Source organism: Hippoglossus hippoglossus, chromosome 9, assembly GCF_009819705.1.
Source record: "Hippoglossus hippoglossus isolate fHipHip1 chromosome 9, fHipHip1.pri, whole genome shotgun sequence".
Classification (NCBI taxonomy): Eukaryota; Metazoa; Chordata; class Actinopteri; order Pleuronectiformes; family Pleuronectidae; genus Hippoglossus; species Hippoglossus hippoglossus.
Genome location: NC_047159.1, coordinates 28,530,671 through 28,650,428, shown reverse-complemented (window position 1 = coordinate 28,650,428; position 119,758 = coordinate 28,530,671). Strand labels below are relative to the sequence as shown.

The following is a 119,758-nucleotide window of genomic DNA, read 5'->3' as shown; positions in this document are numbered from 1 at the left end:
AGCACAAAGTAAGGGGATTATGTCAGGGCAGAGAATAGATAGCTTTGCTTAAATACAGTGTTTTGCATTGACAGTCCTTTGTTCATATTACTGTGTTACTCACCACCAATCACCATCAATAGCAGGGATTTAGCGTGATGATAGATCGGTACCCAGCTGGACGATTCTCAGTTCGTCCGTCTTCCTACTGGGTGGTAAAATAACCGCATATTTTCTTTGGTGGCGATTTAGATCTCCCCTTTTTGCATGCTTCTTTCTTCTCTCTATCTCCTTCTCTCCGAACCAGCTTGCACACATACAGATGCACCTACACACACACAGTCACATCCATAGACATTCTGAGGACCAGACAGTGTGACAAAGCCATCTTGTCCACCCATCGCCATTCTGTGACTAGTACCACGTGTTAGGTGACCTTGTGCGCCATGTTTTTTCCCTACTCCTCACAAACACACACATAGGCACTATAGTGTTGCCTCATAGCAGCGGTTCCCAAACTTTTTAGGCCACGCACCCCCTTCTACATCCCGACCGGTTTCACGCACCCCCCAAAAAAAACGCAACAGAGCCTATTTATAGCCGCATTAAATGCATCATCTTTAATCATGAACACATGATCAGAACACACGTAACAAATAACCAAGAGATCGCAACAATGCGCTCTCACATTCGAAAGAAACTGTAACACTGCAACAAAGTTTCAATAAATTCAATAAATAAAAGACACAAGCCGTCACTTTTAAAGAGCAAAGAGGACGGCGAGGACACACGCACAGGCTCAGAGGCAGATTTGCTCATCATGAGAGAACATGGGGAAAAATGCTGTCATATTTTCAGCCGCATTAAAGAAAAATTGCATCAAATTTTATTTACAATTAACCATACATAACAGCGGTTACGGAAATTAGAACACCATTAATCTGAAACAAATTACAATAAAGTTACACACGATCCACCACGTAATGAACAAAGAGTGGCACATGCATAGACTCAGAACCAGATATGGATAAAAAAGATGATCCATTTGAGGATTTTGAAGTGCAGCGCAGGTGGCTCAGCCTGCAGCAAGAGAGAGAGAGAGAAGGAGAGGGAGAGGGAGAGGGAGGGGGAGAGAGTGAGAGATGTGAGTATTCCCAGTAACCTAGTAGCAATAATAACAATAACATTTGGCCACATACTTACATATATTAATGCGACGGATGGGCCGGCATCTTTGGACAAAGCTCTCCGATGTTTGGCGCAATTGAAGACAGTTTAAGCCTCAAATCTTTCTCAACAGCATCCAGTCTTTGCCGATATTTAGTCTTAACTCCTGTCAGAGCAGAGAAACCAGCCTCACACAGATAAGTTGTGGCGAAGGGCATCAAAACCCTCAAGGCTTGCTTTGCCAGGACTGGGTATGCTGGCATTGCCTTGGTCCAAAAATCCACAAGTGGCTTTTGTTTGAACTGCAACTGCAGTGCTCCATCAGATGACAGCTCAGTCAGCTGCTCCTGCTCCTGAAATGACAGCTGTGGGAAAGGGAGGGAAGCTTTAAATGGGTTGCGAATCCACGTCTGAGATGTGTCCATAGGTGGGAAATATTTCCGTAGCTGCTCGGCAAGTTGTTTCAGGTGTTCAATTATGACACTTTTCACATGTTCACCCATGATCACGTCGTTTGCCTCCAAGAACGCGTGAAGCGTAGGGAAACACTGGAGCGTAATTCCCACTCACACAGCTTGTCCAGAACCGTAGTTTCTTTATCATAGCTTCTATCTTGTCTTGTGTGTTGAACAAAGTAACACTGACTCCCTGCAGACTTAAATTCAGTTCATTCAGAACCGAAAAGATGTCGGCCAGATAGGCGAGCTTCTGCAGAAAGTACTCGTCATGCAGATTGGAGGACAAATGAAACGGGTTGTCCTCAAAAAACTGCTGAAGTTAGTGCCGCAGTTCAAAAAGCCTTGTCAACACCTTGCCGCGGGTCAACCAACGCACTTCAGTGTGCAGCAGCAATGCTTTGTGTTCGCTGCCCATCTCATTGCATAACAGTGTGAACAGTCTTGAATTTAGCGGGCGCGCTTTAATGAAGTTCACCAGTTTCACAGCATCATTGAGGACTGAAAGTAGATCCGCTGGCATGTTTTTGGCTGCGAGGGCCTCCCTGTGAACACTGCAATCTAACCAGAGAATGGATGGACAGACTTTCCTGATGTCAGCTATAAGACCTGTGTGCTGCCCCGTCATCGATTTTGCCCCGTCAGTGCAGATTCCCACGCAGCGTGTCCAGTCGATCCCATTGGTAGATGTCAATTAAATTGAAAATTTTAAGAAATTGAAGAAGGGTAGCAAGGGGCCGACAGAGCAAAAAATCTTCCTGCACCGTGCCTTGGAAAAGGTAACGGACGCACACCAGAAGATTGGCCAGATTGGCCACATCTGTAGACTTGTCTACTTGCAGAGAGTAAAACTCACTCTTCTTCACGCGACCGACTAATGTAGCCAGGATTTCTTCGGACAAAGCATCGATGCGGCGCGACACAGTGTTGTTGGACACCGGGATCATGTCCAACTTTTTTGCTTCTCTCTCTCCAATCATACATTCGACCATCTCTTTGGCAGCTGGCAAGCACACGTCTTCGGCGATTGTGTGAGATAGCCCCTTTCTTGCTATTCGGTAACTGACAAGATATGAAGCCCGTAGTGTGTTTTTTGTAGACCCAACGCATGAATGAGACTGCAGTTGTTTTTGGCTGTTTTGCAACTCCTCCAATTTCGATATAAAAAATGTAAGGGGCTTTTGACTTACACTGGCATGCTTGGTGTTCAGGTGGCGACGTAAATAAGAGGGCTTCAGACAGCTGTTAGCCAGAACCTCACTGCACACCACGCACTGTGGCTTTGGGCAATCTGCATTGCCAATCCAAGTGAAACCCAGAACCAGTTAATTTTCATCATATTTCCTTGTTTTTCTTCCAGTCTGATGCTCACTCTCATTGCCTCTTTTTTCTCCTTGCCTCGGCGATGGGCCTATGTGCTCCTGATTTTTCTGTGCTATCCGTTCCTCCTTTTCGGTCTCCTCCGTCTCACCTTTCTCTGACTCCCGCTCGACTTCTTCTCCCAGTCTCTCCCCAACACACCTCTCCGTTTCTCTCGCCTCTGATTCCTCACTCACGTCCCTCTCCTCTTTCATGACTGATAACTTTAGATGTCCCACCTGACAGTTTCCCCGATTTAAGCCAGTTGTGCATATTTGCATGAATGAACTGAATGAATGAAGTTAGCTGCCACAAGCTAGGCTAGCTAGTGTGTATGTAAAAAACAGTCTGACGTCAGGACCTGAAGTGCATTTTGGGTACATTTATTTATTAAATTAAATTTTGAATTAAAATTTTACAAAGGGAAGTTTTATAATTCATGTTTTAATTTTGTGAAAAATCCCACTTAAAAAAATTACATTGTAATTGTGTAATTATTACACCATTAGACCACCATTAAATGTTTCCTCTCCCTAGAGGCAGCTCCCTGCCTTATAGTATAGTTGCTTGTGTTGGTAGTGCCCTTAGTACAGTAGATATTTATTGACTCCAGTATTGTTGATGTGAATTGATGTTACTGTTTTAAATAAATTCTATTTGTAGTTAAATAGCCAGTGTTTGGGATTATTTGTGCTTATGTGTGTAAATACGGTTGGATTGACAGTCAGTGCTCAGATTCAAACCTTCACTGTTCATTTTATAAAGATTAATTAATATAATCATATAATTAATATTAACAATCATATTCAATGATTATCAACAATTAACCAATAATCAAATCCGCTCCTTCCTGTGCACAACACTGCATTAAAGGTCAACTCCAACATGTACAATGGTAGCAACTATTAAGTGACAATAAAAGTAAAATAAAGTAACAATAAAAGACACGAGTTGAATAATAAACTTCATGCTATTGGAATTTACCTTTAATGCTGTGTATTGTTCTGCATCTGGGTCCTACCTTTACACCTGGCACTGGACTGACATGAACTTCAACACTGTCTTTTCAGTTTGACAGAGCTACATACTGAGCTAGGTCAAACACGTGGCACGCTGACATTAAACTGATGCTCTGATTTGACTACATTTGAATGCCAAACAAGCATATTTTACAAAATGTTGGAAAATCGAGTCAGAGAAACTGGTCAAAATAACTCTTTCATTTCAGTCATTTCAAGTTCTTAATTTCCTTGACTGTCTTTATGCTATTTTTCTATGAAAGACTTAAATGGTCTCAAACTGCTTGGTGTCAATTCTTCTGGATTCTCACAGTGAGAATCAATTGATTCATGCAATGGCCACTACACTACCTCACAAATTGTAAGTACAGATCACAAGTCCGCACATACCTGAGCAAATATACATTTTAAAAAACATGAATAAAAGTGTACAACTACCCAATGCCACACAGCTTAAGTGATGAGCAAAATAATTGCTTATTGTTTGATTTATAACTGCTCATTTACCAGAGCTGTATGGAGGACAGAGGCTGACATGGGTAACAAGGCTCCCACACAGATGTGAGAGCGAAACTCCCAGAGGAACGAGTTCCTCCAGCAGCTAAAAACCTAATAAGCCTCTCATCCACTTCAAGCAACAGCTGCTGTTTCATTCCCCCAATAATTGGGATCTTTCCATCCGCTGCCAGTCAGAGCTATTCTGTACTTAATAAAGGTTCACTGTTATGGCGTGTGTAGGTGTGTAACTACTTATATTTCCGTCTTTGTAGGAACCAATTAGAGCCTTGCAGAGACTTTCTGTGGGGTGGTGTTGTTGTTGTTCAAATTAAGGGCATTTTTGCTGATCCTTACTTCTTAAAGGAATTCTAGCGAAAGTTTGTGTGTGTCTCTGTGCATATGTGAGTGTTGCGTAGCATGTTAGACTTCAGATGGGGATCAAATTTCAGATAGATTTTTATGTGCATTGCAAATTTTAAATGAGTGTAAATGTAAAATGGTAAATGGTCTGTATTTATATAGCACTTTTCTAGTCTTGAAATCTACCTACAAATTCCACAAATGTCTTTCTTTCTGACTGTAGATGGAACACCTCCTTTGAGAACTGTTAATCTTATCGGCTTCACACTTGAAAAGTGTATTGTTAATGGCCAAGGGAAGTGCAGTGTCAAATTTGTTCAATATTAATAAAAATGGACTAAAACAAACAGCACCTTGAAGTCAGAGGGGGTGGGGCTTGTCATTCAAGAGTTTTTTCTAGTCTTGATGACAACTTAAAGCTATTTACAGTACAGTTTTGCCGTTCACCCATTCAGACACACATTCATACAGTGCAGTACATTTCTCCATGTGATACATAACTCACACTGTCGGCACAGCCACCAGGGGCAATTTGGGGTTCAGTATCTTAGCCATCGACACTTCGGCATACGGAATAGATCAAACTGCTGACCTTTTGATTAGTGGATGACCCACTGTACCTCACAGTCACAGCTACCCAACAAATCTTCTTATATAGGCTTCTCTGATAAATTAGACCAGTGTCCAAAAAGTGGTGGCCACTGAATTACAGAGCTATTATTTTGAAAGGTCATTGTGTGTTAAGATTGTGTCTATGGCTTAACAGACCTATGAAATAGCCGATATACAATGCATTGCAACCACGGCTGAACCGCGGCTGGATTATAGGCAGTGTGGCCTTGCTAATCTGTTAACAAAAACACTGAAATGAAAAGAAAGCCATTTTGCAGCTAGTGTGGCCCAGGCATAAAAAGCTGAAACAGAGGGAGAAATTGTGAAGGTGCCTCATTGCTGCTGTGGAACTGCGAGAACCTCCCAAAGTTAAATTGTTCCAAAGTGTTAGATGGTCTGAAGAGAACAGATTAATCAATCAGTCAATCATCTGAAGACATGGTTACACACAACAATGACTTAAAAAAGGTAGATAGATTTCGCTCTTATACTTCAGTGACCGATCTGTGTTGTGTGTGACAGGAAAGACATTGTGACACTGGGATCTTATTATAGACAACCTCTGCTTATTCTGATAAACAGACAGAGAAACAGAGCCTTCATGTAAATACTACTATTCTCTCCAGCTCCTGCACAATTAAATACAGCGGAAGTTATCATCCCACCATATAACATATTTTGTGTAATCATAACAACAAAAGAACATATATGACTCCGTTATGGCCGGGGCACACTGGATGCCGAACTGACCGCTAACTTGTTTGTTTATGCTGTTTGTTTATGTGTTGATTTATAAATTGTGCTGGGTTTATTTTGTTATTCATATTCTCCTTTCTGAGTATGTGACTGTAGCTTCCGCTTGGAGCAGACATGACCCATTGCTTGAGAAATCACTCGATCTGGGATAACTACAGTTCCTGTTTGAGCTTGTTAAAATACCTGCTGCACATTGGCGTCTTGATGATTGCAGCAGTGGAAACGGTAGCATGCTAAGAGGCTCGACCGCAGCAGTACAGCGATTCCCAAAACAAAGAGATGAATTTGAGAAGAAGACAGCATTTATCCTCGTTGTAACACCCCTTGTTAATCTACAGTGCTCAGCTGTTCTCCTTTGTTTACATTGACGGCGCACAACGTGTGGATTGTGTTCACTTGAAAGAGCTTCAGCATGATTATTGTTGATTAACTGGCAAACTACTCTCATGTTGTAGTTGCTTTGTTTAATGTTTATTCATGTATTTAATATCTATACTATAGGGAGTGGGGTTATTTGCCTTGATGTTTAAATATTCTTAATAGTTGTATTTAATTTTTTTATTATTTTGTACTTTCTGTTAATATTGAATATGAATTTACATTTCGTATATTTTCTCTTAGTTTCACAGTGTTTCTACGGGGCCATGGTTGAATTCTGTGAAGCATCAGACAGACTCTCTGCGTCTTGCTTTGTCAGCCAGGGGCTGATACAGTGAAACGTCTTGCTGGCCCGCGTCGTCATTCTCATCAAACAGTCAGCCTACAACAAGACTGGATAACACATTAAAGGCACACACATTACAGATACAGTGAGAATAAAAGACGTGTTTCACCTGTGTCCAATTACCCCTGCATCGCCACTCCAGCCTCTTTGCTTCGCTTTGTCTTTGTCAGTCCATCTTCTTACATCGTCACCTTATATCGTCATAGGGTGACAGAACGGACTGACAGTTTCGCCTTTTTGATCTAAAGGTCTGTGAATTTGCCCCTTCCTGTTCCTGCTCCACGCTCGGGGGACCCGCCGACACCCCTTCCTGTTACTGCTTCAGGCTCGGGGGTCCTGCAGACGCCCCTTCCTGTTCCTTCTCCACACTCTGGGGTTGCGGCAACGCCCCTTAATGATCCTGTTCAACGCTCGGGGGCCCAGCCAATGCCCCTTTCTGTTCCTGCTTTCCCTGTGTCTGAGCTGCAGAAGCAAACGCCTCCAGTGTCCCCTGTGTCTGAGCTGCTGCAGCTGCTAACGCCTCTAGTGTCCCCTGTATGTGTTAGCATGGTGTTGAGGATGGCTGCTGTGTCTCAAGCTCCCCCACAGCTCTGCTCTTTTTTCAGTTTTTTTGTTATTTATTCTGCATTTTGCACAATGACCAAGCGAGCCCTATCATACAATATGATAGGCAACAACTTCTGCACATCAGGTCGACTGTGGAAAGCACTTTTTCACCGCCACCAGCAAACAAAGGGGAATACCCATGGCGGTGTTTAACTGTTGTACCTGGAGCACGGAGGCGACGAAGGAAACAAGGGTCCCGGGCCGGCATCCTAGTCCGGCTGAGGAAACGGGCCTCCACTACCGAGTATTCTTCTGGCTATGTTCAGTCTGTGGATAATAAGCTGGACGAACTTCGGAGCAGGATGGTTTTTCAACCGGATATTACGTTTTGTAACATTATGGTTTTTACTGAGACTTGCCTTGACCCCTCGATCCCGGACTCTACCATTGTTCCTGAGGGGGTCTCCATTCACCGCCAGGACCGGACAATAAACTCGGGGAAGAACAAGGTATGAGGTGTCTACTGCAAGGTGAACAATCTGTGGTGCTCAGATGTGGAGATTATTTCTTTGGGCTGTTCTCCGGACCTGGAGCACCTCATGATCAGATACCATCAACACATCAGCTGTCCTACGCGTCCAATCAGGCTCGGCTCTACAGGACAGCTTCAGCACTACGGAGTGGTGTGTGTTCCAGGACAACAACATCAACACATACACAGACGCGGTCATCTGCTACATCAGCAAATGCGTCGATGATGTCGTACCGAGGATTACTGTACGAACATTACCAAACCAGGAGCCCTGGATTAATGGTGACGTCCATGCCTAACTTAAAGCACAGACCAACGCCTACTACTCAGGTGATCTGGAGGAGTACAGGAAGTCCAGGTACGCACTCCGGAGTGCTATTAGCAGTGCTATTAGCAGTGCTAAAAGACAGTACAGGGACAAAGTGGAGTCTCACTAGCAGGGCTCAAACACGAGGAACCTGTGGGCTGGACTAAAAACCATCACAGACTGCAATAGAAAGACCAGCAATGCTGAGGTGGTGTCTGCATCTCTCCCAGATGAACTGAATGACTTTTCCGCTCGCTTTGAGAGCAACTCCCCAGCAAGGCCCAGGAGGACTACTGCCCCCCTGTAATATCTAGCGGATCAACACACGCAAGGCACCTGGACCTGATGGCATCCCTGGCCGAGCTCTCAAGGTGTGTGCAGATCAGCTGGCAGATGTGTTCACAGACATTTCCAACCTGTTACTTCTCCAGTTTGTAGTCCCCACATGCTTCAAGAAGACCATCATTGTCCCTGTTCCGAAGAAAATGAAAACCCTCTGCCTAAACGACTACCGCCCAGTAGCACTCACCTCCACCATCATGAAGTGTTTTGAGCGGCTAGTCAAACCCTTCATCACCTCCTCCCTCCCTGACTCACTGGACCCACTTCAGTTTGCCAACAGGCCAAATAGATCGACTGCAGATGCCATCTCCCTCACCCTTCACACCGCCCTCTCCCACCTGGACCAGAGGGACACATATCAGAGAATGCTGTTCATTGACTACAGTTCAGCATACAATACCACCGTGCCCCTGAAGCTCGTCACCAAGCTCAGAGACCTTGGGCTCAACATCACCCTCTGTGATTGGATCCTGAACTTCCTGATAGGCAGGCCCCAGGCTGTGCGGATAGGCAGCACCACATCCTCCACCCTGACTCTCAACACCGGTGCCCCCAGGGCTGCGTGCTCAGTCCTCTCCTGTACTCCCTGTTCACGCATGACTGCGTGGCCACCAACAGCTCCAACACCATCATCAAATCTGCTGATGACAGGACTGTCGTAGGCCTGATCACCGGCGACAATGAGAAGGCCTACAGAGATGAGGTCAGAGCCCTGACATCTTGGTGCAGGACAACAACCTCCATCTCAACGTCAGCAAAACGTAGGAGCTGATCGTGGACTACAGGAAAAGATAGGGAGTAGAACACGCCCCCCTCTCCATCAACAGGTCTACGGTGGAGAGAGTCAGCAGCTTCAGGTTCCTCAGGGTTCACATCAGTGAGGACCTGACCTGGACTCACCACACAGACACCATCAGGAAGACAGCCAGACAGCGGCTCTTCTTCCTCAACATGGATTCCAGGATTCTCTGCAATTTCTACAGGTGCACAATAGAGAGTATCCTGACTGGCTGCATCACCGCCTGGTATGGCAGCTGCACCGCCCTGAACAGTAAGGCTCTACAGAGGGTGGTGAAGTCTGCTCAGCACATCACCAAGACGGAGCTACCATCCATGGAGGACCTCTACACCCAGCGGTGTAGGAAGAAGGCCAACAGGATCATTAAAGACCCCTATCACCCCAGCCATAAACTGTTCTGCCTTCTGCCATCTGGCCAACTGTTTGCAGCATCCAGGCCCGCACCACCAGGCCCAGAGACAGTTTCATCCCCCAGGCCATAAGACTTTTAAAAACCTCTTATCTGCCATAATTCCTCTAAACTCTGCACCTTAGAATATTTGCACTACTTATTTTAGGTGTATATTTTTTATATATATATACAGTATATATATTTTTTGATATTCTATATTCTATTTTAAGTTTTCGCTTGGGTAATATTTTGAGCATTGCTAGAAGAGAGCCTGTAAACCCAAGCATTTCATTGCCAGCGACTGCTAAATGTAATTGTTGTGCACATGACAATAAAGTCGTGAATCTTGAAAATCTTGAAATCTGTATCTGAGCTGCCGCAGCTGCTGACGCCTTCAGAGTCCCCTGTGTCTGAGCTGCTGAAGCAGGTGACTCCTCCAGTGTCCCCTGTGTCTGAACAGCAGCAGCTAACTCCTAAAGATTCCCTGCTAACTCTGAGAGGGTCCTCTCCAGCCTTGTTTTGGTGCATTTAAACTCCTCTACGAGACTTGAGATAGGCGGCTCCAGGATGCCTTGTCCATACAGGCCGATGTTGCTCAGACACCTTGGGAATTATAATCACTTTCTCACATAGGAGTTGATCATTCTCTCCATGTTCTCAACTCTTGTGAGGGGAACGTTGACTACTGTAAGTGGTTTTGATGGATTGATTCTCATTCTGGCCCATGTGATGTTTTCTTCAAGTTACCATAGCAACCGTCTGGTGCATGGTGCTGTTGTGGTCAATGTTGTCATGTAGTCCATGTAGGCCCTGATTGGTGTTAATCAGATCTCCGACTTTTGTAGCGCACCAGCTACTACGCATTTTGAAGCTCTAATAATCACCTCCATCACCATGGTGAAAGCTAGTGGGGAGATAGTGCAGCCAGCCATGATGCCTACTTTGAAACGCTGCTATATGGTGGTCAAATTTGGTGTCGTGAAGCAGAATTGCAGATCTTCAAAGTAGGGTTTAATAAAATTTGTGATGGGCTTTGGTACTTTGAAGTAGTCGAAAGCAGCCCATAAGACACTATTTGGTACTGACCCAAATACATTAGCGAGATCAAGGAAGATGATATGTAGATCTCTCGTCTCACTCTTGGCTGATTGGATTTGGTGCCAGATCATGCTAGTTTGTTTTAAACATCCAGAGAACCCTAGAATTCCAGCTTTTGGGACTTTTTTTATCTACCAGCTTGTTTTTAACCAGATAGCTTGTCAGCCTTTGGGCTATGATGCTAAAGAAGATCTTGCCTTCTACATTGATGAGATTGATGGGCTGTAATTGGCTGATGTTTGAGGATTCCTCCTGTTTTGGTATCACTACTCCTCTAGCTCTGCGGCAAGCTTTGGGTATTGTTTGCTTCACCCATGCCACTCATTAATTTCCACAAGAAGCATTCTTGTATACCCTGTATTCGGGCCTGGGGCTGATAACGCTCTTGCCCGCCTTACTGTGTTGTCCACTTCTTTCCATTTTTGGGGGCTCACATCCATTTGGTATTGTGGCTGCTCAATGGTCTGGGATATCAGATGGAATAGCTATCGGATCATGTCTGTTTGGATCAGAGTGTTCTTTCCAGGTGTGCCAAGTCCTGCTTGAAGTCGTCAGGTTGTCAGTCGGCTCTTAATGTTCTCCTGCAGTATGTTAATTCCCCCCTTCTGCTTTACTGAGACTTTCTTCCACTGCTTTTTAAGCTGCCTCCTCTCTTGCACCAAGCATTCTATTTCCAGTTGCCTTGGTGACTTGGTTTCAATTGTTGGTGTAATCCTTTCTTTCTGTGTAACTCCAAAATGTTCCACTCCATAGTCATCTTTGGGTTGAGTCCAGTCACAGGACTTCACTCAACTGATTTGATTGACTTCTAGAAAGTACTGATCAATGCAAGATCCCTGCTGTCTTTCGATCAAGCACTTCTTTCCTTGGTGTATTTTTAGGCCTTTTGCTGATGTTATTTTCCTCCAGCCACAGGGACACACCTGGAGCTTCTTGTCAGATTCTGTTGTGTTAGTTTCTTGAAATGTGCTTGCCTTCCTCTTTGACGTTTCCATTCCAGGGTCATTAGCCGTATAGTCCGTTAGTGAGTCATCTTCCGCCCCCACTCCTGCCGACTCTGGAGGTATTTTTCGTTTAGTTGCTTTCGTAGCCATTTGTGGATGTATCCAAATACCAATTCATATTGGATCCTGCTCCTGATCCTGTAGCTTACCCTTTCCAGCCCCAATGGGGTCTATTCCCTCCAGTCAGCTGCCTTTCCTTGCCGTCACGAGCTTTTTCCCTTGTTGTCAGCTATCCTGTTCATAGCGGTCATATCCTGTCTAAATGTCTGGCTAGAGTAGTATCAGTTACTGAATTAAAGTCAATACTCGCAGAGGTTTTACTCAGGCATATTGCATATCACACTCAAAGATTAAAGTTTGATCGTGAAATCAGCAACGCAAATAAAACATGTCACTCGATGCAGCAGCGACAAGTAAATTCGTAGACACACATCAAGCTCTCTGCAAAGTAGTACCATAGTACCAGAGAAGGTTCAAGAGCTGCACAATGCGACTGCCCAAAGGCAAATAAATACTTTCTATGACCCTTCTATGACTCACCGGTTTGAAAATGTTCTGCTCTCCAGATGACCTTGATAAAATACAACAATGCAGTGCACCAGCAATATGAGCCATTTGTACACAACCAAACCTCCATTCCAGATATTGTTTGTTAAAATGGACCTGCTCTACTCTGACTCAAGAGATCCTTGCTCTTGTAACTAAACATAGATAAATTGTTGGTGGGAACTACAATAAACGAGTCGAAAGGAGAGAGTGAGAATAGTGCTGAATAAGGAAGAGCATGGCTGTCTTAAGACACACAAAAGCTGAAACCACAGTCTCAGAAGTATCACAGAAATCAGACCACTCAATTGCAACTTCAACTAGCTCTAGTTAACAACTAGATCCAGAAGCAGAACTTGCAGGCAAGCAAGAGGAGGTAAAGGCAATGAAAGACATACAACAAATTCCTGCCCCGAGAGTCACTGATGTTTTGAAAGTGGCTTGAATTCAAATTTGAATATCACAGTGAGTTTGTGACCATTGAAGAATGAGAAAGAGCTTGTTCAACAGCAAGTCTTGTCATGTCCAAGAGTTTGAAATGCTGCAAAAGGGTAAGAATCTTTCAAGTTATCTCTTCCCCCTTGACCTGATCCTACATGATCCTTGTGTTTTGGCGTAAGATTGAAGCAGTTGTCTCTTATTCATCAAAAAGAGCGATTTGTTCGAGGACTGTGCTAGAGCATAGATCTCTCTTCCCCAGTGGAAGAGACACAGGTGCGAGTAATTAGATACACACGCAGAGGAGGGGGGCCAGAGGGGGACGGTTGAACTCTTTAAACGAACTGTTTCTCAGCAGTGTGTTTAGCGTTGCCGGGGGAGCGAAAGACTGTCTACTCGTGTCCAATCAAGTTTCCTCATTTCCATCTTTTTTTCCATCCATTCTTTTTTTTTCATCGCTAAAGTTATTTTACTTTGTCAGGCTGCTAGTTAGTCCATTGATTACACTGACAATCGACTGCAACTCTGGGGATAACAGTTTTTGTAAGATAAATTAAAATTACTGTTTATTCATTCATTACAGTCGCCATTTCTTACGTTGTGGGGGTATTTTATTCTCCATATGCCCATCGTCTTTAAATAAATCAAGCCACATTACATAGTAAGATCGAGGCTGTACAACATTAAGAATAATTCATAATCATTATCTTTTTTGGCAGCGAATTTTTTCAGCGAGTTCAATTGGTTTTGCCCATTGAATTTTGAACAATCAGAATGTTACTGTAGCAGCCAACTTACAGTAGAGTATAACATCATTATAATGCATATTCTTATACACTATATATATTTATATATATATATATATATATGTATATATACCGAGTCCCCTCTCTCTCTCTCTCTCTCTCTAACAGAGGCCAAGAAGCCAGCATAGAGAACAGTTGAAGTCTTTAACAGAACAACTTTCATAACTGTTCAGCAACATTGTTTGTTTAGCTCAGGTGGTTGGAATGCGTGTATGCTTGTGTATGTGTGTGTGTGTCTCTGTCTCTCAAAATGAAAGAGTTTCTCTCGAGCCGGCAGCAAGCACACATTCAAAATATCTTACGATGAAATTTCTAGTTTACAAAATCTATATTAATTGTCTTTGTACAAAGTTGCCTAGTGATTGATGTGTTCATCCAATCAGAGGGTTGATGTCAAAGTATAGAAGAAAGCTACTGATCATGTTGTAGTTTCTGACTTCAGCTCATCTGAATCAGCCACGTCTGTCAGACCATAATGACAAACGTTAGATGTTAGTTCTTAGTTTGGACCGACATGAATAGAAGAAAATAAAAAAAACATCACTGCATGACATTCCATATAACGTGTGGTTTGGGCTTATTTCACCAATGTACAAATTGTATCTGTTTCAGTGTTAAGAGTAGTGGTGTGTGTCACTGACTGAGGTTGTACTGCCCCCCTGTGGAATAAGAGAGGAGCCCTTTTCTTTGTCTGGTCAAATCTCTTTTGGTTTGACTGGAATGCAAGTCCCTAAGTAAAAAAAAAAAACACATTTGGATAGTTAAGTGAGCTGTCCCTTTACTTTTTCAACTTTCTCTAAACCAGACTGAACTGATATTTAAACCCTCTAATCTGACAAGACAGCATTTGGGTCAAACAGACATGTCATCATTTCCTGAAAATAACACTTGTTGCAAGACTTCCAAGGGCAACAGATTTATAACTGAATAGAAAAAAGAAAATGTTTAATCATAAAAAATACCGATACATTACCAAGGCTCAAAATGCCTCAGGTTCACAGACACAAGAAAACAAAAACAAATTCGTAATGAATCATTCTGTAATAACTATTCGAACAAAATAAAAAAAGTACTTTTTCGGAGTTTGTCAAGATGGCATCAGAAATGAAACATGGTACTGTTCTGGATTGTGTTTCAAAGTCTACAAAGTATTAAGAGTCCAAAATAACACGGTAACACATAGATCTACAGTACCAACATCTGCCTGCAGGTAATGGTCTCATCAGTAAAACGGTAGCCTCTGTGCAAACTCTCCACTAATAAAGGTGCTGCACATGTGGGGAAAGACTTTGATTGTGTTGCTGAACTTTGTTTAACTTACTACACAATTATACTTGCTTCATGTTGGTTGACCAAAACTAAAAATAATTTTCTCACCTTCCAAAATGTCTTCATGCAGACAGATTTGGTATTAGATATCCAGATTTTAAGTAGTCGTTCAGATTTGTGCCTTAATACCATTATAATGAAGGTGAATGTAATCTAGTAACATCTTTACTGACAGTTTTCATACTAGTTCAATTCAAGACTCTTTCCTTTGTGTGCATTATACAAAGTAAAATGGACTCTGAAAAATGTAAATAGCATTTTTCAAAGCATAAGCTAAATTTTGTGGAGACTGAATCATCAGACAGATACGTTTACATAAATCAAACCTATTCCTTAAACAAGTGACTTATTTTCTTTTTCTCTAAAGTGTTATTTATGTGTCTGTACTTTACTTCAATGAATTTGTCAAGCCCAGAATAGCAGTGTAGTTCCCTGAGATTGAGCTACTCATGGCTGGAGTCCATAAAAACAGTAAGCGATCCAGATTATGTAGTTTTGTAGCTGCCCTGTATGTTGCTTCTTACTGTTGTGTAGATGTTAATGCTAAGCAAATGTCCATATCATGTCTATTGAGAACATAAAGCATCATTAACATTCAACCCCGGGCAAAAAGAAGAGGTCAACGTCCAGAAGATTTACAAAGTGGACTTTTAACTGAAGGCAAGTAAGTCAGAATTTTGGCAGCATTATCTTCATACTTCACGTGATCTAAAAATTCTCTGACAGTTTCATACTTGTCAAAGCTGATACACACATTTGTCAGAAAATGTTCAAACACAGTTCAGTATTTTGGGAAATACACTTTTAGACAATTTCCTAGAAATAGATGATATGATGGATATGGATCTCATGTCTTTGAGTTAAGTACATAGTTTGAGTCTGGATGTGTTTGGTCTAGCATGAGCACTGGTAACAGGGGGAAATGGCTAGCAAGGGGCAGCACCTAAATCCCAGTAGAAAAACAAAGTATGGTTCTTACATTTATAATTGAGTAAGGAGCAAACTAATGAGAAACATGAGCTTATCTGGTGTTGTTAATCATAATTTTGTGTTGTGGACAATCATGCTTGCTGACTCCCCTTGCTTTCAGTCTTCATGCTAAGCTGGGCTAATCACAGACTCCAGCTCAGTACATATGCTGCCTTCACATGGAACTTGTGAGCTTGTGGATACAATGTGGGAAGTCATGTACATAGTGTGCTTGGCATTCAAGTGTTCTTGAGAACAATGCTGCCAGGCGATAAAAACATGGAGGCTCATGTTAACATAACTGTCAATGTCTAGAGGCCACAGAGGCTAACAATTAAGCAAGCTGGCACACGTGTAACATTGTAGGAAATGTACTGACATAATGACAGATGAAAACTGTTGGAATATTAACATTTTCCTTCAACATATTATAAAATTCAGACAAAGGACTAAACAACAAATTTCAAGACAAACTTTCCATTCAACAAAAAAATAACTTCTTTGGCCTCCCGATGTTGTAAATACATCAAAAGGGGGGCGTTCACATGTACTTTAAGCCACAACCACATTTGAAGGCAGCATTAAAACATGAGACTTATGTCCATCTGAAAATCCGAAAGAAAACAATTATGTCATATTTTCTTACATTTTGAACAACTCCTATAGGAGCAGTTGGCTAACAAATTGATACAAAGGTAGGACACTCAATTTGGGAGGCAGAGTAGTAGTGATATGGACCAAGTGGAATCATTATATGAACTATATTTACAACTTTGATTAACACTAGTTAAATTATTATTGCTCTGTCTAAATTTCAATGGAACAAAAAAATAAATGTAACATTGGTATAACATGAAAGCTGTAATGTCATGAGCCTAAAAACTCAGTCTTCCATGCTTCCATCAGGTTGAATGGAAGGCAAAACAGGGCTTTAGAAAGCCAGCAGACAATAAAAACAAAGAAACAAACCCGTCAACAGTGTTCAGTCCACAAGTCTATTTCACAAAGTGCCTTTCTACTTCCAACCATTCTGAAGATGCAAAGATGTATGAAACAAGATCATGGTGTGAGTCCAAGTTCTTCTTCCCTTCATCCTGACTCTCTCCCATGCTAATGAGGCACACAATTGAATAGACTGAAGTCAGACATACATGTTCATGTAAGTAAACAAATTGGTATAAATTTTATCTAATGATCAAGTGCATGACACCAAACAAGAATAATTGGTAATGTCTAGAGAAATTGACTGCTGACTATTTATCATCAAAAAATGTATAGGCAGCAGATGAAAACTGGGCAAAAAAATATATGCCTGGTGAAAATGCTGAGGCCATCAAAGTGCTCATGTATACCAGTTCGGGTGTAAAATTGAGCATGTGATGTACCTGTTCATCATATGTTATGTCCAGGATAAAAAGGCCACAAAAACAGGCCTAAAAAGGTCCAGTGAGACATGGCTCAGTCTAGTGAAATGATATCTGATATTCCACTATCAGTTCCTCCTCCAGCACCTCCACCTGTGATGATCCGGGTTTCGTGGATGGAGCTGGCGGCGTGGGTGGTGGTGTCATAGTGGCTACTGGAAGAGACCAAGGCTGAGCTTGTGCTGGCTGCAGCTGCACTTTGCATACTGCTGGTCAGGTTATCCAGGAACATCTGAGGTCTGTAATGCTGAGCAGGAAAAACAAGCTGTTCAAAGCTGAACTAAAACAAACCTTATTGTATACAATATCACTAATCAAACAGCACACACACACAAACACTGCATCCAATACACAACAGGGTAAAAATGATATCTGGCAAACTATTTTGAATTTTGCATCAATCCAAATAAATGGCAAATTGGCAAACTTGTGTGACTTGTTTTAACATTGCCAGACACAAATGTGACACAGGTGCCTGCTTGCTAACATAGAATTAGTGACCACAATCACGAATGGGACAAATCATACTGACGTACTAACTCTCTGAAACATAGCAATTGTAATGTTAACTGCCAGTTGAGCAGAAAAAGAGCAACCAATTTGTCCTTGTGCCTTTCAACTCTCAAGATCTCTCAACCACAGTCGGATTGACCTTTGGGAATAACAGGACAAATCTCAGTGGGCCAGTGAACTGTTTTCAAAGTTTTTGCTGGAACTGCCAGTCTTTACTGACACTCACTTATCATATGCAAATGTGGAGACTAGACCTATACAAATCCTACAATGTGTGTGAAAGAATTTGGCTTTGATAAAATCTCTCTGAGGTAGTATAGGACTGTCCCACTATAAACAGCAATTTGAGGCTGTTCTCTGCTGTTGCCTCCTAATTAGATTAATATAAACTAGCAGTCAGGCATAATGCCGCTTTTAATAGTAAAAAAAGAAGAAAAAACATACCTGAGGATCTGCTTGAATTAAGGAAAACAAATCCAGACCTAAAATATAAGACACATACAAGTGTTTAATAACAGCACCACTTGTTCCTGACAATACTGACAGTCATACTACCCAGCTGACTCACTTTGCATGTCTGTGGGGATGGTAGCCAGAGTAGAAGGATGGAAGGGGACTGCATAGTCAGCAAGCGTAGAGGTCAGATACGTCGGGTCCAGGGACTGGACATTCGGCATGCGCACAGTGGGCTGGTAGGTCAACACTCTGAGACAAAACAGCAATCTCTGATGACATGCTTTATGTCGAAACAGTAGGTGCTGCATAACAAAGGTCTGTCTGCAGCAATGTGCTCCAGATCTTATCCAGAACAGCAAATCGTTTTCGGTTTACAATGTTGTCAAATATGTCACTGGGTGGCAACAGTGATAGAAAATAAGGGTGCTCAGGTATCAGTTGATATTCCCTCTAATTAGTTTGATCGGCGATCTCTATAAACTCCAGTGTAGCTCTTTAGATGAGGAAAAACAAAGATCTGTCACTTTTTTTCAGTAAATACTTTTGTATTCTAACTTACCCTTAATAGAAAATACTGACAACCATAATATTGTATTAATATTGTAGACTTGAGGCTTTAATATTTTAGACTAAAACATGGATATGGAAAAAAAAATCTTTGTTTCTTTTAGGGAACAAGGTTGCTACATGCTGCTCTGCCTCTTGTTCTAGAAAATAACATTGCTTACCCCTTCGCATGCATCTCCTCATTATTGGAAATGTAAACACAATGTTTCTTCAGTGGAGGGTCTGTGTCTTCCTCATCATCATCATCAGATGAGGAGCTCTCCAGAGTAAGATCAATCACATCAGCCTTCTTGGTGGAGCTGGGCTCAGTAGAATGGGGCACCACTGACGACTGGCGCAAAGGAGCTGAGGTAAAAGACAAAGGATAAAAGACATAATGTCAACAACTTCCACAAACGACTCAATCAAAATTTTATTAGCCTCTTTCTATCCGACTATCTTTTACTGTCCATAGCATTCAAGTTCACTGTTTTCTACAATCTTTACAAAAGTTCATGTATTCTCCTTGTATAACAACTGGCCAGTATTTATGGCAGCAGGACTTTGTATGAGACTAACTCATAATAAACGTGTGTGTGTTCATGTTGATGAAGGAACATTTAAATAGTTTTAGGACAACAACGAAGCTCTATGTGGATTGTTCCCAAAATAATTTTGTTCATCATTTGGATCGGCTTAAAACTTCTACAGAACTTACATACTTACTGTCAATTTTTGGAACTGACTGAGATGGGACCTTGACCGCTTCTTTCTTTGGTCTCATGGGACACCACGTTCCATCCTCCTGAAACTTGATTTCATCCACATCTGAGCAGTCGTTCAGGATTTCCAAGAATAAACTGAAGAATAAAAAACTCCACCATAGATAATTGTGCAATAACTGGTGATACAAGCTAAGCTAATCTAGCTGCGTGAGCTCAACGTGGAACAACAGGCTTTTCATTCAGGTGCCCATGTTACCAGGTCAGAGCTGCCACACTGCCTGCGTGAGCAGCGTGTCTCAGTAGTGAGTCTCACTGCTTGTGTTGCGGGTCGAAGTGCCACAGTTTGAATGTCTGTTGAATATGTCACAAAAATAAATATTTGCAACACTTTGTTGTCGTTTCTGTTGGCAGGATCTAGTCATTTGTTTTAACAAGGTTTTGATTGTTATCACAGGACCGGAAGATGCACAGCTTCATTGCATAGTGTTCTGAAATTTACTTTTATTCAAGGAAAATACAGAAATCATGTCAGAAACCTCACATTGCAGCTTTGCTGCAGTCACGCAGCCTGTGTAAACAACAGACGCCCGCAAAACCAACACCAGATCTGCGGTGCAGCCATCAAGCGCTGCACACGCAGCCATCCATCAAGCGCTGCATATGATCACGTTTTTGTTGACATTATATCGACACAGGCACTGCCTCATCACCACAAACTCTCTTGATATCTTTGTCGTTGTCTTCTACGTGTATGGTCCTGCTTTTTCATTCGCAGGTATTTGTTATATTATGGTTCCAGTTTTGTAGTGGGTGCGTAAGAAAAAGCGAGGTGGGGGGGTGGGGGCTCTGGGCTAAAGAACATGTTGGACTTGACTTCACATAAAACTACATAAACAAAAATAACCAAAGAATAGGAAAGAGATGAGGGTGTGTCTCCCACAGTCTCAGTGCAGAGTTCAATCCGAATATTTGCAAAGTCCACTTCAGTCTCCCCAACACAGTTCAGCTAATCCAGTAACGAAAAAATGATACAACAAAAATAATCTAGTTTTACCATGGATATTCATAAACCGGAAAACAGAAAAGTAAACAGAAAGAGAAGCGTCGGTGTCGCAGTCATTAACAACAGCGTTCTAAACAATATGTACAGGGCACTCACGGTACCGTCGATGGTCAAGTCGGTCAATCTGTCGGACATACGACGGCCACCAGCTCCAAGGAAACTCCGTAGGGAATAAACAATCCACCAGATGATTTCCTCCTGACTTTGAGACGTCGTGTCTGCTCCCGAGCGGCGAAAACATGTTTTTTGTAGGGGTAAAACAGAAGATCTGACCTCCACTCTGAAGCTATAGTCACTTCTGTGTGTTGGTTCAGATTACACAGGGTGGGTTGTGATTGGAATGGAGTGTGACTGGACACACAATCGCACACACGCAACAGGCTGCACCTGCAGCTGTGGCAGACTGTGGAATTGGGCAGGGAGACGTGTCGCAGTTCCATCTTTGCAGTGAAAGCAGTCAGTTGGACCTTGGTGTGGACCAAACCACCTAACTAGGACTGCTTGAAAAGGTGGGGTTACAGTGACTTCAAATGACACCCCCCCAGCATTTTAGAGTGAAGAATACTGCATCCTTTTTCAAATGATTTTAAACCCTACATTCATGAATTTTTTTTACAATTACACTTTGTCCAGGTGGTTAATGACAATTTGTTTTGTGGTGTGACAAACTCAGAATACCTGATTCTCACTACTTTACACAGACTTTAAATATTTATCTGACAGTGAAATCACAGCCTTCTTAAGTTTTATTTTGGTCTTAAATCACTTCACATAATTAGTTTCTCAGCATTAACTGAAGTATGTAACCTGCCACTGATGGCATCATTAAAATAACTGCAATGATGAGCTGCCATCTACATTTTGCCCTCTGAAAGAGGAGAAATAAAGAATGATTTTCACATTTGTGCAAATTTTTCCCTCATACTGTTGATGGGGTAGAAGCCTTGTATATCCACAGCTGTTACTCTTCAGCAAATTAGAAAAAAAACCCTAATTTGTAAAATAAGCTAAAACAGAAAGGTTTAGCTGCAAGCCCAGGTTAAAGTATATGCACATGCAAATTATGAAAACATTTGTAGATTGGTTTCTTGACATGTCAAAATTACATTGTTGATATCTGAAATTGGAACAAACATTTGTAATAGTCACAATCCTTTTTAAATATGTGAAAATTCCACTGACGAGATCTGCAATTGCTACTCTTACTCGTGAAAAAGGAATTAAGGATATCAATAATTAAAGATATCTGTAAAATAAAATTTTGACCAGTAAAAATGTAAATTACATGCTACTGCTACTCAGCACTACTTAAATGTACAATAAATATTAAATGTTAAAATTGTTTGAAATATTTAATGAGACTATTGCACCTGACTAACTGTTAAATCTGCCAAAACCTGTACAACTGCCACAGCAACAACTATTATGTCATGGTATGTGTGTGGCTTAATTTTTGTAACTAACCCATCAATGATAAGACTCTCATATGCAGCCTTCTTGTCACACACAGGACAGATCCAGGTGGGTTTCTTCTCATTCATCTGTAGGTAGAGGGCAGCATCAAAACACTGCAGGTGAGAGCAGGTCACTGCCCGGCATGGCACTGTGAGTCGCATCTTACCCAGCTGGAGGACAAGACACATTTAAGTCAGTCAAAAAAATTAATGAAGGATCTTTCCATAACTAGTAGGACTAAGAGAGTGTCTGTTTGGTGGCTTTATTTCTGAAGTCGATTTCAAACATGAACTCCAGAGAATGTCCGTACAATTGCCTCCCGACTTTCTCCGGTATTTGCCTTTCACAAATCAACAACGCAGCAGGAGATTCTCACGTCAGGATGAGGGGTGACGCAGCAGGCAGTGGGAGGACGTAACATATTTACGATGCTGCGGATATCACGTTTTGTTTACAGCACATCAACACAGATGTCGGCCCTTATCACTAAAAGCTCTCCTCTCATTACATTTTTGTCAGTGTATTCTATGTGTAAGGTACTACTTTTTCAGCCTAAGATATTTGTATTCTTTTTTTTTTCCCGCATCTGTCGCATGCTGGAAACATCAAGACAAACACTCGAACATGTTGAATCCTGCAGAGGATCTCCAGCTGTATTCTCACATGGGCTCATTCGGACATTCTCTGGAGTTCTTACTAGGGGGCTGGCTGTAGAATCTCTAGAGAAAGTCCAGAGGCTCTCACTCGGACATTTAAACTCACATATAGCCCTCCTGTGACTGTCCGGACATTATATAGAGTTCAGTGTAGGTCTGAAAGCAGCTTGAAACTGCAAAAGAGTTGATGTTGAATTGTTTGACCACGGGCCTGTCCCAATTTATCCCTTAGCTTGACCACTTGGCCCTACCACTTCATTTTGCATGTGGCGGTGAAGGGGTAGTGTTGTGCCATTTCTCTATGTGATCTAGGGGTAGTGGCCTTCTAGCCCTTCAATCACCCCTTTAAAAGTGGTGTATTCCACCCTAAAAACGAAGGGGTAGATGAAAATTCCCAAATGCTTAACGAACAGAGTAAGCGAATCAACAGGTAAAATGCACATAGATGCAGGTATGAAATGATGCAAAATAACCATGACATTTATTTTCATCTTATAATAATCCAGAGGCAAATGAAAATTTAATTGAATCGCTGTAACAAGCATTTCAGTACAATCACTATTCATGCTGTCAAAACAAGCATGTAAACAGTCTCAATGAGAGTAACGCTCGTTACTCCAGTGTCCCATATATGAAGTTTGAAAAGTTGACAAGCCACAAATTTTGCAAACTCCCCCACTCATGTTGTAACTTTTTCGCTGCTGGGATACTGCTTTCTATGGACATGACTAACGATACATTGAAATAGCCGATGAAAATGTGCTGACTGCATATTGATCAATAGATCAGTCTGTCCCGCAAAGTGGTCAGATGTGTCACTATAGCTGCTATCAGACATGCACCGGGCTCCACAGACCCTCTGTATTTTCTCCGGAGGTGGTCAAAATACAGGTGCTCGGACATTTGCTTGAGAACGCAAATGTCCGAGCAAGACGCTCTGCACTTTCTACAGACTTTATCAGCCCGACCTCCTAGTATAACGTCCGTAGAAATCCAGAAGATGTCAATGTGTGAACACAACAGCTGGATTACCATGGAAACAAGGGCACCAGGAGGGGTTAAAAGCAGATGTTTTGATGACACCAGGCACACTGAGAGGTCCAGCAAACGAGAAACCGACTATTTCATCCCATCGACTCCTACTATTGTGTGATCTACGTCACTTCCTGCATCTGTCTGCTGCACCTGGCTACTCCCCCTCTCGCCTGAATAATGCGGAGGATTTGATGCTGTTGTGAATGCATCTGCGCAGAGAACCATATCGCTGTGTTGCGCATGTGTGAAAGGCAGACTACGGGTAAACTCCGAAGCAAATTCTCAGAATTTTACCCAGAGGTCATGTCTGAAAACATTATAATGTTGGTTGATAACAGTTGTTAATATAATAACGTTAGTTGATATTGTTTGTCACTGCAATAATGTTTGTTGGCTGCTGATGACGTAGCGAGTGGTGTCCCAACTCCTAGGGGAAGATTTCTAGACCTATCCCTTGTGACTCTGTTTGGAGGGGACACTATCCAGCAAGCACTTGTTTTCTAGGGATAGGACTAAGAGAGAGGAATTGGGACAGGCCCCAAATCACACCTAATTCGACACTGCCCTTGGGACCTTAACAATACACATGCCAAATGTAAAACTTTGAAACTGAGATGTAGATACAGTATGTTAGCCACAGACAGACAGAGAGACAGATTACTGGAGTTATTAGAGAGTAACATGCACCTACATAAACGGCACAGCTCCATTAAACATACATGATGACTAAAACGAGAAGTGATCTCTCTTACTACCTAGAAAATCTGCCATTGTAAGAGAAATATAATTTAAAGGGAATGGGAGATAGCACCCGAATCCAAACTTGCTACACACAAAAAATGCCCATGATTAATTAAAAATTGCAACCTTTTTGAGCCTGCAGCACACTTTATAAAACTAACTTAAGTGGATTTTGACAAATCCCAAATTCACGTGTGATAGAGCCCCAAAAACCAGCAGTGACGACCCACTCACATACACTGTGCATTACAACAAGAGCAGAATATTATCAGCCACTTTTAGATCTCAGCATCACTTAAAATTATAAGTGTTGTACTCACTTAATTTACAACATTTCCCAAGACCATCATGAGGTGCAATCGCACCTGAGTAATTTCTAAGGACCAAATCGCCATAAATAGAGAGAATAAAAGCTGTCACTTTCAGGTTTTTTGGTTCTGACACAATTCCATTTCCAAACTACGAAACTATTGTATGTCAATACTGGTAGTGACATATTTAACAGACTATTATCACCAATAACACTTACACATAATGGTTATGTAATACAACCAATAAATGTGACTTCAGTTTTAAAAGTACAGTCAAAAACAAATTGGCAGTAGGCTCCACTTTTAGTGCATTTCACTATGTTATGCATTTGAGATTTTAGACTTCCAACAGCTGCTGATGCTTTCGCAGCCTTACCCTGATCTGATCCATGGACACAATACATACAGAGTTCCAAATTCGTTTCCATACGGTCTACAATTTACACTGTCAGAACAATTTGAGGGTTGCCATGATCACATAAGATTCCACACAGATGCTTAATTTACCGGACACATAAGTGAGACTCGAAGACTTGTTGTAGCAATTTCACTGTCTGGATCTGCGGTCAGCTTCTCTTTAACTGGAACACAGAGAGCAGAAGAGAGAACATAGAATAGGCATAACATTCACCAAGAAACAATTAACTACACCAAATGCAAAAGGTAAAGAACTGACAACAATAACTGATAACCATAGCTTCTTAAACTATAGCGTCTCATGAAACAAATGGTTGCAGGGCCCGGCCTTAGGGGAGTTTGCCAGAAAGCCATGCAGTCAGCTTTCTGCAGTTACCTGCATTCACTAATGTCATGAACATCTATGCAAGAAACTTGGTTTCCATATTTGAGTTAAGGAATTAATGGAATCTGATGATGCTACATTTCTCCAGATTTCTCTAGATTTTGGACAAGGAAAGTGTCAGAAAGATCATATCTTATGTTGATGTGCCCTCAAATACAAATGCATGACCACAAAAACTTAAAAACACACTGCCAGCCTCTGGATGTTGAACTTCAGACTATTTGAAAAATGTACATTCAGTGTCACTATAATGCCTGGCCTATCAATGCAACCTCAGTGCCTGAGTGTGTGTGTGTGTGTGTGAGAGAGATTGTCAGTTTGTGTCTGAAGTGCAACAGGGACCCACATTTGTTGCAGACAGGAGAGAAGTTCCTGCCACAGATTATCACACAATGGGAGTTTCTATTAACTTATAGGGATAGTTAACTGAAAATTGAAAATTCACTCATTATCTACTCACCCTTATGCAGATGGAGGAGTGGGTAAAGTGTGTTGTCGAAACAGCATCATTTACACTGTGTTTTAAGCCTAAAATTCCACCGGAAGTGGCTAAACTAGCACGTCCGACGGTCCGTGAATGCACCTCTTAGTTAGATTTCAGGGGACATTTAGGCTTAAAACACTGTGTAAATTACCTTGTTTTGAATCGGATATGAATGTCCGGGCTTGCGGACACTTGGATGACACCATACGAGCAGTATGAATGCATGTTATGTTTTTACTGTTGTTTTATAATGTCTGAAGAAGGACTCGCCATTGACTTCAATTGTATCGGATTATTCTGCAACAAAGTTTACCTCTGAGACTACTAGAGAGTAGTGATCGGAATAGTGATGAGTAGATGAGTGAAATTTCATTTTTCAGTGAACTATCCCTTTAAAGCGCAGAGGAGCAGAATCGCTTGTTGACCGGTGTGGAGAAAATGCACCTCAAAGCAGTGGTGCTGCCCCCACTGCAAAAAAATTCCGCGAGGAGAAGTGTGTGTGCGTGTGGCACTGATGCTGCAATGAGAGAACAGGCAATGTATTGACACAATGTGCATTTTACTATAGTTTGTATGATTAGTCTCTTAATTAAATCTATTATTTGTTTTAGAAAGAAAAAGCTTACAAAAAGCTGTCTTGTTTTGTCTTACAAACAGTCCAAAACCCTAAGATATTCCATTTAGAATTAAAAGTGACAAAGCATCAAAATGATAATTCTTACAGCATATATTTGGCATTATTACTTAATTTGAAATAACTAAAATGCTTATTAAATTAAAATCTTTACATTCAGTTAATCAACAAATGTATTAATCATTGTTGCAGCTCTCGTGAAAACCTCTACTAAAGTGTGACAAGCTCAAGCTTGATTGGCAGACGCATTTATCCAAAGCAACTTACATTTAGTGCATTCAACATCTATTTAACTTTCATCTTGTAGGAAACACTGACGTGTCATAGTGGTCGATTCAATAGTTACTTAATGCTCTGGAGTGGTCTGGGTTTCTGATGCCCTTCATCCTCAGCCTCTGCAGCAGCAGTGGTGATGTTAGCTGTCTCACCAGGTACACAGACATAGAATAGGTCTGAAAAACCATAGGATCAAAAAACCTTAGTTGAGAAATCACTGTTATTGAGCCCAAATATGATGCAATCATTCAAAGAGAAGAGGAAAAGCAAAAAAAAGGATTCCAATTAAGTTTTCTTCTCACTTTTCCAATTTCAGGGGCCCATGTCACTGAAATCTGATTGGGTACTGCAGATGAGAGTCGGACAAGGGAGGTAATGTTCAAAGGTCTTCCTGGTCTCTTCTGTTCCACACCATTTTTGGGTGGTGGTGCATACCCCTACAGGAGTAAAACATATCGAGTTTTCAAACATAGGCATCTGGATTGTTCTTAAATTGGAACTGCGCCGTAACACAAGCACTTACTGGCAAAGGAAACAGCTTCCCATTGACTTTTATACAAAGACTGTTGGGATAATTATCCTCTTGAGGGCAACTTGTCTCTGACAAGCAAAACCTGAAAACACAGAAACGTTTAAGAGCCTGAATATATATTTCCAAAATGATAAACCAGACTCTTCACTAAAATGAAACGCAAATAACTGGATATTAATCTTAAGTGACATTAAATTGGATTAAAAAGAACAGTTAGATGGATATTGTAGTGCTAGTTTCCTCTACTTCGGTGTCCCATATGGTTCAGGAGGTAGAGCGAGTTGTTTAAAAACGAGAGTTTGGTCATTTGATCAACAGCTTCTCCATTCCATATGCCAAAGGGTCTTTGGGCAAGACACTGAACTAAAATGCCCCTGATGGCTGATCCATCAAATTGTGAATAGTGGGAATAGAAAAGCACAGCATATAGAAGCAATGTATGTCTGTGTGTGTAAACCTAACTTTTAGTATAAAGTCCTTTGAGTGGTATTTAAGAATAGAAAAGCACTACATAAAACACTTATTCCAAGGAAATTCTAAAGCCTAGGCAACACTTGCACTCGTGTGACGATTGTGTTGCATCTTCTGGCCGTCTGTTTTCACACAGGGAGCATGTCTGCTGCGATGCTCCTACTTGAGGTTTCTGGTATGACTACTGTATTTCTTTGAATAAAAGTAAGTCTATGTACTAAACTAAATGCCAGAACTCTACGGTATTTATTCTCCTGGATAGGCTGGTGTCACTTCTTCTATAACAATGAAGTTCAAACGAACACCCGGGTGTGTCACAGTTTGCAGGGAGAACTTCTCATATTTATTTATTTTGTTATTAATCAATGGCATTGGATCATTATTCCAGATCCTTCTTAGCACTTTAAACCCGATGTCCTGTCTGTGCGCGTCATGTCACATCTTGTTTTTTCGTTTTTTGGCAGGTGAACTGCATGTGCACAAAATGTTGGATTCTTTAAAAATGTTTAAGGGAAATATGTGCCTCATAAAGTCTCGAGCAACTCAAACAAACAGAACTGGACAGGTCCAAATAACTTCTCATTACTGTTGATGTTTATTGTTAGAATGTGAGTGCGTGACGGCTGGGTAGTGAGGAGGGCGGACACTCCAACAGGATACTAGACCTTTAAAGGGTTAGTTCATGATGAAAATGAAAATGAAATGAAATTATCATTATCTTCTCACCACTCTGCCGATGGAGGTGTGGGTGAAGTGTTTGATTCCACAATACACTTCAGGAGTCTCAGGGGTAAACAGCCAATCCAATACAATTGAAGACAATCGTGACCTCTTCTTCAGACGTAATAAAACATCAGAAAAAACATAACATGCCTCCCTACTGCTTGTGTGGTGTCATCCAAGTGTCTGCAAGCCCCGACATTCAAATTCGACTCGAAACGGCATCATTTATACCATACTTTAAGCCTAAATGTCCTCTGCAAGCCTCAACGGAGGCACATTCACATACGCACGGGCACACTCAAACGCCGCACACATGAACGCGAGGGGAGTCGGATATCAATGTCAGTTCTTGTGGACACTTGGATGAACGCTCATGAGCAGTATGGAGGCATGTTGTGTTTTTTTCCCCCGTTTTATTACATCTGAAGAAGTGGACGCCTTGGCCGAAACACTGTTGAACCCTGAGACTCCAAAAGTGTCTTGTGGACTCAAACACATCACCCACACCTCCATCGGCAAAGTGGTGAGAAGATAATGAGTACATTTTCATTTTTTGGTGAACTATCCCTTTTAATATGCATCTGCTGTAATCCTGAAGCAGCAGCAGTAATAATCATGCAGTGGTGGACCACTGCTATGAAATGAACGCTGTGGAAAATTTGAATTGATCATGTTCGGTCACTGCATCAATGCAGAAATGTCCATGTTTGCATCGCAATGCATCTTTAAATTGAGAATGTTCTACACTATAATATTGATGTAAACATATTTTTAGCGTTGGCATCCTCAATTATAGCACCTAATTGCAGTAGCACTAGTGAATGCCTTTATGAAAGAGGAATTGGTTTGGTCTTCAAGAAAACACTAATCAAGCTATTCTACATGATTTTAAAAGAGTTTTGATTTGTGTGCGTTTCTTAGTTCAGATTCTAAGTTATAAAAATTTCAAGAACTTTGACCATTCTCACCTCAGTTGAATTTGAACCATATAGTCCCGCCTGCCACCTGGCAGAAAGTCCCTGAAAAAAAAAAAAAATATTATTTTAATTATTTACATCACACACAGACATGTGTTTCTGAGTATTTGTTTAATTACTGAGCTATTTATCAGTCCTACCTGGATATGCAAACTTCTCGAACTTGCTGTGGTGTCAAGGCAAAGATAAAATATTTTTCTTGGTGGTACCTCTGTGCAGTACTTGCTCCTGGAAACACAAGTGATGACATTACGTATTGGAAAAGAATCTGAATTATTATTATTCTTCAGACAACTTAGTTAACAGGGGACGCCCCCCCCACACATTTTCTCTCGCATCTGGTATTCTTCTGGTATCCCTGTACAACACTGTACAGGGAGCCACTGCAGAAGGGCTGAAGGGCCGCATGCGTCTCCGGAGCCACGGGTTGCTGACCCCTGCTCCATAGTGTCAAAGGCGGCAATCAAGCGTAACAAAAAGAGAATGGAAGTCTCTTCACTCCTCCCCAGCAAGGAGTAGGTCATTTGTTATTTTCACCAAGGCTTTCTCTGTACTATGCAAGACTCTGAAGCCAGACTGTTAAGTCATCAAAAATGTTGTTCATATTCAAATATGCAATAACTTTCTCCATCTAACATATGATTACAGAGTTGAATTAACTGCATTTAAAGTCTTTGTCATTTGTCGGTTTTCGTCTGTGATAGTGAACCCTTTGAAAAGGAAGTTGACATGGAACAAGTTACAACTTAGTAATTAAATAATTATAAAATAAAATAAATTTCTTGTTGGTTGAATAAAATTATTTAACTCATTAATTCAATGTTTAATGTTGCTACTGGGGAAAATAACACCTCTAAAACGTGATTTTTTTTGTTATAGTACACATCATATTTGCAAGTCATGATGGCAAAATCGAGTTATCGTTTAAAATAAAAAAAGAAAGAAAACAGATCAGACCTAGACTTGAAGGCTTGATTAGGACATCCAGTACATCATAGAAGGGCAGGGGCTTCATCTGCACATCAGGGTGGACAGGGGGGATGAGAGGTGATGGCTGCTGGAGATTCATGTTGGTTTTTATGTCTTGCATCAAGGCAGGCTGTTTCACCAGACAGGATGAAGTGTGTTTCACAGGACTGATTCCTGCTAACAGAGATGGCAATGTTCACTACAGTTAGTCCTCTCTCAGCATTACCTATGTATGGGTAAAAATTAGGGTCAGGTGTCACTACAATCCTGGAGTAATGCTTTTTGAGAGTTCAGCCTGTCACTGACTATGATCTATGTTCAGTATGTATAGTTCATTCCATAAACATCTCTGAGCTCTATAGTCAGTGTTTTCTATAATGATCAGAGATTCTGTACAAATATAAATCAGAATAAGCACCTCTCAGGGTTAGACACTTAAAGACATGAGCAGTTCATCAACAGAACAGAAACAATTTCTAAGCAAACAACAGAGAAATCAATGAGAAACAAGAGATACATATCTCCATTTACACGCAAACACTGAAAACATTCACCTAAGTGGCCGACTAACTAGCCAACACATGGGTAAAATCTAGCAAATAGACACCCCAAACTGAGTTACTGTAATTTTTCCTTTCCTACCAATTTCACAGTTGTAAGTTTTTGTGCATGTTAGCTGTAATTTACAAAATAAAAATCTGACTACAACAGTCAGTCTATAACATTGTTCAGTGCTCTCCATATTGATTTGACATTCATTCAGTTTAGAATTTCTGTGCTGCATCTTTAGCCTTTACTGTATCAGGGTGGCCCCGCTTGGCCACCATCGAGGCGCATTACTCCGCTGGTCAACAAGAGATTTGGCTCCTCTCCTCTTTTCTAGTCTTTCACATTTAGAGCTGATCTTTATAAAAACCTGCTGAATTATTATTTATGTTCCTTGATAAGTGGAGCGTCGTTTTTTCTGCAACAATGAAGTAAAAAAAAAAACTGCGTTGTGTAATAATCTGCCGGAAGTATTCTCTGCTGTCTGCAGCCTCTGGGTGTGTGTGTGCATTTATTGATGGTGTCAGATCATGAATCCGGATTGTTAAGGTCACTTTAACACTGATGTCCTGACTGTTTGTGTGTTGTGTCTAGTAGATAAAGTACTTGCCTCATAAACTCTGAAGTGAATGGACAAACATAAAGTAAATGTCATTACTGTTTGGGTCCTAATAACTTCTGATTAGTGTTAAAGTGTAAAGGGAGCACAGGTCAGTGGGAGATTGAAGGTAGGACACTCAGACAGGAGACATTGACATGGTAAAAGACGACCAGACCTTTAATTTATGTCAGTCCTGATCCTGAAGCAGCGGTGGTTATAATTATGCAGTGGCGGGACATCGCTTAAAAAATTGAAGTCGCGGAAAACATGAATCGATTATGTTCTGTTTCTATGTTTGGTCTCTGCAGAGTCTCAATGCAGAGTCATCTGCATCGCGATGCATCTAAGAATCGATAAATTTTGCCAATTACCACCACCCAAGTGCATAAAATGACAAGCAAAAAAACACAATGCAGAGATGAATTATGTTAAGTAAGCTAATTTTGAATTTTGTCCTTTGAAGTTAGAATCATACACTCACCGGCCACTTTATTAGGTACACCTTGCTAGTACCGGGTTGGACCCCCTTTTGCCTTCAGAACTGCCTTAATTCTTCGTAGCATAGATTCAACAAGGCGTGGCGTTTAAACAATGCTCAATTGGTACTAAGTGTGCCAAGAAAATATCCCCCACACCATTACACCACCACCACCACCAGCCTGAACCGTTGATACAAGGCAGGATGGATACAAGGCAGGATGGATACAAGGCAGGATGGATCCATGCTTTCATGTTGTTTACGCCAAATTCTGACCCTACCATCTGAATGTCGCAGCTGAAATCGAGACTCGTCAGACCAGGGAACGTTTTTCCAATCTTCTCTTGTCCAATTTTGGTGAGCCTGTGCGAATTGTAGCCTCAGTTTCCTGTTCTTAGCTGACAGGAGTGGCACCCGGTGTGGTCTTCTGCTGCTGTAGCTTCAAGGTTCGATGTGTTGTGCATTCAGAGATGGTATTCTGCATACCTTGGTTGTAACGAGTGGTTATTTGAGTTACTGTTGCCTTTCTATCATCTCAAACCACTCTGCCCATTCTCCTCTGACATCAACAAGGCATTTTTTCGTCCACACAACTGGATATTTTCTCTTTTTCGGACCATTCTCTGTAAACCCTAGAGATGGTTCTGCGTGAAAATCCCAGTGGATCAGCAGTTTTTGAAATACTCAGACCAGCCCATCTGGCACCAACAACCATGCCACGTTCAAAGTCCCTTAAATCCCCTTTCTTCCCCATTCTGATGCTCGGTTTGAACTTCAGCAAGTCGTCTTCCTCACATCTAGATGCCTAAATGCATTGAGTTGCTGCCATGTGATTGGCTGATTAGCTATTTGTGTTAACAAGCAATTGAACAGGTGTGCCTAATAAAGTGGCCGATGAGTGTATATCGACACTGATCTCATACATGGCCTCTCTGTTATCAAAATGATGGAAATCTGTCATACCAAGAGAGAATTTAATTTGCTAAACATTATTCTCCTAAAATGGTGTAAATCCAATAAAAGAAACAATGCAATCATACAGTAGGTAGATAGATTAGTTGAATTGTGATTTCTCCCAAAAATTCACAAACATAGCTCCTTGGATTCATATCTGTGAAGATTCTCAGTCATCCAGGTCATGGTACATTCAGAAGATGTACAAGTGTACATAGGCAACCGGAATTGCTTTTGTTCATTTAAGACATTTCCCTCATCATCCAAGAGCCTTCCTCAGTTCTAACTAATGGGAGGTTTCAGGTATTAAACCTCTCTGGGACTGTACCTGTGTTGAGAGTCATTAGCCCAGGGGTCGGCAACCTTTACTATCAAAAGAGCCATTTTGCCCCCTCTTCCACCAAATAAAACTTGTCTGGAGCCGCAAAACATATTTCATAACACAGCTTATAAAGTTATATATATATATAGTTATACTCAGTGTAGAGCCAGTTCACACTTAAAATGAACTAGTTTAAAGTTCTGTTCATGCAGATGAAAATGAACTAGTTCACATTCATATTTAATTTTTTTAATTAAGTTTACGGTTCCAAAACTGAACTAGTTCACGTTCATTTGTTTCATTGGGATGATTTAGGTGACAAACTTACGATCATGCGTTTAGTTATTAATCGATGGTGTCGGATCATGTTTGCGTGTCGCTACGCTCACTTTAACACTGAGTCCTGACTGTGAGCGCGACACGTCTCGTGTTGTACTGAGCACAAAATGTTGACGAGTCATTTTTGATGATGTTTAAATGCAGTTTCATAAAGCTCAGAACAAACCAACAGCAGCTTCTGATCTGATCATTGAGCAGCGGCGCTGATCACTGAGCAACTGAGACCAGAGAAACTCTATTTTTACTGTTTCCACTGTTCTTCAACAAAGTCACTGACCAGCTGCTTCACGTGAACAAGCTCTGATCTCACTGCGTGTGTCTATCTGAGCGAGTGAGTGGGGGCGGGGGGAAGGAGCCCCGGGGCCTGTGTGTGTGCTGTCTGGGAGCACACACACAAAAATTTTCTCTCGCTCCTGGTATTTCAAATGATGGCCTGATACGATGATTTAAAAAATAAAAACGAACGTTCGTCATATGAAAACTAGGTCTGTCAAACGATTAAAATTTGTAATCAGAGTAATCACAGGGTAGCTGCGATTAATCACCATTTCTAAATGCCCGAAAAAATTCCCATGTTCTATGTATATTGTTGTGGGAACGGAAAGATAAATGACAGAAGGCGGATATATACATATAACGTTTGTTTTTTATTGATGACAAGTCCAAATGATAATTAAGATTGAAAAATAAAATAATGCTAAAACATACCACACCATAACTTAATGTGGCTGTCGCTTTGCTGTGCCTCTGAGCAAACATGTTATTTAGAAAAAAAAATTGTAATCAAACTCAACGAACCTTTATCATAAACAATTGAGGCATCTTAGCCTTTGCTCTTTTTTTTTTTTAAAGCAAATATAGGATGGTTGAATAAAACTTTTTTCATTTCTTTTTTAAATCAATCAAACAACCAAACCTTTACACAATTAAATGTGAAATCTGAATCTGAGCCCATCTGTAGAAGCAGTGTAGAGCCAGTTCACACTTAAAAATAACGAGTTCCAAGTTCAGTTCATGCAGATGAAAATAAACTAGTTCACGTTTATAGTTCATTATTTACTGAGATGATTTAGGTGACAAACGCTCCTCTCAGGAAACAGAAACTCCAGCTCGGTACAAACCAACTGCAGCTTCTGCTCTGATCATGATGCAGCTGATCACTGAGCAGCTGTGACCAGATAAACTCTGTTTCACTGTTCTTCTACAAAGTCACTGACCGGCTGCTTCACGTGAACGAGCTCTGATCTCCCTGTGTGTGTCGCTCTGAGCAAGTGAGTGGGAGCGAGTATGGGTACATGGAGTGGGTCATGCTGCACATGCGTTAATGCGTTAAAAAAATGAACGCGGTAATTCCACAAATTAATCATCCCGCGTTAATGTGTTAATTTTGACAGCCCTAATGAAAACTGATTCGTTCAAGTTCATCTTTACGAAAAATATAAACGCGTTCAATGAACATCGTTTATTGAATGCGTTCATGCACAACCTGCAAACCCCCTCTCTTAGCTCACAAGCAGGCAAAAGTGGTCTGTATTTATTTTCAGTCCAAGTTTGTTATGTGTTTTCCATGCATGTAACCAATGTGTAATGGATGGGGTTGTTTTTTCATATTCGTCCCTGTTCTTTTAGTTCTACGGTGTTGGTGTTGTTGGTATACACATTAAACATCTGTGAAAAAGGAACCATAGCCTTCTCGTCGTGACTAAAAGCGGCATTATAAAGTCGGGAGGGTCTCTGTACACACGTGTTCGCAATTTGTTGCTTCTTCTTGACAACACACAGACACTGGTGTTGGCTCTTTTCACCTCAAATTCTCTAGACATCTTCGTCAGTGTCTTCTACTTGTATGACCACTTTTAAACCCGGAAATATATTGAGATTTAGACATATTTTCTTTTTGTGGTAGTGGTTGTTTTGTTTCCTTGATGTTTCTGTGGTGGGGATGTATGTAAAAATGAAGCGACATCATAGGACACCATGGTTTCATCTGCGTTCAGTCTTATTCTTCTGGGTTTTTTGGCAAAATGTATCCAACCAGGGGGGCTAGTATGGTGGCAAGGCGTTTGGTTATGTAAGTTACAAAATGAATGTTGCTGATGATGGGTCTGAGTAGGGGTGGGCGATATATGTAATATATTCGATGTATCACGTGCAATGTATAAAATTACTATACCGCAACCATCAAGTATAAATTGTGACGTGAATGTTTTAAGCCGTCAGCATGAAATGCTCTTTGAGTTTCGCTTCTCCTGCACCTCTCACAGCAGACTGCTCACTCACCCGCCCATCCAGAAAACTCTCCTCCGCACACGCGTATTTTAGTATCAGGAGAGGAGAGGAGAGACTCAGAGAACGTGGAGAGAGCGAAAGAAAGAGAAGAGTCCCTGCGAGTTGACAAGTGTTCAGACAGTTCTTGACAGTTTGTTCATATTGTTTGTGAATGCTGAACCGAACGAATCAGTATACAAATGATGAACGTGAGCACTCCGGCGAGAGTGTAGTCTCACATGAGCACTCCGGCGAGAGTGTAGTCTCGCGCTCAACCCCCCCAGCATCATGATGCACTCCCGTTCAACACCGACAGAGGGGTCATGCACAGACTTTAATGTCAGTGTATACTATAATGAAATCGACAAGGACCTGGAGCAAGGCATAATCCATCAAATATCTAATTGCGGAATAACCATCCAATAACGTATTAGCTGACAGAACATTTTATAAGTAAAAGGTGAATGTGTCTAGTGCAATATTTTCCATAATTTCATCAAAAAACACTAGTGCACACTTTTTTCAAAAGGACAACACTAAAATGGCCGCTGCAAACAAGAACATTAACTCTAGTGATTCAAATCCTGGTGTCAAAGCAAATGATAAGGATCATACCAGCAACAACAAGGTTGTGGGGCAGAGTAAGTCTAAAGTGACTGTTTTACCAATCTTTGTCATGGAGAGAGAAATCATAACAAAGGAAATGGCCATATCCAATCCTATCAGAGAAGAGGAGTTCTACCACATTCTCATCCAGCAAGTTCAACCAAACCATTTGAGGTCAGTACAAAAAGAGCATGCTCTCTTGTTATACCTTCATAACAAGGAGGCAAGAGCAAAGCTTATGTTGAGAGGAATATTACTTGGAGAAAAGCATGTTGACTTTAAAGAAAACAACCCTCTCAACTTGAAGTCTGATCAAAGCTCTCTCCAGATTACTATAAAACAGCTACCTGAATCTCTGGATGACAGTTTTGTTGCAGAGTTTCTGAATAAAGCTGGAGGTAAAATTGTTGGAGTGATGAGACGTATGATAAGGTATAAAGGACAACTTACTAATTGCACTAATCGAGATCGCTTTGTTTATGTTGAAGGGTCTCCAACTAGTCCCATACCACGCTCCACAAAGCTTGGCCCACACTGGGTTAGAGTGTTATATGATGGACAGAGCCCTGATGGAGTACAGACTCGACTCAAAATAAGGCACACCAGTGAGAGTCAGGATGAAATGGAGTAAAGTCCAACAAAAGAAAATATTAGATGCATTGTGGAAACATGTCATTTACATGTACGGGACAAACACTCATCATCTAATAATGGGATAGTACAACATTCTCAACCTGAGGTAAGTGGCAATGAAACTGAAGTCAAAATGATCATCACAAAGATGAAAAGGAAGAGGAGAAATTATCTGGGAAGCCATATGAGGCAGAATGTACAACATCCCCATTAAGACATCAGAAAAAGAACAAGAAAAATAAGAGGATGAATAAAGGAGCAGTGGCACATGCAAATAAGCTTCCACCCTATAATACAACAAAGGCAACACAAGAACACCTGAATGAAGAAAAGCCTCAACCCTGTGATACAATGAAGGAAAAACAAAAACACCTGCATGCTGGGTCAAAGGTCACCAGCATCCTAAAAAGGCGTGCTAATTCCCTAGGGAATTCTACAGAAGAAAACTCAGGATCAAAACTGTACGCAGTCAACAATCATCTAAAAAGGTCTAGAGACCCTATTCCCCTGGTTCCTCAACTTCAACATCAGATCCTGGAATTAGAGCCCCAGTCAATAAGAAAGCTGACAATGGTTGAGAAGGAAATCCTGTCAGGAAGCCCTCCTCAATCCACCTCAACTTCAGCCAAAGATCCCACATCAGAGGTTGGAGGCAACATATAGAATCATTCTGAAAATAAGACAGAATTACCTAAAAAAGAAAGTATTTGGCTTAACCCAGCTATCAGGAAGCAACGGACAATGAAATGTTTTCAGACTCAACTCTACTTAAGTGGTATGGGACCCTCGCTCCAAACCAAAGGGTTTATTGGGGGGGGGGGGGAGCATCTTAACATACGCAGTTTCCTTCCGAAAAAAGACCAAATAGAACATTTAATGATTGACTCCAATTTGGACTTCATATGTTTTACAGAGACCACGTTAAAGACATCTGTCCCATCTGCAGCCGTTAATATCCCAGGGTTCACATTGTTATGGAAGGATAGAGAGGACAGAAAAGGTGGGGGGTTGATGATTTATTTGAGAGACCATATCAAATGTGATCCCATTCAATGGAAACATCCAAATAATCTGGATTGCCTGGGATTGAATGTCTCTGTCTCCACATATGTCTAACTATTATTGGCTTGTGTCGTCCACCATCATGTGACATTATGTTTTATGACCATCTGCGTGCCATTCTCGATGAATGTGACCACAAGAGAAATAATATTAATGGGGGATTTTAACATAAACTGGGAAAGTAAAGCATGCAGGAAAAAACAAAAAAATAACGGATCATTTTAAATTGACCCAGATAGTACAAGGACCAACTAGAGTAACCCAGACAAACTGTACACAATTAGACCTGATGTTCACCAATAGGCTTTAACGAATAACAAAGTCTTTCAACTTGCTTATTGGTCTCTCTGACCATAATGCTACTCTGATGGTTCGAAAACTTACCAGGAGATTTAGCAATCATAACAAACTCAAAGAGCACAATCAAACAATTCCAAAAAATTAACAAAGTAATTTAACAATGCTATAAGAAATATTGAATGGTCTGATCTCCTTTCCAATGATGACATGGAGTCTTGTTATACAGCTTTTATGTCTACTATTAATAACGTCATAAAATATTTTAGTCAAGAAAGTAAATACAAGCCTAGATGTAAAACAACTTTACCTTGGATAAATATGGAAGTCAGAAGGCTGATGCAAGAGCGAGATTGTGCCTGAAAAAAGGCTTTGGTATCTGGCTACACTGAGGACAAAATTGTGTTTAAATATCTCAGAAATAAAGTGGTAAAGAATGTTAGTATGGCAAAGGCAGGTTTCTTTCTAGGAGTGATTAAAGATGCTAAAGGTAATGGGAAAATAATTTGGGAAAACCTAAATAAACTCTTGGGAAGGGAGGTACATAAATCAAACAATATTGAACTGAATGTAAATGGCATTTTAATCAAAGACTTTCAGTTATTATCTAATATATTCAATAACTTTCTTGTTGAATCTGTTAAAGAAATTACTTTACAAAATGTAAATAATGCGTAAATAACATTGATATTATTCCAATTGATGCTACCAAACCAATATTTAGCATTCCAGAAATATCTTTATCCAAAGTTAACCATATCATTAAGTCTTTAAATAACTCAAAAGCTAAAGATGTGCATGGTCTAGACACTGCCTTTCTGAAGATACACAAAGATGCTTTGATTGTACCAATTGCTCACTTTCTGAATCTATCATTTAGAAGCGCGATATTTCCCATTGCTTGGAAGAGTGCTAGGGTTACTCCAATATTTAAATCTGGAGATCCAAAAGATGTGAATAATTATAAGTCCATAAGTATCATTCCAGCTATTTCTAAAGTTGCTGAAAAATGGGCTGCTAAGCATTTAACTTCTCATTTTAACAAAAGCAATATGGGGCGGCTGAGGGGTAGAGCGGTTGTCCTCCAACCTGAAGGTCGGCAGTTCGATCCCCAGTCTTCCCCATCTGCATGCCGAAGTGTCCTTGGGCAAGATGCTGAACCCCGAATTTCCCCTCATAGAACAACAAAGTGCTGCTAATGGATGAATGTAAAACTGTACTGTAAAGTGCTTTGAGTGGTCATCAAGACTAGAAAAGCGCTATATAAATACAAACCATTTACCATTTATCAGATGAAATTTGGATTCAGAAATGAGCAAATAGCTGTTTCAGTTGAGCGTATTAAATCACAACTGGACTTATATGGTGAAGTTGGTGCAGTATTTCTGGATTTAAAAAAAAGCCTTTGATACTGTTAACCATAATGTGCTTCTAACTAAGCTGTCCTCATAATGTTTCTAGTGAAGCGATTAATTGGATACAATCCTATTAAACTCATGGAGGTCAAAAAGTTCATATGGGATGTAGCCAGTTCGACTTGCTCTATAATTATTGTGGAGTTCCCCAAGGATCAATACTGGGACCTCTTTGGTTCAGTGTTTACATTAATTATCTGCCGCTTATTTGTCCACAAGTGGATGCTCAAATGCATGCAGATGATACTGTTTTATTTGTTCATGGCAAAAGTAAGTCAGAAATTGCTCAGAAATTAGCAACAGCTATGACTAGTGTTTCTGGGTGGCACCTCAACACTAGTAAAACGGGTTGCATGTATTTTTCTAAGAGGTCCAATAGTACCATACACCCAGATGTGACTATTAATGGGAAACACATAACCGTTGTGGATCATTTTAAATACCTTTGCATAATTTTGGATTCTCACTTAACATTTAAAAAACATGTGAACTAAGTAGTAAAAACTGTTAAATTTGGATTAACTAATTTTAAGATTATAAGACCGTATATTTCGCTACAGGCAGCCAAATTATACATGCATGGGATGTTACTTTCTCATTTTAATTATTGCATGACATGCTGGTCTCAAACTGGAGTTACTACCGTAAGACCAGTTGAATCACTTCAGAAACAAACACTGAAAGTCCTGGATAAAAAGCCTAACAGTTACCATCATTGTAATATCATTTTCAAGTATAATTTATTCAGTATGGACAGCTTCAAACAATATACAGATATATGCCTGATGTTTAAAATTCTTAATGGACTAGCTCCTCTTCCTGGAGGAAGTGTTTACATTACAACTAAGAATAAGGACCGGAGGTTAACAAGGTCAGTAACCAGAGGAGACGGTTATGTACACAGTACATTTGGCAATTCTGTATTCTCAGTGAGAGCCTCCAAAATCTGGAATAGACTCCCTATAGTTATCAGAAACAGTACCAATTACACTTTTTAAAATTAAATTGAAATATTATTTAAAATCTAAGCAAATCTGTACACGAGTAATGCTCCCAAGTGGATTTATCTTGATGTGTTGATGTCCTCTCAGATGCTATGCATGTATATTGTAGTATAATTTTTGTTCATGTTCTGGGCAAGAATATTAGTATAATGCTTTTTTTTTCTTTTCTCCTTAACTGTATGTTATTTACCACACTAAGTTATTGTCTGATATGTGCTATATTCTGTTTCATATGATACATGTGTCCGACCACACACGTGTATAAAGTCTGTCTTGGTAAAAACAACAGACTTTATAAACTTAGTAAATGTATGGAACTGGAGGAGACCGGCTCCATACAAACCCTGTTTGGTTTGACGCAGCGCACAGAGCAAATGATAGACACTAAGAGGAGAAGTAAATTACAGACACACACTTCCCTCAGGTTCTGGGATCATAAATAAGCTTCACAATTATTTTATATAATCAATGGCTCATACAGATGAATCTGACTGGGGGCAAATGTGATCACTAGAAGTTTCCACAATAGAATTTAGTCGTAGGGGGCAGAGTGAGATTTGACGGAGCTGCGTCCCTCCATCAAATTTCTCTATTCTCTTCTTATTCTCTTGTTACAACAATCATTCATTGACAGAAAATCACGTCAATGATCTGAATGTCTTTAATTTATCATCTAGGGCAGCAGGGCTCCATCTGATAGGCCAAATATACTGACACGCAGAGCGTGAATGTGTGTCGCATAAAACACCAATTATCGCAGTTTTTGTCGTCTCTTGTGATACGTCTATAGCGCACGTTGATATCGCAATGACGATAGATTTTCGATATATTGTGTAGCCCTTGTCCAAACATGTATGTATTATTCGTTACCCAAATTAATACTGTAGGTGGACTTAGTGGAGCTGTGCATGGCTCCCTGGTGTCTGCACGAGACTTGGTGGCGCTGCGGCCGGGCTGTGTGCCCTCTCCTGGCTGTGGAGCTGTCCGTGGTTAATGAGTATATGCTCCCTTTAGGCAACATCATCAGAAAGCACCACATTCACTTCCATTGTTACGCAGACGACTCCCAGCTGTAGAAATCTAAGAAGCCTGATGAATCTAATCACTTAGTTCAAGTTCAGGAATGTCTCAAGAACATTAAGGCCTGGATGACCCAGAACTTCTTACTTCTAAATTCATACAAAACTGAGGTCGTTGTAATTGGCTCTAAACATCTCAGAGAAACACTGTCTGACCAGATAGTCACCTTGGATGGTGTTAGTTTGGCCCCTAGCTCCACTGTGAGGAACCGTGGAGTTTTGTTTAACCATGACATGTCATTTGACCCACATATAAAACAAGTCTCTAGGACAGCGTTCTTCCACCTTCGGATTATTGTGAAAATTAGGAACATCCTGTCTCAGAAGGATGCTGAGAAACTACTCCATGCATTTGTTACCACTAGACTAGATTACTGTAATTCTTTATTATCAGGATGTCCCAGTAAGTCTGTGAAAAGCCTCCAGTTGGTCCGAAAGGCTGCAGCACGAGTGCAGACAGGAACTAGTAGAAGAGATCATATTACTTCTGTCTTAGCTTCTCTGCATTGACTCCCTGTAAAATTCAGAATAGAGTTCAAGATCCTGCTCCTCACATACTAAGCTCTTAACAATCAAGCCCCTTCGTATATTAAAGAGCTCATAACAGCATATTGTCCCAATAGATCACTTTGCTCCCAAAACACAGGCTCCCTTGTGGTTCCAAGAATCTGTAAGAGCAGAATTGGAGGGAGAGCCTTCAGCTACCAGGCTCCTCTCCTGTGGAAACAGCTCCCACTCTGGGTACAGGAGGCAGACACCATCTCTACATTTAAGGTTAGACTTTCCTTAAAACATTCCTTTTTGATAAAGCCTATAGTTAGGGCTGGATCAGGTGAGTCCTGAACCATCCCTTAGTTATGCTGCTATAGATCTAGACTGCTAGGGGAACTCCAGACTATCACTAATTAAGTGCTTCTTTCTGTGTCTATCATTTGCTTGCACACTGCCAACTGAATCGAGCCAAACTGAGCACACCCAGCCATCTCCTCTGGCTCTCCATACATTGCCTGAGTTTACAGATGTGTTCGATGACACTGTGTGTGAGAGTTTGTGTGTAACTGTGTGTAAGTGCAAGAGAGAGAGGAAGAGAATGAGCGGAGCCAGGACGAGCTGAATTAACGAATGAATGTGCACAGCTATGAAAAAAGATTTTACTCACACAAAAAAAGTATTGATCATTATGGGGATCAGTGTTGATATTGTGGCTGTCATTTCAAACAAATCAACATTCTCTCAGAATCAACGTGCACTCTTTCTCATTGAAATATGGTGCACAGGTTTGCTCTGCCGAACACGCCCCCTATAAGCACGCGGACAAGACATGCAGGGCCTCAACAGACCAACATTCAAACCAGCTTTGTAGTACCGTTTAATACATAGTCAATGAATCGGGGTTTGTCAACCCCGAGTTAGTAAGTTGAACCAGCTTCGTAGAACAGGCCCCTAGTATCGTTAAAGGGAAACTGGTGTTTCTCTTTTGAGTGTTATAGTCTGCCCTGTCAGCATTTCTGTAAATTGGAATAGTTTGTTGTACAAGTCTGAGATTTTCTAAATATAACACGGTGACCTTTACGATAGTAAGGTACCTTAACATTAACTATGACCTAACAGGCTGTATTTTCGTGACGTGAACTGCATAGCACGGGGATACCTAAGATTACTTATCTGTTAGATGAATGCCTTAAAGTCCATAGAAGAAACACAAGTCAATGTAGTCTCAGCTGGCTGTGACGGCTAACAAGAAACCTATTAGCGACTAGACTTAACCTGTTAGCATTGAAGCTAACTGCCGAAACGTAAACGATCTGATATGAAAGGCATCTTACTTGTTAGCAGTGCACTACATTATTCGCCCATCAACTCTGGACGTCATATATTATGTTTTATTGCTTACACTCTATCGGTACTGGTTGTATTGTTTGTCAAAGTGAATCATGATCAGTGTTTTTGTTTTCGCCTACCCGTAAGTCCTCATCCTTCGCCATTTTGTCCAACCGGTCATCCCGCCCGGAGTGACGACTTCCGGGTGACGCCAAAACTGGGCCATATGGGCCGAGGGTTCTTATTATTCTCCTCCTCCTCCTCCTCCTCCTCCTCCTTTTCTTCTTCTTTTAGGCTTTATTGACAGTTGGCAAACAACGATTTGGTGCATTACCGCCACCAACTGGCCTGGAGTGTGGATCAGGCTGTCTTATATTATCTATTCTATTGAGAAACAAAAAAAAAACGTATTTTCTCTCAATTATATTTGTTTTTCTAAGATAATCAAATATTATTCGATAACCCTAGACAACATTATTGCGCTACGACCGATATGTTTGTCTTCCTTTCTGAATTTAAGGATTATTTTAAATTCCTCCCTCACAATCCTCCTGCTGACAACTCTATTACCTTAATCTGAACTATTTTCTTCCAAGCTTCTTTTACTACTTTGACTCCACAACAAACTCCCCTTACCTAGCCTGTTCTCTCTCTTCCCACATCCTTCTCTCCTACTAGAGACTGTGGTCCATCATAAATCCATATCATCACCCTCATCATCCTGAGTTGCCTTCCTAATCCAGTCACAAACCAGTATGCCAACTGCCAAATCCTAAATCCAAAATTTGTTTTCAAAGCCAATGTATCAAAATTGTTTTCCAATCCAACCATTCAACAAAACACAACTCCCTCTGTCCAAGCCTTCCATCATGAGCCTAGGGTGCGATCAGATAGGCAAAATAATCTCCTTTCCTAACTACAATTCCTTGACTATATATACATATATACCCTGGGATACCATCCAGCCCAGGGGATTTGTGGGGGTTGACCGTTTTGAAGGACTGTCTAACGTCGGCAGCCTCTAGGGTCAATGTTGCAGCCTCATTGTCCACACATGGGCGTGCGGAAGGAACTGGGTTGTGTTTGAACCAGGCTTAGAAGGTGTTGAGCTCGTCTGGGAGTGATGCAGTGGACTGAACTATGTCCCTGGTCCTCCCTTTGTAGTCTGTAATGCAGCATAATGCGGACCATAACTCCTCCATCCACAAAATGGTTAATCTTGGAGTTCCACAAGGTTCTGTACTGGGACTGATACTCTTCACTTTATATATGCTTACTTGAGGCAATATTATCTGAAAGCACTATATACATTTCCATTGTTATGCAGATGCCACCCAGCTGTATTTATCTTTGAAGCCAGATGAAACTAATAAGGTAGTAAAACTGGTTGACAGGATGACCTACATCTTTTGCCTCTAAATTCAGATAAAACTGAAGTCACAGTACTTGGCCATAAACACCGCAGAGAAAAATTATCTGACCTTGGAGTTATATTTGACCAGGACATGCCATTTGACAGACACATAAAACAAGTCTCTAGGACTGCCTTCTTCCACCTGCGCAATGTCATGAATATTAAAAACATTCTGTCTCAAAAGGATGCTGAGAAACTAATCCATGCATTTTTTACCTCTATAATGGGCTATATAAATTCTTTATTATGTCCCAGTATGTCTGTGAAAAGCCTCCAGTTCATCCACAATGTTGCAGTACGAGTACTGATAGGAATTAGTAGAAGAGATCATATTACTCTTGTTATAGCTTCTCTGCATTGACAACCTGTACAATTCAAAATAGAATTCAAAATCCGGCCCCTCACATATTAAGCCCTTATTGATCAAGCTCAATCATATATTAAAGAGCTTTTCGCATCCTATTATTCTAATAGATTACTTCAATCCCTAAATTCAGGCTCACTTGTGGTTCATTGAGTCTTTAACTAGAATTGGAGGTAGAGCCTTCAACTATGGTTCCTTCGTAAAAACCAACTCACATTTAAGGTTCTGGAGGCAGACACCGTCTCTCATTTATGATTAGATTCAAATCATTCTTCTTTGATAAAGGATATATATAGTTAGGGCTGGCTCAGGTGAGCCCTAGACTGCTGAAGGAACCCCCATGATACACTTAGCACTTCTCTCTCCCAGCCTCTGGTTCTGCCAGAGGTTTCCCCCTGGGAGGTTTTTCTCTTCACAGTTGCCAAGTGCTTCCTCATTATAGTAACTGTTGAGTTTATCTTTTGTAAGATCCAAACCTTATGTGTCTTGGAATATTGTAAGTTGTGAATTTGCACTGCAAATATACAATCAAATTGTAATATTGAATATCGTATATAAAAGCCAGTCCCTCTCAACATTAGCTTTACAAAAATGCCACTATGTCCTAAACTTAAATCATCAACATTTTAGTTTACATCCAGTCTTGAAACCTTTGGTTATAAACAGGTCAACTCTCGTATTTAGCTGACAACGACACTACAATGGAAATTTGCGGATGAGCCTGAAATGTCTATTTATCAGATCCGAGTTAACGTACGTGCTGTTATATACTGTCTGTGGACCAAATCCACATTCGCCGCGCTGTGTATTCTGGGAACACGCACTAGTTTCAAGATGGCGGCGAGCAGGAGGCTGGCCAAGGTAAATCTCCCGATCCCGTTATTTTCCTACAATTTGTGAAGTGGAATGACTCATGGCGGCTAAGGGACACATTCGTTCTTCGCCTAAACTCATATAGGCTTATGTTGTGTGAAGAAACAGTTGGCAGCAGGTTTAGTGGTAAACTTATTATAAACGAGAGGTCACCACTGTCCACCCAGCCGACCCAGTATTAACGTTAGGCAGCTAAGCACCGGCAAATTAGGCCAGTAAATCTAGGTTCAACCCTGCGAAGACTACAATCGAAATGGTGTATCGTGTGCTACCAACAACACCGGTTCATGAAGCTGAGTGTTATATTACCGACTGAGCGACTTTCTAATGTGTCAAACATTAGATCACCATCGAGTTTCCACCGCACAAGGCGTTTGCTAATCAGCTAACTCGCTAGCTTCAGATCTTAGCTGCGTTTCAGCTAGCTAGCCAGCGAACGTCAGCCTAACTCAGTCACCCGGCTTTGTCTGTTATCAGATCATGGGTGCGCTCGAACATAGTGTAAACCCACATTTTACACTTGCTACTTCTGTTGTTTTGAAAAGAGGTGATGGCATATGATGTATGTGTTAACGTATTCGGTTACCTGTGTTAAATGTAAGATCGTGTGCCTCTGCTTCCATGCACCTTTTATTTCAGAAAATTACCAATGTAGATTACATAGGTAGATTACATTAGTTTCACTTTTCCCTTTGACAGATTGTTTATTTAAATCACAATTTGCAGATTGTAGTTGCTCTTATGTGAAAGTAGAAGTAAAATATAACCACTGTTGACCCATAAAAATGTGTTGATTATTAACTCGACCTATTTTGATTATTTCGATAAATCTATTGTAGGAAATGTAGAGGTCATAATTCAGGATTTTGAAGAGCCAGACTGAGCCACATTTCTTAATTTTTCAAGACAATGGGGCAATTGTGTCTCAACATCAGTGTACAATTTGACTTTTCACACCATTTAAAATGCAGGCCAAAACTTTGGATAATTATCCTTGCAAAATCATACACTTTATGTGTGGTGTTGTGATCATTACACATGGTGTGCCAATTTTCAGTCAATAAGAGCAACAGCTACTTTGAACTTGATGACACAATATTTAGCTTTCAAAAGCATTAAAAGTACTGATCTTTGAAACACCACAACCATATTATCAGAATATAATCCCACTGAAGAATTCCACACAATAAACTCAAACACAGATTTTTCACCAAGCATTGGAAACTTTTTTAATGAGCCTTTTCTGTGTTTGTAATATAACATATGTTAAGTGTAGTGTTTGGCATTTTGTAGTGTTGGGAATACAGTAGGGATGGCACGATACCAAAAATGTAGTAGTCGATACCGATACCATTAAATTTCCACTATTCTCGATACTGCTGCAAATAACAAAAACAAAACAATAAATCTCATTTACTTCATCACACACTCCTTTTATACAAATATTTGAACCTACAAAAAAACAACTGTCTATGTAGCCTTCAAGTAATAAATAAAAGAAAACACTATTAATAATATAAAACAGAACAGTGGCATGTAGGAACATTATTAGATTTAAGTTATCAGGTATAGCTCAATGACTGTAAGAAAACCGCAGAGGCTGCACACGCAATGTACAAATACACACCCCTATATACTCGAGTGCAAGCGTCCTGATGCACCAAAATTGAACAGGCTCTTTCCTGACCCATATCACACCCTTCCACCAAGTTTCAATCAATCAAATTTAATTTGTATAGCCCATATTCACAAATCACCAATACCATTCGTGGCGATCCGCCTTGTAGTTTTTATTGTAATCCTGTTTATTACCATACAGACAAACCAGCGCAGATGAAAACATAACCTCTTTGACTGAAGTAATGAAACAAAGAGATCATCATAGTTTGTGCAAAATTGTGTGTCTTTTGCTACCATTTTCAACCAAGGTATAAACAGAAACAGGCCAAAGAATGAGATTGCATCAGTGGTTGGGGGGTTAAATATTGTGATTGGCCATTAAACCCAGTCCTGCATGCATGCAACACCAAAGTCCCCAAATGACAGTCACATAGAGAGGGCTGGTGTTATGCTGACTTTTGCCTGCCTCCTGAGAGCTACATGCCCATCCTGAGAATGCACAAAGCTAAAGCTAAAACTACCATTGTCATGCCAAGATTTATATATTGTGTATATTTGTCATTATTAGTTTACAAATTGTGAACGTAAGTGATGTTCAATCCAACGAGAGTGGACGCTTGTGTGTGCGTGCGTGCTCGGAGCGAGCTGGAGTTTACACACACACAGGCCCCTGGGCTCCGCCTCGACTCACTCACTCACTGTGAGCTGAGAGGTGCGTTCACGTGAAGCAGCCGGTCAGTGACTTTGTTGAAGAACAGTGGAAACAAAACAGTGAAAACACAGTTTCCTCTACTGTTTGATCCAAATCTCCTCAATGATCAGAAGGCATGTCCCGACATTTATATTCGAGTCGAAGCCAGGTCATTTACACAGTGTTTTAAGCCTAAATGTCCGCTGATATCTTCCGACGAGGTGCATTCAGGGACCGTTGGAAATGCTACACGTAAACGGTAATTCTAGTTTCGGTTCATTATGAAACTTTGGCAGGAAGAAATTGAATGTGATGGACTGTGATGAGAAACACTGTTACCTCCCATTAGACAAGGTCAACACAATCAAATCAGATTAATTCCCCACTGTTCATGCACCATGACAAAAAAGTACAAGTTTGTAGTGCAGCAAACATTTTGGAAACATTGCGAGCATCCCACCTGCAAGTAAAATAGTTGTAAAGGCAGCTGGAGATAACACATGTCCAGGAAGGTACAGTAAGACACTAGGAATAGAACGGAAAAGCAATAAATCATTCCTCATAAATCTGGTTAATTACTTTGAACCAATTCCATACTGGTTCTGATTTAGGGCTTCTAACAACTACTTTTGATAATTGATTAATCTATCGATTATTTTTTTAATTAATTGATTATAATCTGATAAAAATGATAAGAGCAGAATTTTATCTTTTCCCACACTGTCTTCGAAAGGCAACTGTCTCCTTGTGCAATGCTCTTTCTATATGTATTTAAGATATCTGCAATTTAATTATGACTATAATTCCAGTTTAAGATATCACCTCAGTTCAAGATACCTTAAATTAACTTTTAACTGGTAAGAATGGTGTTGGAGATATCCTAAACTTGAATTATAACTTGTCAGAATGAAATTATAGATATCTGAAACTGGAATTAAAGACAGTAGTAACTCAGCTGAATTTATTATAAACCCCATCCACAAGAATTGCAAAAGTAGTTTGAATGCTAGTCAGTGTTATTACAGATGCTGAAAAATTGAGTAGCCTAATCAGAATTAAAGATATTGTTTGAATAGTCAGAAACTGATGTTATAGATATATTGCCTAAAAATTCTTACTTTTCACAATGAGTGTGATTAGTCGTAATGATGACTTTGATATCTTTAGAGTTAATTCTGGATAAACAGACTTGGTTAACCAGAGTTTAAATGGCTTGGCCTGTTAAATGTTCCTCTGTGTGAAAAAGAGCTGTCACTCATAGTAGAGTCTCTGTCACAGACAAGCTGCACTTCAAAACATGAATTCACGTCTGTATTCACACATAACCTGGCGATGTAACATCTTCCAGCAGGTTGTTTTTGTGCTTTAGAACATAATCACTATTTTGTGTGTTTGTTTCACTGCTTTGTGTACACTGTCGGCCCTCACCTTATTGGTCGCTCGAACACTGCTGCTGTCTCTCTCCTTGTTGAGCCGGGGAAGAATCAGTAATCAGAAATGTGGAAACACTGCATTAAAGCCTTCATGCATGTTGCACAGCAGCACAACATCACTGTTGTAAACCTTAAAGTTGTTTACAATCTGCTAAACTGATCAAAGAGGAAGAAAAAGGCCAACATCTCTTCTTTCCAGGTTCATACCCCAGTTTTGCTGCTATGCTGAGATCAGCTTTGGATATTTTGCAGCTAACAGTCTTATTTGAAGGCTACAATGTAAAGTATTTAGACACTTTTGATGACGTGGGTCGTACAATTCTCTGCTTTATCGTTTGCTGTGTTTGTCTCAGACATTCTTTAAACGCTTACTCCAGAGTAGACAGCGTTGTCATGTGAGCTACACAAGGCATGGCATAGGTTGCTTTACTTCCCCCACCTCAGGAGACGTTGCTACAATGAGTAATTGATTATGAAATTAGTTGCCAACTGTTTTTATAATTGATTATACGTGATAAGTTGTTGCTTCCCAGTTATAATTCAAAACTGGTTCTCTGTATCATAGATCCTGTGTTTGGATCACAGGATGACAGTGCCAAGTACAGGTGTAAATGGACTTACATGCGTTTGGAGGTTGTCTGGGACACGTGGTCACATTCTTTTAGCTGTTTAAATGCAAATGTGTCCTAATGCATCATAATGCCGCACAATTGTTACCACTGCTGGTAGTAGCACATTAGGCCTGGTTGCCTTGAACTGTCTTGGAGCATCCTGCCAGAGTGTCCTCCCTCCCCACTTTGTTTGCACTTTAAAAATAAACACCAACAATAATCATTAGTTATTAGGACCCTTACAGTACTTGAAAAGTATTGTTTTTTTGTTTGATTCACTGTAGAATTTAAGAGGCTCGCATTTAAACAAATAGAAAAAAGTTCACCTGCCACACACAACACGAGACGCACACTTGTGCACACTCAGTTTGTGTCTGAAGAGTGTTGGAGACAAGCAGGCTGCAGTTCTTACTGCTGATTATCCCACAATGCGGGCAGTGTTCCTTTTCACTTCATTGTTGCAGAAAGACACCCTACTTATCCAGGAACACATGAATATTAGAGGTTATCAACAAAATGGCTTGTTGACAGGTGCTAAAAAAATGCACCTCAATGCAGTGGTGCTGCTTAGGGGGTAGGCAGGCGGAGCCACCCTGATACAGTAAAAGCTATTATCAGTTTTTCCTGATTTTAAGGCTGAGGTGCAGGACAAAAGTCTAAAATGAATGACTGTTAAATCAAAGTGGAGAGCATCAATATAACTATAAATAGTATAAATAAATATAATATATATATCTTACTGCAGTCAGATGGAGGGGAGCGGTGTTGGATATACAGTGTGGAAGTGGGATCTTCACAAACTGAGGGCTGTCCACTTGTGATTGGATCACTCCTGATGAATGTCATTACCAGGTCTGAACAGGGCCTGTTATGGAGTGAAAAGTAGAAATATTTCTATATATGTATGTATATGTACTGAAAACATTTTTTAAATTCTGTCTTATCTGCATTCTTCTTCTTTAATATACGATGTTTGCTTCTTTTCTCAGGAACTTGACGAGATTCGCAGGTCTGGAATGAAGAACTTCAGAAACATTCAAGTTGAGGAATCAAACCTATTGTCATGGCAAGGGCTCATTGTTCCTGTAAGCAGACATCCTTGTTTGATTGGTCTGACATCTGAAGGCTCAAACTTTCCTTTACTAACCTCCATCTCTAATTTTCAGGACAACCCCCCTTATGACAAAGGTGCATTCAGGATCGAAATCATTTTCCCCACTGAGTACCCATTCAAGCCTCCCAAGATCACGTTCAAGACAAAAATCTATCACCCCAACATTGATGAGAAGGGCCAGGTGTGCTTGCCTGTAATCAGTGCTGAGAACTGGAAGCCTGCCACCAAAACTGACCAAGGTAAGTGAGAGACAGAGTGACTACTTCCATTCACCTCAAAGTTCTTTATGTTAACCTTTTTATATAACTAGGTTCTTAGGTTTCTGGTATAACTACAGTTTTTCAAATAAATACTAGTACCATACACTATGAAACCGTCTTCCGCTCCTGCAAACATTTTATCAGTTTAGTCCACAGAAACCCAAACGTACAAAGTAAACGTCAGTGCTGTGAGTGTCCTAATAACCTGTGATCAGTGATGGTATTTATCGTTAATGTGTAAAGTGACGACCGAACCTTTTTAATGTGCGTCTGTCCTGGTCCTGAAGCAGTGGTGGGTATAATTATTCAGTGTCAACCTAACCTGACGTGGCTGTAACTATTCCAGCCACATGATTGGTTCGGCGCAGCGTTATTCTCATTGTCATTGGCTGTCCGTGTTGTCTGGCAAAACATGGATGGAATGAGTTCTATCGACGTGGTATCCACCATGTCTTATATTTCTATTAATGAAAAGTTATATTGCGATAATTATCTTTATCGCCCAGCCCTGCGAGTCGTATATTTCCCTTGTGCAACGCTTTGCATTCACTTCATGCAGGCGAACCTGCAGTCCCCGTGGACTGAGTCTCCCTGTAGACGTGCGTTTTCATTCTCACTGCAGCAGCAGTCACATGTACATCTATAATAAGTCATTATTGGTCTGTATTTATATAGCGCTTTCTAGTCTTGATGACAACTCAAAGCGGTTAACAGTACAGCTTACATTCACCCATTCACACACACAATCGTAGAGTGCATCCATGTGCAGCACTTTTCTCTATGAGAAGGGGCAATTTGGGGTTGGGGATTCGGATTGGGGAAGACTGGGATCTAACCGCTCACCTGCTGGTTAGAGGACGACCACTCTAACCCCTGAGCTATAGCCGCCCCTGGTTATGTCATTAAAGTTAACAAGTTTTGACCTTGATCTTAACAATAATCCAAATTATACACAGCCTAATGCTATAAATTGAAGGCTACTTATCCAATGTCAAAAACCATCCTACATGCATGAAGACAAACAAGAAAACAACAATTGCATGGAAATAATGAACATTAATGACATTGTAAGTCTGGCATTTCATGGTGTTGAAGCTCTAACCCAGGATTAGCATGCACACTACTGGTAGCCTCACAAACTGTGGTTCACACACTACACGATCTTTCGCCAGATGAAACCCCTATTTAATCCAAATTAAACTTGTTCAGGAAAATGCGTGCGAGAAGAGACAATCTGATTCCGACAGATCCTCCTGCTCTTCTGTGTCATCATGCTCACAGAAAGACTCATGAGGCTGGAAGAGAGGTAAAACACGTCAGTGGATGTCACAGTTGGAAAGATTGGAGTGCGGCTTGGGCTGCATTTTTCTGTCCGAACCCATCCAAGCCAAACAGAAAATCAACCGAGCCTGACCGGAACCCGACACACTTTTTTTTTCTTCTGTGAACCCAAGCCCGATGCTGTTAATATAATCTGTACTTAGTTTTTTGTTACCCTGTCCCTCCCATGCATGGTTATTGCTTGATTTCCCTGATTACAGGCATTTGCAATGTAAATACAGAAAAAAATCAGAGGGCTTCACATCATTTCATGTACCTTCACCCGGTCCTTCCCTCTGATTGGCTGGATGTGTCACCAATGCCTATCAGAAATCCAGCCTGCTGGATGCATCGGCGAGCCTCTCTAATAACATCATTGAAGAGTTCACACATAGTGATTGGCCTCTACTAAAACCTGTAATTTTGCTCTGCTTCATTGTATTAGAAACATTTTTGGTACAGATAATGTCCAGATGTTGTGCTATGGATTTGCTTGAGGTTTTGAGGTACGTCTACATGATTCCATGGGGGATATTAACAATACAATTATACTTTTCTGCTTGGTAGAAATATAATCCTTTATTTATTTTGTGTTCTACCTGTTTTACCTGTATATACATTCCAAGACTATTCATCTAGGCTCTATAGTTTCAGAGATATACACTATTGAATTTAGGCATGCCATTTTTGAGCAGGGTCATGGGATAAGGGCCTAATCAAAAAGTACAAAAAAAATAAAAATTTAAATCAGGAAATTTAGAAGAAAACAAACATAGCTCTTAGTACTAAATTTCAGTATCAGATGTATTTCAGTACTCAGTTTAAGTCTTTAAAGTTGCATTCAGACATGCGCAGAGCTCTGGAGATCTTTTTTTTTTACGTAGATGTCCAAGTGAGAGCTTCAGGATTTTCTACAGACGTTCTCCGCCTGGCCCCCTCATATATAGTCTACAGAATCTCCGGAAGGAGCCGATGTAAGAACCCAGCAAGAAATCTTCCGCAGGATTAGTTGTGGGGGGGGGGGGGGGGTTGATGACGATTCTAACAAGTGACAACCGGAAAAGAAATTAAAATAAAACAAGAATACAAACATCTATTGATGGAAAAAGCAGTGTCATACTCGTAGAAGTCACAGATGAAGATGTCAAGAGAGCTGGTGATAGGAGCCGACACTGGTTGCTGTAAACAAAAACATGTGATCTCCACAACAGAATTAATGCCTCTGCTTGTTGAGCCACTCCTCACATGAATCTTCCGGAGGATTTATTGCTGTTGTCTGAGCTGAGAACCTCCCACTTTTTTGTTTGTGTGAAAGGAAACATCTGGAGAAAATCTGGACCCAATTCTCCAGAGTTCTTCCTGAGGGCATGTCTGAAAACGGATCATGAAAAAGATACTACAAAAAAACTAGATTGGAACACATTTTGAGTGTTATGGTGTCTTTTATTGTTGTGCACAGAGATATTATCTGCATCGTGTTTCACTGTCTCATTGGTAAATGAAACGAGGCAGACCCTTGCTAATGTGGAGTTACATTTTTTCCTTATAAGAGCAGTCACAATATAAGATTTTCACTACTTTGGCCACATAATGATAATGATTCTATAAAAATATCTATAAAAAGCTTGAATAATGATAATAAATAATGACAGCATTTCCCAAAGAATTAATTAATTCTGTGAAATGTTCCATTGTTAGGTGTTTGTTACAGTTTATTTAACTTTCTGGGGTACTTAAGAAAGCTTCCTTTAATACACTATATCCATTAATTTTATTTTTCATTTTCACCTGCTTCATTTAACCAACTTAAGTTATCATAAATACCAAATATTCATGAATTTTCAGTATCCCTTAAAGGGATAGTTCACCCAGAAATGAAAATTCACTCTATCTACTCTACTCTACTATCTACTAAATGAAAATGAAAACAGGTGCAATGGAGAGGCAAAAGCAAGACAACCTCCAAAAAAGGAATGGTTTTTCATGTAGTGGCCTCAGACAATTGCTCTTTCCTGATCCTTCATGACTTTTCATGACTGACTTTTCTCTAGATTTGTGTTCTGCTACTGTCCTTGTCACTAGGGCTGGGCGATATGGCCCTTTTGATGCAAACATTTCCCCAGTATGATGATTCAAGTAGACCTATTTTTTTTTATTTTGCATGCAAAAAGGTGAAAATCACAATCAAGTTACATTTAGCAAACTGTTTAATTTGAACCAGGCAGCTGCAGGTCAATGCCAGGCCTCATGTGGCCAGAATGTGAAGGCAGTTCCTGGATAATGAAGGGATTGATGTCATTGACTGGCCCTCACACTTCCCTGACCTAAATTCAATTTAGCACATATGAGACGTTATGTATTGGTACATCCGACGCTGCCAAGAACCATCCCAGACAGTCCAGGAGCTCACTGATCCTCTGATGCAGGTCTGGGAGGAGATCCCCCAGGACACCATTCGCCGACTTATCAGGAGCATGCTCAGAGGTTGTCGGGGGTGCATACAGGCACGTATGAGTTGCCGTGATGACATTCATGCAAGTTGGAGTAATTTAAATTTTTTACTTGGATTTTCGGTGTGGTTTTGAATCCAGCCCTCAATGGGTTGATGATTTTGCTTTCCATTGACCGTTATGGCGTCATTTTGTTGTCAACACTCAGCAGTGTATTTTTTTCACTGTAAATTACTTTTTAAAAAAATTTTTAACCAACAGCAGTCCTGATCCTAACAAACATTCATTTTCAGAATTTGAGTTTGTTTTCATAATACCTAGATTGTTTCATATGAAACAAACAATTAAGTATTTTCCATATACCAAATGCTAGGGAGGAAATCTTTTTTTTAAAATTTCCCAGTCTTGGATAAAGTATGGAATGTAATGGAAAACCTATCCTTCAATCCATTCAAAACCTTCCCCAAACAAGGTTCAGGGCATCAGATAATGGTCATGGGTTTCTTTTATTTACTTAATTTTTTATGTGAAATATATACTATACTTCCAAAACGTTTCTTTGAAATCCAATGTTTTACTTAAAGGGGCAGTGTGTAGAATTTATATCTTTGCAAATCTGGGATAAAATCTGCATATATAAGTTATATTAACTGTAGGAAGTGTTTTGTTTCTGTAGTATGAGCCTTACCCATTACCACGGGTCCTCCTCCCACGACACATCGTCATATTGTATCGCCATATTGCTACAGACACCTGGAGCAGACAAACGAGTTGGCGTCTCGCGCAGAGGTGTGGAAATTTCTCTATTCTTCGATGCGATGCAGACGTGGACGACTCTGCACCGATGCAGAGACGGAACATAGTAACATAACACAGTGTTTTAACTTCACTGTTGCAGAAGAAGCGACGTCCCGTTTACCCAGGAACATAAATATGAATTCATCAGGTTTTTATAAAAATCTGTTCTAAGTGTGAGTGAGTAGAAAACAAGAAAGGAACAGAGTCACTTTGTTGACCAGCGGAGTAATGAGCCTTAGTGCAGTGGTGCTGATTTAAGATAAGATAGACCATTATTGATCCACACACCGGGGAAATTCAGTTGTTACAGCAGCAGGGCCGTCAGAATAAGGTAGACAAGAGACTAAAAAAATATAAAAAGTCAATAGAATTAAAATAAACATAAAAATTAAATAAAAAAAATGCTAAGTATTTACATGATAGACACCTTTTCACTGTAGTGGTTTGTATGAAATTGTATAAGTAAAGTGCAGTGGCACAGGATGATTGTAAGGACAAGTAAAGTGTTTTGTGCATAAGAACAAAAATTGTACATAAGAAGAACACTGTACATAAACACACAAAAGTAATTTCCTGGTCATTTGACTTATATTGCGGTATATATTATATCGACTGATGAAAAAAAAAATGTTTGTGATAAGATCGCCCAGCCCTAGTTGGTTTACACACTGACTGAATCCAATTGAGTCTAATATTGAAATGAATGCAACACTAAGGCTATTATTATTATTATTATTATTATTATTATATTAAAGTCACCGACAAGAATAACTATTACTTAATAATGAATACTGTAATATCTGATTTTAGGACTAGGCTTGATTTTTAAAAATTAAAAAAAAAAAAAAATCAGGCAATTCTGTTTAAAAATTCAGAATAAGCGCCAGGAGCATGGTACACTACAGTTACCAGGATTGGCTGTTGTGATTTCTTGGGTGGGTGTGGCAGAAGAAGAAAAAGACTTTCAGATGAGTTATAGTTTAGTTTAGGTATGGTCTGACCTTGTTTGTAGGGTCAGGGACAAGTTCCCGAAATTATCATGTACCAATGGAAATATAGTATAAGAAGAAGAAGAAGACGACGACAAACAAAAAAAGTCAAAGGAAAACAACACACATCATGCCTAGAAGGAAGCACTGTCGTGATGCCTAATGCAAGAGATTAGAGTGCAGTTGTGAATCTAAGGTTTGCTGATTGGCCGGTAGTATGCTAATAATAGCTACAGAAATCAGCAGCAGTGTATACTCTGTATTGATGTGTAAGATATGGAAAATTAACCTGACAAGAATGAACCCCTCAGGGGCAACCATGTTGTGTAGTTTAAAAAATGACCATGGAAGATGGTCTACTTCCTCTTTAAAACCTTTGTCAAAATGACTTTCTCAGTTACCGTCAACAAAGGACAAGAAAATGAATGTACCTTCCACTGCATGTGTTCGCTGATGGCCAAATCTACACAGCCTCCTCAAGGGGAAAGCGAGCCACCAATGTCAAATTAATCAGATCCGCACAAAATTGAACTTGCTTGATAGCATCAGCACTCTACAGATTTCTTTTCACAAATATCTCAGCATTTTTTTTGATAAATTCCTGGATTCACCTCCTGATCCGAATCTGTACCAGAATTTAATGGGGTCTTTTATACCATACCAAATCCTTCCTGTTGTTCTCTAACAAAGTCTCTGATTTAATCCTTGACCAATGAGACTATTGATAATTAACTGCTCATATTGTTATTACCTCCGCTCAGGAGGTTATGTTTTCATCTGCGTGCATTTGTTTGTTTCTTTTTCACCAAAAGTAGCTGGTATACGCAGGTTTTTTCCGCAAACAAAAAACTCAGACACTATCTCACTTCGTCTTGCCAAAGTGTTGACTTCCCCCTGGGTGTCTTGTTTACATTACTGCCAATTATAGCCAGAGCCAATTTAAACCTGTTGACTTTCCAAACCTCATAGCTTGTGAACACACTGTCATTAGGCAGATAAATGGTGGGCCTCTGTTCTGAGGCCTTGACCTCAGTGTGTGAGTGCATCACCAGGAAAAAATCCTAGATCACTCTACCATTATATCAGTATTCAAAGAACACCACTGCATCATGTCGTTATAATGTAGTATACGTCTATGTCTATTGAGCAAGTATTAAGTCTGATTTATAGTGTACTAAAATCATCTGAAGCCAATGTGAAAATTATTTAATTAACAGCCCTGTGTTACTCCTTTTCCACCAAGGCAGTTCCCGGGCTAATTCGGAGCCTAAGAGATGTGTCTGATGAAACGATGTATGTGTCTGCGTGTTGGCGTGAGAGAGGAGAGATTGAGTGGAGTCAGGAGGGCTAAATACAAGATTGAATCCCTGTTGCTATAAGGAAAGATTTTACTAATTGAAGAAAGGTTTTCGATAATTATGTGTTGATCAAGATGTCGGCTCACTGACAGTGTGTGCTTGCTTCTGCGTGTCAGTGCCCTTGGAAAAGGGGTATGTGAGTTAATGGGTATTTGTTTGTCAGTAATGTAAGTTGTGACAAAGGTGTTTTTTCAGACCTTTTCAATCTCGTTACTGCTTTCTTTGCACATTTCACCGGCGCACTTCCTACCAGAACACACACCAGTCAAATGAAAATCCTGAAATGCATTATTCATGTCTAATTTTGTTTTTGGCTGTGTCTTACAGTAATTCAGTCCCTCATTGCACTGGTGAACGACCCCCAGCCGGAGCATCCCCTGAGGGCAGACCTAGCAGAAGAATACTCAAAGGACCGTAAAAAATTCTTGAAGAACGCTGAAGAGTTTACAAAGAAACATGGTGAAAAGCGGCCAATGGACTGATCACCTGATGAGTGTGGAGCCCTCTGTCTCTCTCTTTCTTCCCCTCTTCTTTAATCTCTCTGCCCAAATACCTATCTTGCTCCCGCCTCTCTGCTCTCCCCCACACCTCACCTTCGCTCACTCTCCTTACCCCTTCGCTCCCAAATCGCACCTCCCTGCAGCCCAGGAGCCGCCTAGCTAAAGCTAGGCAGCGGCAGCCTATGCCGCCCTCCCCATCCAGGACTCTCTGTGGATCAGACAGCTTCCTCCCCCTCCTCTTCCTCCTCCTTCTCAGCCATAAACATCCAGACCATTTCTAACTTTCTACTCTTTTCTTAAAGTGAAAAATGGAAAAAGAAATGCTAAGGGAACATGATGTTCAGATGAAATGTTAGATGGAAATACTCGGAGTAACGTGATCATTTTCTGTAGGATTTTCCTCTATATAAACAACTATTGTGTTAAATAGATTTCACATAGACATGGTTTTTCTGAGGTATTTTATTTTTTTCTGAGCAGGAAAAGTGGTTGATTACTCAATTTCTTTTACCCTTTCATCAGTAATCTTAACTAAAAACAAACATGACTGAAAGAAGAGAAGCTGCAGCTTGGACTGGGAGCTATGTGCTGACTGACGTGTTTCCTTTACATCACCTCCTTCTAGACTTGCACTGCACTCTGTGGAACAATCCATCTTGCATCTTCCTCCCCATGGTTTGTAACCCACTGAGCAGAAACATACAATAACAAGCCATATATGAATTGTTATTGCTAAAAAAGCTACAGAAGATTCTTGAGTGTTAAAATAGAAACAATTGGTTCGTAGGTATCATCAGCAGGCCCTCAAATACAAGCTGCATGATACTATCTACACATTTTCTCAATATACTTTGATGATGTTTTGCAACCTAGATCGTTTGCACTCAGACCCTGCTGTTAAAACTGTTTTCTGCATCACAAATGGCTACTGTGAGTTTCTTTTACTAATTTTTATTATTTTCTTTCTCCAACTTAACTTGTTTTGATTGGCACTTGATACATTAAATTGGTGGAAATGTGGGAAGAACCTGTTGTGTTAATTTGAATATTCCATGCGTGTCTCCTTTCCTAGTATTTTTGGGCACCCCAGTATAATCATTTATCGCATCAGAACCCTTTACCACACTGAGACATATTCCAGCTGACAACCAGCTGCCTAGCTAGATGGATAGATACTTTATTGACCCAGAGGGAAAGGGACCGGGTGGTCAGGAGCAGCAGAGTAGAAGGTGGATGCACTGAGCTGGAATGGATCTCAACTCGTCAACGCAATCCTTAAAACAGGCTCCTTGAAAGCAGCTGGGAGAGGGCTGGCTGTCCAAGGATGTGTTCGGACAAGGGAAAGGATTGCAGTGGTCAAAAATCCACCATGTAACAGTTGTTTGATGTGGTCCCAATATTGTTTCATAATAAAGATGGCTTAACCATTCGGCCTCACTCTCAAGTGGATGTTGCACCTGTTTGGCACAGACTCTATGGCTTCTGATGACTTGGAAAGGAGCAGAACTGATATATACCCATCAAGAGGCTTTACGAATCAATTAACAATTTCATTATACACCAGAATGTCATATGATGGCAGTCACTTCATGTTTGGGTAACAATACATATTGGTACTCAGTGCTCATACCTCTTCTCGGCTATCTAAATCAGGGTCATGTCTTTGCAGAAGCAAATCTTAACATCTGTTTTCTCCCTCCATCTTTGATCCTTTTCAATATGGTGTACCACCAGCGAAAGCCTCTTGCATTATATACTGCATATCAGCTAGACTAACGTGAAATACAACTGATAGCCATTAAAATGTATATAAGTGGTCTTTGCGTTTAGATTTTTCCAGCTTCCAAAGTAAAGAATGATTTACAAACTTTCTCAGTCAACTACTATACTTTTAGGGCCATATTAACATTTTCCATGGACAGTATCGTGTGTTTGAATGTGATGCAGTTTGCCATATGTATATATACAAATGGGTGGAGCCCAGCTGAGGGCTTTTGGCTGCAAATATGTACATTCAGATAACACGGCAGCTGTGTCACTGATGTCAACACAAAGGTACGAAGTGGTTTGTAGTGCAGATTTGTTCCACTTTGAGCTGAACTACTCTACAGAAGTCTTCCAGCACACAGTAGCTATAGGATAAGTTATTACCAATAACTATTTCAGTGGTAGAGAAGCATAAGGTATTACAAGTAAAAGCCCTGTTTTCAAACTGTAACAAGTAACATTTAAGATTTATTTCCAGTAGTATGTACTTTGATGATTAAACAAAGTACTTGTAATGAGCCAGTGTGAGTTTAATATTGTGTGGCTGTGGGTCAGGAAGTAGAGCAGGTAATCCACTAACAAGGTTTAATGTGCTGTTCAAAATTGAAATGAGTTCAGAGCCAGTCATGACTTCCCTGGAGCTCTATGCAAAGTTCAACTTCCTGACCCAGGAGCCATGTAAATCATTTACCACAGTCACACCTTACAACCAGTGTTCCCACTACAATCCAACCCCCTTTAACACGGTTTGCTTCACCTGTCCAAGAATAAGTGCAACACCGAACAGAATAAGGTATAAACAAACAAGTATTGTCTCCATCCCCTCTCAAAAGTTAAGTGCTATAGATAATGGATGGATAGATCACAAAATGGGTCAGAAAATGAAAGCCTGTACTTTTGTCCAAATCCCACATTACTTTTTAGGCCCTTGATATAATTTCCTTTCTAAAACTTCAAAAGTATCTTGACAAGAACCATTAAGTCTGTACTGCATATCATTTTGTTTTTAAAAGGGCAAATTCTTAAACAAGAGTGATATTGAGGGTGTTACAACCCATATTTTTACACCAATTGTACATTTTTCATTATTTTTGGGAGCCTGCTCCATGCACAGGCTTTCATGAGAAGCACCATTAATTTGTGTTATTTATGTGGTAGTAAACATTATATATTGACTGGAGCCTTGACATGATTACTTTTGAGTCAAACTTTCATCATGAGCCATCCAGTATGGAAGCATGTGCTTTTAATTTATAATATTAACCAGTAGATCTCACTAAACAGTCTCACCCTATGAGGTGAGACCCATGTGGATGGATGGCTCCACAGGTTATGGTGTTAACTTGATAAAATACATTTAGAAGCTGCACAAATGATTTATCAACACTAATACATTCTAATGTGTAACAGTATTAATAGCACAAGTCTGAACTGTCCTATCCTCTAGCATCGTATGGGTTGACTTTTTGAGTCACATAAATATAGAAATTGGATATAGTATTTATAAAGATAAAGAGTGTTTTCCCTTCAATTAGACCACTTGGTCAAGTGTTTCTCCACAGCAACAAAGATATTTGAAAAAACATATACAGTATGTTGAGAGTTCTCTAACATTTATGGTCACACTGGATCCTCTGTCCTGGTGGTTTGAACATGGGCAGGGCTCAATCTCCCACTGTTACACACAGACAAATAGACACCAGAGCAGGGAGTGAACCAAATTAAGTTAAGGTACAACTTGGTAAAAAGAAAAAGTAGGAAAACATAATCAAAGAGTGACACTGTTTCATGTGTTCTTCATGCTCTCTTCCAGTAACAGTGAGTGTAAACAGTGATTTTGCTGAATGAATTATAATCCTTTTGGGAATTTATTAGTTTTTAAGAGATTATTTTAAAAAGTGCATTCATCAAGATAAAATGGTATAAATATGGGGTTTCGAATCACATCACAGACCGGAAACAAATCAAATCTCTCTGTTTAAACAATTTAAAATTTCTTTCAAATCATTTCAAACTCCTGAGTGCCACCACCACTCCCTGTCACCAAGAGAGAACCTAAGTCCCTTGAAAACCCTGGAGGATATCATATTTGATATTGGCGAGTCAGTTTTAAACGCTGCTTGCTGATTACAAAAACAATCATTGAATTAAAATATTAAGTTAGAAGTTGGAAAGAAACTGAATCAAAACATTCAATTCTACTGTAGATATACAGACAATGGCCTTAAAAATTATAAACAGTGTTACAGGTGATTTTTAAATGTGAATGTTAAAATAGCATTCCCTTAGACACACACTGACAAGATGTTCATCGCTACTTGTGCTGCACAGACCTCAGATCATTAGAAATCATCCCTTCACCCTTTAAAGAAAAACCACACAAATATTATGATTCAACTGTTCGACATCTGAGACATAAATACACTGCTGGGGCCCTGTTAGCCCGTTTTTACTAAGATTCAATACTTAATACCTGACCATAGAGTTCTGTGTTGTAATTTGATTAAACATACACATGGAGCAATTTTCAAAACTTAAGGACAAAGCTGAAATAATGGAGGTCTTAAATAGATTTTCAAGCAGGACCTCAAGATCAGATACTAATTCACTTAAAGGAAAACTACAGGTTATTACAACTTGGGTATACTTTGATTAGTCAACAATAATATCTGTTTACTCACCAAGTTAAAGCTGAGATCTAGAAACATGGTGGCATCACTATGGAGAGGTCAGACAATGTGTCAACACAAACCAAGGGTTTATTCAAATCTAACTAAACCACTTTATGTGAGTGTACCCCTCTCTAATAATCCGCCATTGCCCAGAGAAGCTGTGTGTTCACAGCTACAGTGAGTACAGCAGGTCAAGGATGAAGCAGATGATGGATCAATAAAATGAAGGATGATGAAAATAAACTAGATGAAGTTGTCTCACCGGCATGCCTGATCATCTGACTGCTCATGTTTGTTTATTACCTGGACTTATTTGAATACTCAAAGGGCCGTATTATACCACTGTGTTCCCAGATCTCAGCCATTTACTTCTACACTGTATTGGCTAAGTACAGCGTATAATAATGGACAGAACCACACTACAGAACCCAAGTTGTAATTGATATGTGCAACTGAGGGCATGCAGGTAGTGCAATAAATTGTATCAGAGTACTGTGTAGCAGCACTCAGTATGGCTTGCATAAAAAAACTAACTTTGTCTTAAACATCCAAACTTTAACAAACACCTTAGAACAATACATTCCATTTTGTAGGCAAGCTTAGTTTTTGAAGTGCTTCTGTGCTCGAGTCACATTTACTCAGAGGCTGTAAATGGATAATGGTACTCCCTGAGTAGCCTCTCTACCTCAGTGCAGTCTCCTATTGAAGGTAAAATCAGCAGACCGAAATATCAAGACTACAAAATGTGAACAACTTTTTATACTAGGGAACTAGGTTGAAAAAAGAGAAGATGTACTATTGTTGCAGCCAACAGTCTGGCTGGACTAGAGAGACAACTTAATTCATAGCTCTCAATCCATATGCTTCTGTCTGTGAAGCTGTGACTGCCTTGGGTTAAACCGTATTCATTAAACATGCTGCAAATGACATTTATAGGATTATGCCGATTTCTAGCAAATGGCAATTTGACTCTGAAATATGTTTTTTTTACCAATAGAACAGAACCTGGAAGATAAGGTTTCCCACTTGCTCTCTGCAGTAGTGTAGTGTTTACAGTAGATTTTTAGACAGCAGTAGTCAGAGGTCTTTGAATGCACAGAGCTGCACTCTCTCCTGACTATAGAAGGCCAGCAGGGATGGTTCTCTAAGCACGTTCAGCTCATGCTGTCTGTCAGCTGACTGGGAGAAATCATCAGGACCCTCTCCGCAGCCTCCTTCATCTGGGTGACTGGGGTAACCTGGGTGAACCATGAGCTCTGCTGTGACCACAGATTGATTTGAACCTGATGCACTGCTGGAGGTAGTGCCTGAATGCCCGGCAGCCAAAGCATGGCTGAGGGCCCTCTGCAGGTTGGGGACCGACATGTTCTGGCCCATTGTGGTCAGTCCCAGGTACACATCTGGCCACCTGTGGACATGCAAAAGGTTTAGACCCTGATAAGTGTTTGTCAGCCAGAGACCTTGAGAAAGTCTGCAGAGGAATCAGTCCATCTGCTCACTACAGCAGCTGACTGACAGGTACTGTTATAGATGAACCTATGGTAATACACATACAAGTATAACAAGAAAGTTTAGATCCTGTTCCCACTAAACTTTCACAATTGTTGACCTTTAAAAACTAAAGAGCATCATTATCAGTCCTCTTAAAACACCAGCAGGCTGAAGTTCTGACTGATGATTGTGGTTCATATCGATATATAAAAGGCTTAAATGAGGTTGTGAGCTTTATGCTTTGTTTCATATTGTGGATGTAATTGACAAGATAAAGTCAATATGCACATTTAATATGAGTTTTGTTGGTGAACAATATTATGCCCCAATACAACACAAGTTAGTGAAAATGTAAAAACTATTTTGCATTTACATTGGATTTACATCTATATAAATTATAGAGGAAAATCACTGGGTACACTCAAAGACACAATTATACACCATTATATTCATCTTATTAATAAAGCTGTGTGCACAAATAGATCGAGCTACAGAAATTTCAGCTTTTGTGAAACTTAGTGCATGTGCAGCAGCCTCCTTTCCAATGCCACAGTTCACCAGTAATGGAGGAAGACACTTCTTTAATTACTGTACCCACTGGCAAATAATTAGTTCTGCCTGTTCCACCAGTATGTACATAAAGCAGTGGAGGTACAGCAATCGATAATGCATTGTGCGTAACAGCAATCACGCACAACCATTACATACGTGTCTGGCTATTTATAGTACTCTTTTATCATTAATGCATCACATTTAGCTGTAACCCATCATCAGCAATGATATCAAGTCATCAACATCAAATATTTGCAAGGTAATCGATTATTTAGTTGACAAAGCTTATATTGACAGTCTGTCTTTAGTTAATAAGTGTTTATGTGGTGAAAATTGCATATGTATGGATTTTAGTGTAAAGAAATTGTTTATTCGTTCTGGCTGCACACACATGCACACATACACAAACACACACCTGATTCCATAGCGTGTGAACACAGGGATAGAGTCCAAGGCGTCCTTCTCCACCTGTGTACAGAATCTTTGGAGGTGCACTGGTAGCCACGGGCAGCTGTGTAAACCTGGCTCCACTGGAACACGAGTGTATGGAATGCTGAAATCTGACAGCACCTGTGCAAACACCTCACGCACCTCTGCAACATACAATACAACACCTTTGTAATGATAAACTGACCCACACAAGACTGTGTCTCATAAAGATAGTAGAGATATGTGGAAGGAGCTATTGCTAACAACATAATTTATTTGTTTGACAGATTCTTTTTAACAGGGTAAAAAAATACTCCTTCATTACTGGCATACATGCATACATCTAAAGATTGTGGGACATGAGTGTTGGCTAAACTATCAGTGAACCTCCCAGGATCAATAATAAGAACCTCTGTCTTTCTGGTCATCCAGCATTTTACATATTCAAGACTTAAAAGAGATGAGTCAATCAGCAGAAAATTATAGCCATCTATTTACATTTTTATCACCTCCCTCATAATATTGTATATCAGGAACAAGATATCCTATTTCTTCCAAAAGATGTTGGAAACTTTCCTCTAAGATTCTGCTCCATGACTGCATCACATAATTTCTGCAAATTTGTCCCCTGCAAAATCAAGCTAAAAATCTACTGTTGAACCAAATAACAAAAGGTACAACTAGATTCACATCTGGTTCTGGTTAACTGAACTCTCTTGTCATGTTCATGAAACCAGTTTGAGAATTTAACTTTGTGACATGGAGTATAATCCTGCTAGAAGTAGCCATTAAAAGAGGGTAAACTGTGGTCACAAAGAGATAAACATGGTCAGCAGCAATACTCACATAGACTGACATTCAAACCATGATTAACTAGTATTAAGGGCCCAATGTATCAAGAAAACATCCCCTACAACATTATGCCTCCAGCAGTCTGGACTGTTGGCTCCATGAATTCATGTTGTTGACTCCAGATTGGGATTCTACCATTTGCAGCCTCAGCAGAAATCCTGATTCAGATGATGTTTTTCAGGCTTCAACTGACCAGTGTTGGTAAGTTTGTGTCACTGCAGCCTCAGGCCCTGTTCAGACCTAGTATTAACATCCATCCTGAGAGATCGAATCACAAACAGCTATAAGAACGTGTGTTCACACCTAACATTAGAATGCGTCCTGATGTTGTTTTTACCCAGTTTGAGTATACTGATGTGTCCTACAATCACGACCGTATTTGTGTTGGCGCGAGCTAGAGAGATGGAGGGAGCGAAAGAGAGAAGGGGGTCAGACATTCCTGGGGGCACTCACACTGAAGACTTTTAACTTTGGGAGAGAAGTAATGCTTTTGTTTACTTTAATTGTGTAACCTAATGTATAAAGGGCAGGGTCTATCTCCACCATGACCCAAAAAACATTTGCTGTATGGAAAACCAAATAACAAAATAATGTAGGGCAGAAGGTAAATAACACTGTAGTTTAGGGGATCATTCAAGTGTGAGTATACAACATGATGTTAGTTCTACAACTACCATAACATTGATACGGATTACAACTCTATGACAAAGGGAAATAAACAAAACATTACTAGTAATGTTACTAGTATAGTTAGTTGCAGATTAGATTCAGATTTCAGATTTTTAAATTCAACTTTGAGTAATTCTTTGAGCAGTGTAGGAGTTTAATCAAATTACCAGAAATCAATTAGGAAACAATATTCAACGAATCACCGAAAGCTTGAACATTATTCTCACATTGCTTAAGACATTCAACAAAATTAGCGGTTTTAAGTTCAGAATGGAATGTGGGTTTTATGGCTTTCGTCTGTGATATCTCCTGAAGAGAAGCACCTCTCTCTGAGAAGGGGGAGCGGCAGGAGATGCCATGTTAATTAGTTGCATGGGTTGTGGGAGTCATCGCCCCCTTCAGCCAGTTCCATCTGAATAATCTGCAGTGACAGTCGTATATCTATTTTGTCAGGTTAAAAGAAGTTTGTTTGAAGGAACATCAACCCTTGTTTTTTTGTCCAAAATGGAGGTTTTATGGTATGCAGATTTGATAGAGGTAAACCTGCAGGCAATGAGCTAGCATTCCCCATCTTGGCTCAGTGAGGCCTGAAGCCAGGCTAGGAGTTAGAGGTCTGCATCTTGACTAGCCTCACAATTAGATTCAGCAGTCAACGATTTGATTCACAACGATGCATCGATGCATCTCCATGTATCATATCCACAATTTCATATCTTTCTGCACGTGCCTGCTTTTTCATCAATTAATGCAATCAGAACCCCGTTTATATTTAGAAAATTATAGACTGTTACTGTTATTACAATTGTTCCGTAATTTAGAAAATAAGGTTTTCAATTCGAAAATCAGGCTACAACAGTAAGTGAATGATGGTGGTCAGTGCTCTCCACACTGATTGACATTCATTCAGTTTAGACTTGTGTGCTGCACCTAAGGCTTAAAAGGACAAACTCTGATAACAGCCTTTACCGTATCAAGGTGGCACCGCCTGGCCCCCCATAGCAGCACCACTGCACTGAGGCACATTACTCTGCGCAGGTGAACAAGTGACTCTGCTCCTCTGATGTTTCCTAATCATCACACTTAGAACAGATCTTTATAAAAACCTGCTGAATTCATATTTCATATATTTCATATATCCTGGATAAACGGGGGGTCACTTCCTCTGCAACAGTGAAGTTAAAACACAGCGTTAAGTCGTTATCTGCGGGAGGAACTTCTGTCTGCATGTGTGTGTGTTTGTCTGCTCGTATCTGTCCCTCTTCACACACAAACTAATAATCACTTGTATTTAGTTATTAATCGATGATGTCGGATCATGTCTCCGGATCGTTCCGGTCACTTTAACCCTGATGTCCTGACTCTGTGCGTCATGTCTCGTGTTGTGTAGCAGGTTTAAACATGTGTCTCATAAACTCTAGAGAATCAAACAAACACAAAGTAAACATCAGTCCAATACGTGTCCTAATAACTTGTGTTTATTGTTAAAGTGTAAATTGAGCACACGTCAGAGGAGGAGTGAGGAGGAAACAGACTCCAACAAAGACTCTGACACAGGACGACCGGACCTTTAATGAGCGTCTGTCTGATCCTGGAGCAGCGGTGATATAATATTGCAGCGGTGGGACAGCTCTAAAAAGTTCAAAAAAGTTTGAGTGATGGATCTCAGGACGCATTGAGGACGCATTGAGGATGCGTTCAGACCTGAGCTTACCACTGACCACTAGTGATTCGATCACTTAGGACTGATGTTAATACTATGTCTGAACAAGGCCTCAGATTTCTGTAGTTAGTTGACAGGAGTGGAGCCTGACGTAGTCTCTGCTGTTGTAGACCATCCACCTCAGAGTTGTACGTTGTTATTCTGATGCCTCTCTACTTACCACAGTGAAGAGTGTTATCTGAGTTACTGTAGCTGTTTTGTCAGCTCCCACTAGTCTGACCTCTATTCTGTGTAACAAAATCTAGAATCTTTTTTTATGTAAAAATTTGAAAAACTCAAACCAACAATCATGTCACCGTCAGCACTGTGATCACATTTTTCATTTACGGTTATGATGTCAAACATCAACTGTAGCTACTGACCTATGCTCATTGGGCCTCATTCACTAACATGCGTGCAGAAATTATTCTTACTCTCCGCAGAAAATAAGTGCGTGCGCAAAATCGCCGCCGGATAATGACATGCGTGCACCAGGGGTCTCATTTGTAACTGTTGCGTACGCACAAAACATACGTACGCCACTTCTCACGCAAACGTTGGGATTTATAAAAACAATATTGACGGGAAAATTTGCGCATTTCCACGCAAACTCTGACCCATGCGTACGAACCTTTTGGAGACGGGAAAGTGGCGGTGCAGACGTGAGGTGGTGAACTGAAGCCAGATTATTGATCCACTTCATCATTTACATTAAAACCAACAGCTTTAGTTGTGCTCGCACGACATATCTCTTCCACACGAACCTTTTAATTGAAAAATATATAAAACAACTTACAGCAAATTACGTTTAGATTCCATTAAACAGCGGAGTTACAGAGCTGAGTCATTAACAGTTTTTAACAATATCTTCTAACACTGTGCGTGTATCATCAAATCACTGCAGTGAACGGGACTGTGCCATCAGGCACACAGAGACCTGGAGATCACTTACAAGAAATCAATACTGCCGTGACACTGGTGCGTGATGCTGCGTGATGTGTGCACGCGAATGGAAGGATGAGGAGGAAACGAGGGTTCAGCGATATCTGATCAGCTGATATAGATTCTATTGATCTGTGATCTGTGATCTCTGAGCTGAACTGAGTCCAGTATCACACAGATCGACCGACGGAACCGAACCATCCCAGTACAAACACGAGCATATAATAACAATTATGTTAATTTATATAGATTGAGGACATGTCTCTGAATTCTTGCAGTTTTGGATGATTAAAATACGAACATGAGATACAAAAAGTTCCCTCAAATTCTGAGAGTGTGTTTTTTTTGCCTCCACCTTTGAATTGGATCTTTTTTTATTTCAGGCTCCGTTCTTTCTATCGTCCTCACTCTCACTCACTGTGTTATCCACAGCAGCAGCAGAGTATCAGTGTATTCCCTTTATCACTGCTGTCCCATGAAATCGCTCTTCACCTCCACCTCACTAACAAACACCTCGATGTCAGTGTCAGAAAGTTTCGCTTCCTCTTCTCATCGCTTGATGCCGTGACTCTGTCAGGACTCGCCGTGGAAACCCATTGGTCAGCAGCATAATTTAATATTCATGAGGTGCTTTGCATTGACCATTTACTGTTGAATGTGGGCGTGTAGAGGGCGGAGTTTGAGGCAGATCCAAGTACGAACGTTTCCAGGTGGACTGAATTGTAAAGTGAACATTGTGTTCAGGTGTGCGTGCGCATGGTTTTATAAATCAGAATTTTCTTTTGCGTACGCCATTTCAGGCTTTTGTGCGCACGTACACTTTTAGTATGAATCCCACGCACTGTTTTATAAATGAGACCCCAGACGATTTTGTTCTTCATCAGAATCATTCTAAAATCGACAGATGCGTGTCCGCTCTCTACAATTAGCATACAGCCACGCCTCTATTTCTCCATATAAGGAAATCCATTGGTCATGAAGAGAGCGGTGTGCTGAACAGTTGAAGTTATAAGAGACGCCCCCAAAAGGTAAAAAACACAAGAAACTCACAACAGCAGAAGTTGAAGGCGACAAAGGTGGAAGACACAAAACACACTTTTCTGTAATGTGTCCTCCGGAGTGACGATGTTTAAATTAAACCTGGGCTGTAATAACTGAAGCGCTGAATGCTGTGTCCTGCACAGAGCTGAGCACTAGAGCTGTGGACATTTCTCTTAGATGCATCGCGAAGTGGACGTGGACTCCGCTGAATAATTATATCACCGCTGCTCCAGGATCAGAACAGACGCTCGTCCTGTGTCAGAGTGTCTGCCGGAGTCTGTTTCCTCCTCACTCCTCTGACCTGCGCTCACTTTACACTTTAACAATAAACACTGATCACAAGTTATTAGGACACATACAGGACTGATGTTTACTTTGTGTTTGTTTGATTCTCCAGAGTTTATCAGACACATGTTTAAACCTGATACACAACACGAGACGTGACGTGATGCGCACAGTCAGGACATCAGGGTTAAAGTGACCGGAACGATCCGGAGACATGATCCGACATCATCGATTAATAAGAGATGAGCGCACACACACACACACACACACACACACACACACACACACACACACACACACACACACACACACACACACACACACACACACACACACACACACACACACACACACACACACACACACACACACACACACACACACACACACACACACACACAAAACAGTGTTTTAACACTTATTACAATGCCAGCAATATCTGACATATCCATGCTTATAATAAACACTCAATATACAGAACGCACATATTGTACATATTTCATCTTTTATTTTATATATTTTTAAAATCTTATAAGCTTATATTTCTAATCTTGCATGGAGCTATTGGAACAAACACAATTTCCCCCCGGGATCAATAAAGTATTTCTGATTCTGATTATTGTTGCAGAAGAAGCGAAGCCCCGTTTATCCAGAAACATAAATATGAATCCAGCAGGTGTTTATAGAGATGATGAGGAGGAAAGAGTATCAATTTCATAGTTTTTAATACATTTGGTCAATTCATTAGTAAATTGAATTATTGCTGTCTACCTACTATTTTTATTTAAATAAATGGAATTTTAATATACTATGCATTTAGTTAAAAGGGTGTGTCTTTACATTTTTCAGGACAGTCGAGCCTTCATCATTTATGCGTACCCATGGTCTGAGGAAGTTTTAGGTACGAACATATTGATGAATCCCAGATTCGTGCATCAAACGTACACGCCCATTGAGTGTATAATAGTCACTGAGAAATGTGTAGCTTGTCTTGTCATGTAAATGGTTATCAGTGGATGAGTGTACGAAAACAATACAGTTTGATTTTTTTCCCACAAGCTTCTATTACCTGGCAGTACATGGATGTGCTGGTGTCCGTCCATGTGATGTGGCAGGTGACCTGTAAGTTCCCTGAATTGTCTGACCTGGGCACTCAATTCCAGCTCCACCTGGGAAGGAAACGCACACACCTGGAAGTTACTGTCATGGAGAAAACATTCTTCTTCCTCTTCTTGTCTCGGAAACAAACATGAAATGAACACAAGTTGTTTTGCTACATGAACTTGCTGTTTGATGATTTGCAGTTTCTCACCAAAACACAGTCTTCTCACTAATTCTAAAGCAGTCTATGAAGTGCATCTGTTATTTAGCCTACTCTCATTGATAGGAATAGGAGCCAGAGCCTTCAGCTATCAAGCTCCTCGATGTTCAGGGCACTCATGATACCAGTCAAGTCGGCCAGTCAGTCTGGCATAATCGTGCAGGCTGAACCTGTTGCTATCGTAGCATGTGGGGTTGGACAGGGAGACGTGTCGCGAAATGCAAACCGAAACCTTGGACTTCTGGACCGCGATTCCTCTTTTGGTATGAGAATCATTACAGCCCTACTATGTTTGCTACGTTTGACTTTAAGGAGACATATTTTACTCGTTTTTGGTGTTTATACTTTTAATTGGGTCACTAATTGAAAAGGTTTACAGTCTCCAATGTTCAGAAAACGTTTTAGTTTCTTCATGCTGTCCATTGCTGCAGCTAAGCTGACACTCTCTGCCTGAAGCACTCTGTCCTGCAAATTGAAAACCCACATATTACTGTGTTTAGGAGCACTTGTGGAAACTGAGCAATTGTACTGACAGTAAACCAGATTTTATGTGTAAATGTCATATGCATCAACAAATTTGTATAACTGGTTTGATATTTGAATCAATATTTGTCATATGCAGTGAAGTTGCCACTTGAGTTTGTCATGCATCTAAATATCCGCTGATATCCTCCTCCGGATCACTTTCGCGCAAACCCCGCACACAAGCTCTCGCCCAAGGATGCGCAGTAGCATCGCTAGTTCCGGTAGCATTGCTGCATAGCTGCAGTTACTGCTGAGTATCGCTGACGTGACAACTTTGGTGACCGGACCTTTAATGTGCATCCTTCCGTGGTCATCATTATGCAGCGGCTTAAAAGATTTGCATAGCGGAAAACAATAATCGATAAAGTTCAATCTCTGTATCGATGCAGTCATCCATGTCTCCATCGTGATGTATCTAAGAATCAAGAAATTTCCCCACCTCTATCGATAAGTAAATCCAGGCTTTCCTCATAAAAGGTGCAGGGTTTACTGCATATGACCAATCAAGCAGAGACGCATATTTTCCAAACGAGGTGCAAAATATAATAAATGCGAGGCATACACACATTATCTGGTAACACATTATCCAGAATAAAAGAAACAGTTGCAGCAGCCAAATTCAGTAAAGGACAGCTGGCAAAAAGTAACAGATTGTGTGAATGCATGGAAGTCAATGTTTTTATAGTAAAACTGTCCTATCATTAGTTGTGAACCTGGTAGCCGGCAAATAGGCAGTAGCTAGCCGAGGCCTACTTGGAGTGCAACAGTAACATTACAGATTTAACAATCATTAATCCATCTCAACAATTTACCAGTGCTCAATAGTTTAAGATCGATTGAAGTGAGCTCCTCACGGTAAGATGCAGACCGTTCTTTCTTCCAAGGGAATTTATAATAACAATTATGGCAGTATACATTCGCTCACCGCTTGAAAAGCTGCATGACGTCATCAACAAACAGCTAACAGCTCACTCAGACGGCGTGATCATCGTAGCAGGGGAATTCAATCATGCAGATCGCAAACTGGTCAAGCCAAAACATCATATTTTTTTTTTATAATTGTGAGTTTCCCAACCAGAGAAAATAACGATGACAATCATACAGCAACAAAAAGAAAGAAATACACAAAGTCTATCCGTGTGTTGACTAGAGCTCTGACTGCTTAGTCCCGCTCACTCAACTGAAACACAACTGAATCTTGGATATACATGTAACCCATGATCCCCGGCTTCCTGAACCAGAAGAGCTGTGTTCTTCATATTCTAAAAGTTGACTTGCTGATTGTTGGAGATAAATGCTGGTCTTCTAGGTCTTTTTACCTGATCTATAGTTCAGCATTAGTCTTGAACTTGCTTAGCCTGATTCTTAAAATTTAAGATGCACAGGAGATTGTACTCATTGACCAAAGTTTGTGTAAGTACAGACAGGGTGAGAAGTGGGAATGAAAGCAGCAGCAAAATACATGCATAGACCTTATCTAGATTACTTCAAGCCAGTCACAAACTGTGTGTACCTGTTTCATGCTGAGCTGACCTCTCTCCAGGGCCTGACGAAAGCCCATCTTCCCATGAAAGAAGCCATGGTGGTTTATCAGAGTGGAGGCCTGCTGGACACTCTGACATACTGGAATGCCCTCTGACAGGTTAGCATGGAGGCCAATAGGTATGTTGTGTCTGACTCAAAAATAAGAAAAGAAAAACTTGTTCAACAGCTTAAAAAAAAGTTTTTAGGTTTTAATTTCTTCTTTGCTTAAATAAATAGTGCATTTATGTCAAGGGGAGGTAGGTACTTAGGACACTACACAATTAGAGTTGACCAAATTTAAAGATAAATTCTCATTAAAATATTAATAATACAATCAGTTGTAAACTATATATTATTTAAATCAATTGTTGTGGGACAACAGGGGGTCTCATCCCGCTGACTACAACAGTAGTCAAGTGCAAGTATTGTCTGCCATGGCCTGAAATAGACCTTCTGCTGTGAGTGACTGACACACCTCCGGTCAAACAGATACATCCATGCCTGAAGCTCTGTCACAGAAACGCACATTCAGCAGGCCTATGGCAAGCTGTTTTAACGGAGGTAAAGTGTAAATATCTGAAACGGTTAGTTGCAGCCCTAAATGAGAGTTGGTGCCTGTAGTAATGCCAAGTGATTTTTCAGCATATCTAAAGTGTGTCAGGAATTTTCATATACAATACAATATGCCAAACTAAACTACCGTTTAGCTAGATCAGCTGCCTCTTTTGCAGCAGTGGTGTTAACCAGCAGCGATACATTGGAAATGCCTCCAGCCTGGAAACAGTCCACAATTCCCTGGTTCCTCCTTGGACAGTAACCAAAATCATCTCCAGTCACCACCAGCATCATTCTGGGCTGTGGCATAATTGCAGGTCTCTGTGGAGGAAAAAAAGGATGAATACTCACTGCCTTCCATGAGAGCCCACTGCTATTAGTGTTTGTCTGAATGGGTGAATGAGAGGCACATCGTTCGTACTTTGGATAAAAGCAGTTAGCCTACATACATTTACCATTCTGTTCATCACTACAGGAAACTACAACCAGTTAGTGCAACAGACACATTTTACGATCAATATTTAAGTAGTATTCCAGTATTTCTTTTAAAGTAAAATCACGCATGTGTCTAAATTCAATGATAAAAAGCAGATCACTCTCAAAGTTTTAAAATGTGTTACTACCTTACACATGGAAGATAATAAATAACACCTTGCATGATGTTTTTCTAATTAACTAACTTACTAACTAACCAACCATTTTAGTTAAACCTGATGCTGCTGTGATGCTTGGCTCTAACATCAAGAAAAGAAAGGGAAAAAAATGAATGTCTTTTACAAGCAATTTGGATGTGTTCTTATTGATGTGTTAAATGTTTTCATTCGTCCTCACCCCTGGAGAGCACTTAGGGTGGCCTTGTGTCTGAATGAACCTGTGCATATCAACTTGTCCTGACACTGGGTTTACACGACGGCTACATGTCCTGTAGAGTTGCAGTTCCTGGAACACTGTCGGCAGGAATGTACTGGCAGCTAAGGCTACAAGAAAACCATTTTGTAATGAATGTAAAATTGTACTCATTCTTACCCATTGTGTTACACACGTTGACCCATACACATCTGAAGCCACACAAGCACCGTGGAGAAAGACGATATTTCCGACCGGCGAGTAGCATTAGCTATTCTTCTGCTGCTGTGGATGTTGTTGCGTCTTCTTCTTCAGAGAAGTATTTAGCTGCTGACATCCACTTGGTATTATTACTGCCATCTCCCGGAGTCAGTCATCTACTGATGCGTTTGGTCCCAACTACTAAACCAATTTCCGCCAGTCTTGTTTCTCGCGAGAAGTTGAGGTGTTTTGACCGGAGCGCTCTGAATGCACACCCCTCACATGTACTTCCTCCAATCTCCGCTCTCTTCCCGTTCTCTTCCGTGTTCTCCATCTATGAAGTTCATCTATTGCATCTAACAATAACACATTCTACAGCTTCTGATGCCTGACAGTGTTTACAGTGTCGATGTGTGCTGCAAAGGTTGCTCTCTCCTGTTTCGCTACCTCATTTTAATTATATGCAACGTTTGCCCTTTGTCAGAAGATTGTCCCAAAGTTGTTGCAATACTTTGTTGTTCTCATTTTGTGCCCCCGTTTTTTGGACAGTGTTCTACCTGTCTTCTTCATTTCCTCTAATCCTATGTGAAGAACCCGAAGAATATCACCACATGGCCTTCTATTCCTCGAGTGAATTGAAATTATTTTGAATAAAATCCTCACGAGTGTTGAACCCACCTGACTAAACACCAGTGAGTGCAGCTTGAGAATCACTGCAAGTAAGTATTTTGTACGGTCTGTACTATTTTGATCTGTATACCAACAAACAAACTCTTTATTTCTTGTCTTAATTGGCAGCAGGTTCATACCAACTTCAGGAACCTTCAGTTACAACACAGGTTTTACTGGGCTAAGGACAGCAGAGCAAAACTCTGGACAAGGTTCCTTGCTGCTGCCTCACCTATACAGCCATAACCCTTTCTGGTTTGGCGCCATCTTCAGGATAAATCTATTAGGCAAACTTGAATGTTGCATACAGGCGAGGTTCTTACTGGACCTAAACATACACTTAGGGCCCTGGCCGGATAAAATCTAATCTTCTAAGTACAGTTTCTGGTATTGAACCACTTGCTATACTACCATAATCTAACCTCGACCTTAATAACCCTAACTAGCAACGCAAATGTGTTTTAAGGATACAATATCAAATCCATTGTCGGACCTTTTCAGACACGTCATCACATTTATAACTTTTTTTTTTTTTTTAAAACACAGTTTCAGCATTTCGGTTGTACTTCTCCACACCTAGCACATATTCTTTCAGTGACACACTTCTGCTTCTTGCCCCAAATCTTGGAATTTCAACCATCTTCAGTATTGGAAAAGATTCACTTTAACTAAATTCAGCAAATCCAAAATATAGTTTTTTATTTCCTTTTTAGAGTCAGACTCTGTTTTCTCGCTGCCTTTTTTTGTGCATTTTATTACAAACATCTGTCTTCTTACATGTTGTACTTTTTAACATATCAATAGTCTCCATGATGTCAAACTTATGAAAATAACAACAATTCATGCTTAATCATCCAAATAACATTTGTTGATAGTCCTGCCCCTGGAAGTGAGCAGTTAGGGTTCAGCTCCTAGTTATGGTCCTTCATCCACTGCTCAGTCCACTGCACTATCTGCTCCAGGTTGCGATCAAGGTCTTCAGGAGTGTTGCTGGGCAGTTGGTGGACAATATCTTCACTGTAAGCTTCAATGGCTTCCTCATAGATGGTCTGGAAGATCTCACACTGCACATTGTCCTGCAGCTTCTTCCCTGTGTAACCCCTGTCAGTAACAAAGAGGACACCTCAGACAGGAAGGTCATAAACAGGAGCAACTTTGCTCATTAGGGGAGGGCATTTCTAGTTCAGTGAAATATATAAGTAGCCTTTTCTAACAAGTTAGTAAATATTTTTGGGACAGGCAAGGATTGGAGCAGCCACGGTTCCTGCAGTGAAGTTTAGCTGTAAAGAGTGACCGTCGGGATGAAGACCACTTCTCAAGTTTATAGAAAAATGCTCAAATAAAAGTGATGCCAAGATAAAAATGGGGCTAATGCCACTTCAGTAACATAGTTCAAGTCTTCAGTGGTATACCACAGTTTGCAAAAGAGATGAAACAGTTACCGGTTTTATGATTGACCACAGGGACATTTCAGACAGTTAGTATTACCATGTGAAATTTGAATTATCATTAAAACTGCAGTTGATTACCATGGCGTAAAACTCATGTTAAAAACTTTCCAGATTCATTATCTGATCATAGATTAATAACTTAATAAATGTGATCAGTTTTTTGTGAAGAGCAACAGAGAAGAGTAGACACACACACACACACACACACACACACACACACACACACACACACACACACACACACACACACACACACACACACACACACACACACACACACACACACACACACACACACACACACACACACACACACACCTGTGCAGATTAGGATGCAACGTAGTGTTTTAACTTCATTGATGCAGAGGAAGCAATGCCCAGTTTATTCAGGAACATGTAAATATGAATTCAGCAGGTTATTATAAGTTCTACGTGTCCTAGATTACTGAAGAGTAAAGGAGCAGAGACTCTAGTTGACCGGCACAGAGTAATGTGCTAAAGGCTATAATGTTTTTCGCACCGTTTAATCTCTAGTAGACAAAGTCAGTGAAAACTCAGTGAACAGGTCATTTTTACATGGTACATGTGGTTTACAAGTGGCTACTGACAGTGCTATGGGTTCCAAGTGTTCTGCCAGGGAGACACAAGTGACATTCATTTTTTTTTAGTGGGAGTATACACAAAAAAAATGAGTATACACATTGATCAGCAGTGGTATTACTATTTTTGATGAGCAAAAAACAAAGTTCAGCACACAAAAGAGAAAATAAATGAAAGTTACCTGCTCTCCAACCGTGTGTACAGCTGAGTGTTGTCTGTTCGCAGGACAAAGACAATATGAAACCAGCGTTCAGGAAACAGGTCACAGCCATGATAGTCAATAATCACACCACCTTCTACCATCTTTTCATCCAGTTCATCCACCACCTACAGGATAAAACGTCACAATATTTACATCCAGCCCACCCTAATTCAGTCTTGAGTGTTAATTTATTTCATGTTGGTGTGACATCACTAATGGTTGAGTTTTACAGAAGCACTGGGTACATACTCAGACCTGTCCACTAACATGCTGCTTTTGTGGCAGCATGTTTCGATTTCTGTCCAGTATACACCAACATATCAGATCCATGTTTAAAGTTTGAATGCATTATCTCACTCACCCGGTCCTCATCTAAAATTGGGCACTTATACTCTTCGTCATAACCATCATAAAGTTGTCCTAGGGAAAGAAAATCAGATCATCAGAGCAGCCACAACTCTGCCATGCATCGGCAACTTGGCTACGGTCATTAAAGTCTAAATACAAATCATTCAAAACCTGAATGAAGATCCAGAGTAGGGCAGCAGGACAAGAACAATAAAAAGCTTTACATTTGTGGTTTAGATTAGTTTAGGATCCCCATTACCTACAGCCTTGTAGAAGCTATTCTTACAGGGCTCCTTAAAGGGATAGTTCACCCAAAAATGAAAATTCACTCATTATCTACTCATTACTATGCTGATGTTCACGTGTGGATCAAAGCAAACATTTAGGCTAAAAACATGGTGTAAATGACACCGTGTCAAGACAAATATAAATGTTGTGTCTTACGTACACTTGGATGACACCACAGGAGCAGTATGGAGGCACTTTGTTTTTTTCTGTTGTGTTTTTACGCTTGAAGAATCAGTTTCCATTTACTTCAGTTGTATTGGATTTGGCTACAACGCTGTTTACCCCGGAAACTCAACATCATTTTTGTGGACTCAATCACTTCACCCACCCCTCGATCGACATAGTGGTTTGTAGATAGAGTGAATTTTCATTTTAGGGTGAACATGCCCTTTAAAACTAATTTGACATACTGATCATGCAGCCATCACAACATATCACATTAACATTACATTATACACACACACACAAACCCACGTATACACTCGCCTAAAAATTCTAATCATGATCTTGTTTCACACTGGTTTTCAAAACATTATCAAAATACATGAAAACAGCCAGTTCACTCTCACTCACTTCCAATACATCACAACAGACCATTTCACTGCCAGTGTTTCACCCACATTCCAGACTAGTATTCAATGTAATAAACAAAACATATGAATAGAGTCCTATTCACTCAAATATTCCAAGTCCACAATTGAGACTGACCCTCCACAGCTTCAGTCAGTGTTAGACGTTAGTATCAGTGTGTGTTACAATAAGTTAGTTGAAAGTAGTTCAGTAAATTAGTTGACGATTTTACCTTCTTGAGCAAGGTCTCCGATGTTGACATAAGTCAGCTCTGTTCGCTGGGCTACTTCCTTTCCTAAAGTGGTCTTTCCAACACCAGGGGTTCCTATAAGGCAGAGGGTCAACATTTAGTTATAATGTATACGACATCATCTGGTGAGATCTGATCAGGCTGCTAAGCAGTGCCAATGACTCGCAATGAAGATGCAATTGTGTGGTATTTAATAATCATTTACGGTTAGGAATGAGGTGGAGTTGGACTTCAGCTGCAGTCCCAGAGGAAACCATGGGACTTGCAGTTTATGCTGCCAGATTTGGCTTAAATATACTGATGTCCCTGATAAGATGCTGTTTGATTGACTAACTTTGAATCATTCAATATTTATAAGATCGTCAATTAAGCGCCGAACCAAAGATGATAGTTTACTGTAATAAAAAAGTGCTCACAGTGTAGAAGCTTTATTAGTGTTGGTTATTAGATGAATAACTCACTTAACGATGATTTGATTCCGGCTACAGTGATCGGCCTGCAGACCTAATAAGTGCAGCACTGATATATTTTTTAAGACCGAGCCGTTGAGGAGTCCGTCACCTGTTAGCAGAACGTTCGGGCGCTTCCTCATCTTCATGTCTGACCAGCAGCCGACACGTGTCTGGACGACGATCTACCTGAAAGACACATCCGTCCTGTCAGCTCTTTCTGCCAGCGCACACGGACTCTGGAGCGTTTCAATCGAAATATGAGACAAACCTGATTCAGGGGATCCAGACGAAATGACTTGGTTAGCTAGAGAGCTGTAGCACATCGACACACAAACACAGCAGCAATGTGACGTTTTACGCCAGCCTTACGTCACTTTTACGGCAATCACTACCAACTTTACGACGCTTCGAGTTTAAGGTTTGAAAAGGTAAACTCAGCTTCACAGCTCACTTAAGCTTTTCAACGGCAGTCTCTATACAAACAATAGAACACCCGAACAAGGATTTTAAGTGACGAAAACCCCGAGGTCCACTTCTGACACAGCAAGTGGTCAAGTAAGGTAAGTCATCTTCTTCACGTGTACGAGTGAAAACATCCCAAAGACCAGCTAGTCCAACAAGCGTTTCTTATCGCCCAAACACATAAGTTAAAGTGTGTGTGTGTGTGTGTGTGTGTGTGTGTGTGTGTGTGTGTGTGCGCGCGCGCACAAGAGCGAAGAAACCTTGAACACACAGCAGCCTGTGGTCCTTCTGTACACTGAGCAGTATGTCCTGTCTCTGCACAACCAGCAGCTTCAGCAGCACCAGCTCTTCACACCAGCTCTTCACACCAGGTCCTCCCTGAACTGCTGCTCAGTGTGAATGATGAACAAGCTTTCTCTTGGAGATAAAACAGCTTCTAGCAGAGTAAGTTCTTTCCCATGATTCTGACACTATGTGCTTTGTTTTCTACTAGTACGTTTTCTTCAGTAAGCTATCTGACAAATAGATTTTGATTAATATAGTTTAACAGGCAGGGTTTTCTATAATTTTGTCCACCCACCGACGTCAGTCACAGTAGAGCAAATAACAGAAACCTAATCAGAAACAGAACATTTGGAGGATTTTTTAAAGGACTGTTGCATTTGAATGTGTTACTTTTTGCAGATTAGTATCTAATAAAGTGCCCACTGAGTGTATGTATTATACAATACACACAGGATTATGACACACAATGCTGAGGGATAGAAGATCTTTCTTGTCAATTCTACAGTTTGCAACTAGCTTTTCCTCCAATTAGTTGCTTTCAGGAATAACATAATTTCTTACTCTGTCAGTTGCCATTAGTAAAGTACCAGTTCTTCATTGAGAACATAGGGAGCTTTGCTTCCCCCTGTAGGTTACATTTAACATCTGGTACTGCCATGTAATGTTATCTATTGTGCCTTTAATTTATCAGCCTCCACTCACTGTAGATATCCTCCCTCAGTTGTCCCTTTTAATCTTTTATAATTTTTGTTTTGCTTGTTATTTATAATAGTTAAACCACTGGGTGGATCCGTCTTTCACTGATCTGCCAGCAGAAAGCTTTTCTCTGCCTGGAAGGAGTAAGGTTTCGGGCTCTAAGGCTGAGCCCAAGAGGGCGAGGAAGAGGAAAGGAGAGGACAGCAGGCGGGACCCTGCAACATCTTACCTGCTGAAAGAGCCAGGCCAGAGGGACCAGGATGAACCCTGGGTGAACAGATACATGCCCTGTTCACAGGTCAGCATCATCACTGTTTGTTTGTTTGTTTGTTTGTTTGTTTGTTCTGGTATATATGAATATGTTTAGAATTAGCCAACTGTTCTGAATCCAAATGGCCACACCATGAATCAGCAGATGGTGTTGGGTGGTGGGCCCCAGGGGTTTAAAATACACAATGAGAAATAATTTATGACTTAACTTGTTGCTGTGGACACTAACACATGCCTACACCTTGACTGCATAGTCCGTATGAAAGTCTTTCTCTTTCTCACCAGTTCTGAACAGGATTCACATGTATAGTTTATTTGCAAGCCTCGATCTAGAAATTTGCATAAATACACAGGGTGTCTTAAAATATGATATATAAATAAGATGCTTGTTCACATTAACTCATTAAATCCTTATTTAAGGCATAGCAACCTCAGTATATATATGGAATGACGATGGTATATATCAGTATCCGTCATCATATATCCCATACATTTTGCTTCTCTGTAGAGTAGTTTGCCACATGTTGTTATTATTATTATTGGCCGTGAAGCTGTAGGACAGATGTAAGCAGATTTGACACGCACAGCCAGGACATCAGGGTTAAAATGACCAGAACGATCTGGATTCATGATCCGACAATTAATAACTGAAGTAAAACCCAGCTTATACAGGAACATAAATATCAATTCACAATGTTGTTATAAAGATCAGCTTGTTATAAAGATCAGTGATGCACCTCAATGCAGCTGGGCTGACAGGGGGGGTAGTGCATCAATCTGGAGAGCATCAAAATAACCAAGTCACTATTGATTTTATTTAATTATTTATGGGTGAGGGGGCTGCCCTGCTGCAACAAACAATTGTAAAGGAAACACTGATATGTCTGTTTGTGAAGGCTGAGCTAGCTGTCCACAAGAAGAAGATTGAAGAAGTCGAGAACTGGATTAGAGTCCACACAAACTCATCAAAGGTAATTGGAAATTTAATTTTTCATTTTAATTGTCTGTGATAAGATTGAACTTGAAGATTGAAAGATTTGCCCCAGTTCTGACATATTAATTTAGTGATGTGAATAACAACCAATTCATTTCCTTCCTGGTAAACAATATGAGGAAATTCCTATAACTAGTGAAAAACTTGTCATAAGTAAGTCAGTCATTTAATGATTCTTGTTTGGAGACCAGGACACATCAAGAATTAAATTAATCTTGCAGACTGAGCTATAATTTTATTAATTTGTCATTATAATTATATACAATTTTTATTTGTGGAGGTCTTTAGTAAGGAGGCATGTTTAGCCTGCCTGTTGTCATTTACAGGGTGGTATCTTACTGCTTACGGGACCATCAGGCTGTGGAAAGACTACAACAGTCCAGGTTTTGTCTCGGGAGCTGGGCTTCAGGATTCAGGAATGGATCAACCCCACCAACCTGGAGCCATACAGCAGCAGTCAGGATGGTCAGGAGAATCCCTCTCTATTACCTGTCTCATACCTGTCAGTGTCACTGTGATTGATATACAGTCCCATCCAAAACTATTGGGGCTGAAATGCCAGGTTGTTTCTTTTGTACTTTGAGACAATTCAAGAACAAAAGATGAATATGAGACTAAAGTTTTGAATTTTAGTATTCATTTCTGGGTATTTATATCAAGCAGATCTTAAAGCAACTTAAAGAAAATAATCTGTCACAATTGGTTGATTAACTCAATAAGTACATCAAGCCTGTGGCCTACTGACATTACCAAACTTACATGCTATGTCTCAAGTTGTTTAACAACTCAGGACAACTTTAAAAGCAGATGTTTTGATGACACCAGGTGGTTCTTGTGGTGTTGATGAAGCCATGTGAATAAACACTCACAGAAGTGTGCATCAAATGAGAAAGTCCCCGTCATCCCAGCGACTCCTCTGAAGTCTTGTTTCATATTCATCTTTTCATCTTAAACACAAATTTCCTCAATTTACAACAAAAGAAAACTGGCCTTGCTGTTCCAATAGTTTTGGAAGTGACTGTGAATGAAAAGGACCTTCTTGATGTGAAACTGACCAGAAAATTGTTTGTTGCTTTTGTTGGGACTGAGTCAGAGCAGTTGGCATTGATGTATTGATCTGCTTTATTACTTTTATTACCTTAACTGCTTTGTTATTTAAATGTGTCTAATATGTTGTCCACCCAGCGTTTGTTAATTAGGATGAATGCTTTTTAAGTTTTTATGCCTCCCCTCAGGCCACAGCCAGTGGCCGGAGGCATTATGCTTTTGAACACGGTAACTCAGGGACACCTTGAGGGAATTTCTTCAGATTTGGCATACACGTTCACTTGGACTCAAAGATAAAATGATTTGATGTGGGTGGTCGAAGGTCAATGGTCAAGATCACAGTGACCTCATGTTCTTGACGCATGCATGAATGTGAAATATGGGACATCTAAAAAATATTCACTTGGATTCAAGCAATAACTCCTTAGGAAATGAGTTTATTGTGACCACACAATGTTTAACTGAAGACATCCTATTTATAGGTGGCAATTATTTATCATAATCATATGTCAATATAGTGATACTTCACATTTCTCCCAAAAATAATAGCTATTATTAAATTCAGTTTAGTCAACTATGGCATATCATATGGGAAAAAAATAATGTAGACTGAAGCTTCACTGAGTGGCGGAGGAATACAATTGCAGGCCAGTAATTCTAGTTGGGTGAGTGCAGACGAAGTGTTCTCATGTGATAGATATTCTCAGGTACCTAGATCACTCTCAAGTGTCAGCATACAGGCCTCCCCCCCTGCTTTTCTGATGTGACTCTGACTCTCCATTTTTGTCAGAGTGGAGGATGAATGGATTCTCCTGCAGCTCCCAGTTAGCCCAGTTTAAGGAGTTCCTCCTCAGAGCCAACAAGTACTGCTGTCTGCGAATGACGGATGATGATGGAGCTACAGAAAGAAAGCTCATACTGGTAGAGGTATGTACTGCGTCTTCAAATTAAGCCAATGTGTTCACCCCAGTATGTCAATTCTATTCATTTTGGTAGCTCAGCAAAAGAGCTAGTAAGATTTAGCTATTTACTGAGTTTAGCTATTTACTGTGCTGTGGCCCTCTCCTGCTTCAAATCTGTTTACCGTGGGGACGGTAGTTACACAGCCCACTGAGCCAAGGAGTGAGAGTAAATATTAGTTTGGATAACGTTTAAACGTTGCAATAACATTGCCACATTGACAATAACAAACTCTTGTATACTGCTACATCTGAAATGTGCTTAGTTCAACTCTTTGCATTCCTAATGCCACGTGACATATTTATGTTGAGATGATGAACAAATTGCCCCTTGCAAAAGGTCTTTGGAGGAGCAATGAAAGAGTTGTATTTTCAGGCATGTTAAAAGTGTATGGTAACTATTCCACTCTGTCTAAAGATGTATTTTGCTTAACATTCCAATTTGATTAAAGCTGGTTAGAAATGACTAATAAATATTCGACTCATAATGTCACTTTTAGTACATTTTGGGTTAATTACCCAGCACTATTTTGGCTCCGGTTGTGCAATATTGGTTAACTGCTGTCGGAAACTTGATCTAGAAGGCTTCTAATCTTTCAAGTAACTGTTCAAAATGACAATAATCAGGGGCAGAAATTTCCAAATGTATATGCTCCTACAATATAATGAATGGTTGATTATGTCATAAAAAACTGTCACTCTTTAAGTTGGTCAATGATAGATGCCAAGATTTGACACACAAAGAAACAGGAAGAGACTAAACTCATTACCATGCTAGATTGTTTTTAAAAAAGATAGACATGTCGAATGCTTGTTTGTTTAGACGATATGTTTAATCTATACACCTGAGTTAACACTTAGTCATCCTTCCCTCAGGATTTACCCAACCAGTTCTACAGGCAGCCTGGCAGCCTGCACGATAACCTAAGGTGAGAGCAGGCCAGGTTTCACCCTGCATTTCCTCACATTTCCTTACCTTCTCATAGAAAACCAGGATTAGTAACTGTAGTGATACACAATAATTAACCCAGACTTAAAAAGTAATGATAGAATAATTGTGAACAGAACCAGCTCTCCTGTTTTAACTTGGTAAGGATGGGAGGCCTTTCTTGATGCTATTTCATCTCATGTTTCCTCCTCAACATCAGGAACTGGCGGGCTTGATGAAAGCCGTTCTACAGGACAGAGTGTTCATTGATGTTTTCAGTGCTAAGAGCTTCTTACTGTATACTATGTGTCTAATATTGTATACTGTGTGTGATATTGTGTCTTTCAGGCACTTTGTGAAGACCAGTCGAAGTCCCCTGGTGTTCATAGTGTCAGACAGTCTGAGTGGAGACCGCAGCTCGCGCTTTCTTTTTCCCAGAGAGATCCAGGAGGAACTGGTCATCAGCACCATCAGGTTCTAAATGCAGTCCGTGACAGGGAAACCCACATTAGAGCCTAGAGAACCACGTTAGAGACAGTTCCTGCTTTGAACTGATGAGGGAAACATGCTTATCTTCATTCCTGGCCAGATTTACTTAGAACATGGTGTTGCATGGCACTCTTGGGGCAGTTTGGGTTTCCAGATTAGTTCACAGGTCAGAGGTATAAGCCTTAAAAGGATAGTTCACCGAAAAATGAAAATTCACTCATTATCTTCTCACCGCTATGCTGATGGAGGGGTGGGTGAAAGTGTTTGAGTCCACAAAACGCTTTCGGAGTCTCAGGGGTAAACAGTGTTGCAGCCAAATTCAATTCAATTGAAGTAAATGGGACCCCTTCTTCAGACGTAAAAAAACATCCGAAAATAGCACAACATGCCTCCATACTGCTGGTTTGGTTTTACACCATGTTTTAAGCCTAAATGTCCTCTGATATCCCCCTCTCATGTTCAGGCACAGACACAGTAAAACCGCACACACACTCCCCACACGTTTACATGGGGCTGATATGAATCCCATCTAGAGATTTTCTGCTGCAAATAGGACAATCAGTAAATCCAGCCGAAGACATTTTTCCTTGTGTTATTAGTGCCATCCTTCAAATGCATATGCAATGACAAGAGAGAGGTGCACCTTGAAGATTGCCCAAATTGTGACTTAAAGAGGCTGTGACTGCTTGATAAAATACATATATGTCTGGGCCCATGTGTCACATTTGTGGCTAGAGAACAAATAAGCCTGACCCTAAGTATTGAAATGCAGATCTGTTATAGTCTATGTGGTGAATCCACAGTGGATAATAGGGGTATATTATATAGTATAATAGTTAATTTTTATGTATTTTTATTTTTGTGTCATGGACACAGATTGCCCAACCCTTATGATTTCATAAGATGCCGAATCTACAGGTTATTTTAGATCTTGGTCTCAAAGAAAATATTCTGCTGTGTCTCCTAAACTTGGCAAATAAAATCTGCTACTAAAAAGTTTGCAACCTAAAGCACATTAACATTTTTTTGAACCAGAAGATAAATGAAAGACATTTTCCTGAGAAGTACGTGAAGTATTCAATTTCACCTCTTTTACCCACTAAACAAAGTGTCCTCCTGTGAAGACACAAACCTGCCGTTCTCTAGGGCTAAAGGTGGTGTATAACGCTCTGGCTTACCTAATTAAATTTAGCTCATCTACCAAACAAGAGAGAATCAGGTCTATACGAAGTGTATTTTCTCATATTCAATTAGCCTGCTGAATTTACCTGAAGATTATTTTGTGTGTTCTCTGTTTCCAGTTTTAATCCAGTTGCCCCAACCATGATGATTAAAGTCCTGACCCGCATTTCAACCCTGGAAGCAGGAAAGGTGAGGGGAGGCTTCACAGTTGTTTACACATTTTGCCTTTTTTTTTTATCTACAGTATGTTTTCCCATTACTCCACACAGAGCTGTGGAAGAATGAGTGTACCAGAAAAGGGTGTGTTGGAGATGCTCTGTATGGGAAGCTCAGGAGATATTCGCAGTGCAATCAACAGCCTACAGTTTTTTTCCCTCCCAGGTCAGTAAATCCACACATCTCACCTCACCACAGCGTACATATGCCTTCCGTGGAATTAAATACGCAACCCTTTTGATTTTCCTGACCATATGGCTTTGTCTCACTGTAACTCTCCAGACACATCCTTGGAAAAGGAACTTTGGAGAATGAAAAAGGACAGACCTGTGATTTCAGTGGGCAAAGTTGTTTCCAGAACAAACCAGAGGAAGAATAAGTCCAAACATACAAAGGAGCAGGAAGAGGAACAGGAACAGGCTATTGGAGTTAAAGATGCTTCTCTGTTCCTGTTCAGAGCACTGGGAAAGATCCTGCACTGCAAACGTGAGTCATATCTCCCAGTTATCATAGTCTTTTCAAGATTTCCTGAAAATAGTTCCCAACTATTGCACTATTGTGAGTTTTTTTTTACTTGTCAGCGGATTTGTTGATATTAAGGCTTATTTCTTAGGGTTTGATTTCAGACATCATCATCTGCCTACTAATTCCACAAACACCTTTCTGGCTGTCTGTCTGTATTTCTGTATATTTCGCGAACCATTCATCTAATGAACGTCGCACTTGGCATGCATGTTGTTGGTGGCCCAGGGAAGTGCATTGTTAAGTTTGGGGGGATTTGGACAAGAGATATATATTCATATACAATATTAATCAAAATTGAAATAAAGAGGCGAACAATGCTTTGTAGTTATACTTCAGCTGTAGTAAGGAACTGGCAACCTTTGGCCAATATCTGTCCCGCTAGATCATTTACATAATTCGATTTTTTCTCCACTATATCAGACTGATAATGAGATTCATGGGGGTTGCTGGTGTGTTGCTGGTGTGTGCTGTGGTGGTAGCAATTTGTCCCTCAAGTAAAAGCACAAGTACCTTTATTGGAGAAGATTGTGTCAATTGCTTTACACCACAGTCAGACCTCAGAAATTGCTGACTTGTATCGATTAAAACATAACCCCAGTTATGTAAATAATTCAAATTTTTATATGAACCACACACATCATATCATCACAAAAAATCATTGATGAAAAAAATCTTCAACGCAAATAAATCAGCTAGGGTGAACACAAAGATTTCTAACTTCAATCTGAAGTAGGCGATGCATTACATAAGGCCAAGCAAACAGTTTTTTCCAAACAGGCAGGTTTAGAAGAGGCACTGCACTGGTCAACTATAATTTTAAAAGAAATCTGATCACTGATGAGAATAGCTGCTGCACTGTGGCTTTTGCTGATCAATCACTAGTTCAGTATTTGTAACCTACACTGAGGCAAATTGTTTGCTTGGTTGTTTGTCATCAACAGGGGTGAATCATGAAGCAGCTGAAGGTGTCCCTGCACCTGCCCTATCGTCTCACCTGGCACATCACCACAGAAAAACATTATTAGTAGAGCCTGAGGTAAAAAGCTTTGTCTCTCTCTAAAAGGTAACAAACATTTTTAATCAAACTCCTTTTAATCTTTGGAACACTCACAACTTGTTTTTATTTGTTTTTAGTTTGTTGTTGAACGTTCACACATGTCTGGAGAGTTCTTCAACTTGTACCTCCACCAGAACTACCTAGACTTCTTTTCTGAGGTGGAGGATGTGGCCCGAGCCAGCGAGTATCTATCTGATGCTGACCTCCTCACTTCTGATTGGACGGTCAGTCTTTCCCGAGACATGAAGAATGAATCAGAATGCTTTGACTTTAGGGTTCCTGTTGTTTGCAAACTATACTTTAGGTGTTGCCTTCACATTAATAAAGCATACCATTAGATACCAAGGTGGCAGTGGTTTATAACACAAGAGACACTTTGGAAAGTTCTGACAGCAGTAGTTAATTCTCTGTAGAAGGACCTGCCTGCAGGAGAAATGTAAGTAGTAAGTGGTTGAGTAGAGAGTGACAGCTTTATTAAATTCAATTGTCCAGTATTTTCATTGTCTGTATTTTAACTATATGGTAAGTGGTGAACTGATGGTGAACAACAATCTGTGCCTGTGTTGTGCTGTTTTCAGAGCCGAAGCACCATGGAGGATTATGGGTCTTCAGTGGCCACCAGAGGTCTTCTTCACTCAAACTCTCAACAAGTTTCTGTTGGATTTAGACCACTTCACAAACCCAGCTGGCTGCTAGTCAGCAAGAAGGTAAGACACATCTATTAACACGTGAATTTAGTTATTTTAGTTACAATCATAGTTAGTTAGATTGTGAGCTCCATACATCCATTACAAAAAAAACACAATGTCTTGAATATTTACATATTTCTCTCGTGGCACTTATTGTTCTTGATCAGCCCATAGACTGTAAACACTGAGATCAATATTCTTTCTTTGTCTAATAATGAATGGGAAAATCCAATGAAAGCCTTAAGACAGGGCAGTGTTACTCTGATGAATACATAAATAACTTCACCAGACACGTAAAAAAAATAGTGGGCAATCAGGATTGATTTGTAATCATTTTACAAAAGAAAAGGCATAACCATTGTTGGAAAGCACAATATGCTTCCTTCCCTGCTTAAACTAACCAGCAGGTTTACTGTAGTGTTGCTCACACTAGATGTCTCTGCAGTATTAGATCAGAACTATTTTTGTTCATTTACTTGTACAAATAGATAAAAAAACAAACAATTAAATGCTCTGAAACCAGGTGCCCCAATTATAAACAAAACACACATTTTGATGAGTATTTTGATCTTTGAACAAAAAGGAAAAGTTCCATGTAGGAAGCTAGAACATTTCTTACATTACAAAGATCACCAAGGATCACAAAAAACTATTTGATCTGCTTCAAATGTGTCCTATCTGAGCGACCTAAAGAAGTAGACTTTAAATGCAGCGACTGTAGATAAGACTGTAATGAGACTGATGTTGTTCCTGTCAGCACCGGGAGAACTGCCTGGCGGCTCAGTCCCTGTTCAGGAGCTTCTGTCTGACACCAGTCAGTCTGCAGACGGAGCTGCTGCCATACCTGGCCAAACTCACTAGTCCTATGAGGAACCAAGGTAACACACACAAACACACACAGACAATTTGCAACCTAAATCTGAAAACACGTTTTAACGCTCAAACAGCCATCTTCACTTTCTAAAAATCTCCTCACTTCCAAGGTCCCAAGAGAACTCTGTGTGTTCCTCAAAAAGATACTCAAGTACACACGCAAATATGATACTGTATATTATTTTTATGCTGCACACCAACATAGCTGCATGCCAACATAGCTGTGTGTGAGGACAAAATGACTCGGCAACGCATTGACAGATTTACACCAAACTCGGGTGGAAATGTTACTTGAGAGGGTATTGCCAGATGATTAAAGTCAAGGTCAACAGAAATTGGTCAAAAGACACTCTTTCCAAGATATCTCTGAAAATAGAGACAACCTGTAGCTTATATTAATCAGAATATCATGATGACATCATGAAATGGTATTTTTACACTTTACTCCTCTGATGCTATTCACTGGAAATTTTGTTGCATCAGCCACTGCAAAGCCTCCTATGTTAAAATGCGCAAAAATAGTCATCGTACTGTCTTGTATTTTTAAGTGATCTTTGACATTAATTTTGTTATTTTGCTGTCGTGTTGCCTGCACTGTAAAAAACTGCTCGGACATTATGTGTTGCTGAAGATTGTCATTTTGTGACCAATGAACAAAGTTGATTAATTTGTTATCAAGTCTATGCTATCATTTTTATGTCTCTGTGCTGGCGACACCTAGTGGCCGGAGGCATTATGCATTTGTATTGTCCCTACATCCATCCATCCCATTCTTGCGAATATAATATCATAAAAACACCTTGGAGGATTTTTGTAAAATTTGGGTCAAAAGTTCAGTTTGAGTCAAGGATAAAAAGAATAGAGTTTGGAGGTCAAGGGACACGTTTACCTCACAAAACCCTCTTTTGCTTCATGAACACAATGTCTTAAGAACGCTTCAAGAGAATCCTTTCAAATATGGCACAAATGTTCTAAAATGTTCTAACAACTGACTGATTAGATTAAGGTGGTCAAGGTCACACGGGGTTCACAAAACAGGTTTTTGTCTTGAACGTCAAATCTGCCTTTAGGGAATTTCTTCAAATTTCGACCAGTTGTCACATGGACTCAAAGATTAACTGACCACTGAAATCTAATCAAAGTTAAAGGTCACAGTGATAAGTCTGGAAACAGACGACAAACAACAGAAGTGATGAAAGAGTGTGTCAGTTCATGAACCTTTACTAATCTATGTGTTCTGTGATACAATGTTTCCCTCAGCTCAGATAGCCTTTATTCAGGACGTGGGTCAGATGTCACTGAGGAGCTTCTCCATCAGGTACAACACACATTTTATCTTCACTTAATCCAATTGGATTCAAGAAAAGTTACCTTGACCCTAGTCTGCATTCCCAAAGATCTAACCAGCCTGTTCAGCAGTAGTCTGTAATTCCCTGCTAACAGAGGAGAGGAGTGGAACATATGAAGAGATGACAGGAACATTACACAGTGTTGTCCTGAACCAGCATCTTTTAATTCCATCGGCTAATATATATTGTTGACTAAATAATTTTGACTCAGGGTTTCCTACCAGCTTTTTTACTTTTAAAAGCTGCTGACTAAAGGATTTGAATGTTACTATTGATTAATAACACACCTGTTAAAGTAATCACAATATATTTTTGATAGAATTATACAACAGCGTTATTACTAGTCTATTTTAGTGAATTAAAGACTTTGAAGAACTTGAGGTTTGCCTCTTGACACCTAACAAAACTCAGTAAAATTCAGAGCTACTAGTCTGCTGGTTACAAACTGATCAGTCATGTTGGAGAGAGTTAATTTATATTATTATCTTCCCAGCAAATAATTGGGGGGGAGTTGTTGTGATCAGTCTGTCTGTAATAAGTTAATTTCCAAATTACCAGAGCAGAACTTGAAAACCATTTGGAATTTCCTCATGAAACTTTACAATTATGTGGCACCTTTTGATATTTTGAATTTCATGAGAGAAATATTCTGACTTCATCTAACACTTACAGAGTCAAATTATCTGCTATTTTAAGGTTTGCTTTAATGCTTTAATGAACCTTTATAGGAGTGTGCAATATCACCTAAAAACAATATCACGGTGAACTACCATATTTACCTCTGTACCAAATGATAATTAATATCTTCTGAAATAATGATCTGTCCTCAAAGTTCTTATTAATTATTTTGTTTTGTTTTAAGACTGACTTTTATTTATTTGAAGTACTTTCTAGTTCTTTCTAAGAACTTTTTAAAATAGTAAAAATTGTTGTGACAATCCAAAACAATTATTGTGCTCTAAATATATCTTAATGATACCTGTATGGATTATTACATTATTTTAACGAACTTGTGATAAACTGCTTATTGAGACCTCAGACTCTGGTCGGGAGGCAGAGGGCGGCTAAAATGTGTGCAGTCAGCGCTGACAAAACAGGAAATGAGCCCACATAGCAAACCGAGTGGTTATTTAGGCCTGTGGAGTTTCTGAACAAGTAGGTGGCAGTCTGTATCAAAGAAGGAATGTATTGCCCATCTGTAGGCTGGGATTGCTGCTAGCAAACAGGAAGGAGGTGAGCTCCATATAGTCCACTCTCAGGGGAAGTCCTTTGTAACCTGGTGTGTTTCAAAAAGCTGTATCGAAATTCAAAAAATACAAATTTTAAACTGAAATATCAACACAAAGTCCACTAACCTGAGTCTGAAGCTCAAGTCTATTAAATATGATCAATTAATAAATTTAGGGAACATAACTATGCTAGGTAGGGAAAGTACATTACTAATACCACAGTGTGCACAGGATTGTTTATCTCTTTGGTTAGACAATCATTGGCAGTCATAAGTCGTTTCCAGTCGTCCTGCGGAGGATCTCCAAAGAATTGGGTCCTAACTCTTTCTCCAGTTTGCCTTTCACACATGAACAACATAGCAGGAGGTTCCCTGCACAGATGCGTTCACAACAGCAACAAATTATATGCAGTATTCAGGTGAGGGGTGGTGCAGCAGGCATAAGCAGGACGTAAGGTATTAATTCTGCTGCAGAGTGCCCATGTTCTTGTTTGCAACACATCAACACAAGCATTGGCTCTTATCATCACAAACTTTTATATTACATTACATTACATATCATTTAGCTGACGCTTTTATCCAAAATGACAATAAGTGCATTCAACCATGAGGGTACATTAGCTCGCAAAGGCTCTCCTGCTGTGTTCACAGACTTCACACATGGTCTCCCCCAGACTTTCTGCGGACTTTATACAAGGGAGCCAGTCGTAGAAAATCTGCAAGAACTCCGGAAGCTCTCACTCTGTCATTTGCATTCACACATACACCTCCTCTAGAGAAACTGCGAAGGATCTCCAAAGTTTAGTGCATGTCTGAAGAAGGAATAATGTTCTACTTGTTAGACCAATATAGATATTGGATTCTTTGAAATGTTTTTCTATTCTTCGGTTAAATAACCTGTTGACTTCATTATGTTTCCTCTACATCTGAACGTCTGCACCATTGATTGTTAATCCACGGGTATCCATAGTAATATAGTTACCTTAGGCACTGATTTAGAATGATGTTGAGATGTCCTGAAAATATACTGTATCTTTTATTCTGTCTCAACCATGTAGCTTTCTATGTTACTGGTGTAAATTGTATTAGATCATACCTTTTTATACTGTCCCTCTATTTCTCTATTTGGCTTTGTGTTGTCTGTGTCCAGATTAAAACTGGAGACTCTGACAGATAAAGAGCCGGGCCAGCTGGAAACAGATGGGGAGGAGGAGCAGGAGGTAAAAGAGGAAGGCCGGGGTGGAGCTGAGGAAGGTTTGCCAACCAGTCAGCCTCAACCTACCACAAATCAAGTTCTTTTGGAGGAGGAGGGCTTGATCATCGAGGAATATGACAGTGACTGACACACACAGCTCCACCGTACACCCACTGTCATACTGTGACACACTTGCCCTTTTTTGATTGTCCAGTTTGTATTGTATGGATTTTTGTTTAGTTAATGTGTTTAGTCTGGAGGAAGTTAGGGCCATGTGAAATAGTACAATAAGTTCTGAGGTTAATTTTGATATGTGAAAAATGTAGTTACTCTTCAAAGGTTGCTATACTTACAATATTTTGACTTTAGTTTAGCCTTTTTCCCAGATTGTATGATTGATCCCAGGACTGAATAAATTCCCCACGTGCCCCTAACCCTCTTCCATAGAAGGTTGATGACTGTGATAACAGTTCTGGTATTACCAGTCATTTTTCCTAACTGAGGTCATATGTACAAAATATGTTTTCAAACAAGATTGTTGTCCTGTAAAGTCTGAATTGAATGGGATGCTGTGGCTTGTCACAGGCTCATATTGAAAGCATAGAGATTAAGTATCAACATTTTCCAAAGTTACCCTTAACAGTTCATTTCTAGCTGCTGAAAATGTGTCAGTATTTATTAGTTCCAAGTCTGCGTTCAGCATTTGTTGTTTTTGTACTTTGCATCTTTTTGTTTTGATGATTGATTGTTGAGCCTGGAGTATTCTGTCCAGGCTCTAACCCTAGCTGAAACTAAAATCCTTGTGTCACTCTGTCTTGATGGTGAAAAATAAGAAATATTACAATAATGCTTATTGAGGGATAAATTGTTTGAATCTAAATAAGCATGTGAATAAAAACAATGTTTGAAAAGCTGATCATATATCTTGAAAACAAATTTTTTATACTCTCCTTTCACACACCCTCTCATTCAATATTTACACAGCAGTTTCACATGAAGCTCCTTTAAATAATCCCTGTGGTGATGGTGACTCACTATCACTCACAGTTGTAAATCCATAAAGTGCTTTCAACTTAAACTAAATTAATGAAATGTTTTTTATATAAATACTTAAATGATTGGATAATGCTTCTGTAAATACTTATTACTAACACACTATTACTTAAATAAACATCCACATGATGTACAATTAACAAATACGGATTTTTATTGATTAAAATTTGTATTTCTTTCTTCTTAATTCTGAAAAGTTTTTCACCATACACTACTTCCTTTCACAGGTTAAATATGATTTTTGTGAAGATGGATTGATGGATAGATTCCTTCAAACTTGTTTATTTTGAAGGTAACGACCGGAAGTAGCTCTAGGTGTCGATCTGAGTTGAACCTGACTGCGGTCGGTGAAGTGAGAGCAGTGGATGTCGTAATGCTGGAATGTAAAATAGTCGTTGCTCCGACTTCGCAGTTAACATTTAGTTACTTAACTTCATTTTAGTCTGCGCGTCGCTGGAAACTTTACCGCACCGTGGAACATAACGTTTATTGCTTTAAAGTTACAGGTAAGAGGAATTAGACTCATTCAATGAAAACCAAAGGATCGCTAATGTTAAGGTCCATTCTACTTCATATTGGAATCCACAAGTTGTTTGTGTAACAAACTGTATAGTTCAGGTTTTGTTTTTGTGTGTTTTTATAAATATGCAGCAACAGCCAGTAGGGATGATACCACCTGAAAACAAATGTGAGATCTACACACGGAGATACAGAGCGGTGATACTGTTGGATTATTCAACATGATCACTTTAGTATTCAATGCGAAACAGTTTCGAATATGATTGGTGCCACGTTTCACACTTAGAAAACCTTGATATTTGTTTTGCTTTACAGTTTGCTTGGGAAAATGTATTTAGTCAAATGAATAGGCTACATATCTTTTACTCATGAATTGAAGCAGGTGGCTTAAAGTAGACATGTTTAAGGATTCACAAGCCAAATGAATGAGAAAGACTGGCATAACACAATGCGTAGTAGGCTACATAACACTCTTACTGAGTGGTAAATGGTCTGTATTTATATAGCACTTATCTAGTCTTCATGACCACTCAAAGCACTTTACAGTACAGTGTTTGCCATTCTCCCATTCACACAACTTTATACTGTGCATCTCTCTGTCATACACGCATCACACACTCGCACAGACATCAGGGGCAATTTGGGACTCAGTATCTTGCCCAAGGTCACATAGGCACGCGGAATGGGGGAGACTGGGATCGAACCGCCGACCCCCTGGATAGTGACTAACCAGATTATGTACTCAATTTTAAGTACATGATAGAGTCTATCAGATTGACACACAGTCAGAAAGCTGAGCCTCATAATTTTACACTTAGTAAAAGTTTTCACAAATATTTTCAAGTATACCACATTTATCATTAACATGATGAAACAACCGAGACGATGAGGCTGCCGCATGAGGATTCACACACAATGAGTGGGCAGGAAACATAGTGGTACAATATCATTACATCTATGAGCAATTTCTGTATTTGCAAACCACCCACGTATTTTAACAAAATGTTCATCTTTTGCAACATGATAGTAAAAATCCTTCAGCTCTGGTAAACGTAACACAAAAATCGTGGCCCAGTTATTAGCAGCAACCTTGACCATGGCAATCATTTTTAGGTCTTGTAGTAGGTACTGAGTACATTTACCCATAAGATACCGCGTACAGATAAAGTAACCAAAATTAAATGTTAAATGCAGAACTAGCTTGGTTCCCACTTTTTAAATATTTGGAATAATTTCAGTACTCAGCAATGAGATTTTTCCAAATGTGAACTGGAAGCTAAAAATGGAAAGGATGGTTTGATTTGTGTGTGCTGTGAGCAATTTTGATATTTCCACATGCAAAGGATGCTTAAAATATAACAAAAAGAGACAAATCATGTAATTAATACAAATAACACTGTTTTACAGATAGTCCTGGGTGGGCTTTATAAGTCATATCATGGGTTAGGTTTAAATATGTTTTTGTGTGTTTTGAATCAACCCCTGATATTTGAACAAATATATATATATAGTTTTGCAGGTTTAGCAAATCCAGGTTAGGTTTGACCTGGTTCAAATGGAGGTCAGTAAGGCCTTCAACCTGGAGGATGACATGGTGGATGGAGACCTGGGTGATGGATTGGGTGTCAGAGCATCATCCAGCTCCACAAGTAAGAAGAACCAAAGTTTTGCTGCTCTCTCAGAAACCCTGCTGCCCCAAGCAGAGCTGCTCCGGCGCAGTAGCCAGGCAGGAGAGACAGCTTGGATTGCTGGAATGAAGACTGCAAAGACACATCAGGGATCTGACTGGAGGGTGCCACACTGTGGTAAGAATGACATATGTGTGTGTGTATATGTGTGTCTGTTTGTGTGCTGAAGAGATACACCCACAAGCAGAGCAGGAACTGCCCAGTGCAAGTGCCAGTGGACATCACAATGGCAGACAGTGGGTTTCAGGAATGAAAAGCTGGACCAAATAGGCTCTGGTTGAGAAAGCTAACAGTGCACCATGATTGGCTTGCAGCACAAATGTGTGAGCTGCTAAGCTGCTCCTCTCAGGCCTATAGCAGCTAAGTTGAGGAGACACGTCACCCATGAGTCGATTCATGAGCAAAGCTCACAGGGGCATTAGAAACAATACCAGAGGGTCAAAGTTACTGGCCGACGGAGCAATCACCAAGACGAGCCATATCACCACACAAGGCTAACATATAATTGATAGCTTTAATCAAGAACTCAATGAAGAAAACATCAGTGGTAACCATGTCACCAAGTCACTCTCATGTGGCGCATATAACAAGGTGATGCACTGTCCCTGCTGCTGTTTTGCATAGGCCTGATCATTACAGAGTGGATATGGACACAGATTCCGAAGGGGAGTAACCATCAGCTGCACTTGCTATACATAGATGACATCAAGGTGTTCGCCAGGAGTGAACCAGACATTAACTCATGGATCCACCTCCCCAGGATATACAGCAAGGACATTGGAATGTCATTCAGACTGGATAAGTGTGGTCCAGTTCCCTGAGACTCTACGAGCAAAGAAAAAGAGAGGGAGAGTAAATATTGGACCTATTTTTCACAAGCCTCATATCTTCCCAACATTATTACAGCAAAAAAGAATTACACTGACAAATCAGGAGAAACTTTGTTTTGTTGGATGTATGTCTCTGTGTCTGTTCCAGCAACACAATCTAATGAGATCTGGCATGAGATCTCTTTGTTGGTTCTGGTCTGGTTATGCTGGAGCACAGTACACCACTGGATCAGTTTTAAATCAAAATCTTCGTGATAGAGCAGCTTAGCTGTTGCTCACAGTGGTTCAATTCATTTGAACTTTTGGTGCAGTGGTGGGCACTCCAGTGCGGGACCATCACAACAGACAACATGTACGATAACGGAGGTGGCATATGCTGATTTTCCAATCAAGTGAGCAACTTAGTTTATTCCTACAGCACATTTAACCACAAAGTCAATTGATAAATCCATAAGCGTTTTTGAAGCCGTCACTTAGCAAATGTGTCATTGCTCTAAATATGTAAAGCTCTAGGTCTAGGTGATTCTTACAAACACAAAGCTACAAAAACACACACACACACACACACACACACACACACACACACACACACACACACACACACACACACACACACACACACTCTCTGCTAGAAGGCATTTTCTGAGTATATTTTCTGTAAATCAATAGGCTCCCTTGATGACATGTCCAAAGCTGAGCTGACAGACAGACTACATGAAGCAAGTGAGGTAGGAAAAGGGAAGAAAAACAGGAAAAACTACAGTTATCTTTGTCCACTTGACTCCATGACACCAAACTGTAACTGATGGTCCTGCTGTGTTGACAGGTGATAGATGTCTTGTGCTGTGAGCTGGAGGTGGCACATCGTTACCTGGAAGGCAAATATCAAGCTCTCAAGATATTACAGGGAAAGGTAAAACAGCACATACTCAAGTACTTCATCTTATTACACCTCACTGTTCTGTAATTTAGAAGAAAGAGCACCAGTACATAGATATCCATCATAAATGCTGCTTAGCAGGCCTCATTTTCTCATGTTGTTCCAGAGATCTTTTGTTCTGCTGGATTTTTTGACCATGTTATTTTACCACAGGTAATCTCCCTCAAACTGAACCTGTTCTTGTGTTTTATGCTGTCACCTGTTAAAGGACAAAAAGACAAAATGCAAAAATAAAAATACTGCTAATATAATAACACTTGTGAGTAAAAGATTGTGATGTAAGTAGTTGCAAAATCTTTGAAAATAAGGTCTTTGTTTTAATAACAGGACCCCTTCCCATTTGTGGTCTTAAGTAATCCTGACCTAAATTATTTAGAAAAAAGCAATTACTTAAATAATAAATAATTATTAAAAGACCAAAACCAGCAGTGTGTCTCTCACTACTCTCTGTCCCCTCTATCCTTTCTGAAGCGTCCCCAAACCCACCGGTTTCTACTGAAGATGTAATTTATTTTGATCAGACAGGGAATTTTTTTAAACAGCTGGTCACTGTAACAAATGTTCCTGGAGCATTACATTACATTACATATCATACAGCTGATGCTTTTATCCAAAGCGACTTACAATAAGTGCATGAGGGTACAAACCCAGAACAGCAAGAATCATGTAAGTACAATTAGTCTTCAAAAAAGCCAAACTATAAGTGTTACTTGTAAGTGCAACATAAGAGCAACTAAACTTAATTTGTATTTATATTTAATAATTCTTTTTTAAATACACCAGAATTGACGATGCTTATTAGACCTCATCTTCTTAAAGGCATAGTCGGAAGAGATGTGTCTTTAGCTTGCAGCAGAAGATGTGTAGACTTTCTGCTGTCCTGATGTCAATGGGGAGCACATGATTTTGTTGAGTGGCTAGCTGTCCCTCGCAGTGAAGGAGCCGCAATCCGATTGGCCGATGCAGAGCGGAGTGGACTGGCTTGGGTGTAAGGTTTAACCATGTCCTGGATGTAGACTGGGCCCGATTCGTTCACAGCAAATAAATGCCTGTAGAGTCTTTATTTTATTAAGCCAATGGGTAAAAATGACTCTTCTTCACACAGGCCATTCTTGACAAAGCCACAAGTCACACTAAAAGTCTACTGCAGAAAAGTGATGAGCGGGCCAAGGCTCTGGAGAAGGTAACTGCTTTCCTGTTGCTCACAAAAGTGCATGCTCCTCAAACAAGGGCTTGGTCTGTTTGCTTAAACATTCTACAGCCGGTTTCAGCTCAACACTCAGGAACCAGCTGATCTTTGCCTGTTTATCATAGACAAACTGTGGGGCGCTGAGAAGTGGTGCCATAAAGAGAGATCTCTGTTCCTCTGTCTGACACATTCTGACTGATTGAATGTGAAATTTGGTAGTCAGATGGATCAAATTTCCTTGTTGAAGAATGGACCCTTTTCAACTCCTCTAATCAGATTCTCTCCTTTAATTGTTTTCAATGCTAAATTATAAGGGTTTTATGTAATATGTACTACCAGCAGAGGGCAGAGGGCAGTGTGTGTGTGTGTGTGTGTGTATGCATTTGGGGTGAGGGCTGTTTAATACCAGGTTTTGTTACCCAAGTAATTCTACTTATTCATTCAATTCCTGGCATTCTTTTACCACATTTTGATGGTGTAACTTCAGGTTTTCATGCTTGCAAGTTGTGGAAACTGTTGGGTTTCTTTACAAATTTGTAAGGATTCGACCTTACTATGTTAATTGCCTTGAGATAATTTATATTGTGTGTTAGTGCTATACAATACAATTTAATTGAATTGATTACTAATATTTTACTTAGATTTTGCTCAGGAATATTTTTGTCTCTTTCAACCCTCTCAGTTGTCTCTCTCACACAGTACCATGTTCTCCATTTAGATAACATCACAATTTTACTAATAGAAAACTAATAGTGTAACAGTGTGCTCCTTGGTGCAGAAGATCAAGTTTCTGTCTTGTGTTGCTTGGAACAGCATCTGCATAACCAATAAGTCCTTAGGGCCCTTCAATACTAATTTGCTCTCACCATGGATTAGTTCAAGTCTAGAACTGAGTCCAATGCCTTGCTGTTTGTACATGGCACCAGCTATATTTGATGTTCTGATAAAAACCTGGACTTTTGTCAAATGGGACTTCAAATTTGCAAATAACTCTTAATTAACCAAAACTGCAGAAGTGCGTTTTCTTTCAGCGAACGATTATGAGTGTTATCACACAGTTTGACGTTTAGAGGACAATGACAGATGGTGTAAAAGGCCATAAAATGTTGTCATAAATAGTCGTGGGACATTACATTAAAGGGATAGTTCATTGAAAAATTTTAATTCACTCATTATCTACTCAGCAGTATGCAGATGGAGGTGTGGGTGAAGTTTTTGAGTCCACAAGAAACTTCTGGAGTCTTAGGGGTAAACAGTGTTGCAGCCAAAGGGACTACTTCTTCAGACGTAATAAAACAACAGAAAGAAACACAACATGCCTCCATACTGCTCGTGCGATGCCCAGATATTCATATTTGACTAGAAACGGCATCATGTATACCATGACATAGCGATGCGAACGCACACCCGCTCAATTGGATTTGGCTGCAATGCTGTTTACCCCTGAGACACCAAAAGTGTTTTGTGGACACTTCACCCACCCCTCCATCGGCATAGTGGTGAGGAGATATCTATCTATCTATCTATCTATCTATCTATCTATCTATCTATCTATCTAAAAGTAACTAAAATATACCAATCGTGATCTCCTACAGGAGGTTAACAGTCTGCAGTGGGAGCTCAGCTTCAGCCAGGTCCAAATGAAGAAGTTTGAACAATCCTGGGAGCAGAAATACAATGGGTTTGACTTTCTTATCACACTCTCATGTCTGTGTTTGGTATTTTCACTGTTTGCATTGTAACATTATTGTTGTTGTTGTCCTAATCAGAATTTTGAGTGAGAACAAGGCTCTGACTGACAACCTGCAGGAAAGAGAGAATGAGATCCAGGAGCTCCGAGCAGCAAATTCTGGTAAATGCTGAATAATGTAGAATGATTTTGAGGTGACCCATACATGTCTGCAGAGATCATTTCCATTTGTGTAGTGAAGTGGATCTGTCTGGAGAGTCAAGTTACTACATATAATGCAGCTCCTAACTCCAACTCAAAAACACATTTCCATACTTACACATACATCTCGTGGTCCCAGCACATGGCATTTATTATGTTATCATCATGAACATTATGTGTTTGTGTTTACAGTTCTAAGTCGGCAGAGCATGGAGCTTCTGTCGATGTTGAATGTGAGGGAGCAGAGAACTTATCAAGAAACCAAACCTCAGTACAGCTTAGAGAGAGACGCAAGTGTTTTGGAGGTGAGAGAGCACCAATCAACATTGCACACACACACACACACACACACACACACACACACACAGATATGATATTTATAGTCAAATATCAGTAACAAGGCTCCACATTCAGGTCAGTTACTTCACACACTGTGTAATGTCCAAACCACTAAGCACATTTTGTTGGTAATAACACAGGTGTCACATCAAGCTTATGAAGCTTATGGTCTCGGCTCACAAAACAGCCTTGCATGACTCGCAGTTGACATTCCAGTAAAACCAGAATGGAGGAGCAGAACCGTAGTCTTGGTTTTCTCTCACTTTTTTTCTTTTTCTAGCTGGCAGTCTTGGGGGCCTGCCGGTGTCTTGGAGTTGTGGAAGCTTGTCCGTGCAGTCGCACTGCTGCTATCAGCAGGAAGCAACTAATTCAGCTGCAACAGGAGGTATATAACTTCTAAAGTATTCATTAAAACTTCAACCAAAACACAATGGTAACCAGGACAAAAAGCAGTGACCGTGACACCCTACTAATGTAGCAAGGATTGGTATTTGTCAATTAACAAATGTCAAAAGAATAAGTAATGAATGGCTCACATACTGTATAAGTGAAGCTAAAAATAACATCAGGGTCTCCAAGGCTAAAATAACAAATTTCAGTACACTAAAAGTCAGTCAACCTATCAAGCTAAATACAAATAAACATGATCTGTGCAACAAAACATGAACTCATCAACAAAGGCTTAGCAGCAGCAACTTCCCTCAGGCAGAGATCAGCTGATGGTGATCAGGTTTAATTTCACCTGATGGTGTCCAGGTATTTAAGGAGGGAATGAGGGCGTGTGAAACCTGAAACACTGTCACAGTTCCTTGTAGCAGAACAAATAGGAAACACATTGCAGATAACACAGGTGTAATAAAAGAGTTCTGTCATTACAAGGTTTCAATGCTACTTCCTGACAACCAGTGCTGAAACAAATGTAACATTTTTCAATGTGGGCAGTGGTCGTGAATGACTGCAGAGCAAATATGGCATCATAGCTCAAATTCTAAAGGAGAATTCAAAAGATAGTCTGATAGATATTCTATAAGAGCCAATTCTTTTATTGTGACCCCTGACCTTCAGACCAGCATGTTTTATCTTCAAAGCTCTCAAACCGCTGTCTGGGGGCAGATTTGACCAATTTTTTAAATAATTTATCTTTCTAAATTTAAAAGAAGGGTTGTTAGAATTAGAAACTGTGTGTGTGTGTGTGTGTGTGTGTGTGTGTGCGCACGCATGCTTGTGTTCTCCAGCTTGATACTCAACGTTCAAGGAGAGAGGAGGCATTGATGGTTGCAGATGCTTTTCGCATCGCCTTCGAACAGCAGCTGAGGAAACGGAGTGACTGTTTCCTGCTTATGGCTGAGACAAACATCCTGAAATCCCAACACTTAAAAGCTGCAGGCAAGTCTGCCAAGTGCAGCGCATTGCATGGGTTAAAACTGGACAGTGAACTGTGGAAATTAATCAATATGATGCACATATTATGGTATAGAATGGTATAGCATGGTTTACAGTATGTTTAGGTTTGGCATGGCACATGGTAAAACTTGAAACTATTTAAGAGTTAGAAGAAAAAGATAGGTACAAAAGTGCAATTCAATCACAGACATAATACATGATACTTTGAACTCTATCCATTCATTATCAATACCCATAAACTATATTTAAAAATGGGCAACATGTTTGCACTTCCTCCCACTTTCCAGAAATGTAGTTAAAGGTTCATAGTGTAAGATTAAGGTGAAAGGGATCTATGGGCAGAAAGTGAATATAAAATAATGCTAGTGATGTTTTCACTAGTAAGTAATCATCTAAATTGTACGAATTGCTGTTTTGTTTATCCTAGAATGATCCTTTTATATTTAAATACTTTATATTTACATCGGGAGTGGGTCCTCTCTATGGAGGCCGCCATGTTTTTTACAGTAGTACAAACTGGACAAACTAAACACCTTTGAGTTTTTATAACAACTGAAGGCTACCACAGGTTCTCTTTCATGTTTGGAAGGGGAGGGTGAGGTGAGGGGCATTCAGCAGCAACATGAAACTTCACCACTAGATGTCACTAAATCCTACACACTGAACCTATAAAATACAATGTATTTTCGCTGCCATCTTACACATTTGGAGCCCGAGTCTGTGCAGTAGCAATCAAGGAATGGCGCTGCCGTGGCAAGTTCCTGTCAATGCACGCTCTCAAGCAATCATGAGTCAATCATGAGTCAACAACCTTTAAAGTTGTTGTTAAAAACAATTTTTGAATTCATTTGAATTTTTATCCAGCCCTCAAATAGAAGTAGGTCTCTAAAATGAGCAAAGATGAACTAGATAGGGATAGAGATTATACATATTCTCTGTCAATCCCATTTTTATTTTTACAATGTCTCTGTTTTCCCCATTAAGCCATATATAATTGTTGATTTGAGTACCACATATTTTCTATTTATTGTAACCATTTATTTCCTCCCAGGTGTTAACAGTAGTCCTTTAATCAGTGTAAGCCAGAGGTTGAGAGGACTGCTACCTTCCAGTTTGGAGTTGAAGACACCCGATGGTCTTTTAGAGACTCTCTACAGACTGCTGGAATTGGTTAGTATCTCCTTTGGAATCTATAGGCCTGTTATCTACAGATCACAGCACAAAGACTGGTAATTTACTACTTTTAAGTAACTAGTTCCTAAAACATTTCAAACAAGCTGTTTCTGCCTTTTCTGAATGTCTCCACATTAAGGCAGGTATACAAAATAGTCATCACATCACAGAGAGGGGTAGGCTTGTCAACAGACGGCTAGGTAAAGAGGACAACTTCCTCTGCATCTGCATCTGCTTCACCTTCATCTGTTAGTCTTGGCAAAGTGACCGCAAAGTTTCACTCTGCAATGATATATGTTTTTATTCCCTTGCCATTATCATTTGTACAAATGGGAATAATGGTGCACATTGTCACACAGCCCTTTATTACAGAAATAATGACAGTAGTGACAGAATGAAAATAGAGAAGTGGAGAGAGAAGTTCAGACCATACTTACCGCCACACTGTACACTGGACCAATATGGGTCTGTTTCATGCATTGGAAATAATCAGTTACTGTTAAACAACCTGACAAGCACCTAATTTGTATCAGAATTACATCTGCTTGGTTATAGGTGTCAATTAACTGTACAGACACTGTTTTATCAACAGTTACTTATTCAATTGTGAAAGAAGGGCATATTAAAGAAAACACAGACAAACACACATACACACACACTGGAATATACAATATCAATCTCGAGGATGCATAAGAAACATGATAGTACTACTAGAATATCTAAAGAAATAACGTCTCTGAGTAATTATTATCTTTAAGAGCAGGTGAGCTTGCACCTTGCTTGGTTGCCATTGTACTGCTGGATTTGTCAGGCAGTAATAAAGGAAATGTAGCTTGTAGGTGCTTTTGCATAATACTTTAATACATAATACTGTATATTGATAGTGTGACTTAAAATAATGTTGAAATACTACACCACCACTTCACATCATGTTTTTGTTGTTCAAAAAGGCTTTCCATCTCATCTCATTTTAACCAACATGCCCATTGGTGCTTACTGCTTAGAATGACACAAGTGCATTTGCTATTAAAACAATGTGGGCACTGGGTGGGGAAATGACAACTGCTTCATCTGAAACTAGCAAATACACTTGCATGGTGTGAAAGAACAGGAAACACAGGGTATGAGGGAAAAGCACATTGACATGACATTAATGTAACTTTTCTGTTGTTACTAAAAAGTAAATTAGAAAAGTACTCAGCCTCCTCTGGTACTTTTTGCTGGTAGACAAATGAATCGTGAAACTACAAAATATACATGGTAAAACATTAATCTTGATCAATGAAGATAATACTGCTGCTACACTGCTGGAAAAATTTACTAAAGGATTGAACTCAGGCACTGCTTGTTATCTCAGCACTCATTTGTTTCTGTGCTCATCTGTAAGTGAACCGACTGTAAAGCATCCTGAATTCATTAATGTTTCTGTATCTGTTCATGACCTAAAACCAACAAACTAAAAACAACGAACCTACTTCAGACTTACTTTCTGGTCTAAACCCTCGTACACTCACCATTGCTGTTCTGCAGTAAAGTTTGTTTGTGGAATAATCTAATGCTCTTAAATGGTCTTCCTGTGAGAGGTCACTGAAAATTAGATTATCGATTATCTATATTATTTCCTCAGAGAGAAGCATTTTTCTCCTTAATAACTGGTGGTTGTTTACTCCTCTAGCTGAATGACAAGGATGAGGCCTTGGCTCACCAGAGGAAGGTGAGCATCATGTTAGCCCACAGTGCCGAGGAACTGCAGAGACAGTTGCAACTGGATTCACATTGCCTGCCATCAGATCCATCAGAGTCCTGCATCCTGTCAAAGCAACCACAAGATACATCAGGGAATCATAACCGGTCTCAACAAGCAGCTGATTTATCAGAGTCAAACGTCCAAGAAAAGCTAGAGCTGCCAGTTTCCCAGCTTCAGCCAGGAAAACCACAAGGTCTGTCCAAGTCTGTGACTGTTCCACAGGAGCTGTCAGCCCCATTACAGACCAACATCCCGCCCCTGTCTAACCACAAGAGCAATGATTCTGAAATGAAACGTCCAGACCAACCAGAGTCCTGATCCACTCACAGGATCCACCAGATGTCTTGCCTCAGCCACAGATACAGCAGTTAGGTTTGAAAAAAGAACCAAGGAAGATGTGGATGTAGCCTGTGGGGCTGCATCTGAAGGACTGGGATTGAAGCCTATGATTTTCCCTGATTGCTAACTGATGTCCTCGAAAAACACTCAAATGTGGTACTCTGGGATTATAGAGTTGAGATGGGACAACAAAAGTGGCAAACAAAAAACGTTTGTGAGAACTTGTTAAACTAGCGATTACTTATGTAAAATTAAGCATTGTCCTGAATCAGTTTGAAAATCAGAAGTGAAGACCAGTGAGTTTGTCTGGTCATGTGTGACAGGTTCCTCCTTCTGTGTGAAGGAGATAAATGTCTACCTGATCCATGCAATTGCTGGTAATGCCTTACTGGACAATGTGAGAGAAATTAACATTTCTGTTTTGTGTTTGACTCTTTGACAAACAGTTTGAAAAAAAACTTGATGTGCATGTTTATAAGGAAACAGGGTAATAGTGTGATTATGTTCAAAGAGGAATTAGTAAATGGATGGGTTTATAAAATGTTTCACTAGATGGATTTGTTTTTACTAACCTAACAACCTCCAACCTTTTCAGCCTTGTAATTTACACGTTCAATGTGGTTTCTCATTATCAATAACTTAGTCCTTCAGTCTAACATTTCCTCTTCTGTAAAATACAGAAGTATTGGAGTTTAAATTAAACACTCTGCATGCCCTCTGTAATTATTAATGAACACTTTTGTGATGAGAGTAGTGCAGGTCCATGTCATATATTTTGAAATGTAACATCTAACTTTGCTGTTGTAATCAAAAAAAGTAATTGTACAATGGTTAGCATGATGTGAATCCTTCTATTTAAAATTTGGACTGCAGACTGATAAAATGTCACCATACTGTCACCATGAAATTTGTTCCATTTTTATCATTTCATGAAATTTGTGAATATCAACCTTGTCCATTAATGCCTTCATACTTAACCAAATTCAACTGACGAGACTGGAAGCAGCTCTGGCCTAATTACAATTTCAGTCAGAACAATTTTTTCTTGACTTACACCCTCATGTGTCAAATTTTTATTTTGGTCCAATAGTGGTAAAGGTTAAAAGTTAGAACATTTTGGTTAAAATATAATCATAATTATCTTTGTCAAAACACTAAGAAGCATGTCTGAGCCAACAGAATAATTTAAGTGTGGGAGAATGATGATGTGAATGTAGCTTACCTACAGCTTGTTTGTTATAATGGACTGTGTATCTATGTATGTGTACCTCAGACAATTTTTGTAGGTGAGATGCTGTTGTTCTGAACATTTGGTGGTGAGTTCTTATAGTGAAATGATCAAACCTAATTGCATTTGTGAATCATGTGAAGCCAAAGTAGTTCTTTGCGTTACATGTTGGCATAAAGGTCATGGTTGTGGCTTTAATATGGCTGAAACTGGATCAAAATATTCAGGTGATACATGCTGTTGGAAGTTAATAAAATAAGTGTAATGTGTAATTGGTACTAAATATACAACTCTTATGGGGTACTTGTGTCACAGTGTGGTTGATGAAATGAAGAATTTGTGTTGTTGCATTCATTAAGTAATGGCTGCAGCTGCAGCGGTCACCTAATTCATTTGACTGGGTTGCTTGATGAGATGGCAAAGTAAACAAATAAATAATGAATAATAATAATGAACCTAAAAGTCTAAAACACATCAAAGTGCACATAACTATACACTTGTTTTGAAAGAGGTTTTTCTAAGAGCCCAATAGATTGTGAACCACTGGTTTAATCTTTAACAATGTGTTGTTTTTTTATAGATTTGTATTAGGGTTAGGGTTATGTAGCTGTATCTGTTTGTTCAATATAGTTGAGAAAGTAATACACAAGTAAAGTACAGCACTAAATGTACATTTTCACCACTGAAATGATATTACGAGGAGCTCAACAATAAAGAAACCTAATTCACTTGGTTTAGAACTACATTTCTTTACAAAATTAACTAGAATTGCACTCAGCACATACCACTGCCATGGCTTAATAGTCCATTTAAATTAAATTAAGATGTACAAAAATTGCACACACTGTTAAAAAACAGTTTTTATTAAATCAAACCAATTGCATATATTTCTTACAATTGCAAATAATAATAGCAATAATGTATATCCCTAATGCATGGGTCATGGGTCCAAGTTTTAAGTCAAAATGCAACTAGATACTTGGACACATGAAAGAAGCATAGTATGAGTAAAAATTGGACAAAATAATCTGACAAATGCTCGGAATGAAAGGGCTAATTTGCATAATCAGGGTGAAGTTTATTGTCATTCACCAGAGAATGGCCTGTTGGTCAGGTTGAATGACAGCATGCTTTACAAGAAGTGATCAGCTGAGGGCAGTGTTTGTCTATATGTGGTTACTGTCACATACACGGTATGGTGAACACACACATTATCATAATAAACAACCAATGTGAAGCATTATTCCAGACATTATAGATGTTAGGAAACAGTGTGTTTGTCTATAGTTGGTTGTAATCATATCATAAAGGTATCTTATGTTTAAATGTTGGCAAATCCTTTACCTCTATTTTTTTCTACAGTCAATAAATAAAACAATAAAATCATCCATACACTACAGCCTCAGACATGGCTATTATACCTTAAGAGTCACTGAGTATTGGTTTTTGGCCTGCTGCTGCGATGGCATTGTGAGGACCCTAATTTGGTTCTGGAATTTAATGAGGACACACCTGAATGTTGAGTTGATTATATCTGCTTTCACTGTAGTCAACCCTGTGTTCTTGCTCAGAAGCAATAGTCAAAAATTATAAACAACTGTTTTATTATTATTATTAGGGCCCGAGCACCTCCGGTGGGAGGCCCTATTGAAATTGAAAAGATTATTATTATTATTAGGGCCCGAGCACCTCCGGTGGGAGGCCCTATTGTATTTCAAAAGATTTGTATTTCCCTTTTGGGGCTTTTTCAGGGCCTAGACATGCTCAAATTGTTACCAAAGTTTGCAGGGAATTCAAAACCCCAAAAAGTAATTGTATTCTGGAGTAATTTGAAATGGGCGTGGCAAAATGGCTCAACGGCGCCCCCCGAGCCCCCCGGAACGCGTTCACATTGACCGATCTTCACAAAAATCGATACACAGGTGTATCATGACCAGACAAACAAAAAAGTCTGAGGTGCAATTTGAAAAACGCAACAAGAAGCCCCCCATTTTGCATTTAGTGGCCATTTTGGCCATATTCCACTTTTACTTTGAGGTACTTGTACCAGGGCTTACATCAGATCAACTTCAAATTGAGATGAGTGTCATCGCAACAAGATGGAGATACAAACTAACTCAAAGATCGATTTTTCGTCACACGGTGTGACCGTGGCGTGAAAGTTTGATTACACGCCATCAAAACACGAGGTTCTGTATCTCGTTATTTTTTTTTTTTTTCAGGCAAATGAATTGTTTTTTGAGGGCTTTAACATGCTCAAATCGTTACCAAAGTTTGCAGAAAATTAGAAAGTGGTGAAAATGTACGTATTCTGGAGTAATTTTTAGGGCCCGAGCACCGAACAGAGTGGGAGGCCCTATTGCAATTGTAAGGATTATTATTATATTTTATTGGACTTAAGTGATATATTTATATTCTATTTAAAATAAAATTGTGACTTTTGACTTTAAACGAATTTCGTATCGATAAACTGTGATTGTTTTAACTCACATATCAAATTACATGTTATTTATTTGAGTTGTCTACATCCATGTATTGTTTTTGTAATAAATCATGTTGTTATTACTACTTCGTGACTAAATACAGTGCTGATTGCGCAGTGTAGGAGCTGGCGGAGGGATACTGGATGAAAGGTTTTTTTCTTTTCTGACGATAGTGGTATGACCAGAATATCATATATATCCGAAAGAGTGAACACTTTGTCAGACTTCTGCATCACACTCTGATGTTGAGAACTCTGTCCTATTCAGCTGAATATAGACTCTGATATATTATGATAGATTCTCAATTATTTTCTTAGATATACTCTTTTGTTATATTCTCTGTTGTATTTCCTGCTACAATAATTTCACAAAAGATGATCTAAGAATTCTTGTTATTTCTCTCAAAAAGAATTTCCACCACACTTTCATATGCTCATACACACAAAACTGCCCTCTCTTGCACAGATATATCATATTTGAAAGAGAATAATAGCATATGTAAGAGAAATAAATAGTACATGTGAATGCAAATAACCATGTCTTAAAAAGAACTGGTCTTGATGTACTTATAGTACTTACATTCCCTTATTGACCTCCTAGTCTGAATTTAAACACAGAATAGGCACAAACCTTAGGGGAATCCCTCAGCCTAAATGATAACCGCATGACTTTGGAACAAGGTTGCCTAGGACGCAGACTCGCACGTGCGTTGCCGCACCACGTTGCATTCCACGACCCGTGAGTGACAGAAGTCCTATTCCGCACCGCCTCTCCACACATACGCAGTCTCCCTAGATCCCGACACTTGACACAGCTCCTCTCCTCGAACAGCCTTGCTGGTGAGGTGGCTCAACGCTCCTCCTCTCGTCCGACAGCTTAATTAGCGAGGCAGCTCAACACATCTCCTATCCTCCAACAGCTTGACTAGGGCCCAATGCAGCTCCTCTCTTCCGGCATTTGACTGGCGAGGCGATTCGACACAGCTCCTCTCTTCCGACAGTTTGACTAGCGAGGTGACTTGGTGCAGCCTTTCCTTTCGCACAGACGCGCTACAAGAAACAGGCTAGGCTAACGATAAGGCAGAGCATTTCTCAAACATCTGTGTATTACTCCCTTATTCTTTCTCAACGACCGCCACTACTTTTCCCGCTAGACTCACATTAAAGGGTCGCAAGACTTTACTCTCTAAGGCCAGAACGGTTTCCCATGCTACACACTCTTGGATCTTCACGCTCCCTCTCCTCCACACTCTTCCTCTTCTCCCTGAAAGGAACACTGTGACACAGGAGTCCCCCTTAGTATTCACAGGTGTATATTACAGCCTACCCATAACAGAACATTTTGATTGAATAGGAAATAACATTGAATTCTCAGTTCCTGATTGATGAAGCATGGTTTCACTGACATGGCCCGCCTGCCGAACTAGAGATCCACAAGGGAAGATGGTGGACTGGGAGCGGAACCACGCTTCCTCCTGAGGAATATTTTCAACTCTCCCACCATTACAACGATGTCAGAAATGCTGGATCCACACTGGGACCTTCTGTAATACTGACATCCAAAGGGAACTCTTCAAATGTGCCTGAAGAGGAAATGCAACGGTGACTTCGACCTGGTCTATCAGGTGTAGCGTTATCAGGGAGGACCAGGGGCACTTCCTTTCAGGGCAAACCTTATATAATCCTGGGGACACACTGGTTGTCCCCAGGCAGACAACACTGGTTCAAACTGGGAGCGTGTCTGCCCTAACCCTGAACACACCTCATTGTATTGGTGGAAGAAATTGTAATGTCCCCCTCATTACTACAAAAACTGACCTTGAAAAAGAAGGTAAATAAGAAGAAATACCATGGTTATCTCCCTCACATTCTAACAAAGCTGTAAAGTCGTCTTAAATACAGAGCCTGCACCTGCTCAGAGCACTTATAGCTAAATTGGAGCTACAAGGAGCATTAAAATAAAGCAGAAGCACTTTTCAGGACTGTAAGCCAATCGGGGATTGAGAATTTAAACTGTCTTCCTGTTTGGTCAAACTCACTTCCTTTTTAATCATACTCTCTCACACAGAGAATGTAGTAGTAAGACTATAGTGGCGAGCGTGTGAGAGTATGCTGGTGCATGTTTACACTGGTGTGTGATTATGATGTGTGTGAGAAAGGGTATAAATTATTTGTCATAGGGCCTTACTATATCAAACTGCTCCTCATGTGTTGGATAGGCTGGCATGAATAGTCTGTGTTCAGTGGGGCTCTTGTGATGTGCAGACTGACATGAGTGTGTTCAATTTCTAAATAAGTTCAGAGAAATAAACATCAATAGTGACGTAAAAAACATGTTTCATATTTTTTATTGCATTTTATCACAAAAACAAATAGCACTCATATTTATAAATGGGATCTGAGAGGTAATGGCAAATATTAACCATATATGCTGTCTTTATTGATACATTTTGAGATAAAGTAGATATGTCTCTACCTTAAATGCGGTACCGTTAAATGTTGCACCTTTGGGCAAATATTTAATAATTATAATAAAATATTAATGTTAAATATTAATTAATTGATATTAAATGAACCTCGGTGCACCAATGATTCAGTCTCATGAACTTACAAACTACAAATTTGGAACTCTGATTAATTAAATGAATTACTATAACCAAAGTTCAGTAGTTAGCAAAGTGGAACGATTGAAGGAAGCTCTTGACAGTGTAGAGGTTGGCAAAATGTGCAGTATTAATGAAGACAACATGTGTGTTCAAGAAAAACATTTATTATGGAAATAACAAAAGTAAAAAAACACACAACTAACTAAAAGAGTACTTAGTATATACAGATATACAATGTATGTGACTGCATGTGTGTGGGGCTCAAAATGGCTGCAGCGTCCACTATGAAGGCCACATGGAATGAATAGACCAAGTGGCTGAGGTCACGTGTGTGTGTAGTTTGGGGAAGTGCATGTGTGAGGTGCTGGTGTCAGGTTAAAGAAAGTGGTTAGTTGCATGCAAAAAAAGACCCTGAGTCTGTGTAAAGCAAAACATAACTAAAAACAGCTTTCAATCAATCAATCAAATTTTATTTGTATAGCCCATATTCACAAATTACCTCATAGGGCTTAACAAGGTGCTAGATCCTCTGCCCTTAACCCTCAACAAGAGTAAGGAAAAACTACCAAAAACTCTTTTAACAGGGGAAACAACTTCAGAGAGAGCCACATGCGAGGGATCCCTCTCCCAGGACAGACAGAACTGTAATAGATGCTGCATGTGTGTGAGAACATTAGCAAAATAACAGTATTTACAACATTGATTAGAAGAAACAGTTTGTATAAGAAAAATGGCTGATAGAGATGAAGAGAGCAGCAATGACAAATGAATTGAGGTTCAGTAATGGTAGAGTATGCAAGTAGACATATTGTATATCAAGCAGTCTTGTTGAAACGCTTTCAGTAACGCTTTTATTACCAAAATATCACAGCAACATAAATCAAACTTATAAACATCACACTAATTAAATAACAGTTTTTGCTTATTTTAACTAACTAGTCCAGATTTGTTAACAGTCCATGGGAACAGAGGGGGGTGGGTCCGTTTGGTGCTGTCCGCGAAGTCCAGTGAAGCGATCTTGCTGGTTTGTGGCTTCTGTTGTTGTGCATCTGGCAAGACTGTGTCGTGGCTGCTCGTGCTGAAGCCCTAAGGCAGACTCTCCTGTGGCTGCCTTTTGGAAAGTTTTAGCAGTGTTGGTACATAGTATTGGTGAACAATAGATGGGCATATACATTTGTAGCAAAATCCTGACCACATGTCTCTTTTGTCCTGAAGCCAATATGAATGAATCAATTAACAGTTCATTAATAACTCATCATTGATAAGTCATTATTAATAACGACCACACAGTGACCAACAGTAGCCGGAAGTTGGGTCCAGGGGCAGGTTTCACACCTAGCTGTGAAGATGTGAATGACTCTGGGAGGCTGAGTTCAGGAAGCTCTCCTTTGTCTTCAATCAGATCTGATCTGCTACGACTTACAACACATGACAAGGGATTTGAGAAATCGGCCAATCTTCTTGAAAGCAACTACAATAGGGGAAGGAGTAGAGGATGCTCCTTCACTGCGCATAGTGGACTTTGCCTTGCGCTTGGGTTTTTTCAGTGTGCTCTCCTTACTGGTACAAGTAGAAGTTTCTTCCTGAACTGAATGTGACTTATTGAATTCAATTTTGGTTGCTTCTTTCATGTGTATTCTGGACTTTCCCTTGTGCTTAGGTTTCTCTGGTGCTTTCTTCAGACTGAATACAGCTTTGATGTCAGCAGTAGTTTCTTTATGATCTGCATGTGACTTATTGAATTTAGTATTGGTTGCTTCTTTCATGTGAATTCTGGACTTTCCCTTGCGCTTAGGTTTCTCTGGTGCTTTCTGCAGATTGCATTCAGCATTGATGTAAGCAGCAGTTCCTTTATGATCTGCAAGTGAATCTTCGAATTTAGTAGAGGATGCTCCTTCACTGCGTATAGTGTACGTTGCCCTGCTCTTGGGTTTCACTGGTGGTTTCGTCAGTCTGCGCTCCTTACTGGTGCAAGTAGCAGTTTCTTCCTGAACTGAATGCGAGTCATCCAAGTTAGTATTGGCTGCTTCTTTCATGTGAATTGGGGACTTTCCCTTGTGCTTAGATTCATCTGGTGCTTTCTTCCGACTGAATACAGCTTTGATGTAAGCAGCAGTTTCTTTATGATCGGAAAGTGCATCATCGAATTTAGTAGAGGATGCTCCACTGTGTATAGTGTACGTTGCCCTGCTCTTGGGTTTCACTGGTGGTTTCGTCAGTCTGCGCTCCTTACTGGTGCAAGTAGCAGTTTCTTCCTGAACTGAATCCGAGTCATCCAAGTTAGTATTGGCTGCTTCCTTCATGTGAATTGGGGACTTTAACTTATACTTCACTGCTGGCTCCTCCAGTCTGCATTTCTCATTGGTGGTAATACAGGTTTCTCTATTGAATGCTCCTTGTTGGGTCATGTCACAATCTCGAGGAAAATGTTTTCTTTTAAAAAAACTATGCCAAAGTGCATTATCTGGGGTGATTCTTTTTTCCGGATCTACTTCCATCATCTGCTTGAAAAGGTTAACAAAGGATGGCATGTCCTCATTCTCAGTAGTATTCGGGTGATCCTTCATTATCTCATCAATACTTTTAAACAACAAAGAAGGGAGTACATTGTGGGTTGTTGAATGACCATCGACATGACAGTCACACTCTTCCAGTAGCTCCCATGAAACAGATTTGACATTGAGAAAAAAAAAGTTTGTGCTGTAAATTCCAGAATTTAGCAGTTTGTCCTCTGGCTGACCCTGCAAGCGCACCATTTCTCTTATTCTATCAAATTCGCAGCTTGCTGAATAAAAGTCTTCGCCAAAGAACATGAAGGCTACAATACAGCCAAGAGACCACATGTCTACAGCCTCATTTAGAGGAAGGCCCAGAATGACTTCAGGGGCCCTATAATCAATGGTCTGCATTTTATAGCCAGTGGTCAGTTTGTCGACAGAAAAAGCCAGACCAAAATCAATCAGCTTCACCTTGAAAGGCCAGCGTTTATGGTTAACCAACATTATGTTGTCTGGCTTGATGTCCAGATGTACCAAACGTAGGTTGCTGAGAGTCTTGAGAGCCATTACTATCTGTTGTGTGATTTCTTGAATCTCATTCAGATACAGTGGCCTACCAGTCTTAATGATTAAATCATCAAGGGTCATGTCAAGCATTTCAAATTCCAGTATATAACTTTCCTTGGTTACGAAATGCCTGTTAAGGCTGACTAAGTTCTCATGTTGGCCATGGCTCCTGAGTCGCATAAGGGCATTCAACTCATTTTCAGCATACCAGCCAAATTTCTTTGGAATGACCTTCACAGCAACTATCTCCTTGGTGTCTAATGTAATGCACTTGTACACTTTACTAAAACCACCTTCCCCGAGTGGCTTCAGAACTTTATATGTGTTGCAAAGAATGTATTTGGATGACATTTTTGCTGTTAAATGTTAAATGTTAAAAGTTAGATGAAAGTAATTCCAACTGTTTGTTGCTAGCAGTTTGTTGATAGGCAGACAAATATGGCTCACTATCCTACTTCTTTTTCCTCATTTGGTACTCATTCGGTACTGTAACGATTAAATATCAAGGGTAATAAGAAAGACCTATGAAGTATTACCCTTGATATTTAATCGTTTCTTCTTCTCCTTTGTT

General features: G+C 40.0%; 6 protein-coding genes and 1 long non-coding RNA gene across 11 annotated transcripts; 4 read left to right on the top strand and 3 right to left on the bottom strand.

Moving 5' to 3' along the window:
* Positions 1–15,840: 15,840 nt before the first annotated feature.
* pias2 (protein inhibitor of activated STAT, 2) lies at positions 15,841–44,540 on the bottom strand. Its single transcript, XM_034595788.1, has 14 exons — positions 44,395–44,540; positions 30,818–31,003; positions 30,001–30,088; positions 29,852–29,902; positions 27,681–27,771; positions 27,460–27,594; positions 27,228–27,333; positions 25,469–25,542; positions 22,228–22,388; positions 19,702–19,835; positions 19,158–19,341; positions 18,542–18,678; positions 18,418–18,455; positions 15,841–17,707 (listed from the first exon to the last, which is right to left on the bottom strand). Exons 2-14 carry the CDS (start codon positions 30,948–30,950, stop codon positions 17,495–17,497), a joined length of 1,545 nt encoding a protein of 514 aa, XP_034451679.1. The 5' UTR covers positions 30,951–31,003; positions 44,395–44,540; the 3' UTR covers positions 15,841–17,494.
* LOC117767927 lies at positions 24,805–25,215 on the top strand. Its single transcript, XR_004614963.1, has 2 exons — positions 24,805–24,891; positions 24,959–25,215. It is a non-coding gene; the product is annotated as an uncharacterized LOC117767927 (long non-coding RNA).
* A 2,251-nt stretch (positions 44,541–46,791) lies between the features above and the next one.
* Positions 46,792–61,486, top strand: ube2l3b (ubiquitin-conjugating enzyme E2L 3b). Its single transcript, XM_034595888.1, has 4 exons — positions 46,792–46,893; positions 52,250–52,345; positions 52,427–52,613; positions 59,877–61,486. The coding sequence occupies exons 1-4, from the start codon at positions 46,867–46,869 to the stop codon at positions 60,029–60,031; spliced, it is 465 nt and encodes a 154-aa protein (XP_034451779.1). The 5' UTR covers positions 46,792–46,866; the 3' UTR covers positions 60,032–61,486.
* Positions 61,006–77,695, bottom strand: ydjc (YdjC chitooligosaccharide deacetylase homolog). Its single transcript, XM_034595844.1, has 6 exons — positions 77,400–77,695; positions 76,519–76,694; positions 75,808–75,967; positions 73,518–73,617; positions 66,947–67,124; positions 61,006–65,896 (listed from the first exon to the last, which is right to left on the bottom strand). The coding sequence occupies exons 2-6, from the start codon at positions 76,680–76,682 to the stop codon at positions 65,566–65,568; spliced, it is 933 nt and encodes a 310-aa protein (XP_034451735.1). The 5' UTR covers positions 76,683–76,694; positions 77,400–77,695; the 3' UTR covers positions 61,006–65,565.
* A 416-nt stretch (positions 77,696–78,111) lies between these two features.
* rad17 (RAD17 checkpoint clamp loader component) lies at positions 78,112–97,610 on the top strand. 2 transcript variants are annotated; one of them, XM_034595763.1, is made up of 17 exons: positions 78,112–78,139; positions 83,043–83,156; positions 83,770–83,991; positions 84,860–84,934; positions 85,284–85,422; positions 86,795–86,931; positions 87,840–87,892; positions 88,240–88,365; positions 89,682–89,751; positions 89,832–89,943; positions 90,061–90,264; positions 91,245–91,339; positions 91,438–91,584; positions 91,939–92,067; positions 92,807–92,927; positions 94,183–94,240; positions 96,650–97,610. In XM_034595763.1, exons 2-17 carry the CDS (start codon positions 83,112–83,114, stop codon positions 96,840–96,842), a joined length of 1,926 nt encoding a protein of 641 aa, XP_034451654.1. In that variant the 5' UTR covers positions 78,112–78,139; positions 83,043–83,111; the 3' UTR covers positions 96,843–97,610. The 2 variants fall into 2 exon arrangements, with proteins under 2 accessions (XP_034451654.1, XP_034451653.1); XM_034595762.1 differs by lacking the exon at positions 78,112–78,139 and adding an exon at positions 82,661–82,810.
* On the bottom strand, positions 78,772–82,650 carry ak6 (adenylate kinase 6). Of its 3 annotated transcripts, none has more exons than XM_034595877.1 (6): positions 82,519–82,650; positions 82,360–82,436; positions 81,781–81,873; positions 80,704–80,762; positions 80,322–80,467; positions 78,772–79,190 (listed from the first exon to the last, which is right to left on the bottom strand). In XM_034595877.1, the coding sequence occupies exons 2-6, from the start codon at positions 82,394–82,396 to the stop codon at positions 79,001–79,003; spliced, it is 525 nt and encodes a 174-aa protein (XP_034451768.1). In that variant the 5' UTR covers positions 82,397–82,436; positions 82,519–82,650; the 3' UTR covers positions 78,772–79,000. The 3 variants fall into 3 exon arrangements, with proteins under 3 accessions (XP_034451768.1, XP_034451769.1, XP_034451767.1); XM_034595878.1 differs by having other exon boundaries at positions 82,360–82,432; positions 82,519–82,611; XM_034595876.1 differs by lacking the exon at positions 82,360–82,436 and having other exon boundaries at positions 82,519–82,600.
* A 485-nt stretch (positions 97,611–98,095) lies between the features above and the next one.
* Positions 98,096–111,335, top strand: ccdc125 (coiled-coil domain containing 125). Of its 2 annotated transcripts, none has more exons than XM_034595791.1 (12): positions 98,096–98,253; positions 99,949–100,071; positions 101,454–101,512; positions 101,611–101,697; positions 102,830–102,907; positions 104,509–104,594; positions 104,683–104,765; positions 104,997–105,109; positions 105,424–105,528; positions 106,379–106,529; positions 107,599–107,717; positions 109,396–111,335. In XM_034595791.1, exons 2-12 carry the CDS (start codon positions 100,020–100,022, stop codon positions 109,783–109,785), a joined length of 1,323 nt encoding a protein of 440 aa, XP_034451682.1. In that variant the 5' UTR covers positions 98,096–98,253; positions 99,949–100,019; the 3' UTR covers positions 109,786–111,335. The 2 variants fall into 2 exon arrangements, with proteins under 2 accessions (XP_034451682.1, XP_034451681.1); XM_034595790.1 differs by having other exon boundaries at positions 99,778–100,071.
* The last annotated feature ends 8,423 nt before the right edge of the window (positions 111,336–119,758 follow it).

What these genes read in the sequence shown, in the direction of transcription:
- pias2 (XM_034595788.1), bottom strand. Translation starts at nt 30,950, where the DNA reads ATGCAAGACATAAAAACCAACATGAATCTCCAGCAGCCATCACCTCTC. An exon ending in ATGGTTCAAATTCAACTGAG is followed by an intron (nt 27,772 to 29,851) that starts GTGAGAATGGTC and finishes CTGTGTTTTCAG; the next exon opens with GTTTTGCTTGTCAGAGACAA. An exon ending in GAGGAGATGCATGCGAAGGG is followed by an intron (nt 18,679 to 19,157) that starts GTAAGCAATGTT and finishes GTTTTGTCTCAG; the next exon opens with AGTGTTGACCTACCAGCCCA.
- ube2l3b (XM_034595888.1), top strand. Translation starts at nt 46,867, where the DNA reads ATGGCGGCGAGCAGGAGGCTGGCCAAG. An exon ending in CGAGCAGGAGGCTGGCCAAG is followed by an intron (nt 46,894 to 52,249) that starts GTAAATCTCCCG and finishes TTCTTTTCTCAG; the next exon opens with GAACTTGACGAGATTCGCAG. An exon ending in TGCCACCAAAACTGACCAAG is followed by an intron (nt 52,614 to 59,876) that starts GTAAGTGAGAGA and finishes TGTGTCTTACAG; the next exon opens with TAATTCAGTCCCTCATTGCA.
- ydjc (XM_034595844.1), bottom strand. Translation starts at nt 76,682, where the DNA reads ATGCCACAGCCCAGAATGATGCTGGTGGTGACTGGAGATGATTTTGGT. An exon ending in GTCAGCTCAGCATGAAACAG is followed by an intron (nt 73,618 to 75,807) that starts GTACACACAGTT and finishes TTTCCTTCCCAG; the next exon opens with GTGGAGCTGGAATTGAGTGC. An exon ending in TTCACACGCTATGGAATCAG is followed by an intron (nt 65,897 to 66,946) that starts GTGTGTGTTTGT and finishes GCATGTCCACAG; the next exon opens with GTGGCCAGATGTGTACCTGG.
- ak6 (XM_034595876.1), bottom strand. Translation starts at nt 82,573, where the DNA reads ATGTGCTACAGCTCTCTAGCTAACCAAGTCATTTCGTCTGGATCCCCT. An exon ending in GTCTGGATCCCCTGAATCAG is followed by an intron (nt 81,874 to 82,518) that starts GTTTGTCTCATA and finishes TCTGCCTTATAG; the next exon opens with GAACCCCTGGTGTTGGAAAG. An exon ending in CGGAGACCTTGCTCAAGAAG is followed by an intron (nt 80,763 to 81,780) that starts GTAAAATCGTCA and finishes TTCTTTCCCTAG; the next exon opens with GACAACTTTATGATGGTTAT.
- rad17 (XM_034595763.1), top strand. Translation starts at nt 83,112, where the DNA reads ATGATGAACAAGCTTTCTCTTGGAGATAAAACAGCTTCTAGCAGA. An exon ending in GAAAGCTCATACTGGTAGAG is followed by an intron (nt 86,932 to 87,839) that starts GTATGTACTGCG and finishes TCCTTCCCTCAG; the next exon opens with GATTTACCCAACCAGTTCTA. An exon ending in CTGGTCATCAGCACCATCAG is followed by an intron (nt 88,366 to 89,681) that starts GTTCTAAATGCA and finishes CTCTGTTTCCAG; the next exon opens with TTTTAATCCAGTTGCCCCAA.
- ccdc125 (XM_034595790.1), top strand. Translation starts at nt 99,822, where the DNA reads ATGGAGGTCAGTAAGGCCTTCAACCTGGAGGATGACATGGTGGATGGA. An exon ending in CTGGAGGGTGCCACACTGTG is followed by an intron (nt 100,072 to 101,453) that starts GTAAGAATGACA and finishes GTAAATCAATAG; the next exon opens with GCTCCCTTGATGACATGTCC. An exon ending in TAATTCAGCTGCAACAGGAG is followed by an intron (nt 105,529 to 106,378) that starts GTATATAACTTC and finishes TGTGTTCTCCAG; the next exon opens with CTTGATACTCAACGTTCAAG.